This window comes from Poeciliopsis prolifica, unplaced genomic scaffold (genome assembly GCF_027474105.1).
Source record: "Poeciliopsis prolifica strain line A6 unplaced genomic scaffold, Auburn_PproV2 SCAFFOLD046, whole genome shotgun sequence".
In the NCBI taxonomy this organism is placed as follows: domain Eukaryota; kingdom Metazoa; phylum Chordata; class Actinopteri; order Cyprinodontiformes; family Poeciliidae; genus Poeciliopsis; species Poeciliopsis prolifica.
This window is the reverse complement of record NW_026562421.1, coordinates 3,192,537-3,312,631: the sequence shown is the minus strand read 5'-3', so window position 1 is coordinate 3,312,631 and position 120,095 is coordinate 3,192,537. Positions and strand designations below refer to the sequence as shown.

The 120,095-nt window shown below is 38.6% G+C and overlaps 2 protein-coding genes across 2 annotated transcripts; one reads left to right on the top strand and one right to left on the bottom strand.

Annotated features, from left to right (window-relative positions):
* Positions 1 to 32,325: 32,325 nt before the first annotated feature.
* oprl1 (opiate receptor-like 1) lies at positions 32,326 to 102,680 on the top strand. Its single transcript, XM_055056931.1, has 6 exons — positions 32,326 to 32,655; positions 39,822 to 40,035; positions 70,120 to 70,207; positions 71,596 to 71,778; positions 72,057 to 72,147; positions 96,124 to 102,680. The coding sequence occupies exons 2-6, from the start codon at positions 39,848 to 39,850 to the stop codon at positions 96,669 to 96,671; spliced, it is 1,098 nt and encodes a 365-aa protein (XP_054912906.1). The 5' UTR covers positions 32,326 to 32,655; positions 39,822 to 39,847; the 3' UTR covers positions 96,672 to 102,680.
* Positions 102,681 to 114,383: 11,703 nt separating this feature from the next.
* LOC129377164 (Ig-like V-type domain-containing protein FAM187A) lies at positions 114,384 to 117,611 on the bottom strand. The gene is made up of 5 exons (XM_055056929.1): positions 117,347 to 117,611; positions 116,567 to 116,844; positions 116,148 to 116,495; positions 115,615 to 115,841; positions 114,384 to 114,622 (listed from the first exon to the last, which is right to left on the bottom strand). Exons 1-5 carry the CDS (start codon positions 117,536 to 117,538, stop codon positions 114,396 to 114,398), a joined length of 1,272 nt encoding a protein of 423 aa, XP_054912904.1. The 5' UTR covers positions 117,539 to 117,611; the 3' UTR covers positions 114,384 to 114,395.
* Between the last annotated feature and the right edge of the window lie 2,484 nt (positions 117,612 to 120,095).

The window sequence follows — 120,095 nt, the reverse complement described above, 5'->3', positions numbered from 1 at the left end:
GATTCAAATTAATTACGTCCAGCATTTTTATGTAATTTCAGCATTTTTATGTAATTTCTGATATATATATATATATATATATATATATATATATATATATATATATATATATATATATATATATATATATATATATATACCTGACACAACCTGACAGTGATGTTTTTGGACTGTGGCAGGAAGCTGGAGTACCCAGAGAGTACCCAGCATGCACCGGGAGAACCTGCAAACTCCATGCAGAATGACCCCGGGCCGGGAATCGAACCCACAATCTTCCTGCTGCAAGGCAACAGGAGTTATAATATTAAAGTAAATTTAATCAGGATAGATGCTTTGTGAATATTGTGTTGAAAGCCATATTGTTCCTTTTTTCTTTTTTTATGTTTCTCTATTAATGCAGTCAATTAGTTCCCAATATGAGAACAAAATGGAGCCTCTGCTTCTGTACTTATAACTATTTACCACTAGAGGGCAGCATTGATCTTAGTAAATCCACTTTGCAGGGATTATATGACTGTAACCTTCAGTAGGTTACTAATACTTTACATATTTAACTGGAGACAAACACAGCATATCGGGACAATTATTATGTCTCTGAGGAATTATATTTATATGTCTGTGTGTGTGTGTGTGTGTGTGTGTGTGTGTGTGTGTGTGGTGTGTGTGTGGTGTGTGTGTGTGTGTAAGCGTGTGTGTGAGGGCTGTTTGCATGTTCAGGTAAAGATCTCAGCTATGTGAGGTGAGACAAGATGTCACGACTCTTTCCTTCATGTTCATGAATGTAACAAACAAAAACATTAGCTTAGCAATCTATTTCAAGGTGAAGTTAGTTGCCATGTTTATCAGGTAAACAGCAAACTGATTCAGAGTCAATAACTTGAAATAACTTGTATATTCACCGACTACTTTAACACTCGTTAAATTGCTTGTGAACACAAATAGGGAAACAGCCAATCACATTGCAGCAGGTCAATTCAGCCTTTGTTTAGATTCAAAATGAGAATCAACATTTGGTAGAAAGTGACTGATTACTGATGCCAAAGTGGCTGATGTGAACTTTCCAAAAGCTGTTGATCTAATGGGATTTTTATTGAACTCAGTCTGCGATTATTTCTGTGGAAAAAGGTGAAAAATGATGATAAACAGCAGCATAACAACGATGAAATCATAATGTAATGGTGTGAGGGATGTTTCTGGGCATCATGGAGAGCCTTCTGCAATGTTGTTAATAATGTCCTTCAGGTTGTGGAATGAGATATTTCAATCATCATCAATCTGCAGCAACTGGAAGATGATTTTAGGCAAATGGAGCCTAAATGTTCTTTTGAAGCTAAATCTAATATAAGTAGAGAATTAGGAAAACCTCTTTTAGGGTCATTGGGGCCTAATGTTGTCTGTATCTCCAACTGTTGGAATCTAGAAATGAAGGAACCTGACATTAGCTCTTATTTAGTCTGTCCCTCCTTTCTCTCGCTAACATTCTCCTGCCTGATTGCTGTGACACAAAATCTTAAATCTCACGTAACTGAAAGGTGCTAAGCGAACATTTCCTCTTGACAGGTTAGCAAACAGTTTTCATTTGATCACCAGGAACAGTGAGACGTGTTTGCAGTATATCTACAGGGAGGAACCAGACTGACACAAACAGCTCTTTCTTCACAGAAAGTTACAAATTAGTGTCTAAGGGTCTTTTAGTCACGTCCAGCTATGTGTATAATATACCAGGAGGTGGCAGTGTTGCACTGTGTGCTTGCAGGGGAAGTATGGCAGTGATGCCATACTTCTAAATGTATTCTGTTCTATTTATAGCAAGTAATTTATGAAATTGTGGCACTAATTACCTTCTATATAGTCAACTGTCAGGCATCCAACTAATGCCTCCCAGAAAACTCGCCTTTCATGCTCTGTGATGGTCAAATCTGATGGTCATAAAACAACGGGTTTGACCCGCTGGCTGTTCCAGGAGGTCCGTTCCGGTTCCTGAAACATTTCTACATTTCCTACATCACAGACCAAATGGTACATCTGCTGTGATCCAAGCAGGTGGGGGAATTGCCTCAGAAGTCAGTGTGACTCTGTGGTCAGCAATATCTGCCAACTGCCCTGCGTTCAGTCTCCATGGTAACCAACTGCTGCACTATCTAATAGTACATTAGCACTAGCTAATAATACATTAGCACTAGCTAATAGTACATTAGCACTAGCTAATAATACATTAGCACTAGCTAATAGTACATTAGCACTAGCTAATAATACATTAGCACTAGCTAATAGTACATTAGCACTAGCTAATAATACATTAGCACTAGCTAATAGTACATTAGCACTAGCTAATAATACATTAGCACTAGCTAATAGTACATTAGCACTAGCTAATAATACATTAGCACTAGCTAATAGTACATTAGCACTAGCTAATAATACATTAGCACTAGCTAATAGTACATTAGCACTAGCTAATAATACATTAGCACTAGCTAATAGTACATTAGCACTAGCTAATAGTACATTAGCACTAGCTAATAATACATTAGCACTAGCTAATAGTACATTAGCTAGTGCAGTGTTTGTCTCCAGTGGCGGTCACATTTCCACAAATCTGCTAATGGGCATGAAGTGTATCGTTAACTTTTAGCTTCCTTTTTCGCTGTTGCTAAATTTGAAGATGTTTAAAACACTTAGCTTTTTCTAAATATGCCAATTTACTGGGATGTTCTGCAAACTTTAAGTTAAATACATTTTGATATCCGTGTTAAAGTTTAGGTTACCAGCTGCAGTTAGACATTTCTATTCATGCTTTTATTTTGAAGTAGGTAAAGACTGTTTATGCAGTGGTTGTGTTTTCCTCTCTGACATTTATCTCTGCTTCACTCAAACACTTTTTATTGCTTTAGGATGCAACAATGCATTCTAACGTTTGTTACATGGAGGCATGCCAGGTGTCAAAAACAAAAACACAACAGGTGGACATCTTTGGTGCAGTTGATTCCTGCAGGTAGGCTCTGAGCCAGCCTCCATTTTGAAGCTCATCGTTAGTCATGCAGCTTCTCCTCCATGAAAAGCAGTCCACTGTTTTACCCTCCAACATCGAAGGCTATGCTTATCTCCAATAAAAGCTGATAAAACGTTCATTGTTAATACATGGAACCAAAAATAAACCAAATTCTCCTTGAAGAAAGAAGTGAGGCTAAAGCTGAGGTGCAAAAGGCCAACTCTTGAAAGAGATAAATGAAGAAACAGATGAAGATAAAGTCTGATTTACAGGCTGATTACATGATCATGTGTTTCCTAGTAACAAGTGAGAAAAAAAACAACCTATTCATGCAAAAGCAATAAAAAGGCTTTCAGAAATGGATCCTGAAAAACACCACAAGTTTTGACTTAAACTGTTTTGACAACAGTAAAGAAATTGGCACAGTGAAGGCAATAAAAATACGTTGACAATTTGATATTCACTTTCAGATAGGACTCCAAAGTTAAAACCTTCCACATATGTAATGAAATCTGTAAGGTCAAAAGCTGGTTAGATGCAACAGCAGCAGATCTTTAATGATAAAAACCTCTGAAGACGTATGAAATAAATGAACATAAGTCTTTGACTTCAGTGTGAAAAATAATTATAAAGTTCTCCTGGTTTAGATTTCACACCAGATTTCATTCTTAGATCCAACAGAATCAGATTTAACTTTTGTTTTTGTTGGATTTAAAACTTCACTTGCTCTTGTTGTTCTCTTACATTTCGTGGAATCAAATCTGTTTCTGATTCGTCTCCTGAACTCTGCTGTCCTGTTAGTGATGAAGTAGAGGAACGCTCCCACCTGACTCCGAATGCATAAACCATTCTGTTTTAAAAATTCACTAGAAGTTGTTTTCCTGCTGCAGCGTTATGAAGCCCACATGTCACAAGTGTCAGATAAATGACACAATATGTACTGGGTGGGAGTCACGTCAGGCTTAGAGTGGCGTGGAATAAAATCTGCACTGAAATCAAAGCGATGCATCACAGCCACCCATCATTTGCTTTGTCCTTGCTCGTTCTTTCACTCTTTCTTTCTCTTTGTGCCTTCCTGCTTCTCTTCCCCGCTTGCTCTTATCATTAGCTGATTACTCATCCATCAACATGAATTACGGAGAAGCTGAAGCCAAAGGATAAACTCCCATTTGATCCACTCATAATTCACCATGGGTGTCTGCGTTTCTGCTGTGATCCTCCTCATGCAATATTCATGTTGTTGACATCTCAGGGGGGCCAATAAAACAAGCGCACACATAAACACACGGTGACACCATCTCCTTATACCTTTGGCTTCATTACATGATGGAAGACGTTGCACGTAAGTTAGCTGTAAAAGCTAAATCTAAAAGCTAAAACAAGCTTAAAAAGCTGGAATAGCTAACAAAAGAGAAAGAAAACATACAGTAAACATGGGTTTCCTGTAGAAATATGACTTTCACAGCTTCCAGTGTTCACACTTCAGCTTCTGTTTATTCCTCAACCTTTAACCTGAACACACGCTTTAAAAAAAATCTAAACTATTCGCTGATGAAGAAAGGACAGATGCACAAAGATCTTTTTGAACGGTCAGCTGTGGATCGACTGCACGGCTAAGGTCAGACCTGTTAGTCAGGGAGAATAAATCTTTGTTTCAGAGCCATTCGTCTTTCTTTGTCCTTTACGTCTCTTTCCTGCAATGCCTCCCCTTCTTCCATTTCCCTAATGCTTTCAGTAGCAGACAGTAAAAAGGCTTACTCAGTGTGTAAGAAACCCTGTGAGGAAGTGACAACCTTTGAAGAATTACAAATAATCCACACCCATGATTATTCATTTATAAGATGCAGGATATGCGAGAAGTTCACATTCATCCACTGTGTCCAGAAAAACAACTTCAATCGTTCCTAAAAACATCAAATTAACTTCTTATTATAATAATACACTGACTTTGAACATGCCATAACGAAAACGTTTGAATATTTCTGAACAAGTTTACATTAATTTCTATGTGAGGGTTTGTGAAGAGCAGGGAGAGAAACATGTTGCTTGTTTCTCTTCTCTCCCTGGTTTAACACACCTGGATCAAACGATGGCTCGATAAACGGCCTACGTAAAACACTGACATGCTGACAAGGCTGTTGGTACCACCAGGGAGAGACTAAAACATGCAGCATGCCGTCCCTCCAGGACCCCCTTCGGGCCCCCCTGGTGTAGAGCTTACACATGCAAATGATATGAAACTGTGAATGTATCTTTTATTGCACAGGTGTCAAAGTCCAGTCCTCAAGAGCCGGTTTCCCTGCAGTTTTTAGATGTGCCACAGGTAAAAATCACTGAAATGAAATGGCTTAATTACCTCCTCCTTGTGTAGATAAGATCTCCACCGCCTTGCTAGTGACCTAATTATTGTATTCAGGTGGTGCAGCAGAGGCACATCTAAAGGACTCATAGCGGCCCCTGAGGACTGGAGTTTGACACCCTTGTTTTATTAGATTTATTGTTCTGTTCTTGATTAAGTCCCAGGAGGCTGAAATCTTTGACTTTGTGTCTTTATTAAAACTAAAAACGTCGGATCTCTACAGCCTGGCCTGCTGCGAAGCAAAGAAAATTGTTGGAAATTATTATGAATAGCTCTAAAGTTTCCTTTTGATGTCTCCAACACTTCTAGCAAAATTGTTCAGTTTTATAAAGTTATTTTGTGGCAGCAGGAGGAAGGTAGTTGTTACCCCAGGTTCAGACTTTTTCTGTAAAATGTTGTTGACTCTAGTGGCTTTTATTTGGTAGTGAAACCGCAGTTCCCTGTCGGTGGAGAGAAGTTAAAGACATGCGACGAAGCAAAACGGTTGTAATGCTTAAATCTAGACTGAAACCATGTATTATGGTTGTTATTGAACCATAATAAATGAAATATTGACCAACATGTTTGAGTTTGTAATGATGGAACTTAACAAAATGTAATATTTGCTGGTTTTCTCTTTTTATGACTTTGTATTGTTGTGTTTTTATGATTTGAACTGTTGCTGAAATGTGCTCTTTCCAAATAAACTTGATTGATTGATTGATTGATTGATTGATTGATTGATTGATTCTCTCGTAAACATTCAGGTAATTCAGGCTGTGAAGATAATGTCCTAACATTTAGATCTTATTTTTATATCTTAAAACGACATTAAATGAGTTAAAGCTTGTAGTTTGGTTCAGTAGATACGTGAACTATGTAAATCTCTTAATCCATTTTATGAAATATTTGGAGTGTGTTTTAGATAAATATCTCATTAATCGATTGATGATTATTGCTTTTTGTTTGTGGGTTACAGAAAATAATTTTCTTTCTGAATTTTCTCAAAGAACAGCATTAGATTACTCACTAGCATTCCTTTAAAATACATTTAACAAACTATAAATGTAGGATTTAAAATGAAATTTATTCCATTCTACCTTTCAACTGTGCTTCCATTTTGTATTTTTCAAGTGTCCTCTGAAACCTTTTAAACCCTATAAATTGCCTTTGTTCAGTCGTCTCTAACCGATTCCTCTCTGCTCCGGCATGTGATCAGACTCCAGCTAATCCCTCACTGATGGATTAAAGCCGTTTTCAAATCGCCTGAGGAGCTGAACGTCACACGGACCGAGTTTCTTAGAAAGAATCTCGTTGTGTGATGGAGATGCAGATTGGTTCAGATAAAGCGAGGTAATGTCCGTTCGAATCAAAGTTAAAGAACATTTTCTTGTTTGTTCCAAGAAAGGAGTAAATCAGAACTTTAATCAAGTGGAAATATGGCTGGATAAATTTAAATTCAGAAAGCTGGAAATAATTAAAATATTTATTTTTTGATGTGAACCTTTTCAGGGTTTTTTTTCTTTGAAAGGAGTGCGACTATTTCTGCATTTCTAAACCATGAATGCTCCAGATCAACATTACTAAACCCTCATGTTCACATTTTTACACAGAAGTAAAATTAAGAAGTTGTGAAACAGAACAAAAGATTTCCTTTTCACACTTTGAAGTTGTTGAAAAACATTTAGCTCTAAGTCAGAGACAACCTAAAATACATCAGTAAAACATCTGCATTGGGCCTCCACACCACCAGGGGGGCCCCAAGAGCATCAAACTACAATATATATGTAAAACAATAAATAATGCAAACATTTTGTGTTTATCAGCTGATGTTACTTTCAAATAAATAAAAATATGACATACTTCAAACCACTCTGCATCTCAAAACCCAAATATTTTTTACTTTCAGTTTGCTGCTCCTTTAAGGCTAAACAGCCACGTAACACTGGAACAATGTAAGCTAATAATAAATGAAGCTAATGATAATATGTATGTTACACACATAGAGTGGCTTAGGAATGACGAAGCATTTGATGTTGAGATGTTGGTATTGGGGGCCTCAAACAAAAATCTCCCTTGGGCCATAAAAATGCTTTGGCCGGCCCTGGTGTGAATGTATCAAAGTCTGATTAGCGAAACCAAAAACTATCACATTTTCACCTGAGCCCTGATATTTTAAAAACAATTAATAATAAAGGTTAAGAGTTACAGCTCCTGCTATCCTGCAGTTAAGATCCTGGATTTTAAACACTTTAAACGTCTTAGACGAAAACGTCTGTTAGATGGTCAGATGATACATTTTACAGAAACTTTGGAATCTTTGGGTTTTATGAAATTCATAGTGAGAAATAAAACGCCTGGCAAGAAAAGCAGAGAGAATAAGAAAAAAAAACAAGTTCTAAAAATCAACAAAAGCAGCTTTTGCAGTTATGGGAATAAAAGAGAATTTCTTCTCAGCTCTATGAAATGAAATGAAGCTCAAAGCTTCAGCATCTGAAGGTCTGGGGGGTGAGTAAATAAAATTTTCCTTCAGAAACCTAAATCTGTCAACCTTTTCCATAAATTACATCCATAACCTTTTCATTTGAAGCAATCAACCTGCCATGTTGCTGCAGAGAGCAATCCCAGAGCAAGTCGACCGTAAACACAAAAAGTCTTGAATGACTTTTAGATGACATTAATCATCGTTTAGATCTAAGTCAGAGACAACCTAAAATACATCAGAAAACATCTGCATCAGCATCAGTAAAAACCCCACCATGAGGACTCATGTCCAGTTCTTCATTTTGTTCATAAACCAGAACTAAATGTAAAAGCGATGATGATATCTGTCTGGTCTTCTAGGTTTTTATGAACTTTTGACATAAAATATATCCTCTGTGAAATAAACTAGCTTTGAAATATTTCCAAACTTGATCTTTTTTGCTGCTACCCAAGTTAATGCTGTTCATTTTTACTTTAAATTTGCCAGATTTTGTAAGTTTGGATTATGAATTACAACTATTCCTCTCCTAAAATCATTACCTACTCGCTAGTTTTAGTCATTTAATCTGAATCAACTTTTATCTCCATCATGAACATCAGAGGAACCTTTTAATATGATCCTGCATGAACTCGGTGCCTGGCTGCGTTTTGCTTCAGCCGCTGCCTTTCATCTTGTGCCTCCCTCAGATGTCTTTGTTGCAGTTTTTGTTTGGACAGTTTGTTGCAGATCTGCTCCTATGAAACCATGAAGATGTCATCAAGACATGTTCACTAAATTCATATTTTCTCCCTGACATGTACACACACACACACACACACACACACACACACACACACACACACACACACACACACACACACACACACACACCCCCCCCCCACACACACACACACACACACACACACACACACACACACACACACACACACACACACGCCAAATGTGATTCCAGTCTTTAGTTTAGAGGAAATTAAAAAGAACATTTCAGTAAAAGAGAAGGCAACTTGTTTAACATGAAATTAAAAAGACAATATTGATCTTGACAGTTTAGCAAATTGCATAAAAAAGTGTAAGTCATATTTAGTTTCCTTCCCTGTGGCTCGGTTGTATCTTTGAACAACGATGAGAAGTTTTCAGAACAAAAAGGTCTGATTGTACGTTTTCCATGAAGAGCAACAAATCAGATAAAGAAGCAACATTTTCACAGCTTATTGATCTGATGTAAGACAGAGGAAATGGGAAAAACAGCTGTTAATGAGTCTGTGTGACTGTTTAAAAACTGCTCTGACGTTCTTGTCACAAATAACTGAATTCAGCAATAATCACTGGATGACAGAAAAGGTTGCTAATAAGAAGAAAGGTTGAATAAAAACCCACGGCGCTGTCAGTCAGTCTCTCCTGACTCTGTTCTCTGAAGTATCATCCTGTGTCTCCCTGCAGGCTGAGCAGAAACGTCTCCCAGCCGTGTGACACTTTTATACCAGAGCCTCTAAATTTAGACGTCACTGACAGCAGAGGTGCAGCCGGGTGACCAGCAAGATTGACATTCTTCAATGAATAGCACATCATTTCCATCGGCTGTTGGTGTCTTTGTCTTTGTTGTGAATTTACAGTGTCCTTAAAACGTGTCAACATGTGCTGCTCTGTCTCTTCCTAGCAGCGACTCTCGGTTTATTTTCAGGCCTCCTGAGGATCCAGAAAGCAGAAAACCCGACAGGAAGCCGCTGCTCCCAAGACATCAGCAGCCAACTCTGTGTGTGTGTGTGTGTGTGTGTGTGTGTGTGTGTGTGTGTGTGTGTGTGTGTGTGTGTGTGTGTGTGTGTGTGTGTGTGTGTGTCAGAGAGCAGTTCAATATGTCTCTTTTCCACTGTATTGTTTGGATGGTGATTGTGGCAGGCTGGTTGTCCAACCGTTAACCTTCTTGTTTTCTTGTTGCTCCGTCTCACTTGAAATTCTCAGCACTGTGTTTCTGTGTAGCTCTGTTTCTGTTGACCAAATTGTTGTGCAGTCTGACATTTCAACGTTAAAGGTCCTATTATTAAACAAAATGTATTTTTATAGATATCAGTGTAACTTGCTCTTCTACTTGTTGTGGTTTGGAGAGGATGTTGTTTCATCTTCTGATGCATAAAACTTTGATATTCTCCAGTTGGGAAAGATAATCAAACATAAATTCATATCTAAAACCTTTTATTAATGTTCCCCTAAAGGCAATGTTAATGCATTAATCAGCTGCTCTAATTCTTCACTTTAACTGTTTACATTTTTCATTTCAGTGAAGTTTTTCACGGTTCCAATACAGAAGATTTTACTTTATCCAGAAGCACATGACTCCTTATGTTCACATAACACAGCTCATGAGTAAACAGATGTAGTTTAGAATAAAACGCAAATAAAATATGCACACCGCTTACAAAATTAACTATTATTCCTTTAAATAGCTTCCATTCTGGCATCTCAGGAGATTTCTTTCACATAAAGTCTTCAAAATTTAGCATTCCTTGAATGATAATAACCTTAGCTTTCATAACGAAAGAAAGAGTATAGTCCAAGTAAGCTTATTTCATCTTCAGCCCGTTTTGCGAGCATACAGGAGCAAGTCAGATCTTTCATGAATACAAGATGAAATTCTGCAATATAGAGATAAAAAGCTTCAGTCAGATGAGGTGAGAAAACAAAAACTTAACTTTGAATCCATTTAAAAAACAGGCTATTTTGGGTATTTAACTTAGATTCTTGCAGCATCTGGTGATGAAACATAAAATAAGTGCAGCACAATTTTGATTTCATGTTCATATGTTTGCTGAATTCAGTTGCAGATGAAATGTTGCTACCAGTTTGTTAACTGTCTTGAAAAGTGCATGAAATCACAGTGTAAGCTTTGTAATAAAATTGCATTTCAGTCAGCTGTAATAAAAACAAGCAATATAAAAATTACAGTCATTACATTTTACAGGGTGACTCATAATTGTGGTGCAATTTGGTCCTACCTGTTTCCATGTGCTGTTTCTGTACATACATTCACTCATCAGCAACGTGAGGATGAACATGAAGCAGCCAGAAGGAATCACTGAAGTCTGTTTTAAACTGCCTTCCTGAGCAAATCACTGTTTGAGTCGTGCTGACGGCTGCAACATATTATAACCCTCTGCATCCTCCTATCATGATGCCAGGATACTTTGACTGCATAAAAAATATTTTGGTTTTGAAAAGATCAACTTGTGCAAAAAGAAAAAAAAAAACACCTCTTTTAATTCACGCTGCTTCACAAAACAGCCATTAGAGTTTGAGGCGTTTATGTGGTCGCCTGGTGCAGCAGGTTTCCTGGTGGAGGAGGAGCTTCCACTACGGCAATAGTTAGAAAATCATCAGGGAGGAAATGGGTTTTAGTTATTACACAATAAAACACCAGTGAAAGGGTGAACATAGGTGCAATAGCCAGTAGCATGAACAGGATTGGAGTCTAACCTGTCAGATGTCCATGCTGCTGTGTTAACATCGCTGTAAGCACTTTCTGCTCGCCACACTAATTGTTTGGAGCTGTGTGATTTCATTACCAAGCCACCCACATTTTAAGCACCAAGCGTTCATTAGTTTATGGGATTAGTATTATGGGATTTCAACTTTATTAGACGGAGCACACACTGACGGGGGGCTGCAGGAAGGAGGGAGGCGAACAACGACATGGCAGGCAGTTCATTTAAAGTTCAATGCTGTCATTCTCAACTTGTTGGCAAAGACAAAAATCATTAAAAAAAAATTCACTAAAATACAAAAAAATTGGAAGACATTATGGTCTCTGTGTTTTAAAAAAATATATATATTATTGAATTTTCAACATGTTTTTATTTGCATAATTAAAGAAAAATAAATGTTGCCTTCTGAAATATATATTTATTTCATTGCCTGTAATTTGATAAATGCTTTAATTGGATCAAAAGCTGAAATAAAAACTTCCTGAAGAAAAATCCAGATTTTGATGCTTGTAAGATTTGCTGACTTAGACCATTAAAAGTTTTACTGCCACCATTGTGACACATTTTATTGTCAAAATTATTAAGTGTGATGTTGTAATAGTATTGTGAATGAAGTGAGGCTGTAGCAACACCAACTTCAATGTAAAAACAACATCATGCTATCAGTAAAAATGACTCTTTACTGACTTTAAAGACGTGGAAGTGATGCATAGAAAAGGTCGACTGCAGAACTCTTGCATTTAGTCAAATCTGTTTGACAGTTTTATCATTTTACCTTAAGGAAACGGTTTCAGTTTTTCAGACAGTACCTCAGACCAGTACTGCAGGAGAACCATAACCTTCTCAGTTATGGTTCATTTATTACTCGACATGTTTTCATTAATGCACATGTTCAGAGTCAGAAACCCTGATTGGATCGAGCTACTTTTTATCTTAGGGTTAGTTAACCCTAACTTACAAAGGAACCCTGGGTTTAAATGAATTTATTTTGCTACATTGGTGAGTCTGGGTGATGCACAACATGTAACACAAAAAGCTACATTTTTCATGACTGTTTTCTGTTTTATCTTAAGCTTTATGTTTAAATTTCGGTAAGCTTCATGTGTACTCAGACCACAGCCTGCAATTGTAAACACCTGACACCCTTTCTAAAAACACTTTCTGTTTTAATAGTTCAACTTTAGCAAATATTCCTTAATATGAACTAATACGCACATCTTAGCTCTACCACGGAAGCTAACAACCAATCAGCACCGAGGAAAATGCCAGCTAATATCATGTTAAGTAACGTTGTACATAAGTATTTCAGCTTCCCAGCTGCATTTCCTTTAGTTTATATGTTCAACACAAAAATATGCAAACAGCCAAATCCAAAAATATTGAACGCTGCTTGTACTTTAGGTGAACTGTGTGAGAGAGAAATGGTCGCTGAGTATTTCCAATAAAACAAAAGAGCAAATGTCAAATCTGTTTGTCATTAACGGCATGCTTACTTCACTTCATTCTACGAAGAACAGGGTGTTATTTCAGTGTTGATAAGAATTTGTTGTTAATAAAGTCAACCTTCCAAACTAAATCATTTTACTTTCTCAGATAATAAACGTTGTGGTGTAAAACACACGAAAACAAAAGTTTGAGTGAAATCTCCTCATCCTGGGAAGGTGATCAGTCAAGGTCACAGTGGTATTGTCTGCAGGGAACACCTCCCTGTTACCCATCGGTCCGTTTATATACCTCCTGCTGATCAGTATTCATACAACAATGTCTGGGCTCTGACAGCAGAGATCAGCTGGATCCAGCAGCCGAAAAGGTCAAGAGAACGGAACTCATTTTGAGGCGTGATTGGACAGGTGAGTGAAGGATGAAAGCAGAAAATGGGACTGCAGAAAGAAAGGAGGCAAGAGAGAAGAAATGCAAGAAAATAAAATAAAATAAGACAGTAGTGAAAGGCGAAGACACTTTGATTAGATGTTTAAACATCTTCTGTTGGGTTTTAGGTGAGGAAGGGGAGGAGCGGCTCCCCTTCTCTCTGACACACCTGACAGAATGTCATTAACCCGCCGAGGAGAAGGCTTGATATAGCCGGCGCTCATTGTGTCGAAGCACAGAAGATCAATACGGAGTAATGGCAAAATAAATAGAGAAACTGTAAAAACGCCAGAGCTCCTGTCCTGGGAGATGTTAATAACCGTGGCACCCAGTTCATCGCTCTCATCCTCTGTCCGCTCAATACTGGGCTTTGGTGACAAGTGCAAATCACCGTTGGCCTCTCTGATTGACCCCAATCACAATCAGGACGAGCTCAGTGAAAACAAAAGGAAACAGCAATAACAGATGCAAATTATGCTTCGAAGGGAATTAACCTGCTTAACCTACAATTAACAGAAATGATTTAGATATGTCTGGAATGATTTCATGTATGAATAATCCAAATAAGCAAATGGTTCAAATGCAGTATATAATTGGGGAACCAATATGTATGGAAAGCTGCCCGTTAGGTTTTTACGTTTTACACGACTCAGTGCTTCGCTTTTATGAACACAGAATGTCTTCAAAGGCCTGAACTTTGCTTTTCCCATGTTGTCTTGAACTCACTGCTGATGTGGCCAAAACACACGTGTCTCTGGACTTGTAATTTCATGTTGCTGTAGTAAACCACAGTAGTAACTACACTAGTAACCACAGTAGTAACTACACTAGTAACTACACTAGTAACTACACTAGTAACTACAGTAGTAAATACACTAGTAACTACAGTAGTAACTACAGTAGTAACTACAGTAGTAACTACACTAGTAACTACACTAGTAACTACACTAGTAACTACAGTAGTGACTACACTAGTAACTACACTAGTAACTACACTAGTAACTACAGTAACTACAGTAGTAACTACAGTAGTAACTACACTAGTAACTACACTAGTAACTACACTAGTAACTACAGTAGTAACTACAGTAGTAACTACACTAGTAACTACACTAGTAACTACAGTAGTGACTACACTAGTAACTACACTAGTAACTACAGTAGTAACTACACTAGTAACTACACTAGTAACTACAGTAGTAACTACAGTAGTAACTACACTAGTAACTACAGTAGTAACTACACTAGTAACTACACTAGTAACTACACTAGTAACTACAGTAGTGACTACACTAGTAACTACAGTAGTAACTACAGTAGTAACTACACTAGTAACTACAGTAGTAACTACACTAGTAACTACACTAGTAACTACAGTAGTAACTACAGTAGTAACTACACTAGTAACTACACTAGTAACTACACTAGTAACTACAGTAGTAACTACACTAGTAACTACAGTAGTAAATACACTAGTAACTACACTAGTAACTACACTAGTAACTACAGTAGTGACTACAGTAGTAACTACAGCAGTAACTACAATTTCCACTTTTTACATTTTAAGAATAAACAGATGTACAACATTTATGGATGGATTTGAGATAGACTCTAAACATCAAGAATACAAAATCTCATGAATCTCATGAAGTAATTATTAGTACTTATTTACTTAAAATAAGTTCTTATCTTTTGCTAGAAAGTTTTTTTTAAAGTTAGTTTTTTTCTTATTTCAAGTGTATGAAGCTATTTGCAGTAGACTTAACCAAAATTACTTGGGAAACTTTGTGCTTTTGTAATTTTGCAGTGAATTAATTGTATTATTCTACATTTGGATTTGGAGAAAAAAAAAGTTATTTCCTCGTAGTTACTTTATATTAGTGAGCTATCATTGTGCACAAATGTTTTAAAAGAAAAAAAACATCTCAGAAAAACATAGCAGACATTTTAAAAAATTGTGAATCTTGAGGTTTTTTTTTACTTTATTTAAAGGTTATAGGCTTGTGATGCTTGTCTCTGTAATACTGGTGTAATGTGAGAAGAATGAGATTATGTTTTCATGACTTTCTTACCTTCAGGCTCCTTAGAGATTTCCCACAAACACAATCCTGAGAGCTTTTTGTGTTTGACCTTAATATGTGCTGCACAGCAACAATAAGGCCAAGTGGGAGCAACGATTAAAGAATAATATACAGGTCCATGGAGGACACTGTGGGTAACATTTCTAAATTCTTTATTTCAGGCTCTCCTCTGGATGCACAAAATCAATACAAAAGTTTTTATTCTGGTTCTTTAAAGTTCAGTTCTTAAAAATTTAATTTCACCCCAAAACTAAAGATTCTTGACCCACTGATGGCGCATGATGAAGCGTCGCTCCTTGATATTTCAGTTTATTCCCAACCTGCATCTAAAAAAGAAATATTATTCTGTATAATCTATTAATAACCAAACTTTCTACAAACAATTTAAAGTGATATCCTCAACAAAATGTGGGGCGCGTTGTCTTCCTAAATACAGTCATATTTATCTACAACACAAAAAATACTTCCAACTTACTCAATAAGTTCAGGCAATGCATTACAATTAATGTTATTAATTCTAAGATTTTACTTGCTAATTAATATAGACCTTTTACAAATAGAAAACATATTTTAATCAAGCAATAATTTAACTTGGAAAAAGTAGAATCCTTTAAATTGACACAAATTATTAGAAAACTTTGAGAACTCTTTATGAATGCTTAATGATCAAATTCCTCATTAATACAAATTATTTAATATTAGCCAGTAACAAGCACCATAAAAACATCCAACAAAACCAATATGACACTCCTGGCATCATTCTGGCATTATTTGCTCCCCATAGATTTGAGACTTATTTTATATTCACCATTATAATTCCTCAGAACAGTTGCAGCTTTATAAACCAGTCTAACAATGCAAGGAGTAACTCTTTTCCAAACTTATTTCATTCCTCTTTGATTGCTATTCTTAGTAAAATAAGCCAATTATATCCACTGGCACCTGCTTAATAACATAATGTTCTATGCAGAACCTAATTTATGAAAATCCTGTAATTATGTTGTTAAAAGAAAATTATCCCAATAACAAATGGGCACCGAACCAGTTCAGTAAGAAAATGGATGGAGAGAAAGAAAATGTGAACGTTTTTCTTTCAGAGTCAAAGTATTCATCAGTATTTCTTCCAGATTTAATAAGTTGGTGGTCAGTTGAAATCATACATATTTTTGCAGCGCAGCAAGTTTTCTCCTAAATATCAACTCATTTTAGAAAAAGCACAAGTCTCACCTCTTGAGAGCATCTGTTCTGATAGATTTCCCATTTCCCATTGTGAGTCCAGCCTTTCTGTCTAATTTTTGTCGGTATGAAATGAACAGAAGGATTTAAAGGTTTTATTGTGTCGGGGGAAAACGTGGGAGTTCTTTTCATCAGCACAGTGAAAAACACAACCTGCCTATGTGAGCTTCAATCAAAGGGAAACGCTCTGTGTTCCTGCCGCTATTCGTCCGGGCAATCTTCCCTTGTGGAACTTTATTACCTGCTAAAAGAACACATACAACACCGATCACAATGAAGAGGCCACAGAAACCCCAAAATGGGCAACAACAGACCTGCTGCAGGTTTTAGTGCAACAGTGATATGAAAAAGTTTTGCTGAATTGCTCATTTGAACCTCACTGTGGAGAGAAACAGCGTAAAATGGAAGAGTAAAGAAACAGCGGCTCTTTCTTTGCGGATAATTGCATCATCCCAGCGAGTGTAAAAAAGCAGCCGCTCGCTGCAGAGGCTCATTGTGGATGACAGATGCTGGTAAGAATCGCAGCGTCTTCGTTTTGTCTGTACTGTTGTCGTCTGTAATGGGTTCACTTCAAAAGAAGGATGATGTTAACCCGGGAGGCGAATTTCAAGAACCAAATATGAGCTCAAAGCTCTGATCCAGATGATGCAACTGAACACAAATCTCCCCGGGGAAGTGAAGGAGAGATAGGAAAGGTATCCATGAAAGCAGAAGTTGTACAACAACAACCAGAACAGTACAGTAGAAAGTACATTGTCATTTCCCAAGTTGTATTCTGATCAGGACTTTAAAAAAAAACAATAGGCATTGACCAACAGTCAGCAACAATATTTTGTGTTTTCCAGGCAAATATTGCCTTTTTTTTTTAGCACAGTCAACTAGCTGTTACCTTCAGTTGTTAAAAAATGCTTTTTATATCAAACGTGACTAAAATAATTTTAACTTTATAATTTAATGGCTCTGTCTCTTTGATACTCCGCCTTCAGGAAGACATCACTGCATGGCTGCTCTAATAACCCTTCGTCCTGTAATGAGCTCAGCTCCACCAGGTGTTTGCTAATTGCTCCTGGCTAGTCTGAAGGAGCTGAATGGAGAATGGAGGGCTGCTCTGTGAGGGGGAAACCTGGAACCAGCAGCTGGTAGGGAGGAGCTTCATCCTTGAAGGTGGAGCCAGGCCCACCCAGGCTGAATGGTTGCCATGAAGACTTGCTTAAAGGAATCAAAGAAATTTCAACAGATAAGTTACTTCTGTATGTTACGTTTCCCTCAGTTACTTTCTGCTTGAGATCCGTTTCACCGTGGCTCAGCAGGGTGTGCTGTGTTGTTGTCACAGTAAATACAATTTAGTCCAACTGATAATGTTCAATTCATAGCAAAATTCAACTAGATAATTTCTACAACCAGTTAATTGCACTTCAGATGCGTCCTGGTTAAAGCGAATCAAATTTTAACTCTGCTTCCATAACCATCATGTAGCAGCAGCATCTTAACATGCCTCTAAAAACACAAGAAAGAGGAGTCTGAATTTGTTTGTAATTTGGTTTTTAGATGTTGAGGATTACAGTCAGTAGTTTGCAGTCGTGCTTCCTGCGCCGCAAACTAAACAACCCGGCAGCTCTGATCAACATGTATGACCCTCTCTGCCACCATATTCATCCAGCTGCACTTTCACCTGCAGCAGCAGAACAAATAATACGGCTACCTTCAGACTACAAGATTCAGTCTTAGAGAATGTTAGTTTTGGAGTTATGCATCATGTAACGGCCATTAAATCTGATGCTTTTTCTCCAGACCTACAAATGTTCTGTCATCTCAGGGAGATTCTGACAGCCTGAAAGCCGTTTTGGAGCTTCTGACAGGATCCGCGCCCCGTAATGACTACTTTCACTTTGAAGCTTTGATTATGATGCAAGTGCAAAAGAACACTGGATGCTGCATCTGCAGACACAGACTTCCAGCACAACACCATTGATTCTGTTTAAATATTATTTTGCTATTGACTCGTGACTTGCTTATGTTTCAGAGAGAAAACAGAGCGTACTTTCAAAGTCATTTTCCCCTTTCATAAGGAGCTGGAAATGTGAAAAGATTACATGTTTCACTGGAACTAAACTCAATACTATTGGGTCATTGTAGAAAGATGACAGTTGAGTAAAAATGAACGCAATGAACCAGACATGCGGCTGTTATCTGAATCAAGAGGAACAGGTAGTTCCAAAGAAAAGCTGGTGAAACATAGAGTACCTCCATCTCCTTATTCTGTTCATCCTCTTCTTCTCTTCAGGATAATAGAACACAAATAGTACACTGTGTGCACAATTATGAGGCAAGTCTTATTTTTATTAATCACTGACTACAGTTCTCTTGGTTAATCGAAAATGGTAACGAACTTCAAACATGAATGTTTCAGGAAGTAAAGGGGATGTTTTTTCTGCCTTGTGATCTATTTGTTTGCACAATTATTAGGAAGCCATTATTGTACAGAACTAATATAAAACTAAATTAAAAGCTACAGTGGTGTATTGGTGCCATTGTAAATGGAACAAAAAAAAAAGATGGAGACAAATTTTCAGTTTGTCTCAATGAAGAAAATGTCAGTTATGCTGCAGGAATATGAAACAGAAGCAAACAGAGAGGAAAGGATTTGTTTGCTTCTGTTTCATACATCAGCCTGGAGCACATATTATGGCTTTGCAATGTAAACATTGAAACACTAGTAGGATAAATTAGGGAAATGTGCAGGAAATGATCCAATAAACGATCATTTATAAAAAAAACATCTGGTCTTAATTAAACATAGCAGTATTGTACATTATGTTGAGCACCTTGGATGTCATTTACCTGTCTATTATCAGCCACATTTTCATCAAAAACATTTCAAAGATGGCTGAAAGAAAGCACCACTCACCACCACTTCGCAGCCTCTGCGCTGAGGAGTGAGTGGCTCTCAGTGAGGTCGCAGCGAAACCTAAAGAGGCTCCAGATCTCACAGATTTGATAAAACTGCGTCTCCCTGCAGCTTCCTGTCCACTTTCTGAGGAAAAGATGAAAACTGTTTAGACTGGAGCAGGTCGGCCTTTTGGACACCCGGCTTCACGTTTCGATGCCGTCTTCAGTATTTAATTTACAGTTGGAAACATGCAAAACGTAGATTAATGGCTTCTTTATTGATTTTGGGAATCTTAAAAATGAAATATTTGCAAGAGAAAAATCCCCAAAACTTTTAAGATTAATCTCTGAAATTTTCTAGAAAAAACTTGGAAACGGAGTTTCAAATTTTTAAAGGTCAAAAAAATTTCAACCTCTTAAACTCAGAATTTTTCCAGTTTTCTTGTAAAATATTTCTGGACTAAATTGTAGTTTCTGTAAAATTTTTCTGTAATATTTCTGGGCTCAATCTCAATTTCAATTTAGTTTTTTTCCTAACAAATTTGTGACTTTTAAACTGTTGGAAATTTTCTGAATTTAAACAGTTGGAAAATTTTGAACATGGTGAGCTGAACGTTTTCTGAGTTTAGTCTCAACATTTTTGTTGAGTCCCTGCAGATGCTGTTTGGTTGGCTGCTCCTCTAAATGAAATCACACATCACGGTGAAGCTGCTGCCTCTGACCCGTGGTCAGGTCGGCGGACGTTTCCACGTCCCTTTGGGCCTCATTGGGCATCTCGTCCTTCTGACTGCTGCTCAGTCACCTGGACATCAGACCAATTAGTCGGCTTTTCTGTTTGCTTAAACCGCAGCAGCTCATTGTTCTGCATGCCTTTAACAGTGACACCTACATGGATCATTGTGCTGCTGAACCATTTTACACCAGAGCTTCCTCATCCTGTTTAAAATGCTCCTCTGTTGAATCACCTAACAGAGTTTTGAGAGCTCACTTTTTATCAGGAAGGTAATCCTGTAATTGGACTTTTATTTTAACTACCATGCTTTTGCATTCAGATATTTTAAAACAGATCATATAAATTATTAACTCTGATTGTCAGATCAAAGCTCACTAATTTCTACTTTAAATACAAGAGCCTTAATTGATAAATTCATATTTAAATCTGCGGGGAAATGAAACCAGAACACATGAAGAATTGATTTTAATTTGGCAGAATAAAACTGTGAACATAAATGAATTTAGTTGGCATAACATTTCAACCCCATTTGACAAACTCTGCAAACTTGAATCTGCAGTTATTAATACCTATGATAGGACATTAGTTAAGGTTTGATTTGGAAGGTGATATCTTTAGATATCTTTAAGTTGAACTTTGTTTTAATGACCATTAAAGAAACACTGCATTGATTAAACTCCCATCTGTTTTTCTGTAATCGACATCACTGTCATTGGAAACCCCAGATCACAGGCAGAATGACGGTGTAAGCACCACCTGGTAAAACCCCAAACAATAATTTGAGTGACATGATGCTCCAGAAAAGACGAGTCTTCAGTTTGTGAGTGACAAACATGAGCGTTGCTTTATAATTGTACGGCTGTCAGAGCTGTCACAGATAAGTCGAAGCAGAATGACACACAATGTGGTTTCAGGCTGAGTCCTGCAAAAGCTATTCTTTACTTTCATCTTTTTTTATCTCTAGTACACAAAACATTCAATTCTCTCATGTCTTAATTTTTAGCAGCCATGTTTTATGCTGCTGTTGTTCCTCCCCTTCATTTTTCCTAATTATTTTCAACTGGGCTTGCTTTGAGGTACAAAAGTCCAGAGCATTTTCAGTGATCCGCCCAGCAGGCAAACATGTCATGTTCAGCATGTTTGTCAGAAATCATTAGGCAGAAAAAATTCACACGTTGAATTTTTGCTATTTCCTTTTCATTCTTTCAAAATTACAGCAGCTCAATCAACAATGATTACCAATAATTTACATGTCAAAAGTTGGACTTTTAATGCTTTAATGATTTTCCTATTATGCTAATGTATGTCAAGGTTTTTATATTTTGTTATTTTTATGCTTCGGGTATGAGGAGGACAGTAATTGATTTTCTACTTTTCTGTATACTGTCGAGGTTGTAGCACATATGAAGAAATCTATTGAAAAAGACAACAAAAACTGTCACAGGAAGTAAACACCAGTGTTATAAGTGCCGTTATAAAAAAAAATATTATGTAAAGATGCTATCTAAAGCACACCACACCAATGCAATGCAAGAACTGTAATTTACCTGGTTACTTACATTAAGGTGTGCCTTTAATCAGTGTGAAGCTTTTTACTTCTTGGTGATTTACAGCAGAGCAGGAGCAAGCATTAAAAGTGAATGTTGACACTCAGAGATGTTGTTTATCTCCATTAACATTCTTTCTTTCATAACCTCTTAATTTCTTTCCTCTTTAGTCTTTTATTGACTGTGTTCCTGTATTCCTCCTTGGTCCTCACATTGGCAGAAAAAAAACAGCGATTAAAATCAACTTTACACTCCAAAACAAGTATGAGTGTGTGTCTTTTCTATACATGGGACGTATGTAACTGTTTCTTTGCAAATTAAATATATTTCCTGCGTGTGTGTTGGTGGGTTTGTGCATTTAATTGCACTTATCTTTTCCTGGTGGTTGGTCTCAGGGGAGTCACGCTACCCCCCACTGAAACCATCAACACAGCAGCAGCATTTCCCTCTGTGCTGCGCGCTACATGCTAATTTTAACTGCAGATTTAAAAGTTCTACTGCAACACAAATAACCTAACAGACGCCCACAGAGGGATTCCTGAACAAAAAAGTAACCGTGTGACATAAATTACGTCTCTCCCATCGGTACACTGAGTACCTTTTCCCAGGTGGATCATTTCCACAGGTTGCATTCACAGCAGAATTATTTCTGGGTGAAGCCTGTCATTGCTGTCATTTTAGATTTGATTTATAACATGAAGGAGTTAACACTATACATCCTGGACAGACATGACTGTTTTCTGTTCGTTAAAAATCATTTCAGTTCAGTGAGGGTTTTAGAAATTTATGTTTGCAGAGCTTTGTTCCTTTTCATTGAAAATTTGCCATTTGAACAGACATGGACTTTGACTGGGCCTTTGGAACACATTTTTGGTCACAATGCTGCAGAATGGCTGCTGTGTTTGGTCCAGACTTTAACTCATGGACAGAAGACTGACTGTAAAATGCTCTGGAAAGGAGAAAACTTTAACTCAATAACTCCATGTTGCCAAGGCCCCGAAGCTGCCAAGCATATCAAAATTTCGTTTTCTGCTTCTTTTTTTTTTTTTTTTTCTTGAACGGATCCAATGAGGAGCTTAAACCATTTCAGGTGTGTGGAAGAAGGGAGGATTAAACTTGTGCTTTTCTAATCTAAGCACTTTTTGATTAAAAAAATCCTTTAGCTTAGTGTCAAACTGGAAGTTTTGAATTGGATACAAAGAGTCATTATCTGGCCATGGTGACATGTAGATGTTATTACTGAAACATCAACAGTATTCCTCAGTAAACTGTGTGCCAAATGAGCAATAACAGTTATGAGCAATAAAGATTTATTTACAACAATCTTTTATACCACATGTATCTGTAATAAATTCATTTAGAAAAAGGCGAAATCATAGCTGGAAAAAAAACAATTTCTCTGCTCTTGCTGTATGGAGCACTTTATTGATTTAAAGACTGTTGTTAATGCAGAGAATGTAAGCCTTTCCTGACACTGCATCTCAATTACCGTGCTGGAAAATAAAAGAGCAAAAGAGATTTATGAGCATTCAAAATATAAAAAACAGTATTATCTGGTTTAAATAATAACCCCATTACTGCTGCTTGTGAGCTGATCTAATAGAGGCCGTCTATACGCCGTGGAGTATTTATGAAGCTTTTCCCAGCGTGTTGGTTAAAGCTGGAAAATGAATATGTTCTTCTCTCATTACCATCCAGCAAATTATTTCAAACTAAACTAACGTGCAATTAATTGAAAAACCTTTTAGATAGCTTCAATGTGACAGTGTGGAGTCAAGAAAACAGTTTAAAGGCAACTACATGAAATTCAATTGTGCAGTTATTTCATTCCTAGGCTGAGTGTAGGCTTCAGCATGAAAAGACTGAAAAGGTTCATCAGATTAAAACAATTTTCTGGAAAACACTAAAGCTGATTGCCAAATATACACACACAGCAAACTCAATTGTAGGTTGTGATTTTTTTTATATATATCTAAGCCAAATTGTCAATCATAGTCCAGTGAAAGTTGGTTCAGTGACGCCTGATGATGTCATGAATTTTCTGTATTACAGTGAAACTTCCTGTGGAGAAAAACAAAGACAGAAATATATGTTTCATAAATCAAAGCTGCTTTTAAATACGAGTGACTTGGCTCATCACGCAGGTGTGTCAAACTGTCTGCAAACTTTGTATACGACTAGAAAAACTTTAAAATAACTTTATAAGTAGGAGACGTCGTGGAGATCTTGAATTTAATAGCCAATAAGCCTCTGCACACACTTAGAGATAATTATTTAAGCTATTAATGAACAATTTCATCTCTGGCACTGAGAGGAAATGACATCTGAAATTCAGATTATATCACTCTACAAATTAATTATAACCATAATAATATTTTTGCTTTAAAATTAGATTGAATTGTTTTAGTTTGGCGCTTTTTGCTTATGAATATCCTCCAACGAAAACAGTTTAATCAGGAAACCTCTGCAGTTATCTGTTTTCCTGACATAGAAAATTTCATAGTAACTTTATTACTGTATTTACTGCAACTGAGTATTGGATGGAGATAGGCAGGAATTTATTGGACTAAGTAGGAAGAGTTGGGTATAATTTTATTAGTTGTACTGGTCTGTTCTTTATAAAGTGTCTTGAGATGATGTTGTGTTAAAAAGAAAATGGCCAGGCCGATCATCTCTGGGTACTTGGGGAAATGATCTCACCAGGAAGGGCCCTGGGAGCCAGGGACATAAAAGGAAAGATGCGAGATGAATGTGATGCTTTTGGCTATTTTTGGATGCTTACTGCTTCAAAGTACAAAGGATTAAAGACTGTGATGCTGCACGGTTTCACTAAAAATGAAGGAATTACAGTTTTTACTAGATCTTTTTCCAGAAAGCAGTTATAGCAATCACAAATTATAAACACGCTTTTGACATCTTTTTTAATAAAAGTAAAAATAATAAAACATTTGACCAGAAATATTTACCATTCCTTGAATTTCATATTTTTTGTTGTTTTTTATTTGCTTAATTTAAATTTGTTAAGCTTAGTGTGGAAACTTGACAGGTTATGATCTTTTGACCATAAACTGTCAAAAACAGTTAATTGCTAAACTGGCATATTTCCAAACAAACAATTGAAATGTTCCTTTGAAAAGCTTTTTCTGTTCAGAGCTTTAAGTTACAGACATGAAACTTCAAGTTACACACACTTCCTTATATGGAAGTGTGTGTGCAGTGTTTTTGTTTTATTCTTTATTTTATTTTTATCCTGAAATTGCATGTTGAACTGGACAGGGTGAGTTTTGATTTACTTGCTGATTATTTTTCTAAAATAAAATGTTTTGCCTTTAATATTTAAGGTTAATGGTGAGTTTGTCACTTTTTCTTTTCCCCAAGACTCTTGCATTACATGCTTGTTCCCCTTAAATACAGTGTTTTGCCCATTCTCTGAGACTTTTAGTTTTTGTAATAAGCATAGATGAAGAAATGATTGCAGTACACGTGTCTGATCTACTGCAATTATTTGCATGTTTTGCCATTAATGCATGTGCATCAGATGCTGCATTTCTCTAATGGATTTGGACAGGTTGGCCAGTAATGCGACGCTGTCACTCTAGAAACGTGGACCTCAGGGATCCGTCATGTATTGGGGACACAGCTGCCATCTGCTTCACCCAGATTGCTTCATGCCTGTCCACTCCAGATCACGACAAATGCATCTCGTTCTTCGCAAGAGTATGTAGCACAGCAAAAGTTTAACTATTTAGTAATAGTCATAATTGCAGCTGCTACCTTTTATCCAGGGTATTCTAATTGGTTTAAATGTTAAGGCATGCAGGACGTACTGAGCAGAAAAATGAAGCAAACGTCTCTAGGAAGCGTCGCTTTTATCAGTCAGCATGTCCTAACTCAAGTAACACAATTTCAGTCCATTTACATGCTACCTGAATATAAAATCTTTATGCTTCATGTTTATTTTTATGTTTACTTTACCCGCTCCTCTACATTAACCAATTGGAGCCGCAGATGTTTCTGTCTAAAATAAGAGTGAAAATATTTTTACACACTAAGGATGGAAAATGAGGTCGAACTAATCAGATCGACCTGATCAGTCAATCTTTTCTGTCTCTTCAGTGAAGAGACAGAAAAGACAGGCTGAGCAGTAAAAAACACATTTCTACTGTAAATAAACATGAAAATTTAAATAGTTATAATTTAACTTTCTCAGTGGGCTATTGATTAACACTGAGATATTTTCTTTTCTCATTAATATTTTACCCATAATATAGCATAATGCATTAACCTCAGTGAGTTTCTTGTTGCAGTTCTCCATCAGCTCAACGAACTCATAAATTATTCTGCTGTTGAAAACACCAGGAAAACTTGGAACGTTCCCAAAGCGACTTGCAAAGTTCATGTTAGCTCTCAGCTTTGGGAGCATGGATTTGTAGAATTGAATAAATGTGGTGCTGTTTTAAATAAAAACACTGAATGCTACTGAATTCTGTGAATTACAAATCAGGAAAACAAAACAGAACATAAAACAGCATGAATGTTGTTTTCATTATAAATACGTTTTCTTCTTGTTTGAGCTGAAACAACAGTGTGAATACTCACAAACCGATCCGTGTCCATGTCACACAGGAGAGGCAGGAAGAGAACAGAGATGTTTGTGGGCTGCAGACTGGAGAAGCGAATGAAAGCTGCGTTTCCTGGCTGTTTTGTCGCTAGTAAAGCCTGTTGAGCCCACAGACTGAGACTGACAGATGAGGTCTCCCTCCGCTGAGCGGCCCTGTGGCTGATGAAACCAAACATTTCCTGAGCCAGAGTAATGGAGTAGAACAGATCAGACAGATTGTGTTGTTTTGCCAACCATGATCTATTCAACACAGCATTCAGCCTTGGGATGAAGTGATTTTGTTTTGATTCTTCATTTCTTAATAAACACGCAGTCCTTCCTATTTGTTGGTCCTGCTGAAGAAGATGTGCATTAAGCTTTAAAATAAATCTATTTTATGCTACAGGAGAAAAATCTTCATGATTTTTTCCTGTTTCACTGGACTATGAATATCTGATGACACAGAGCTCTGTCAGCCACTATAAACTCAGGTTTATCTCGCTACCCTGCACACTGATCTGGAGACAATCGCTCCAGAAGCCGTTGGTTTGGTAAATACAGCCAAAGCAATCGCTCCTGTCCAGCGCCGGCAGGAAAACGTTGCTAGCGCTAGTGGTTTCAGGATAAAACAAATGCTACAATCGCTTTTCTGAAAAGACAATTCACTACTGAGCAACAATCTAGTCTATTTTCTGCTTGACTCAGGCAACGTTATCTCCGCTTCATGATAACGTTTAGAGGCTTTAGAACAGGAAATCTGAAGCATCTCTCCCTCAAACTCTTCAACAAACTTTGATTTTCACTCTGAATGCTGCAGTTCTAATACACTTTTTCACTGCAAATGCTTAGAAACACCAGCTTGTGATCGGGAAATTGTGAGGTCAACTATGATGATCGGTTACTCCCTAAAATCAATAACTTTACCAAAAATCATTTTATTGCTTTCCTGAGTTAATCAAATGTTTCCAGAGAATTTTATCAGTTTTATTAGCTAAAAGCTATAAAAATCAAAACGTATCAATACTTTATGTAAATCTCTATACCCCTTTCACATTTTGTAAGGAAATATTGACAAATCTATCTCTTCAATAATTTATTCTGTAGATTCTCTGCAGTTAACATGTGAAGCTTGTTTGATGATTTAATAATACATACCAGAGGATGGAGGAGGCTGTGAGCTGAAGGGCTGGTTGCCATGGCAAACATGAGCTAAAGCAGTTGATAGAAATGGATTTGAAACAGTTTTTGCAACAACCACCATCCAAACTGAGATTCTCATCCAAACTGAGATTCTCATGACTGACTGTTGGGTTGTGCTTGTTAGTGAAACAATAAAATGTCTTTTCCTTCGACTGTTTACAGTAAAGCTGATGAGTTGGATCATAAAATGATGAGGAGCTTAGTCATACTTATGTCACTGTCATCTTCAGAAGCTTCTATAATCTCCTTTTGTCAGGTTTTTATATATAGAAATCTGCTGGTCAGGAAAAGTGATGTGATATAGACAGAAACTCTTATTGCAGTGGCCAATCAGGGCTGGGAGCTGGGAGCTGTCCTCCAGCCTGTCTGTACCTGTTGCAGGTATCGTGCAGCCTGTTGAGTCCAGGAGAGTGACAGCTGAAACGATGAGGAGCTCATCCTGTGGCTGACTCAGAAACGGCTCCTCAGCTGCTTAACAAGGCAGAATGAGCTGAACGCTGCTGCATCCTGGTGGCTCAAACACTTGGAGAAGCTATTTTTACCTCCCCATAGCAGCATTGATTCACATTTATCAGGTTACAAACTCAGGGTTCTCACTGTGTCATGAAATGGGAAGGAATAAAACCAAAATATAGATTACAACATGATATCACAAAAGTTCTTATCAGATTTTATAAAACCCATCCCAAACAGACAGGCAATACTCTGAGTTATTTAAAGCATGTGAGCAATCGCCTTTCAATTTAATTATTGGAAAAAAATAAACATATATCCATTATAATAAGGTTATAACGCTAGATGATGAATTGTCCTATTAGCTATTGCAATAAAACTGTTATTTTGAAACGATTTACAAATAATCTAGTAGCATTGTAATTCAAGAACACATTCTCAAAGATGCATAAACTTTCAAATTTAATGGACGTTAAACACTGAAACTGAAGACATTTTAAATATCCAAAATAAATAACAACAGAAAGAACAAATAAAATGAATGATGAAAAAAAGGCGGAACAAAAAGAGAAAACAATAAATTATTAGATTATCAAAATAACTGCCGATATTTAGCAATTGATTTCTAGCTGCAATGTAGCGACTCAAAAGCCATTTACTAAAAAAAATATTCAGAGCAGTAATAAAGCCAAAACTGAACAAAGTATGTTTACATTTTGGATTTGAAATTGATGTTTTGCATCTTTTAATGTATTTCTGATATTCTATAAAACGGTTTGAGTAGAAAATCCTATTTTTTAAATCTGATTAATTGATTTGTTGTCAGAATAAGTGATCACTAAATTAACTGCAGCCCTGAAGGCTCAGTTTTAACCCGGATTTCTCCTGTTTTCAGGCACACATTGTGAATAAGCCTTATTGAACTGTTTCTCTGGACCGGAAAGACTGGAAAGAAGCCTCTCTGTTAGTGTGTGTTCTGACTCCTGGGACTGTTAATAGCCCGTCGCCGGAGGACCTCAGGGTCCGCAGGGCTTTACAAGTTAATAGCAGCTCTGCAAGATGAGATCGTGCAAGACCATTAAGAAATTTAAACCCACAAAAAGAAATCCTGAGACTTGTGGTGAGCCAATGCAGCGGTTCTTAAACAGGTGTAACGTGAGCTCACTTCCTGTTGGTTAAACACACGAGCTGCAGCGTTTCGTAGCAGCTGAAAGCTGAGCAGAGCTGTGTTAATGCAGTCTGAATGATTAAAAACAAAAACATGCATCAAAATGTCAGCGTTGGCCAGAGAGAAGAAGTTTTTAAAGAGACAGAGCCCCAGTTTCAAGGCATTAAATATTAAAAGTCAATTTCTTTTAAGTAATATCTGAAATGTCTGGATTGCAATAAATAAAACACGTCAATGAGCCGTGGGCCATCATGAGACATGCAGACGCATACCTCTATGTTTAAACCATGCTCAAATCACAAGAAAGGGGAATAATATGTCTTCTTAATATCATATATCAAAAAAGTCCAATCCTTTTGAAACTGAGTCTTTAAGAATTAATGTTCCTTTTTCTCATTTTCTCTCTCACATCAATTTAAATTCCAGCTCTGGGTTTCGGTCTGCAGGTATAACTGAAAGTCATTAGTTCCCGATGTAATTAGTGTGATTAATTCACCCGTAAAGAGACGCAACATCCATCTGCAACAGAAGGAATAAAGATTGATTCATACTTTGACTCTCCCTGGAAGTAAGAGCATAATTATGTTCTGCATATGGCTTCGATGCATGCCACTTGCTTTGCTTTAAGTGAAGTCTAAAAGATGTATAACTGAACTTTAGGCACTTTATTGAAGGATCTTTTCACTTGTTTTGAACTTTTTCCACTTCTTTAAAAAAATTGACAGAATTAACAGAATCCATCTAATAAACACAGACTGATGTTTATGGAAGAATATATATTTTCTTATTGATGTGACTCTGCTCCACAGAATGAAAGCTTCAATAAAGCCATTAACAAATTAAATTAGTTCTGCACTGGACTGATATAACATGTTCATTTAGTGATGGAAGAAAGGGACCATTAAGGAGAAATATCTCAAGAGACCCTAATTACCTCAAATGACAAGTACAAGAACACAGAAACAACCTCTCTGTATCTCTGCTTTTAGCAACAACAGTGCTTGTGCCTCTTCTTCCCCCTCCTCTCTTGTTGCAGCAATGATTCTTCCTGTCTGTTCTCTAAATGATTCATGTAAGACCCATAAATCCTTCTCCCTCCCCCTGTCCAACTTTTGGCTAAAGCTAGGCTTTACTGCTACCTCTGTCCAAAGCAGGAAATCACCAGGACACACTTCAGTTTCTTCTGTGGGATTTCTGCTTACAAGATCTTGTGACTCTTTTTGCATCGCAGGACAACTTAGCAGTAAAACTGCATGAATATTTTAGCCAGAGCATCGGTTCATTTTACCGAGCCCTGAAGAAAGGCAGCAAGATGATAAAAAAAATCTAATAAAAGCAATGACAGCAAATCATATTTAAAAAATGCTCTAGGTCTTTACTCTTCAATAATGTCCGTCCGTCCGTCTTTGGTTGAAAGTAAACCAGTTATGAACCCGTTCATGACTTCCACTGCCTATTGTTGATGGTCTTTAGTCCTGATTTTAGGTTCTTTCTGTCTGTTTGTTGCTTACTTCTTGTATAAAGAAGAATTTATTTTTCAAAATCCCACAACTTGCTCTGAGGTTCTGTAAAAACAATGTCGGTGACAACGGAAAATTTGGGTATAGTCAAAGTCAAACACAGGATTTCTGGTTTGTTCAAATGAAAGTTTGGAGTTAAAATTGTGCAAAATAACGAAGCCGGTAGATTGACAGGTATATTTTTTGTGGTTTCAGGTCAGATGTTTTCTATAGCTTTAATAACAACATTGGTTGGTGCGACAGTTTGACGTCCACCTGCCAGGATGGTGGACGTCAAGAGGGCCAGAGGGCTGGCGGGGCCACTGCTGATGACATCGTGTGTTTACAGATTTCCAATTCCATTACGTCTTGACTTGTTTATGAGTGACAGTAAGACGGAGCAGGAGACAGACAGACAGACAGACAGACAGCCAGATAGACAGACAGACAGACAGACAGACAGACAGACAGACAGACAGACAGCCGCTGGAATGGAGGCGCTGCTCCGATTCATTTACTGCTCCGTCTATGTTCTGATTTTGGGGTTTTGGCTTGTACAGCTTATCTGGAGCCATACCACATAATCTTTGACTAGACCTCTCCAAAACCTTCATTTTGTTGATTTTAAGGCCATTGAGAGGAAGATTTGCTGGAGTTCTTTGGAACATTGTACCGCTCTGCAACCCAAGTTTGGTTGAACTTGGATGACTAAAAAATTATTTGTGCAGAAAAAAAAATACAGATTGTTTGGAGAGTTTTTCTCCAAACAATCTTCTTTTCTACAAAACATTCCTCTTAGTGTGGAGAAGCAGCTCATATAAACTAACAGGTGTTTGCTAATTCCTGCTGGCTAGTCTGAAGGAGCTGAGTGGGAGAGTCACAGGGGAGGTCGAAGCTTGTGAGCTGCAGCTCAGAGGAGGAGCTTTATCCTCGAAGGCGGAGCTAGGTCCACCCGGGCGTTTTTCACAGCTGAATGGTTGCCATGGAGATAAAAGGATTTCTCAAACATGCATCAAAGACTCCAGGTATGTTTTTGAAGAGCGAATATTGTTATATAACATGTGAACTAAAAAAGCTTGTAAGCTTCCTTTTGGTTAAAATCATTGACTTTTAAGTCGTGTGTGATTTTAGCATCATTTTATTACTATATGACTTTCTCTGCATTCATTATGACAGTTCAAACAATTCTGATATAAAACATGTTTGCAGATTTTTTTCATAGTGTATATCACATGTGTCAAACTCAAGGCCCGGGGGCCAAATCCGGCCCACCCTAGGTTTTTATGTGGCCCTCCACAGACTAGACTAAACATGAAGTGTGATTAAATATTATATTATCAATCATATCAATGCAGTTTTTATCTGTTTACTGCCAATTTATATCAATCAATCCCTCCAGTTTCTTGAGAATTTAGTTGATGTATGATTATAGTCCATAATTTAAACTGTGAGTAAATAAAAAGTCACATTTATTATTAGTCCCTGAAGAGATGTTCAATAATATTATGTAATTTTAAGAATTCATTGACATATTAACAGTTTGTGAACAGGTTTTATCAACACATCCTGGCGCAACCGGCCCTTTAAGAGCCTTTATGATCTTGATTTGGCCCAAAACGAAAAGGAGTTAGACAACTGTTGGAACACCAAGCAGAGCACACAGGTTATGCTACAGCAGGGATGGGGAGACGGAGAGGAGGGAGTGGTTGAGCAAACCTCCATCGATCAGAGAGAAGGAGAGAGAGAAGCAGGACTAGCAGCTCCACTCTGCGTGTTCAGCCCTCCGGACTCCTTCCTCCTCCTTCCTCCTCCTCCTCCTCCTCCCGTGGCTTTCTGCTGCTGATGCTCACTGGAGGTGAAGCTGTTTCTCTTGCTTTCATCCCGGATCGACCTCAGATTTCCCTCCTTTTTTTATGTGCAGTTTTGACCTGCCATCTGTGATGACAGCGCAGGTGATCAGTTGGTCAACAGACAATCCCTGAGTGAGACGGAGCGACTCAGACCCAGCAGAGTGCAGGGAACGCGGAGAGGGAAGCGGCCACTTCTCGGGATTCTGTCGCCGCTCGGAACTCAGATTCTATCGGAACCGGTAAGGGCGGATTGTGCGCAGCCCGCCGCAACAAAGCAATTTGTTTCCCCTCTCTCTCTCTCTCTCTCTCTCTCTCTCTCTCTCTCTCTCTGTCCCGGACCACCGCAGCGCGCTGCAGGAGAGCACGCGCGTGTATTCCTGTCGTTGTGTTTACGTCGCGTGCTGCTGCAGGTGAAAGGTTGTCACGGGAGAATCCACAGCGCGTGACACAGTGAAGTGTTGCATTGCTCGTGGAGCAGATGGTGTGTGTTTGCAGAGAGCTCGCTCTCATTTGAAGGCAGAAAAAGCTGCAAGTTTGGAAAGTAAATTTACTTTGATCACCTGCCGGGACCGACGCGCATCTTCTGTTTTCTGATTGGACAGAAGGATGTTGTTACTGTGGCGTGTACATAATTGGTGTTTTAATTATGAGCAGATTGATGTTTTTGTGTATCCAAAAAAAAACAAACAAACAAACAAACAAAAAAAAAAAAAAACACAAATCGCCGCTGTTGTTGTAAAAAAAGTCACAAATCCACTTGAAATATGTCTTAACCTTAAATAATCCAGGGTCAGAGGTCAGCAGGGAGTTTGTTCCAGAGATTTAATCTAAATAAATGAGATCCAGACCTAATGAATTCACTTTATGTGTAACAGAATTACAACTTCACAGGAATACAATTTTAAAAATCTAATTATATAGACAGATTCACTGCAGTCCTTCACACCAAGCAAGCATGTGGCGACAGTGGACAGGAGCATCTGCATCTTAGCAGGAAGAATAATCCAACAACTCAGTGTTTCTGCAGGGGAACAACTGCTTTCTATCCTTCTTTTGTTTCTTCAGGCTGTGAAAAGATAAGATATGTACAGTACAATCAAATCTTTAGATTTAAAACAAGACGAGTCACAACAAGTCCCAGCTTCTACTCTTTTATCATTCATTGATCACTTAAACATTCCTAATGAAATCAAAGCTTAAGGTGTTAATTTGCAGTCTTTTGTAAATGGATCATGCTGATTGCACCTTCATGACATATCAGAGGACAATTTACTTACCTTTAAATATTATCCAGTGATTAAAGAGTTTACAACACTTTATTGATGTAGCTTTAAATAAAGTCACAAAAAAACAACTGATTTTGTATTTAATGACTATTTTAAAACAAAAAAATCACATAACTTCTGAACCTGTCTCTGCTCATTCACTTCTTACTAATTTTAGCAAATTGACTCTTTTGAAGAATTATGGACACATGTAAGTATTTTAATGGTGATTTCTTAGAGCAGGCAATATAGATATTACAGAAAGTCATTTTGAATCTTCTTTTATTAAAGTTGGTGCACAATGCTCCCCTGGTGGGTTTTGAATTGATGCTCCAATAGTAGACAGCACTATTTTCCATAAAAAAGGTTATTACAAAGTGAATTACAAAACTCGGAAAGGCAAGAAATCGTCAGCACTTTGCATAAAAAACAACAAGAGAGGAAAAAGCTTTAGTTTGTGAGTTAAAATTCAGATTAAAATCAAAACTTTTACCTTCAGCTTTTTGATACATTTCTAATTTCAAGTGACCAAAACTATCAGAGTTTTGGTCACTTGAAGAAATGAAATGAGAAATAAATGAAACATTTTTAGTGTTAGCTAAAGAATAGACATTGTAACTTCAGAACAACCTTTCTGTGTATCCTGGCTAATGCAATTTAATTATTGTAAAAAAAAAAAAAAAAAAAAAATTCATAATTGACTTCCATCCCTCCAATAATAGCGACCAGCATGTATCAATGTTTTCTTTTTCTTGTGGATAATTAAGTTAAATATGTCAGGAATACAATATTGCACATATCTGCTCTAAAAGAAAATGATGAATAACTTTAAAAAAAATATATTATTACAGGAATTAAATACCTTAAATTTATCTGAAAGCATGCTTGCCTCATGCTGCTCATCAACCTGCAGTAAGAGGTCCTTCAAAGAGAAGAAGCTTGCTGGGTAATTGCTACTATTTCACTGCCTGATTACATTTTTGCATCTTTAAGCATTTTGAGTATCTGTGAGGTGGGAAAACATTTTGAATGTGGAGAAAACTCACCGGCTCACTGCTGATCTCCTCATTTTCTCCAATTCCAGATGACATAAACAGCTTTAGTTTTAATGGAGAGCTCACCTTTTCTAACTTTTTTCCATCAGTTATATTCAGGGTGGCAGCAGCAACAGTTGAATGAGAATCTCTCATAAGGCTTGCAGTTTTCAGAAGTCATCAATCATTACTGTTTTTATTTGCTTATGTAACCCAGATATTTTTAACAACTGATGTTTTGTGTCTCTTTGACATTTTGTCTCCTGCCCGCCAGTCTGAGATTGAAATCCTGTGAGGTTTTGTGGGATTGGAGTTTTTAAAAGTGGGGCAGAGCCTGCTGTTTGTGGTGCACAGGGAGGTGAAGGGCTGGCGGCTGCAGGTGCTCTTCAAATCGTTTTAAATGATTTGTTTGTCATTTCTGACGATGGTATTCTTACTGCAGTTTCTTGATGGAAAGAGTTTCTTGGAGTTACAAATTGGAAGAAACAAACTGGTGAGTGTTTGTCCTGTTGTTAGGATTATGCTAATGCTAACATTAGCATGCTGTGTCAAAGCTGATGCTGTTTTGGTGTTGAATTGTGACCATTGAGCTAATTTGTTCAGTGCTGTTTGATAAAAGAGTTGTATATTGTCTGATGGTTCAACATTTAACATTCAGTACTGTTATTAATGAAGATAAATAATCTGTTTGAGTTGATGCCACGATGCTGGGTTAAGTGAATCATCTATATTTCTATTTACTCATAGGAAGGAAGTGTTTATGGCATTAATAATGATTTGATATTGAATAATGTTAAGGAACTGAACATACTGTTGGTGCTGTGTATTCAGGCCCGGTCCATTTGATGGCGAGCCACCAGTTGGCCTCTGGCATGAGGAACCTGGAGGTTAAACTGCTGGATCTCCAGCCGTTCCAACACGGTTTCTGAACTGATTCCGTTCAACATCTATACCGATCGGTGACTGAATGAGTCACCGATCGGTCCAGTCCATCGGCCTAAAACCGGTTTTGGACTATTACTGCTTATGCTGGATTTTTATCAATTTATGGACACTTTTGGAAGAATTCAAACATTAACGTCTTTGGAAATATTTGTGATTAATAGAAAATTGAACCAGTTATTTGTTGATGAAAGTTTAACCTGTCAATATTTTTCTAACCACAGTATAAATCACCTTTTGCATTGATCCTCCCTGAGTCGTGTCTTTAAGTCTTCTGATAATTAATTAAAGCAAGATGCAATTTATCACCTTATTTTAAATTGATTGCTGCAACATAAATGTTGCACTTACAATCACATTGAATGCTAAAATGCCCAAACTGGGTTATAAATCTGAGCAATTTGATGTTCATTTATGCAATTTCATCCATTTCCAAAGCAGTTGCTGGGCAGTTGGCTGCCACCATTCTGAGAAAGGATTTCCCTCGAAAGGCCTTGAATAACAACGATCAGTTCTTGTTCCGGTTCTGTTCGGGAACTTCAATAGATTTCATGAACTGCAGATTTGAGTTTTCCTGGCTCCTGGTTGACATTTGATCATTTATGGATTTGATTGTGTATCTTGTGTTTGCGTTGAACTGGATGGTATTCAACTGGATTTGAGTGTAAAGCCGATTGGATTAGATCCAGTTGTAACTGGATTGATCTGGAATGAATTTAACCGGACTAATTGGATTGAATGTAACTGGATTTGAATCTGACCCATATGTTTTCTGTTTGTTTGTTTTTTGTAAAGTGTCCTGGAGGACTCTGACTGGTTTCATTCTAAATAAACTCAGCTGTAGTGAACGGCAGCCCCGGTCTGATAAGCCTGTGAAGTTTTGTCTGCTTTGTTGTTGCAAGCTGAGGGTTGATGCAACAAACCGCTGCCTCTCTGAAAGCTCCAGTATCAGCCTTAGACACAACAAAAAGAAACACTGCATAACATCTTTACTGCAGTAGAGATGTGAAGCAGGAACAGTATTTTTTTCTACTTGACCTTATGCATTAAAGCATCTGTAAACACATGGGCAGGTTGAAAATAAGCAGAGACTGTGACTTCCTCTGGTTTACCTGAACTGTTGGGCTTATTAACAACTGTTTGTATTAGATGTTTCCTCTGAGGAGGCAGAGAGCTGAACCAATGTTTGGTGCCATGTACCTGCAGACTCCTTTCCCTGATAACATTTGTGTATATTTAGTGATCAATATTTATTGCTTGCCTGCCTGAGTTTAATTTTCATCCCAGTTTTCTTCTGTTATTTCTCTAAAATGCAACTGCTTGAGCTTCTGGACATTCCTTTTACAGAAGTGTTATTGCTGGTCTTAAGTAGTGCGCTGCGGTATGCGTAGTTCCTTCTTTTTTCTTTTTCATATAATACAATCAAGCTATAAAACTTAGACTGCTCATTGTTTACTGAATATCTGATGAATATATTCACAGCAGCAAAAACCATTTATTTATTTTATATACATGTTTGTCCAAGCTTGTGAAGCTATTGGTGAATCTAAATGTGTTCGATTGGTTATCAAATAAATTAGTAATTCAGTAAATTTGTGTCAAACATTATCAGTCAGTATTATTGTATCAATATCGGCTGATGCTACACATCAGATATCAGTATTGGAAGTAAAAAAAGTGGATCAGTGCATCTCTGATTTTAGCTACATGTTTTGCCGTTGTGCCAAACTTATGCAAATTTCAGTTTTTCAGATTTTTGATCTAAAAGACAATGATAAAGAAAATATGTACTGCCACCAATAAGTCCTGAAAGAATGGAAAACAACATCACTCGCTGGGAGTAAATCCTGGCTTGTCAGCCATGATTACATTCTTCACTGCTGGTGATAGAAATTTTACATGACACAAAGAAAAAATGTTTTATTGAAATACAACAGCTGCAATGTGAAAGTTGAGAGCATTAATGAGTTGACACATCAAATGTGTTGTCAAGTGCAAGATGTCAGGTTGTTGCTTCATCAAAACCAAACCATGAACAAATGGTCTTTAATTTGATGTTTTCAGTTTTAGTCGAAATTATTCATACGCTCATCAACAGGAATATCGTTCCATATTGTGATTTCATGGAGTCCAATTATGATGCTGCAGCTGCACTGCTGCCTTGCAGGAAGAAGGTTTCTGGTTTGAATCCCAGCCTGGGGTGTTTCTTCAGGGAGTTAACATGTTCTCCCTGTGCATGCCTGGTTCTGCAGGTGTTCTCCCCTCACAGCCCAAAGCTGTTAGGTTAATTAGTCTCTCCAAGCTGGTTGTTTATCCTGTGCGTCCGTATGATGGACTGATGTCTGACCCGCCTCTCGCCTAATGACTGGTGGATGTATTCACTGTGATGGATGGATTTTAATCACTTATTTGAACTGTTTTATCTCTTCTGGATAAAAAGATGACGCAGTAGATGCTTTTAATAACAGAACTTGGTGTGCAAGTTTGCTTTTATTGTGATTTTGTTTCTAATCCACACATGGGATCTTACAGGCTCAAATATAAACACACCCCACTGATATTTGACTAAATGTCCTTTAACAAGCTGCAGAGAAATCAATTCTTTTTGAATAATCCTGGTTAATATTCTGAGCGGGTAGAGCTCATTTAAAGTGGCTTCTTGTCACAGACCAAGCTTTGAAATAAAAGTTCATACATTTTCAAAAGTTTTCCAAAGTCATCTTTGATACACTTTTGATTATTATGCTTTTGGAATGTCCAACAGTGTCTCTGTTTCAATTTTAGTTCAGCTAAACTGTTTATTCTGAAACTGTGCTATCATTAAAATAGCCTAACCCTTGCCCAAAAAAACAAACCCTAACCCCTAACCCTCACCCCAACCCCTAACCCTAAATGATTAATCGGATTAATCATGATGAATCATTTACTGAAGTAATCATCAATTAATTTAGGCATTACTTGTTAACTGCATTAAACAAACTCTAGATAAAAGGCTTTTCACATGTTTTTAGAAGTTTTTTTTGTATCCTTTGTACACCAATGGAGTTGCTATGTTATTGAATTTTAGGCAATAACATTTTTATTTAAAAAAGGAACTAAGTAATTTATTTTTATCTTATAATTTATTCATAATATTGTATAAAAAAGACTTAAATGGTAAATGAATTTTTAAAATCCAATCAGTCGATTAATCGATTAATAGATGACTAAACTAACAGTTGTTGCAGCCCTACAAAAACCTCCACTGCATTGATTTGAAGTGATTTAAAGTGAAGCCCAGATATCCGTCACCTTGCTGAGACTTGCACTCATGCTCACCCAAACATGACAGTCATTAGTGTTGCTTTGTCCTCTCTCACGTACCTCAAGTGGTATACAGCAGCCCACCCAGCGCGGCGCTGCAACCTTACATGGAAACACACCAAAGGCTCTGACTTTAACTCCTTATTCATCAAAGTTCAGGCAGACAAAACACACAAAAACACACACACTGCTGCTGCAGCAGAGCCTGCAAAAACAGAACTTGCCGTGTGTTTTTGAAAACTCTGGACAACAAGACACCAGGCAGGAGTGGGAAACAATGTAGAGAGATTTGGAGGGAAAAGTGAAGAAGGAGTGTAGGAATGGTAACAAACCGGAGCGTATTTAACGCCTGAACCCGGAGCTGAGCAGTAACCCAGGGGAAACTCAGCTGCACAGTGAAATTACCTTGCTTTTTTTGATGTGATGAATATTCACGACTTGCAGGAAGATGGAGGCTGGTGGTTCATGGCGTCCTTTTGATGTATTGCTGATGCAGGCTGCGTGCAGCGCTGTTGCATGCAGAATGAGATTGTTCTTGTGGCAGCAGGCGGTGTGTGATCAGACAGAGCATCACACACACCTGAATATGTGACTCCTGCAGTTTGTAAACTCTCCACAGCTTTATTTGCCTTAACAATATGTCCAGCTGCCAACCAACTGTACCCCAACCAAAAAAAGGTAGACAGTAGATATTAGCTTCCATGACATCCACTGTGCATGAAAGCATATTACCTCAATCATTGTTGTCAGAAGTTCTCAACATTGGCGTTGAAAAGCGGATCATCGTGATTAAATCTTTCTTTGTGGCTTGCAGCATGCTAGCTGTGGCGTTAACATGTCCTGTCTGTGTCTCTTGTCCAGGAGCGCCGTCTTCATTTCATCCAGACATGGATTTTCTGGACCTGCGTTTCTTCAACAGCTCCTTTTTCAACGATAATTTCACCGATTACTTCAACAAGACGGAGACAGACGCCCTGCTGCCAGCGGGCTTCAGGGTCACCATCGTGGTGGTCTACATGATCGTCTGTCTCTTCGGCCTGGTGGGGAATTTCCTGGTCATGTACGTTATCATCAGGTGAGCCGAGAACGCTTTCTTCGTTTTAGCAGGTTTTGTCTCAGTGATGTCAACACTGCATGTGCAGCAGCTAAACGCGCCACTTTTTTACCTTTTCATTTCATTCCTGCAGGTCAGTATGTATCAGAAGCAGGTTAATTTAATTTTATAAATAATAATGTGAGACTGAAACAACAGTTTCAAAGCAAAACACCTTATGTGTTTTGTTATTTGGTGCCCAGAGGTAGAAACTTTTACTTGAGTAACTTTTTGAAAACATGTAATTTCACAAGACTGTCATCTTCACCTTTTTCTTGAGTAATGTTATTATGAAGGCATTTCTATTTTCACTTAAGCATAATTTCTGCATCATCTACCAAACGTGAATAACTTCTCTAAATAAAGAACCATCATATTTAACCAGAAATGCAACATATCAGGTGTTTCCTCCAGGATTTCAGACAAACATTGTGGATTTGTTGTAAGTTTGGTCTTTTGCAGCTTCTCTTTGTGTTTGTCTATGATTATAATAGTTTTCAGAAAAAGACTCATGTCAATACAGTAGTTTGCAGAACTTTAGCCTAATTGAAAAACCAAACATTTGGTAGCTGGGGGCTTCCTGCTATATAGCCAGAGCAAAACAACAGGAAGCTCTGACCATGCTTTAGCTTGGCAATAAAGTAAAAAAAAAGTGAGTTTTTTTCATATTCAACCTCATACTTGTGAAAAGTTCTATCAGGTTCAAACCAGGACTCAGGCTGGGTGCAATTATGTTTATTTTAAAGCTAAATATTCTCTATTAGCTCTGAAAAACCAGCTTGTGGTGACTAAAATATCAGTGAAAGTGTGTCTTGCAGAAAGGCTTTGAGGTGTTTCCACATGACAACAAGCCTCATCACACAATGTAACCTCTGAGGATCCTACACTTGTTATCCTTCACTTCCTGCAAAGAGTCATTGATAAATATCTGAGTTCTCCGAATGGCTTGCACAATGTTTCTTCACAGACTCGTTCAACAGGCTACTTCGTTGTTCCCGGTCTGCAGGATGAGTTGTCTGGTGCCTTTGCCCTAAAGGTGATGCAGTTGTGTCAGCTGGGAATCGCCTCCACTCCCTCGTGAGCCTCTGAAAGGATAAATAGGCGTCGCTAATGGATGGATTGCAGAGATTTCTTCTCAGAGAAATGTCTCTCACTTTCTGTCGCTTCTTTCATAGAAACGTCTAATTGCTCAGTCTGATTAAAAATCTGTGTCTAATTTGCCGATGCCAGCCCCTTCAGGCAATAACTTCAGTGTCCAGAGAACAGTTTGGAAAAAGGACAAGAAGCATTTTTTAGTTCTACCAACGCAAAAATTTCCAATTTTACCTGTCTGTTTTTAAAGGCACCATTTATTAGTGATTAATATTCAATTGAATTTGATTCCACACAGTATTTTCTGAGTTATATTGAATCCAATATTAGTATTGCTGTTAGGGCTGATAACTGATATTTACCAATATGATATATATACTCATTTTTCAACGTTTTCTTCTTACCTTTTCATCAACAAAAAAAACGACCATACCACTGCTTCAATTATACTACCCACAATCCTTTGCTGCATCACCTGCCTCTTCAATTCCCCCTCCAGAAACAAACAGCGACAAGAAGGGAGTAAATATTGGTCGTTAATATTTCATTTATTGAAACACCAATATGTTAAAGTATGATTAATGTACTGATACCGATGTTAGATAATACAGTAAAATATATTTATATATATTTTATATCAGTTCATTCATTTAAGCTTGATTTGAAGGCTAAACTACAAACAGCTTGACTCTAAATCAGTTGAGTTTGTTACTTGCTGGTTGAGTTAATGAATTTACCTTTTTTTTTAAAGTGTCCTCATTGAAGAAAGTCAAATAAAAGACTGAAGGAAACTATACAAACAAATAAAGAACAACATTCACTTAAGATAAATTGGATTCATTCTTTTTAAGCATATTAAAAGAAGCAACATTCAACCTACAATCTCATGTCCTTTGAAAGCAGAAATGTGTTTTTACCGACACAATGCTCTTCCTTTTTGAGAAAATTTGGTTAAATAACCTGCCAGTTACACCGCTGTGGAAGAAAAACTCTCTTTTGCATACCAAGTGCAACTGAACATTTTCTTTCCTCCAAAAAATACTTAAAGTTTTTTTGTCTCTGGTGGAGTGCCTCCAGGTACAGGCGATGGAGAGTCAAAGAGGAAAAGGAAACTTCACAAACAAACTGGATAAAACATTTCAGACACAATATTGAAGCAAAAATAACTGGTCATTTTTGGTTCACAGTTGTAACTAAAGTGGAGATGCTGATTTTTAACTGATGGTGCATCGTCTGGGGAAAAAAACAAACATGCAAACATTAGATACTGTCTGTCAAACACGGGGGAGGAGGGCTGATGCTGTGGGGCAGCAGGACATTCTGGAGTCAATCAGTCGACTCAAACATTGAACCAAATCCACAGTGAATGGCTGGACGAGTAACGAATGGCCCAGTCAAAGTTAATCAGTTGAATGTAGGACGCAGTCCTTCTTTTTGGGCTGATCTTTTTATCGTGAAATCTCGACTTAAAAACTGCCTTTTGTGTTCTCCGGTTTCATTGTCTGATAATAAAATCGGGCTTAGTGTACCCTCTTTTAAAAACATGTAAAGGCTGGAGATCATCTAATGTTGTCCTCTTTATAAACAAAAATCAATAAAAGTCACAGAGACGCAGCGCCGCTGGGAAGCCCCAGAGTGTGCTGTTTTGATTTACCCGGCCTTCCATCGGCTCATCCCCAGACAGCACTTTGCATGTTTCCACCGCTCTGTGGTGTCAGAGTGAAAACAGAGGAAAAACAAGAGAGTTGTAACTTTCAGCGGGAGCATACCGCAGTGCAGATGTGTTTGAGTCGTATCAGGAGCCATAAGCAGGGATTCCAGAGCATCTGCTCGCCGCTGCTTATACAAAAGTGAACACAGAAAATATAACAGCCTGGAAGGAGACAGTGGACAGCTGGGGCTTCAAGTTGTCTTCCAAACATGGCTTTTTCTTCTTCTTCTTCTTAAGGGGGGAAAACGGCTGCCTGCTGAGGATCCTGTGAGAAAAATGGTCTCTGTTTCCATAACAACAGACAGGTTTTACAGTATAGACCTCAGCCAAGAACCACAATCACATCCCCTCAGAGGGAAAACAACACAGACAGGAGGAACGAGAAGGAAGGGAAGAAATCTCACATGGTTTCACAGAAACATGCCTGGAAGGAATCGGCTCAAGTGGAAATCATGTTTCAAAGCTGCACTCTGATTGGAGGAGATTTCTAATAAAAAAAACATCAATACATATAGGAGAGAAAAATAATGATTAACTTTTATTGATCTCATTTTGTGGGTTCAGTGTGAAATGATGGAAACATCAAAATATTCACAAATATATCGAGTTTGTTTAAAAAGTCTTTTATTCACAAAACCTTCACTTTTTTGTCTTCTGAACCTGTTACAATAATAAATCATGGTATGAATGTTGGGCTAAATATTAGCCTTCAGATGTACAAGCAACCATTGTCAACCGTTGAAGCTCTGACTAGAGGAAACAAAATGGCGAGGCACATTTTTTAAGTTTAAATCAATTAAAATCATCATAAAAAGGACATAAAATCTGAGCTCACAAAGGCTGTGCAACATTTTGATTTATGACTAAATCTGACTAATGTTTGTGAGTAAAGGAATGAAGAAAGAATGAATTTGAAGACAAAGTGACAAGTGAAGCTAAATGACAGAACAGAAAACATCTGACTCAGTTGATGTTTTCCATCAGGAGTTAAAATAAATTTCCTTCATGCAGATTTATTTGTTCTCTGTCATCCTTGGAAAACATGAAAAACCAAACAAGTGAAAGTGAAGATCTGATTTATTTGAGGTGTTTCTGTATCTTGGAGGACAAACGGTAGATTTATCTGGGAGGCTTTAGATTCCTGTACTGCAGAGTTTGAACACCTGCTGAAGAAATGATTCGAGATTCTTAAACTAACAGTTTTTTTCCACAACAAGCAACGAATTCTGATGCGAAACAAAACAACTAACTCTGTTCTGTCTACAAACCTCAGTGTTGGTTCAGTTAAAGTGATGCGAATGTGAACTCTGAGGAGACCGCTCCAAAAGCAGGAGCTGGATGGTGGCGCAGGGCATTCTGGGTATTTATAACCAAACAAAAGCAAGAGTCCGGCACCAGCAGGAGAAATGGCGCCTGGTGTTTAACTCAAGAGAAATCCTACAACTGCTAAAATCTGACACTTGCAGCTTTGTTTACGTTTCATGTCTTCTTCAGAGATTTTTGTGTTGTTTTGTTCAATGATTCTTGATGCAGCGCCTCCACAGGCGAGGAGGTAACAGGCTTTTCAAAAGGATTTCTTGGGTTTGACTCCTTTAGTCCTAAATCAAACTGAATCAAAAAGTAGGAGGTTGTTACCTAATTTAAACCCAAGTGGCAGCTCCTTTTTTGGCCAGGCAGAGCATATTTAAATCTTTGCTCCATTTTATGGATGGAGCAAAGATTAAATTAGGATTTGTGCTTTAGATTTAAAGCACTGCTTGACATCTCAGAAAGATGATGTCAGGCGGTCCAGATGTTTCAAAGGAAACAAACAAAAAGATTTACTTGTGGGTTGAGGAGCCTTTTTACAAAACTAATGGAAGGAGAAGCAAACAAGCTTAAGTGAAAAGATTCATCTCTCAGTAGCAGGGAAATATTTGGTGCTGTTTGACTTTAGCTTGTCAAACAGCAACAGAAATGGATTCCATTTCTTTTAGTGAGCATATAATTAAATTACCAGAATAAAACATTTTGAAGCCAAGAACCGGGTTGTTGGAACAGGCATCTCTTCCATTAGTTACAGTTTAAATACTGTTTCATAGTAAAGTTTTACAGTTTAGACAAAATGAAATAACAATGACTGTAAACCTCAGGGTTCCAGTCTGCACATGTTTGTTTTTTACCAAATAGTTTAAATGTGACTTTGTTCAAAAACACAGCACAGACCTAATCTGATTGGTTTTACTCTCTCTCCTCTTTTCTCACATGAAATCTGTTTTATTTCAGCCAATTTCTCAACAAAGCCAAACTCATTTACACGTTTTCTTACTTTCACTGTCAAAGAGAAAACTGTCATGGTTTTGAAATAAAAATTGGCCCATTAACACTATGTTAGTAATTGTGGCCACTTTTAAACCATTAGATTTGAGTTGCTCTTTACTACTAATGATGATAAAAATCCTGCTCCTGTTTTAGCAAGTCAACCCACAAAATACTCATTTTAACACAATGTTCCTGCTGTTGGTTGGAGCTATTGTTTTCTCTGGACTGGTTTCTGGCACTGGTTGGAAATAACCATCAGGATATTTGAATGTTTTTTGTTATGATTATTTCAATCTTTGTTCCTTAATGTCTTTCTTTGATTAGATCGTTTTAGTTCAGTTCTTCTTAGTGTTTCCAGCTTATTATGTTCATTTCCTGTCCAGTTTATTTACGTTTCTTAGGTCTAGTTATTCCTTAGATTCATTTAGCTCATCTTTGGAGTCCAGGACTTTTGTTCCGATTTCTCCTCCCAGTATTAAAACCCTTCTCTTGCTGGTTCCTCCCGTTATATCCAGTTATTCTCCCTGCTGGATTTTTTCCATTGGATTTCTGGTTTTTTTTCTGCTCTGGCTCCCTGTCATTTTTGTAAGTTTGTTCATCATGTTGTCATTAAACATTTTTCATTATGATCCATGATCCCAGCTCCTGTCTGCATAACTTTACAGTAACCGAACACTTCAAAAACACAACATTCAATTAAGTCTCCGGCAAACATCTTAATACACTTGAAGTACGGCTAACTTACAAATAACTTTTCAGGGAGATTTAGCACTGTGGTGTCCAAAGTCGGTGGTTTAACACACCTGGATGAAATGATTGCTCATTAGGAGACATGTTGAGAAGGTTTTTACTACATCAGGGAGAAAACTAAAACATGCAAGATGCCGGCCCTCCAGGACCGACTTTGGACATTCCTGATAAGGAACTTGTTTTAATAAATATTTCATTGATATTGATGAAAGAATGCTAGTTCCACTGGAAGAATGTGGAGAAAATGTCTTTATTATAAGTGAAATAATCTTCAAATACAGATTATAAAACTTTTTCATAAATATTAAGCAACTATTGACTTTAAACAAGCTCCTACGTTTTGCTAATAAAATATTGTAAGTTACTCTTGTTGTATTTCAAGTGTACTAAGGTATTTGCACTGCAAGCCAGACCAAAACTATGTGGGGAGATTTAGATGTTTTCAGCTTCATTGCTCTGGTCGTCTTTGCTGTTCACCTGCAGACAGAAGCTCACCATTAAAAATCTGCCTTAATGTGCATCAGTGCACATAATGGAGTCCTTCTTTGCACTATCACAGAACCCAACATCTTGTCTTCCTTGTTTCCAATAAGCTCTATGGAGAAAGAATGATGTCACTGGATTGGCAGCCAATAGCATCCCAAGCTGCATTCTTTGTAAATATTAGATATGCTTTACAAAAAGATCCATAAAGAGGCTAATTTGGACTTGTGTTAAACAGAAAAACCTGTGAAACAGAAAAAACTGTGAATGTTGATCCAGAAATAGGTGGGGGTCTTCCATATTGACAATCAGATATTCTCTAAAATCTTATGGATGTGTTGAACCTTTTCATGCTCGACACTGAAGAAGCTCAAATGGAAACCTTTAAAAGCATTTAGTAATTTAACATTCAGATTCCTGAATGATTCCTGCTCACCCTTTTCTGGAGTATTACTTATTGATCTTTTTATTATTTTTAATCAAAATTACCCAGAAATCCTCCATTAGCAGTGTATCACGTTGTTTTCTGATGGAGAGGAGACATTTGTAGCTCAGCTTCGGCAGGACAAGATTCTGCATGATGATTTTCCAGGTTCTTAATAACTGAAGCAATTAAAGCCAGAATCTTTTATAGCCTGGTGCGGCCGTGTCTGCAGCCACTGCAGTCAGGATTTTTGGGATTATTCCTCTCTCAGCCCTTTCTGTTGTTACCTGACTGAATACAAAGAAGACATTTCTTTTTTGGCTTAGAAACAACCGGAAAGGTAATCAGGCACAGATGGTTTGACAAAAAGCTGTTACAGTTACAAAAAAGATTTAAAAACGTGTTCATGTCTGCTTTGACCTCTCGTTAGCCTGCTCTTCAGAGGTCCATGTATTCTTCATTCATGTTGATCAACAGCTGTTGTTCCTTTTTAAGAGGAAAAAAAAAGATGATTCAATATGTTATAATACGATTTATTGTCCTGAATCTGCAGCTCTTTCTTTTTAACGGCACACAGGAGTGTCATTATCGCTCCTCTGATGGAATCTGTTCACTCATTAGTTGCTCCTTCATGCATCTCAAAGCGTAATCCTAATGCGAGCTGCATCTCACTCCTGATATCCCGCATGACAAGCGATGCACTAGTTCAGAAAGGGAACACTGAGATGTTTCATCTGCTGAGTTATGCCTGAGTTTTGGAAAAAGTGGGGATTGACTGCAGGTGGCACTCTGAAACTTATGACACCATATCAGGGCCATTGCAAAAAAAAAAAAAAAAAAAGGTGTATATTTTTGTCAAAAATTCAGACATTTTGAGATTAATCTAAGAAATTTTCTAGGAAAAACTTCTACATTTCTGACAAAACTTTTGACTTTTGTAGCTCAGAAAATTTCCCAAACTCTGAAATTTTCTTGTTTTTTCAGAAAATTTCTGAGCTTAATCTCAAAATTTCTGAGTTTCTTGGCAGAAATTTACTATTTTTCTAACTGCAGCAGCTCTCACACACTGTTGTAGCAATTGGGTGCAATATGTTTTAAATTGGGCTGCACCGATTGCAGTTTTTTGGTTGGTCGCCGATTTCTGAGCTTTAAAAAGCCTGACCTGCCGACTCTAATTTTACTCATATTTAAGTATAGGTTGATCACTGTAATCCCAAACTAGGGGAATGAGTTTCAGTTTTAAGATGATGAATAAACGGTGGAGCCAGTAGAGGGTCCTGACAGCCACAGAGATGAAGGGTTAATGTGATTTTGTGTTGATTTTGTTGTCTAATTTAGTTTGATGTTGTGTGTGATTTTGTGTCCCCCTTCTTGTTTTATTAGTAATCTGATAAGTATGACAAACACTGATTACTGCATTTGTTCCATGACTCTTATGATTATGTGAAAATCTAAAGTGAAAAGCAAATTGTTGCATCTCATTTATGTGGAGGATGCATGTTTCTGCAGACGATTCTATCTGCACCTGCTCATAAGCTGGCTGCATCATGCGTGTGCGTGTGTGTCTGCACATACAGGGTAATGACTGCGTCTTCCTCCTTGCTAATGACCACCGTGAATTATGAGGCCATTTACTATGAACTGCAAATGCATCCCTCCCTACTGAGAGCAGAGAGTCAGACTGTGTGTGTGGTGTGTGTATGTGTGTGTGTGTGTGTGTGTAGGTGTGTGTGTGTGTGGGTGTGTGTGTGTGTGTGTGTGTGTGTGTGTGTGTGTGTGTGTGTGTGTGTGTGTGTGTGTGTGTGTGTGTGTGAGGGGACCCCAGTTATAGCTGGTTATCACATGACTTCCCTATTTCTGCAAAACAGACACACAGACTAATTTGCATACATTAAGGGGACACATGCTCTTCATCTCTGCTCTGAGTCTGACTTTTTAAAAAATAGTCTGGAATCAGTCCTAATATTAGCAGACAAAAATTAAAATGTCAAAAATATTTGAACACAACTGAGAAAAATGTTTATGTCAAAGGAAGGGCTATTGCAAGAAATGTGTGCTTTTTAATCCTTAGAAAGTCCATCCAACTTGTTTGGTTGAATTAGCACAGAAGGATTCCTCCTCCATTTTGGAAGAATGGAAATATTTTGGGCTCTCAGTAGTCAAACACTGAAACAGAGAGACAACCTGCTCTGATGCGTCTGTTGACAGAAGAGACTAACTGATGGCTGCCTCACTCACCTGACAGATGGTTTGGATGCAGAACTTTCACCGTGACTAAACAGCTAATACGTGTCCAAAGCGAAAGTGACGCTCCAGAACAGCAGCAGCAAACGCACCATCTGTGAACCTCCACAGGAGGCCTCAGTGTTCACTCTTCAGCTCCTACAACTGGAGCGTCACACACAAGGACCAAGCCGATTTCATTCCAGGCATTAAAAATAAAAAAGTTTCTGTGCAGTCGGTACAACACGTGGTAGTAAAGGTGAATGAGTTCTGCTGGAAGGCATCGTTTTGGCCTCTATGTTTCGCTGTTCAGCTGCAGAGGTTTACTGCTGTGTGCTGATTGGCTGGTCCAGCTGGCTGGTCGTCATCACAACTGTGTGCATACGCCAGAGAGTCACTAAAAGCAGAAAGGTGCAATTTAATGGCGTTAAATTACAAAGTCAAATTTCTTTCAAGTTCTATTTGACAACTGAAGTGAAAATAGTTACTTGATTGTGCTGTAAACTAATAATTCCCAGTTAAGGTATATTTGATGTTTAAACTATTAAAATAGGACATTATTAGCGTTTTTAGGAAGATGATCAAGTATTAGCAGTAGTGTAGTTGTATCGCAGTCCAGTTGGACTATACTAAAGGAACATTCCACATTTATTAGCCAGTCACCATAAAGAGGCAAACTGAAAACGTTGCCTTGCAGTGTTATTGTTCTGTTGACTCCATAGGACTTGAAAATGACATAATATCACTATGTGAAACATGTGCTTTGAAAAAACTGGAGGATCCTGATGGAAGAGGCCACTTCTGAGTTACCAACACTACACACGCTGACAACATGCAGAGCTCAAAGAAACATACCAATCTGACTGAAAGCAGAAAAATCCAACTGTAAGATTAATAATATACTCTACCAATTTATTACATGAAATGAATTAGGTTGTGATCACTTTCTACCGCTGCAGATCTTCCCTGAAATTATTCAGTCGCAAATGTAGAAGCCATAAAATCGTCTCTTTAAGGTGAATTACTAGAGAGTGTGCTGCAAAAGTCAACATTTTATAGAAGGTGACACAAGAGGGGAATAATAAGCTTTCATGGCTTCATTGACATGGCTGGAGCCCTTTACTGGTTTTGCTCCTTTAGGTCATCTGCTGTAATTTCTGTAGATATATGGAGAGAGTCTCTGCTTACTTTTAAAGCCACAGGATCGGTTTTCACTCCACAGGAGAGCACCAGCCCTTCAGCCTCCTGCAGTTTCAGCTTGATACTGATTGATGGATGGTCTTTCTCTTTCATGATTGCAGTTTTTCTTTCCTTTAAGGGTCATGAAGCTGCGTGAGTCAAAACTGTTGCCCTCCAGGGACAAGCAGGAAATAGATCTGGGATTTTTCAGGAGCGCGGCGATGAAACTGACTCAGCTTTAGTTGTTCTTTGATCCTTTCTGTCAGTGTGTGTCATTTACAGGTTGATGTATTTATGATCTTTAAAGATTTTTACATGGTGGGCTGCACAGTGGTGCAGGAGGTGGTCTTTCTGCACAGAGTTTGCATGTTCTCCCTGTGCATACTGGGTTCTCTCTGGGTTCCTCCCACAGTCCAAAAACATGACTGTCAGGTTAACTGGTTGATAAATTTGACAGATTTAAAGATTTCGCTAATGCCTGTTTTACAAAGTTGAAAAGGCAACAATTAAAATCTGTTTGTAATATGCCTAACAAAGACTCCAAGTTGTAATTTCAGTAAGTGGTGAAACGTAAAGCTGAGGTAACTAAAAGCATGCAACAATTTTTATTCTCATAAAAAGTGTTGAAGAGATGTGAGACTTCCTGAGCTACCGGCTGTTTCCTCTGGAATCTGGTAACATTTGGGTCCATCATCGTGAGCCAACCTCCCGGCTGGCTGAGCCTCTTTCAGTTTTTAGTTTTATGGTTTTAGTTTTACTCTAAAGTTTCTAGAAGTAACGTTTTTAAATGTGATTATTAGCTTCACTAGCATCAGATTGATGCTCTTTTATCTGTTCAGCTTTCAAGTGTTTCAGTGTTTTTCTGAAGAAATCCTTCAGAAATGCAGCCCGTGCAGTCAGTGACCAGTTCCTAACTGGTCACCAGTCTTTGCTTCCCAGTGGTCTGATGGGTGAATATTGATGTTTCTGCTGCATGTCCTTCTTCTTCTCTTCTTCTTCTTCTTCTATTCTGTCTGGTTTCTCTCCTTTGATCCACATTGAAGGAAACATTGAAGCAGCTAACAGAAAGCAGAAGAAAGGGAAGGAGAGTTCAGGTGGAGGGGAGAGGAAAATGAGCGGGACAAGCTAATTTCTTTTTTGTCCCTTTGTCCCTCATTATCTGCTGGAGCTTTGATCTTTGCTGTCATTTTTTCTCTGCATGTTACTCTTTGTTTTGCTCCATCCAGTCTTACTCTTTGAAAATAAGTTAATGAGTTCTCTGGATCTTCTGATCTGTGTTGACTTTCATTAAATGTGAAATGCATACGATGGCTCAAGTCCCACAAATGACTGTGGAACGTCAAGCAAATGAAATACAAGATAAAACAATAATTTATCACAATATTAGAGTGCAGCATCAAAGAAACAAAGATTGAATATATATATGAATACATGTTAATTACATTAGTGTCATGCATTCATTTTCTCTCTTTATATACATTATGTGACTGAAATTAATCGCGATGACTCAATTATTGAAATAATTGTCAACTATTTTAGTAATCTCATCACTGTTGACTGGCGTATACTGACTCAAAAAAGACATTTTCTGAAAGAATAACAGTCTGAGAAGTAATTAAGCCAAACCTGTGAAAAAAAACACATGTACATTTTGCATTTAAGATGAAAAATGTTTTTTGTCTGTAAATATTTATACCCAGAACTCATTGAGTCACATTTTTAGCTTCATCTGGTTCAAATTCTGTAAAAGAAAAACCTGTTAAGCATCTTTTACTTTCAGTACAGATTAGTACTTTAGCTGCAGATGTATCCTTTGCTACAAATAATTAAGCGTTCATTTAAAAATGCTATTGTTGCACCTAAAATTTTGTATTTTTGTTTAGTTTAATCTTTTAATGCATTTCTAATATTGTGTAAAAAAAAGGCAAATGTGGTTAAATAAAAAAATCTGAAGAATATGAGTTATTTTATCTGAATAATTGATTAATCACCTAATGAATCGATATAATAACACGCTACAAATGTGAAGTACTTTCTGGTTGGACTGTAGTTTCTAATTTTACAAGGTCAGTGACGCCATAATATGAATAATTTTTAACGATATTGTCAAAAAAAACCAGACGAAAACCCAACAGTGGTAGCTGCGTCTGTGCATTTCATCGACAAGCAGCTTGAAAATAGTGGCGGGGAAAACGCAGCTTGTTTCAGCTGCATCTTGAGAGACACAAAGAGAGGACTTCAATGACAAGTGTGAGGTGAAACAAATCGAAACTGGAGAAGAGCAGAAAGACACCATCAGATATAATAAGACAGAAGTGTTTGAAGAACTGGAGCCAATAGCAGATCTGAGAGGGGGGAGGAGATTGAGGAAGATTAGTGGATTTTGAACTATTCACATAATTGGCTACTTGTTGGTGTTAGCAGGCGGGAGAAGGGTCAAAGTCTGCAACAGCTTCTGCTTCAGAAATCTGTTATCTTCTGATTCAGAGAGAGACTGAAGGCAAACCAACAGAGAAGGACAGTGGAGCAAGAGAGAAATAATCGACTGTTTAAACAACCATACATTTGCTGACTTAATATATAATAAAAAAATAATGTATTCTCATAATTTTGACTTTCTCCCAGTAGTAATGTGTATTTATTCTGCTAATAGTGACACAATGTTTGAAATATAAGTTTGTTCTTGTAATTTTATGACTTTATTTTTGTATTTTGAAATTCTCTTGATCTGGTTTTAACAGTCACATTTCTCTCAAACTTCTCCGTCTCTATATTTTTCAACCTTTGCATCATCCTGTCTTCGCTTTGTTTGCGCTCTTGTGTCTGTTGGCTTCTTCTCCTGGCTTTAACAGGCAGCCTGCATATGAATCTGAACATTGCTGCCCCCCTGTGGCTTGTTTCTCAGTTAAACATGGATGAAAACGTTTGTAAAGTCCCCTTGCTGCTGTGCCTCCTACTATTTGAGAAATGCTGCATATTTAACTAGCGACTCTGTGGGGAACAGAGTGAAGTGAAAGCTGAGCCCATGTCTGATGGCAAATTAAAATATTGTTACATCAATTATCTGGCAAATGGATACGTTTGTTTCTGGAAAGCTCGTCTGTAACAATGATACTGAATCACTCTGTGTAGCAAGCATGCAAATCATTCTGAATTAAACATAAACCACAATAGATTCATGCAGCATGAAGCCTAATGGGAACACACTTCACTGCAGCAGAATCTGAATTTGCTTAAAAATATTAGGACTGTCAACTAACAATTAAAGTACAGTTGGATTCACCTGAAGAATGCAGCGTATTTATTGTCATTCAACATAACATGTGCACTGATTTTGTACTTAAGGTGCAAGGATTATTCAATATGCTGCAAATTCTTTAATACGGAGGAATATATCAGCAGAAAAACCAGTGAATTCACTTCTTTTCTACAAATATTTCACCTTTTTATTTGAAAAAGTATTGCTTTGAGGGAATAAATGAGTGAATTACGGAGTCAGAGTTAGGGTTAGGGACTCGACGACGCTGGTAAAAACTTTATTAAATGGTTAACAGAGGAGCCATGTTGTGATGACTTTCTGAAGGCAGAGTTTTATTGAACGAGCTGTCTAATTTCAAGGCATTGTTATCAATGTCAATTGTTTATAAGTCATATTTGATATTTACAGCAGTTTTATAACAACTGAACACAACATAGTTACTTGATTGTGCTATTAAATGGGTCTGTGTGGCTGAAAAATACATATTACTGCTTCTTTAAGACACAATCTAAACAAGGAGGAAGAAAATGACAAAAAAACCCAATAAACTTCCCAGTTTTTTATGTTTATGCTTTTTCCTGTTTGCACAGACACAGAGGGGATACTATAAGAACAGTGGCAAAGTTTATGAAAAAGGTTAACAGGTTGAACAAGTAAACAAGAAGCCGAACCAGAACAGCAGATTGAGCAGCAAAGACAGATTAAATTGGAGAAGACAGGAGGCAGGGGAGGGGAAACACCAGGAGGAAAGAGGGGATGGGCGGACTGAGCCAAGAAGATAAAAATGTGACGATAGAGGGGCGATAAACGGATAAGAGCATGACCTCTCGACCTACGTGGAAACCCTCAGGAGGGTGAAGCGATGATTCACAGCCTCGCAGGGAAACTGCAACAGGATTTGGTTGGAGGAGCTGAAATATGACGTGGTTGAAAATCTGAAAGACCAACAAGCAGGTTTTGTGTCGTGCATCCTGTCCTCTCAAGATAAAGGGTTGGGTTTGCACTGCTGTGATTTTAAAGCCAACATTTGACTCTCAGTTGGGTAAATTAGAAATGTTGCCTTAACATTTCACATAATTTTTCTTGCTGACCATTAAACCCTGGTTTGCAGTTTATCACAAAATGGACCTGAAACTTTTGATAATTTTTAGCTCTCAGATGATCCTGATTAGCGACAAAGTCACAGGTCGCTGATCTGTTCCTGTCCTCCACCGGATTGTAATTAGATGGGCTTTGAATTTACCCATTGAGACATGGAGCACCATCAAAACCCTATCAAAACTAATTTCATGCATGATTACACCCATGCCCTGAGAACAATGGTTTGATGATGGGTATATGATGACTTGCAGGGGTTGTGAACTCAGCCAGGAAGTAGACGGTGACGCTGTTCTTCAGACGCAACGCAAGGGTGAAACTGCAAATGAAGGCCAAAAAAATATCACTTTTTACTGTTTTAGGAATCTGGAAATTGTTACTGAATACCAACAAACGTGTTGGGTTCACAAGGCTCTTCCCAATATCTGATCAGATTATATTTTTTTTTCCATTTTCCAAAAACGTGGCACACAGAATGGGTGTGTTTGAGATGTTACCTTACAAAAACCGTGATAATCTGCTCAATGCCGTTCAAAATTGCAAAAAGACATCAGAATCAGCTAGGCTTTCTAAAATTGTTTTAAAGTGCATCAATCTAACTGTGTACATTTCTAAATTTGAAGAAAAATACATCATCTGCTATTTAACAAATGGAAATATTATTGGTTGCCTGAAACTGAACAGAATTGCTCTGATTTACTCTTATTTTTAGCGCATTAATATTTAAGGCAATACAGATATGAAACATAATTTGTGACATTCACCTTGATTTGGACTACTACACTTTATTAAATAGCAACAATTATTATTATTTTTTATGTTCCAGGAATATGTTACAATCATTATGGAGTTATTTTTTTTAGAGGACATAAACATCTCAGTCACGGGCCACAAAGAATGACTCAAAATGTTGCAGCAGATATTCTCAGAGGGGGCAAGGACACGAGCAGTCAGAGTACACTGTGTCTATATCAACAGCCTTGATGGAAAGCCAGGACCTTCTGCTTGCAAACATCCTGACTGCAAGACCAGTTGAAAGGTTTTGTATTAATGCACAATATTTGCCGGCAGACGTAAGTCAGCAATCACAAGGCCAGAGCGCTGATATTTCTGCAGCAGCTTTAAGTGAAGCTAGTCAGGGCGTGAAAAAGCCGACAAACACGGAGATGCAAGTAAACCAAGCACACTCGCTGCCTTCGCGCACTCTTGCCTAGATTTATAGAAAAATCATTCATTATTTATGGGCAGCTGAGGGATGTTGTTGTACGCATTACTGCACCGGCGTGTGGAGGAAAAGTGTAGCTGTGTAAGTGTGTGTGTGTGTGCTCAGCTGCAGAACTGTGAGAGAAAGGCAGGTGAGGCTCTAATGAACACCTCATCCCACGGCGCGGTCTCCATCTCTATAACGTCTTCAGATCTCACTCCCAGGCGCTCTTCACCGGGTAATGAGGGTCGTATTCCACCCACTCTGCATGACAGAGAGTGCATATGTGAACCAGAGGGGACAGGAAGCCTTCGTGCAGACGTCTACACAGCAACACCACATTTATAATCGAGCAGTTGAAGTCATTATTGCTCCTTTTGCCGCAGGTTTATGTGTGTCGATGTGTTTTGAAGGTGAGTCGTCGACGACTTTACCACTTATTAGGTGTGGGCCATCATGAGAGATGGTCTGATAACCTTGGGAAAAAATATCACCATGTTTTATGACTTCAAAATATAAACCATAGATATAATTATAATCTAATTATATACCAATAATTACTGCATGCTTGTGTATTCATTGTGCTTTTGTGCAATGACAATAAAGACATTTTGATTCTGAAAGAAAATGCAGCTACTATTGGAAAAGTTAAATACATGACCATTATCAGAATGGATGCAGTTTTTAGTGTTCTCAATCAGTCAGCTTTATTGATTTCAGCAACAATTTATGAAACAGAGGAGTGAATGCTGCAATCAATAACTATGAATTGAAATAACTATTTTTCTTAGCAGAGTACCTTGAGATGACGTGTCATCAAACGGTGATATGCATATAAACTGAATTTAATTGAATTATTTCCACATTTCTTCTTACGATGATATTTTGACTTTATAGGATTCATATAAGTTAGTTCACAATATTTGTTAAGACCGTCCCCACTATGAAGTACAGAATTTGAATTACAACTACAAATTGCATGAGACCATCCAGCTACTTCAAGAATCAGATGATTTGAAATTTGAGATTCCCATCAAGATGATGTGTAGAAAAAATATTTTGCACATTGCGCAGAGCTGGTCTGCATAAATCAGACTGAAATGGTGCAAAAGCATTTCCCCCTTGGTTGTGGATGGCTTCCAAATGCAACTGATGTGGATATTGATTTCCTGCTGGCTTCTAAAAGAATTACTTGTCTTCTTTTCTGTCTTACAGCCTGCTAGGCCAGCACATCTGTAGGAGGAACGGTGCAATCCAATAACGTCTACTCAGTGAAATAAAAGGGACAGAGCCATTAGAGTTCAACAAGTTGTAAAGACTAAAAGAGGATATCACATAAAATGTACTATGTTTTTATTTAATGTGAGTTACAAGGACGAGGAGTTGTCCTGGTTACTGTGTTCAGACTGCAATCACTGAAATCTATTTTCACAGACTGGCTGTGTATTATGAAGACATAGAAGACATCTTCTGGAAGCGGTTATTTTATCAAACAGAGGCGACGTGGCTCAACATCAGTGTGCGGTCTGAGAATGTAACATGGCGTCTCGCAATTTCGTCTCCTGAGTGCATCACCTGCTGAGCTTTGATGCTCTGGTGTATGTAGAGTCAACAACACATCGGCGATGCAGACCCTGAAAACGTAGAGACCGTCCCCACCGTGCCTCTGCAGAGAGAGAGAGACAGAGGAGGCATCGTGTCCTGCATCGTGTCCTGCAAGGCCCCATTGATCTCATTCACCTCTCTGGAAATCACATAAAGCTTTCCTCTCATTTCTGCCAGTAGCAGAAACGACGTGAACATGTAACTCATCTTTTTCCCAGCGATTCCCTCTTTTCTTGTACAAACTGCTGTAAAAGCACCACACACTTTCCATGAAATGACAAATCAATTAAGTGAGCAGTTAGGCTAAGTCTGGACATTAGAAGTCCAGACTTTTGGTTGATCTCAGATCGCTGGTTGAGTCAGACATTGTGTGATGCCAAGGAGAGGTTAGGCTGACTTTACCTGTTGATGTTGGATTTCAGGAACTGAATTGCTACGATTGGCAATATCTGGTGAATGTGAATATTTATGTTGCCTTTTATTGGGAAGTTGTCTCTCCTTGTAAGCAAATAAAAATTTATTGAAGCCTAGAAATTGAGGGAAAAGAAATGAATTAAGTGGGCCTACAGAGGATTCATTTAATCTAAAAAAAGTGAACTTCCTCTCTGAGAGTAAACAAGTGGAGAATGAAATGTTTCATTTGTCCATATTCCACACTTGCAGAGTCACTGCAGGGTAAATTCAGGGTTCAGTGAATGATGTTTAGCTTCTGGCCTCAAATAGCTTAGGCTCAGAGTATATTTATATTTGTTGATATATTTGTTGATATATTTGTTTTTCACCAAATATATCAACTTTGCTGATTCTCTTCTGTTGATTTGACTCTTTTGGATAAACGAGTGGAGCCCCTGTGGACTGTTGGGGTAGTGAGTTTACTCCAGACTGTTGGAAATCTGACGTTCCCACCTCAGATTAAGGACTTGCGCCTGTCAAACATCTGAAAAAGTCATTATTCTCCCACAGTTTGGGAGCCCAGAATCTAGAGACGGTATCCTGATGTGGTATGGCTTACAGAAGAGATGGAGACCTTTGTTAGCGACCATGTTTGTCCTGGATCTCAAAGCAGCTCCTGATTTTATCCTTGCATTTAGTTGATGATGTGGGACTGTTGGTGTCTTCACATCATGAACTGGACTGACAGAAGTAGATCTAGGTCCTCCATAGCTGACACTGCGACTCTCTGCCATCAAATCCAAGTGAATCCGCCTCAAGCAAAAGTATTAAAGTATCTAGGAGTTAAATTATAAAGTATGTAACTTGTAGAATAGAAAGAGTGGAGGCAAAAAGCTAATTTGCCTGTTCACCTTTGCTCTGACGAGAACAAGATTCTGGATAGAAATGCCTGAAATGAACTTCCTGTTTTGGACGTGATGAAGAGCTTTGTCGTTCAGGATGACCTCTGCCCTGAGACGTGGTTCTCCAAAGTGAAGGGGTCAGTTCAGGATGTCTACTGGGTTCAACCTGTTGGAGTTTTTCTGGGCAAATTGCAGACCCTTCAGAAGGAAGTCGAGGTATTTGAGAAAGACAAAAAGGGATTTCAGCAGAGAAATCAAGCAATTGGTTCATAGAGAAAAATCAGCTTTCAAATTTCACCTGCGCTTGAAAAATCTTGCTTTTCAGTTGGCTAAATGAACGCCAGGGATCTGATGAATGTTGGTGCTTTAACAGACTTATTGTGCTTTTCTGGCTGGAACTTGAATCCGAGTTTCTCCGTTAGTCATTCTCACCTTGCAAATCATCTCTGACCCCCTGAATGACTCTAACTGTCTTTTTTGGGATATCGATTGAAGGTGCAAATGGTTGTTATATGATGGTGCTACATGTTTTTGTTAGTGTAACAAAACCACTCATTTACAATCTGAAACATAACAAGAACAGACTTGTTTCTTATTGAGTTTTTTTTAAGTACACTTAGTTTTGTTAAGTAGTTCTAAGAAGCTTTAAAGTTTTACCAAACGTGTTTCTCCCTGCAGTGGATCCCTGCCTATTCGCAGTTCAGATTTCCCAAACTCACTTGTTCTTGGATTTATCTTTGGAGTGAAATTATATTTGCAGAACGTCAGATTTTTCTGAAAAACATTTTTAATAGGTGGGACAATAAGTCCAGGGAAAAATGTGCAGCTAAAACAAGAAAGCTAAAACAACTGAATGCTTTGCTTCTAGACACGCTATTGGCTGGCATTTGCTAAGCAGCCAATTTCTTTGCTGCTGATTGGCTGGACCATGAAGTGATAAGGAAGACATTTTCAGCTGTGTGTGTCAATGAGGATGAAGGGAAATTGTATGTTGGAATTCTTAAAAAAACTGTCTTAAGCATTTTCTCAATAAATCAAGAGTTTAGGGTCTTTTGGGTGATTTTTGTCCCTAAATTGCAGTTGGAGTCCACTTCATTTCTAATTCCTCGTAATTCTTTGGAGCAACATGCATTGCAAAATCGATCTACTTTTGTAACGCTTTCATTTAAAAGACTGTTACTTTTAATTTACAAACACACACACCCTGCAGGATGCATTGGTTTGTTTGTGTTTAATGGTTAATGACCTCTGAGATGTTGCTCACCAGTTCAGAGAAGAAATTTCAAAAAGCCAACAGCAGAGCACGGAAGTATTGATTAGTCGTTTTAAATTGTATGAATCCAAACGCATCCATAATTTTAATAGATGTCATTGTGTGGATTCATAAATCAGCAGAGGAGCCATTAGAAAATATTGAGCTCTGGTCTAAGCTTTTAATAAATCCAGGCTGCGGAGAGAAAACTACCATCACCGACATTTAATTATAATTCATTTAATTTTCAAGGGCAGTTTGTTGCTTTAAATCAGTTTTTTTTTCCGGTGAAAACTGGAGAGTTGAACAAAAGCAGGGGATTTATTTCATATTGGGAGTTAATGGATTATTTTAAAGTTGTTTATGCTTGCAATATTTTCTGCAATAAGGTCAACGAGATTTCATTTTGGGTTAATTTAATTTCTTATTCTCAGCAACTCTGTGACTTTTACCCCAGTTTATTCAATTCTTCCCTTGAAAGAGTTTCAGATTTTTTCTCTGGAGAATCGATTTAATGGTATAAGACAAAACATAATTTCCTTCTTGTTGTGGTGTAACAGATATCCACTGTTACTCATCTAGTAGGCGTTTCACTCCAAGCAGACCTTTGTTCCCTGCAATGGAAGGACATAGTGAGAGTTTAGCAGCTTATTGGTCTGGATCATTCTGTGGGTGTTCAAATGACGCCTGGAAGCAAATACATCTGAAGAAAGATTAAGAAAAGGCTTAGCAAGCGACAGAGTCTTCGACAACATGCAGAAGCTTTAGAAGCAGGAAATAAAGGTGTAATTATTTTAAAGGTAGCAGCGCTTACACCGAGTCTGATTTGTCATGTTTGCTGTTTGTGCTGTAACAGATGGGTAATTTTATCGCACATAGCAGTATCTATAAAGGCTAATTTGAAACAGCTGTTCAATTTTGATTTATTGTTAAATATAAAAATGCAAAGAAAGAATTAGCTTCATGTATTTAAGACAATTGAAATAATATTTATTCACAAAAATATTATTTTTGACCTGGATACATAAATACCAGTCCTGCTTCTGCGGACTCGTGTACAGACAAATTATCATACAAGTGAATAATTTTTAATCATACAAGTGAAAATCTTAATCTTATTCAACTAATAAGATTAAGATTTTTTCCAGTTAAACATCTATTCTTCAATATACTACTGGGTTTCAATTTAAACTGAAATAAACACTTAAAAGTTGTATAAATAACTATTGAGATATATTTCTAAAATTTGCACAATCCACTTAAAACTGCAGCTCTTAAAAGAAATATTTTTTTAGATAAATTGCCATCATGTGGTGACATGTACTACTGCTCTCAGTAAAAACAACCAATCAGAGCCAAGAGGAGGGGCTTAGTGTTGTCAATCATGCTTATATACTTACTGCTAGAGTGCTTTTGATGTGCTTTTGAAAGGTCTTTTTGGCAATAAATGGCCTATAAAAGAGATTCTGAACAGGTCTGAAATGAGTCCTGAAGCACATCTCATTGAAAGCCATTAAAGGAGCTTAAATTGGTCATGGCAGAAATTACTTTTGCTCTAAAAGCTTCAGCCTGCAGCAGTAAATAGGTGTAAAGAAAAAGTATAGAGCAGAAGCAAGTTGCTCGCTTGAGTTTCCAGCAACCAGTCGTTATTAAACTTTATCCAAATGTCTCAACAAAAAGACAATATAAGTAGATTTAGGTGACTCAACATAATGCTACCCCCTGTTTGACAGCTGGTATGATTATTGTTAGTGAAACCATTATATTATTGAAACATATGAATGATTTTTGACATTCCTATGATTAAAAAATAAATGACTAAAATTAAAAAATAAAAAAAAAATCTTTTGAGAATTGTCTATTATTTCTGCTTTTATAAACATTTCAAGGTTGAATCAATTTTTCTGTATCGAGTTATGATACTTGCACTTTTTATGTCACATCCTGCGTATTTGGCTAACGTGCGTCATGTCCCCATACCAAAGTGGAAAAGCCAGCGAAGACAGGAGAACCGATCCTCCGTATCTCAGTGAGTTGGAATGGAGGACAGTTCCTCACTTAACCAGCGTCCTTGGTGAATTACGCTGATTAGATCAAAAACTATGTGCAGCTGTGGCTTCCTCTGAACATAACTCTGAAAAAGATGCACTTGGGGGAAAAAAGCGACTTTGATTTGAAACACTGATTATACGGAGAGTCCGTGTTTGGAGCAGATGGGGCTTGTATTCTGAAAGTAGCAAGAGGCTGCAGTGTTTATTTGGAGCTGTACAAAATTAATTGAATTTGTTTTCCTGACAGTTTGACGTGTGTCAAAGGTTTGAAAAGCTTAGACAAACACCCAACTCTCTTCAATGCCATGTTAGCAATAATAACTTCCTAGAGTTGTTTTGCAGGTACAATGCAGGAACCATGTGTGTTTTTATTGACTTTAGACAGGGCTGGAAAAAAAAAGATACAGTGTGACATGAATTTGTTAACCTAATCGTCGCATATTTTCTTCAACAGGTTTACCAGCATGCGATGATTGTGAAATGATTTATAAAGAATCCACTTCACCTCATTTTACTCAGGATCAGATTGCAATCAAAATGTGATTGCATTAGTCATGAGGAGTGAAAGAGAAGCTATTACCAGGTTTGTTTGCATTTGTGAAATTGTTTCAGTTGTTTTTCTGTTGCAAAAAAATAGATTTTCTCAGACAAAATGAGTACCCCAACTCTCTGCATCCCCATCTTTTTCATATCATCTTGTATTAGCATCGGGGGAAATTACTTTCAACCAATCTTTGTGAAGAATGAACACACAAAAGGAGAACAAATGCCACCCACTGACAGTTTATTGCCTTTGATCATGCAAAGTGGAATTATGCGAGTGCGTCTGACGTCAGGTTTATACTCTGGGAAGAACCCGTGAGAAGGCGAGATCCCGTGAGAGAGCCAGTGATAAAAAGGAAAAGTGATGACATTTAAAATACTCAACTCCCAACTTTCTCCATCCATCCCTCTCTCACTTGACTCTTTCTACGACTTGAGGAAGGGGACAAGACTTGATAGGTTCAGCAGCGGTGGTCCTCGCCAAAACGGTGCCCTGAGCAAAACCCTTCTAAGTAGTTTTAAATGTAAAGGTAATTTTATTTCCGTAGCACATTTTCAGCATTAAGGCCTTACAAAGGATTTAAAAGGAAATAGAAACAAAATAACAAACTGAAGGAAAGCGCAAAAGAAGAAAAAGCTAAAAATGTTGATCCAAAGTAAATAAACTAAATACTGAATAAATATTCAGTGTTGGTAGTTAGTAGATACTCATCTACCAATGATAGGAGTCTCTCTGCGTCTAAATAGTGAGCTCTCTACAGTTTCTAAGAAATAAGCTAAAGAGTGACTAATAAACTGATAAACCAGAGTCTGTCTAACTCCTTTTCTGGGTTAAAAGTGAATGCTCCACAGTTTCTGACAAAATAAAATAAGAGGAAAGGACACATTAGGGCAAATGGCAACATTCAGACAAAACAAAGGCATGAGTGAAGGCGGTGACATCAGGGGCCAGGAAACCACGTTGCTCAGCCTCCCGGCTGAAGTCAAACAAGATGTTATCAAGGAATGTCCCTGGGATCGCTCAGCTCCCAAGGACGTTTAAAATGGAAGTGATTTCAGCAGAAATCAGACAACCTGGTCTCCCAGGATTCACTGGCAAATATTGGAAACTGACTTCACTGCAAACAGATCAAATAAGCATTTTTTTCAAGTACTTGCGTATCCTGCTCTGCGACAGACTGGCGATCTGTCCAGGGTGACCCCGCCACTCGCCCAAAACGTTAGCAGCAGATCAGCAACTCCCGACCCACTAGGGATACAGAAAATGGATGGATGGATGGATGGATGGATGGATGGATGGATGGATGGATGGATGGATGGATGGATGGATGGATGGATGGATGGATGGATGGATGGATGGATGGATGGATGGATGGATGGATGGATGGATGGATGCCCCGCTCCTTTCTATTGCCGCCCTGGGCAACTATCCATACACCAGATATCAAGAACTAAATTTCAAAATAAAATCCACATTTTGTTTGTATTATATGTAATGTTGCTGTTACTGGGTCCTTCTTTGGTGAAATATTTCGAAAACATGGATTTTGTGCTCGCTCATTTCTTGTTCAGTGTGTGTCAGTAGCTGATTATTACCTCTGATCGAGTATTTCATGCTGTCAGTGTTGGTGTACCGACACTAACAGGTTTGTGAAATTCACTTGTACTAATTATTGCCACTTCACTCTCTTATGGCCTCAATTGAGTTGTGATTGGCTTAATGAAGAGAGTTTCATGTTCTGGATTGTGACAGTGAGAGTGAGGATCATGTTCCTGTGTGTGTGTGTGTGTGTGTGTGTGTGTGTGTGTGTGTGTGTGTGTGTGTGTGTGTGTGTGTGTGTGTGTGTGTGTGATTTAGATCAGTGTGAAGGACCTTTACTTTGTATGAGCGAGAACAAAGTGACGGTTCTGTATTTGTATTTACCTTTTCAGTGCAACATAATTCGCTAAGACGCTTATCATTGTTCATATTATTGCATATTATGATGTATTTGAACTATTAAACTATACATGTGTTTTAGAGGGATTTGCAAGTGTTGTTGGACTTATGTTATTGTACCATAACATAGCTTCATTGCAAGTGAAACTAAAGTAATAAAATATCACTTTTCTGTTAGATTTGTCAGAAATCTAAATGTTTTGAAGGAGAGCTGTTAGTGAAGATGAAAAAAAAGCAATGGATGGATGGATGGGATTTTTGTAATGAAAGTAGATAAAGCTTTTTTTTACTGGAAACTTAATTCAACGTTGTACAAAACTAATCTTTTCTTTCTCTAACAAGCTCTCAGTTTTATCATAAAGAATAAATATGTTGCATTTGGTGCTAAAACTTTCTGTGATTAAATGTAAAATGCAAAATTTGGGACACACCTTACTTAACCCAAAATGCAAAGGCTGGAAAAGGTTTCATTTCTGCTTTTGCAGATAAAAAGGTATTAAAACAAGTCATAAATGTATCCTTCTGAAATCAATTGCCCCATGTTTAGTTTAGCTTATGTTACGCTGAGGTTAAAAGTTGAATTATTTAAAGGTTTATTTAATTTACCATCTCCAGTCAGCTCTGTACAAAAATCTTTGCTTAAGTTAAATGAACCATTGTAAAAAAAAAAATGTTAGCATAGCACTATAAGTACTATTAGTTCTGACTTCACAGCGGCGGATTTAAACCTGCAGACAGACAACTAAAGACCTTTATTAAAGGGTCCAGGATGTCATCCATGGAGAGCTGAGATAATACTCTATCGCTCTACCTTTTCAACAGCCGCCACTACGAGTCGGTTTATGTGATTGCCATCAAAAAAAGGCTTACATTCAAGAGCTCTTCCCCACAGAGATACACAGGAATATAAAAGGACTTACAGTGCAGCAGCAGACAGATGAAAAGGTCTTTATGAGATTGAGTGATTAAACCATAGAAAGCTGGTGGATGATAGACAAAGCAGACAGAATAGGATTTATTTTTAAAACTTCTGTTTCTAAAGAATTTGTCAGAACTGAGAACTACCTGTGGAGATCACTGCCTTCCCAAGACTCCTTCCTTCTAGCTAAAGTAAAACAGATTAATGTTTCAGCTTTTTGCACTGCTGAACCTCCTTGAGAAATTGTCTAGAAACGTTTGAATGTTTAGAGAGAATATTTTGACCCTGGAATGTTTTAAAGTGTAATTATTTATCATCTCTGAAGGAAATAACTTAATTCACAAAAGTGCAGATTACAGGGCGACTGAATCCCTGATACTAATGTGTCTAGAGTAGTTTGATAGTTTGATATCGAGTGGATTGGGTTAAATCTAGATGTGAAAGCTTAACCTGGCTCCCCACGCTGAGTTCAGCTGGTTTTGCCGCTGTATGCGCCGTACAATGGCTGCTGGAAAAGGCGAGTGTTTTGTTGTTGACTTACAATCCAGAAACCATTTGTTGTGTTCTTATTTTTTGTGCTGGAGGCTCCACTTCTGCTTTTCAAAAGTGTAAGATTGTATGATTGCACATCTGTTTGAAGTCATTTTTGACTTGTGAGTTGGGGGCGTGGCCAGCAGCAGCTTATTTGGACTTAAAGCGACAGAGGCCCTAAAACAGCTCCTTCTGAAAGGAGTCAAAGTAGGTAGAACTGAACAGACTACAATCTCATTATCTGTGCAAAAAAAATAAAAATTGATGGACATATTTTGTACAGACAATAGACCTATCCTTTAAAGTCACCTTTAAGAAGCAAAATAAGTTTTTCTAATATTTGTTTACCAATCAATTCCTGTCTTTTTGAACAACATTAATTTTTCTATAATATTTACATGGATTTCAATAATTAAAGTGACAGAACTGCAAAGAATCAAAAACATACGGTGCTGAAAAATACTAACACCTACAAGTGCCCCAGTTTTTTTAATCGATAAATAAAATCAACTTCATTTCATTTCTGATTTCGTTTGGCGTTAAACTTTCTTCCAACTGCAGCTGAATCATTAGCCAAAATTTCTAATCACCCTCAATGAAGAGAAACTGTGGCCCTGAATAAAAGTCATAAAGCAGGAATATTCATAAAATTAAAATGAGAAAAGTCTGTTTTTAATTTGACTGGGTGTGATAAACACAAACACACACACAAATTTGTGCTGGCGTGTGACAGCTCATTTAAGTTGATACAGTGAAGACCGGCAACGTGTGAATTATTCAAAACGATATTAATATTTGAATCTGAACGGCTCGGAGGATTAAAGAGGCATCAGATCGACCCTTTTCATCTTTCCTCCTCCCTCCCTGCGCGAACGCAGAGAAGAAGCAACATGAGAACAAGAGGGAGAAGGAGAAAGCTGGCAGGGTTACATTTGGAAAGAGACAAAGCGGGGAGCGATGGAGGAGTGATGAAGGGAGATTAAACAGCCAGTGAGCTGTGGATGGAGATAAAACTGGAAAAGTAAAAAAAAAAAAAAATCACCTGCCAAGACAAGAATATCCCAAACCAGTCAAGAACTGGCTGCCTGTCTGGATTAGAGGCTACAATTCAGCTTCAAAACACTTTTAGCATTATGAGCATCAGTAAAAAAAATCTTTATAAGACTTCAAGAAGTGTGAACCAGACATTAGTTTGTTGTCATGCAACAAAATAAATCAAAGTTATGCAGGTTTTTATGATTTGATTAAATGTGTGTTAAACATTAGGCAAAGCAACTTAGTGAAAAAAGGCAAACAGATCGGTTTTTTTTCTGCTTACATTCTCTCAAGCTGCATTGATATTAGTGTGGATGAACTGATGCAGCTGGAAAGAGGGAGAAGACGGAGAGCGAGAGGCTTAAAGAAGAAATGGCTCAATAAATGTTTCAGGCTTCGTTTGGAAATTCCTCAACTGCAAACAGGCAGAAAATGCTGACAGGTCTGAGCGGAGCGGCTCACTGCCGCCGTTCATCAGGACTGTGAGCGATCTGTAATGTGTGTGAAAGGATCTGGACAGATAGAAACACAGTGAGATGTTTAGCTGATATTCAGATTTAAATTAAACAAGCTCACAGTCGAGTTATAACAAACTGCATAACTCATTCAAACTGACTATTGTATAAAGATTTAGTCATTATTGACTTGAGGATTTTTCTCTCTGAATTTCACTTGAGATTAAATTGATCATTTATTTTCTGGGAATATAAGCATGTTAGGAAATTTAAGGAAAATGTTTAAGGAAGATGTCAGCGGAAACGTGCAGCTCCTGTTTGCATTGGAAACGCAGCTGCAGAAAACCTGCAGAGAATAGTGAGGGGAACTCACTAGCTAACAGAACCAGCTAACTGCAAACCGTTCTGCCTAAAGCCGTCAAAATACTACTTCTGTTTATATTTATTAAATAACATTTTATGAAAGAAAAGAAATCTCATTTTTCAAACTTTTCAGCCTGTTCCATTAGTAATGTGATGTGATGCAACACCAAGATATTGACTGGAGATATTAAAACAGTAATGGTGATGGATCTTCTTTCATACTGAGCAATGAATGTTGGCATGTTTGCTCTACAAACCAAATCTACTCTCAAGCCGCTTTTCAATTTGGTTTTCAATTCAAGAACGAAAATTTAAGCAAACGATACATAAAGAATACAGAAAATATGGGCAGAGAGAAGAACATAAACCAAAAAACAAGAATAACTGTAAGTACACAGGAAAATCAGGATGATGGGGAGAAAGAACAGATATGGAAGTTTTGGTTGAGTAAACTCCGTCCCTTATGTTTAAAAAAGGGAGGGTGGCTGAGAAATTCTCTTAAGACGACACAGAGGATGCCTGCAAGTTCTCAACCAGCAGAAAAAAGCAGGGAGAAATGTGCAGCTGCAGAGAAAACAAGAAAGAGCTGGAAGCTTGGGGAGAAAAAACGATGAAAAGGGATTATAGGAAAAGAGTGGAGAAAATGAAAAGAAGCGTATGAGCTTACATGGATTAATGAATATTAATAATACAAAAAGAGGAGAAATGAATTCAAGAAGAAGGAAAGTGAGGAATTCAAACCTTAAAAAAAACGGATGAACAAAGAGGGAATGGGGAAATGAAAGATGGACGTAAAACTGAAAAAATGTAAAAAAGGACAAACGGTGAATAAAAAGAAATAGAAAAGGTTGATGGGGAGAACACTGTGCTTTAACAGATCTCTATCTGTGTCATAAAGATAAGAAATTCAAAAGTAATGAGTAAAATCTGCCTTTGGGTAGACATAGAAAACCAAGAATAGATCCTGAGCCTAAGTCGGTGTGAGAGGTTCAGTAAGAGAAAAGCCAGAGAAACGGGTGTGAAGAACAGCTGGAAGCCAAACTGAACAGAACTAAAGAAGTTGGGAAGAGGCTGAAGACGGTTGACGTGTTTTATTTGTGTCAAGCTTTTTTAGAGCAGATGTTGGATCTCAGCAGATTTCTGCTGAAGGCAGTTATTGCATAATAGATTTAATGTTTCTCCACGTCAGTATCTTTGTGCCGCTGAGTCATTCGGGCACCGTCTCCGAGAGACACATTGTTGGTGGAAGAATCTTAACCACAAAGGTAATTTCTTTGGCAGGCATTGGTGCAGCAGATTTAACCGCTTAATGTTTTCTGACTGAGAGGTGCGGACATTAAATACATTTTTTCGTTGTGCTCCATCGTGGCTCCTTTTGGGAACCATGATGACCCAGACAACCAGGTGTTCAGATACATTTACAAGTTTTCATCGGTTACTGAAGATGCATGAACGTTTTCTGGAAAATCTAGCCTTTAGTTGCAGGAAACTGTTTCGTTCACCTACTTTTTCCAGCAGAACTCTCTTAGAGGAACGCACAGTGGCAGCGCCGCACTGCGCCTCATCTGTTGGTACATTAACACACATTAGACAAATTGTACAGAAGAGTGACAGAACTGGACAGAGTGTGGGATGTTTGGTAGAAAATAATAGAATGTCCTATTCTTTCTACTTCTGTTAAGGTTATGAGAAAGAAGGATCTTTAGATAATATTCGCCTTTGCACAATCTGTCTAGTTTGTCCAAAGTCCTCCTTTCTTCTGTTTTGCGCTCCTCTCTTAGGCTCCGCCCATTTTGGGACTTAAATGGTCAAGGAGGAAGGTTGATTGATTGTTTCCTGCTGAAAGACCCAGTGAGGATTTATTTTCAGATTTCAGACTAAAGTATTCATGAAAACTACCAAACAAGGTCACAGAAATGTTGGAAGAGAAACAGACCGACAGCATCACAGCCAACAGCGGGTCCCACGTTTATCCTTTGTTTTACAGCTGACTGTCCTTTAAAAACCAATTCCTCACATTTGCATCGGTGGCATTAAAAATGAGTAATTTAAACCTGGTGTGAATCACAAGCAGGTGGTTGGCTTGTAGATGGCTGCTAGTGGTTGTTATGGTGACTTGGTGACTAAGATGCAACCGGGTTTTTTTAATCATTGTGGAAACAGAAATGCGGGTCATGTTGATCCAAAAGAAAAAGCTCAAAGTCAGGATAATCTGACAAACCCGCATGGCTCCTGTAAAAGTCCCGGTTCTGTTGAACCACATTCACATCTGTGATGTCAGAACATGACGTTATGTTGATCTTACCTGACAGTCTTTGGGTTTTTATGTGTGTTTCCTGTGTGTCTTTCCTCAGATACACAAAGATGAAAACAGCCACTAACATCTACATCTTTAACCTGGCCCTGGCCGACTCCCTGGCCCTGGCGACGCTGCCTTTCCAGGTGATTCACACGATAAACCAGATTAATTATCAACCCTAAACCAAAGTACATGTGAATATGCAAACTTTAAAATTCAGTAACATTTCCATGTCACCCAAGGAATGAGCTTGTTTTGCCAGTTCATCCCTAACAAAAACTAGTTCTCAGTCCAGCTCAAAAACTATAAAACTGAATTAATTCATCTTAATTGTAAACTTCCTGCAATGTTCTGAATTGCAAAATATATTTTGAAAATGTGAGATTTTTTTTTTGTCATGACTAAAATCAAAACCATGACTTGCCATAATGCTAATGTCAGCATGTAGCGTTAGCATCCTGGCCTTTTCCACCGTATTTACATCAGCTTGATTCTCTCCACTCCTCTTTGTTTACATAAAGTCCATGTTCATTTGGCTGAACTCTAAATAAAACTCGTCTCATTTGCATAATTTGCTGCTTCAGCTGTCAGAAAGGTTTAGTCAGTCTGACTGAAAAACGGCCCATTAAATTTCATCCACTTTATGCACCGTGAGGTCGGCGCTCCTCCGATAAAATACTTCATTTTATTTAAGCACCACCTGAAATAAATGTTTCTCTTGACTAATTTGAGCTTAGAAAAATGTTTAGAACTTACTGGTATTTAACCAGTCTGCCCATTTAGGCTGTTAGTTTTTAAAGCATGCTGTCGTTAAATGTGCAGCGTGTGATTTGGCATCGTTCTAAACTTCTATACCACACTGTTGCTTTTATAACCAAACTTCAAAACCTTAGGGTAGGGTTGTCCAAACTGTGGCTTGACGGCCACTTTTGTCCCTCCGTGTGATTCACATTTCAAGAATGGATTTATTTGAGATTTTCAGATACAAATAAAATCTTCTTAAACATTTATTCATTTCACTATTTTTTGATATATTAGCAATGTTTCTGATTTTATCGATTACACTCAAAGCTTCGTTGCCAAAAAAGAAAAGAATAAACCCAAAAACATTTAACACATTAATACCTGTTTATATTTTGGATCGACCATAATTTACTGATTATTTTTCAACAAGAATTTAATTACGCTGCTTTATTAAAATATTGTCTAAGGGATAAAACAATAAATATCGAGAAATAAATATTTTCAGTTTTAATTTTAAAAAGTGTAATTTGACAATTTTGGCCCTCATGGGAAAACGTTTTGACACTGCTAACTCATTTTTACATTTTCCACATGTAATGTTCATGAGGCGCCTCAGAGTCGTCCACCTTTTTTAACTTGCTTCTGACCGATTTGTCAAACTTCTTCCAATTTTACCAATAGTGTGCAAAGCAGTGAAATTCCAAATAAAATTTAAAAGATGAATTTATCTTTCTGGGTGCTTTTTTAATTCAAAAGCTGAATTTTATGTGCTGTTATTTGTCTCCAGGGCACCGATGTTTTCCTGGGCTTTTGGCCCTTTGGAAACGCTCTCTGTAAGACCGTGGTGTCTTTCGACTACTACAACATGTTCATCAGCACCTTCACTCTGACGGTGATGAGTATGGACAGGTACGTGGCCGTCTGCCACCCCGTCAAGGCGCTGGACATGAGGACGCCGCACAAGGCCAAGGTAAGACCGACGGACTCCAGAGTGAGATGTTCACCCTTTCAAACACTTCACACCTCATTCCACGTCTGTGAAGTGACAGCAGTCATCTGGTCAGATGTTAAGAGTCGACCGAGTTCGATGAAGGAGGATGTGCTTATAAAGAAACTGAAATCCACCTGAACAAAATGTCAAGATGTGAATGAATCCAGGAACTTGTATTAAAAGCATTGAATGCGTTTCAGATGTTATCTTTGAGGAAACTCTGATTCGCTGTGGCTGCTGTGTTGTTCTGTCTCTAGGTGGTGAATGTCTGCGTGTGGGTGTTGGCCTCTGCTGTTGGTGTCCCAGTAATGGTGATGGGAAATGTGGAGGTGGTGGGGGAGGACAACGGTAAGTTCACAATGAACACCAGGATCCATAATCAGGCTTCCTGGTCATCACAGGTTTGTTGCATAAAGTTTTTTACGCCTGTGGTCGGTTGGTTGATGAAAGTTTAAAATCTGATGGAAATAAAGAGATGCATGGTGTAACATTCTTCTTCTAATTAAGGATCTGAAGGTTTAACACATGGAGAAAGCTGAGATTAATCAAACTTTATGATGGGAAGTTGTGCAAGGTTGCATTGTTCACCTAAACATGCAATTTTCCCCAGTTTTATGTGTCACACTTTAAGAAATTACATAAATTACTTTCTCATATCCAAAGAACTGTGGTTACTCCTGTAATTCAATCTGGAGAGACTTTCATGCAGTCGCACAAACCTGCAGTATTTTTTTTACAAGCTGAGCTGTGACTGTTGTGTTACACTGTACTGCCTGAATACATTTAGAATTAAAATAAACATTCGTGTTTCGCTGCCAAACTGGTTCTAAATTCAGAAAATATCCATCATTTCAAAATTGTATCTAAAACAGATTTGAATTGGTTGAGTCTGCATCAGCAGACATTTGCAACATGGACACCAGAAATGTCACAAAGTTGTCTTGTTCTGATTCTTTGCCTCTCCATGGAGACCTTTCAGGTCCGGCTGATTTACCCGTTTTGTTTTTGGTGAGGTCTTGGTTGGGTGTGAAGTGACCAGCTCTCCGACTGCATGCAGCTTCAGTCTAGAATCAATCAGCCTTCGTCAGGTTTCACTGCTCCCTTTCACATGCGCTGCTCTTGTGAGTGAGCTAGTTTGAATTTATTATGCCTGATCAAGATGCAAAGCGTTGCACAGATCTTTCCAATGTTTTATGTATGTGCTGCTGCAGAAGGTGGGTGTGGATCAAGTTCATTTCGCAGAGTGCTTGAGGATGTGTCAGCTGACTGATCTTGTGTTGTCACTTTTGCAGCTCAGTGTAGGTTCACCACAAGTTCACCATTAAAACCGCCTGAGCTTTCAGAAAATACAGGCCACTTCTGGATGCTTCTTTTACTCATTTTGCTGCTCTCCATATTTTGTGAAACAGCAACTCAAACTTTTTGCTTTTATTGTATTTTTTTCAGCTGTGTTTTTCATTCTGATCTTTGACCTGGTTACAAAGCAGATATTGATGATTACACATCAATAACTACAAATGGAGCAAAGTCTATGTTAGCTAACCTTTTTAATCAGAAGATCAATTCTTATGGTGAGAAATAATTGATAAATATGTATTAGGCTAAATCCACTTAAAAAGCTTAAAAACTGTTATTTAAAAATGCGTTATGTTAACTTTAACTTCCATGTGGGGAGAGACAATCTGTGTTCTTTGTCTGTTTTGTGTTTTTGTTGGTAAAAAAAAATATTGTCAAAGAAATTATTCAGTCAGAAACAATACAATAAAAATTACATTCATATCAATAAATGATAATTCAAAAGTTTTCTGAGTTTATTTTTATTTGTGAAAACCCTTAAGAGGTTGCATGTGTGAGACTTCTGAAGGCCTAAATTAATTATTATTTTTACTTTGAGTTATCCACCAATTACAAAATGCATAGTTTGTGTTTCTCATATAAATAAATGAAAAAAAAACTACATGATGCAACAGTTTTGTAAAGACAATCAGTTAATAAATTTTTGAACCAAAATCCTTTCCACCAAGTTTTTGGATCAAAACATTCAGACAGATGTTTTCGGATCAGAACTCTGAATATGAAGTCCTTGTTCTGTTTTTGCTTGCTTGCTGGTGCTGGTTTGCTTTCCTGAATGAAAAGACTTTAGAAAGTGATAGAGAAGACCCACATCAGTGTCCGACCATCATGCTGCTGTAACAGGCAGTCGGACGACGTTGAGCTCGTCTTGCTCTTCTGTTTGGATGGGAATAAAAATTTTAATCCAAACATTTCACGCCGTTCCACATTCAAGCAAAAATGTTTAAATATGAAGCAAAGTTTCTCTCTCAGCTCCCGTCATCCAGCGCAGGCTGAAGATCCGATTTTTAAACACATCAGCAGAAGTTCAGTGTCCAGATTGAATTTGGTTTTAATTCATGCTGAGTCTTTTCTAAAGAATTTCGCCTGCTGATCAGAAGCTTTGTGCATGTGAATCTCTTCTGTGCCTCTATTACCATGTTGTGAATGATCAGAGGCTTTAATTTGCATCTTGCAGCTTGTTTCATCTCAGATGAAAAAGCAGTGACCTGATTTATGCTCTAATCACTGATGGTTGGATTTTATTATGTCAAGAAGCTAATAGTGTTTTTCATGGGTCTGAAGTCTTAATAGGGTCTGAATGAGGCGTTTTCCTTCTTTTTTCTTTCAGAGATGTAAATGTGGAAATATGGGACAGAGTCACTAGACGTATATATTTATATATATATATATATCCATTATAAAAAAATTGTCCTGATTTCTAAAGGACCAGAAATTTATTTCCATTTATAGCTTTTAAAATAAAGGAAAACATAAAACTTGGGATGTTGATATAAAACTGCATGAAACAAACGTAAAAACTGTTACTTTAAATTAGCATCAACCTTTTCTAATGCAATACTTTAAAATGTGCATTAAGAATGATGTTGAAAGCAGAACCAAAGGTTAAAGCTACCAGCATAAACTAATTACTTTTCACTAATTGGTTAAAAATAAAAGTTGCTTTTTAGTTTCTGACTCTCTGGTCAGTTGAAAAAAAAATCCACTACTGGTCACCAATTGAGAAAGAGCTGAAGCACCTAGTATTTCTTTTTTTTTTTTTGCCGTTACTCTTGTTTTTCCTCAAAGAAAATCTTTTTAAGCATAATGAACTTCTGTGCCTAAACCAAATGTTGGCAAATGAGGCAATTCGTCGTCGGGAAACTCCAGGCTTTTCTGCTAGACGACAGGCAGGGAAGTCATCCCTCAGCATTAATCGAAACGCTCTCCCTGAACGTTCCTCCATCTTTCATTAACACCACTCAAGCCGCGTGAGGCAAGAGGAATGGAATAAAGTCCCCGCTTAACGCCTGAAGGCTTCACGCAGACTGAACCGCGTCAGGAGATCCAGTGAAGGATCCACAGCGCAGGGACAAGGCGGATGTGACTTTCATTTACTCTGGGCCCTTAGTTAAGGCTCAAACAATAAAATGAGTCTGAAAGGCCATCAGTGATGTGGTGTGTGAGAGAATGCAGCACATTAAGCTTTCATTTGATTACCTCTCAGCTGACTGCTCTCTGCAGCCACTCCGGCGTCTCTGAGCGTCTTTTCATGTCTAAATAAAACCCCAGAGTGACGTCTCCTGTTACCGGCTGCTGTGACGGTAACAAGAGACGTTAATACACAAAAGAAGTGTCAACTTTTACATCAGACCGCCAGAAAACCAGAAACTGAAACAGGAATGCTGAAGTATCAAACGGCGGCCATGTTTGATCCGTTACCATGACCTTTCTCTGCGTCTGCATCCGTTCATTTCAGTCTCCAGTAAAGTCTGAAGCTTTTCTCCCGCATGGACTCTTTTCTCTTCTCGTCTTTCAGCTGAACAACGCAGACGCACCTGGGTCATTCTCTCACCTCCTCCTCTGTCTGTCTGCTGCAATGCATCGCCCCGCACAAGCGCTGAAATATTTTGGTAGAGGTCATAAATATTAATGGCAAAGTCTAGCGGTGGAACCGATTCGGCTTCACACTTAATAAGCAGGGAGTGTGTGTGTGTGTGTGTGTGTGTGTGTGTGTGTGTGTGTGTGTGTGTGTGTGTGTGTGTGTGTGTGTGTGTGTGTGTGTGTGTGTGTGTGTTGAGAGCTGTGTGTTCTCCTTATAGGGCTGTGGGAGTGCAGTGATGAGTGTTTATGTGTTTGTGATCTGATTGTTCTGGCAGGCTTAGAAATCATCACAAACTTGCTCCTTCAGCTCGCAGATGGCGCCGATCCTCCTAAAGAGGCCCGAGCGATCAAAGGATTCAGCTCAGTTTCCATGGCAACGGGCCGCCAAAGCCTTTCAAATGACCTTAAATGGGCAATATGTGAGATTAATCCAAAGACAAAGATGAGGGCCGAGATATGTCAACAGTAGACGTGTAAACAGGGCCGTTAATCAGCCAGAGAGCTTCAAACAAAGCTGCTGGTGCAGCTGCTGCCACTGCTGGTGCAGCTGCCACTGCTGCTGCTGCCGCTGGTGCTGCTGGTGCTGCTGCTGCTGCCGCTGCTGGTGCAGCTGCCACTGCTGCTGCTGGTGCAGCTGCCACTGCTGTTGCTGCTGCTGCTGCTGTTGCTGCTGCTGCTGCTGGTGCTGCTGGTGCTGCTGCGCCTGAAAGACGGCGGCAGAAATCTACGAGCTGGCACAGAAAAAATGATACAATTTCATTATTTTTCTGACGTTATCTCACAAACTTTTATGGACATGGGACATGTGTTCAGAGCTGTTCAACTCTTAAAGTGACGGCGCTCCATTATTCATGTTTTTGGGCATGTTGACGTTAAAGTTTTCTCATGCTGTGAGGAACGAGGAGACAATGCAGTTGTGATGCAGCTGAGGAATATGAGCGAAAATCCAAACTAATGTTCATTAATACAGGAAAAATCACACGCCGATCTTCTTGGAGCAGCTTTGAGTTCATACTGGTGGGATTTTCTGTACATTTTTCCGATCCTGTGTGTTTTTACCTCCAATCTCAAAGTCCTTAAATGCAGCTAGCATGTTTATCTCACCAGCTTTTCCTGCTTTTTCTTTTTTTATCATCAACGTTTTATGGAACTGATCGTTTTTTCAGAAAGCATCATTAAGTGAAAGTGTTGCTGCAGGCTGTGTGTAGCTCCAGCGGTGCTCAGGGGCCTCACACACACACCGATAATGTCCTGAGAGCCGCTCTCATCTCCTCTTCTGGTTCCCACATCTCTCAATTACCTCTTTCCTCATCCAGGTCTAAAAGCCCGTTTATCTCCTGCCTGAATATTTCTTTTTTTAATTAACTCTCAGTTATCCTTTCTGAGAGAATAACTTTCCGAACAGCAGAACATTTCCACATTCAAGGAAATGTTTTCATTGTTTTTTAAGTGAGATAAAGTCAATACTTGTAACGTTTGGAAAGTCACGGAGAAACAAAGCTCGGACTATTTTTGCAGTGAAATTAAGAAATATGTTGGCGCTGGCTGGGAAAGGAGAGGTCCAGTAGTTAGATATTGATCCAGCTTCAGCCCGGAGCTGCAGCATAATCCCATCATCACTTTTATTAGTCTACTCTGCAGCTGAGCTGGATCTGCAATAAGAACTGCGTTTCCCCTCCAGCATCGGCTTTCTTTAACCCATTTGCTTCGTCTTCTCGGCTTGTTTTGTTTTCTGCTCCCTTCGCCTCAACTCTGCTTTTGCTTCCTTCATATTCAGCTTTATCTTCTTTCTTACATCCCTCTCACAGACTTAATCTCCTTAATCTCATCTTTTTATTACTTCTTCATAATGTGCTTTTTGTCGAATGTCTCGTTTTGTCCGTTTCATTCTTGTGTGCGATGCTTTTTTTGTACATTTCTCTGACTAATTTGAATTCCTGCTAAATAATCAGATGTTTGAATCAAATTTTGCCTTTGGCTTCCTTTGAAACATAACTTATTTTTTTTATTTCTTCCTCAGTGCTGTTTTTTATATCTTTGCCATTTCATTTTCATAAAATTGGTTGGTTTGGTTCTCTGGCTGCTACTGTCTGATGTAGCAGGTCGATCTTAAAGTGTAACGCCGCCTCTTTCCCCTCCTCCTTCTGTCGCCGGTAAACAAAGAAAGAGGAGGAAAAGGCACTGCAGGACTCTCTGTGTAATTGGGGTCAAAAGCTTTGCCCAAGGACGCTGTGGCAGTAAAGAGGCTGTAATCAACAGCCACCCTGCTGTCACTAAAAGATGCTCTGACTAATCCAGCCAGGAAATTTGCAGAACATGAGTGGAAGTGTGGGGTTTGGTGAGTAGCACATCTGAGTCAGTCCTGCTGTCTGGAAAGATGCTGAAAATAACAAAAACAGGGACAGTTGATGGTGAAAAACTGAAACTAACTGGAACTACGTCAAGTTTCAAGCTGTCGTTTCTTATGTGGTCCTCAGTGCAGCCGTTACGGGTTCGAGTCCCGGCCCATCGACTCGTCTTCCCCTCTCTCACAACCTGCTTCCCTTTCAATTCACTGTCAAATAAAAGCCACTAGAGCTGAAAAAAAATAGGTAAATAAAAGAAGATTGTTGTTTGTTGCAATAAATCCTGCTGAGAATCTTCCAAAACTTGAAATCAGAAACAGATAATTTTAATCCAATCTGAGAGAGCTGGAGAGTTTTTTGCAGAAAGTTGTGACACATTGCAGAAACTGTTGCTTTTACTGAGGGAGCTGAATCACACGTTCAGATTTCATCTGAAGGTCTTCTGGAGAACCAGACATTTCTTCATGGTTCGATGGCGACAAACAGTTTCACCATGGAAGCAAAGCACAAGCATGGAAACCGGAGAAGTTACTGGTTTTCTGAACAATTATGATAAAAAATGAAATGTTAATTTCACTGAAGCACCAAACTTTGAAGCTTGTAGGTATTTGACATTTACATTCTTAAACATAGTCACCAGAAATTCTATTTAAATCTAAATCCAGGTTTCTGCTTTCTGTGTATCATCCTAGGAAATGTCAAAAAGGAGGATTACGCCGCTTCTGCAAATGTCACCTTTTTAAGGCTACTTTGGAAAATGTTTTTCTCTCACTTTGCTGGGCATCATTACTCTGCAAGCATTTTCTCTGGAGTGCAAGACAAAGTGTTTTTGGTTAATTGCAATCTGTGAGGCACCTTGTGCGTCAGCCGGTCATAACGAAGCGTCCTTGTTGTGGTCAAACATAACTTTACCTCCTGCTGGGTATAAATGTGTTTGGCAGCTGCAGGTGTTTGATAAATCTCTACTTTTGTTTCGGCTCTGATGGCTAAGCGTTGGAAAAAAAAAGTAAAATTGTTGAACAATTAAGTCATTTTCCTGCTTGTGGCAATCGTTCACTTTTCTTCCTGATGTGGTTTGTTGCCTTTTTTCTTTTACTACTAGTCTGGCTGTAATTTGAAGACAAGCTAGTCTCTGCTAATCTCCCTCCAAATTGACTATAATTCCAAAGGCAAGGCATCAGCTCTGGTATTCTGTGTTTTGGATCCTGGCAGGTAATCACTGCTACCTGCTCTTGTCCATCCTTTGAATTCCTTTGTTATTTTTCGTTTTTATCTGCGTGATAACCGTGAGCCTGAGGCACAGTTTCAGAATCACAGCCCAACTTTTTGGAAATTGTTTGAAGCCATTTTTGAAAACGATTGATTCGCCAAAGGGAGATTGCCTCCTTGTTGCCAAATGAGGCAGAGAAAGTGCCATAACAGTCGACATGGGAATGAGTCTGTCGGCTTTAATGTTGGGGTTGTGAAACAGCGATCACTGATGTCACTGGAAACATTCAGATAACCAAACAGAATCATCTAATGTCTGGCGGTTGTCACCATTAAAGCACATTGAAGACAGTTCAGGTAGTTCATAGAGTTACAGTTTACCACAAATGCCATTTCAAGACACTTTGGAAGAAAAAAGAAAAGAATGTGCAGAAAAATCTAGTTCATGTATTTATTAATGCATATTAAGATACAGTTTGGTGTTTTACGGGGGTCTTAAGCATTTGCAGATTTTAGCTGTTTGCTGTTACATAAATATCTACATTTAATTTCAATCCAATTTCTAGACAAGACAGTTAAATTTGGTTTATACCACCATTTGTAAGAAGCACTGATCCATCAAATTCTGTGACTTTGCAGAATCTTTCCTCCTAACCGAACATCTTGTTTAGCCACTGGTATTTTATTAGCTATTATGGACCCTATTATAGGAATGTGCATCGCATTTCAGCCAGCCTGTCAGATTCTGAGCAGTTAATAAAAGCTTGTAAATGGTTGACAGGTTGTTGTTTTAGACATCTATGAACCTGTCTTAAAACGTAAGAGATACTCGACCTCGGTTGGAAAAACTTTCCTTATTTTGAAATCCAACACCTGACAGGTGATATAAAACTGACTGAAATGGTTTCAGATTGTCTGTTGATGATTTCAAGGCCAGAATAGTAACTAGATTCTATTTCACACAAAAATCAAGCCTGTGAAAATCTTCATGGGAATTCATGGGAAATAACCAAAGAAGAAAACTAAATTGGTAGAAATTACGATCCACAAAATCTAGCATAAATGGCCACAACAGCATTTAATAATTACAATTAATTTGTTTCTGAATGACATTATTACTGTCACAAAGTGTTTCTCTTCCTTTCTTCTCTTTTTTGTCTGTTTAATGAATTAAAAGGAAAATGTAACATGGTGCAGAGATGTGTAGCAATGACAACAAGTGGAAACATCTGAAATATTAAAAATGATGATTCATAATAACCTTGATACTGCGGTAGGTTTAATAATAATTTACTTTCTTTTTCAACCTGAAGATAATGCATGCCTTAATGTGTGTGATGCAATGCAAACAGGCGCTTTGTGCAGCTTTCTTAGCGTTTAGCAGGTTGCAGAGAGTCGTTTCCAGAATCTTGCTTACAGTGAATTATTGCTGTAGGACATTAGTTTGTTTCCCAGCAGCACATTGTCCTTCAGCTGCACCAAAAGTCCCAACAACAAAACTCATTTTCAGCCCGTCCAGTTGAAGCAGACTTTTCAGTATTTTCAGTATATTTTTTTTATTTTGCAGTTTTCTGAGCTGAGGCTTTCTGAGCTCTTTGGATTTGATTGGAAGCTTGTTTCATATTTTCAGTCGTCATTGTCACTGACCAGGTTATTTTTTATTTTGGCGATGAAAGGTGAGATAAAATTAGTCAAATATAAAAAGTCATTTCAAATCGAATTGAAGTTTTTTAGTCTTGATCTATGATGGGCAACCCCTATTTTTAAGTAATTGTTTTTAGTCTTTTTTACTTTTCTACAGGAAGCCTTGGATACTTGATCAGTGCAGCTTCCATATTACTATCAGCCCAACAAGTTATAGAAAATTAACTGCACTAAATGCATTGCAACAAAACAGCTGCTGAAACAAACCCCATTGTATTTCAGTGAATATTATCTCTTGTGATTTTGAAAGCTTTTAATCTTTTTAAACTTTTTGAATGAGAAATCCTGATTTGTCACATTCAGAAGTACCGCAGTAACAGATTCTCAGGTGTTCAGAGAGTCTCCTGTTACCTCCAATTCCTACTGCTGCCTGCACAAAATGTTAAAGGCGACACAGGAGGGAGAAAGGCTGAAAATGTGGAAATGGGAAGTATAAAGATAAGTGGAGGTGAAAGCAAGAAAAATAGGCTGAACAGAAAGTTGCTGTGTTCTGATTAAATGTGAAAGAAAGAAGTGAGAAATGAAACTCGCCATTAGAATATGAAGAAGAGTCCAGAAAGGTATAAACAAAATGTGTTGAAGCTACAAATCGCTCAAATAAAAAAAAGAAAAAAAAGAAAGAAGAATAATGAAGGAAGAATGTTCAGAAAACACAACCAGGAAGTGAAAAAAGAAAAAACAGGAGGGCGATAAGACAATGTCAACATAAATGCTGAAAAACAAATGAACCTAAAAGGGTAAAAGAGGCAGCGGGACGGAGGTGTAAGTGTGACGGACAGAGAAAGAAACGGACAGATCTGAGTAGGGTAGGAGGAGCACAATCAACCAAGTGGAAAGAAAATGAAGTGGAGAGAAGCAAAAAATCAGAGGGAAAGAAATAATCCCTGCCGGAGGAAAATCAAAAAATGGAAAAATACAATAAACGGGGAAAAAAAAAGAAAAAAGGAAAGAAAAAGACAAGAGGTTGAAAATCGCCAGCTGTGAAATAGAAACCAGAAAATACATACAGTATATATATATATATATAAGACCCTTCAAGCTACTGCCTACCTCATACCATGAGAGATACTAAGTTGCGTAACATGCCGGCTCAGACGTCGCCCGGCCAAACAAGGTCTGCGTCAGGTGTTGGGGAACCAGAGCACCTTGATGACAAATGGGCTACTGGAACAAGACGGAAATGGGCGAGAAATGAAAATGTGGATCTGTTGGAATGCTACTACTCAAGTAACCCTAGTCAGAGAGGTTACATGCAAAGACTGAGAAAGGAATGGTTACTTCGACATCCCCAGTCAACACTAAGTGCTAAACAACTAGTAGCTCAGTGTTCCAACATCCGCAAACGGCAACTGCTATCACAACTTGAGATTGACGAGATACAACACAAATGCTACGGCAAAAGGGAGGAACCCGGATGTCAGGACTGTGGGGACATAACTACAAGTTACCCAGTGAGGGGATACACGGCCCCAATGAGCGAAACAGAGCTGAACGAGACAGCTGCTGACCTGAGAGAGAGAATCATGACCCGAATGACAACCAGGCCTCCCCGGCGCCAATTACAACGGCTGAGTGAAGTACCATCTGAAAGTCTCATTGAGAATGTGAATGCAGCATTGAGAACGATCCCTACCAACACCATAACAGAAACCAATGAGCTGATCTACAACTCAGCATCAGTGATCCTTGAGATACTTGGCTATAAGAGCAACCATGAGACCCAATACCCACCATGGAAAAGACGGTTAGAGGCTAAAATCAAGGTAACAAGGAGGGAAGTGAGCCAACTGTCTTCTCCACTCAACCAGCTAAGGTGTACTCTCAATGGCAGGGTAATAACAACAGAGCAGACCCACCAAGGCTGGAGACTGAACAATACAGGAAAGGCATATGGGAAAGGGAGGCGTCCCACAACAGCAATGCACAGTGGCTGATCTCTCTACGAGAGGACCACAGCAACCTCCCTGAGCAAGCCCCGGTAACCATCACTGTGACAGATGTTCAAGAAAGAGTCTCAGGTATGAAAAACTGGACAGCACCAGGGCCTGACATGATCCATGCCTACTGACTAAAGAAACTCACTGCCCTCCATGAGCGACTGGCAGGCCAAATGAACCAGCTGCTGCAAAGTGGGACTCACCCAGAATGGTTAACTGAAGGGCGGACAGTCCTGATCCAGAAGGAGCCATCAAAGGGTCCAGTCCCACCCAACTACCGACCAATAACCTGCCTCTCCACAACCTGGAAGCTCATGTCAGGCATCATAGCGGCCAAGATAAGCAAACACATGGATAAACACATGAGCACGGCACAGAAGGGTATCGGTGTAAATAGCAGAGGAGCCAAACACCAACTCCTCGTAGACCGCACAGTTACCTGAGACTGCAAAACCAGACACACCAACCTGTGCATGGCTTGGATCGATTACAAGAAAGCCTATGACTCAATGCCGCATACTTGGATCATTGAATGCCTAGAGATGTATAACATCAACAGGATTCTGAGAGCCTTCATTGCAAACTCGATGAAGCTGTGGAAAACCACCCTTGAAGCCAACTGCAAACCACTTGCACAAGTGTCCATCAAATGTGGCATATACCAAGGAGATGCTCTGTCCCCGCTACTGTTCTGCATAGACCTGAACACCCTCAGCCAAATTATCAACAAGACTGGCTACGGATACCGACTCAAAAATGGGGCCAACATCAGTCACCTCCTCTACATGGATGACATCAAGCTGTATGCCAAGAGTGAGCGAGACATCGACTCACTGATCCACACCACCAGGATCTACAGCACTGACATTGGGATGTCATTCGGACTAGAGAAGTGTGGTCGGCTGATCACAAAGAGGGGGAAGGTGATCCACACAGAAGGACAGTTACAAGTACCTAGGTATACCACAAGCAAATGGCAACCTCGATGAGGCCACAAGGAAAGGAGCCACAGCTAAATACCTCCAACGAATAAGGCAAGTCCTGAGAAGCCAGCTCAATGGCAAGAACAAAATCCGTGCGATAAACAGCTATGCCCTGCCAGTAATCAGATACCCTGCTGGAATAATCAGCTGGCCAAAGGAGGAGATAAAAGCCACAGATATTAAGACTAGAAAGCTACTAACCATGCATGGAGGGTTCCATCCCAAATCCAGCACCCTGAGACTGTACACGAGCCGCAAGGACTGAGGCAGAGGACTAGTGAGTGTGAGAACCACTGTCCAGGACGAAACAACTAAGATCCATAAATACATCAGGGACAAAGCCTCAACAGACAATGTGCTCAGTGAATGTCTCAGACAACAGGGAACGGAGGTTGAGGTGCCAGAGATACCATCATGGGAGGACAAGCCCCTACATGGGATGTACCACCAGCAAATAACCCAAGTGGCTGATATCAGTAAATCCTACCAATGGCTGGAAAAAGCTGGACTCAAAGACAGCACAGAGGCCCTCATCCTGGCCGCCCAGGAACAGGCCCTAAACACCAGAGCAATAGAGGCCCAGATCTACCACACCAGACAAGACCCAAGGTGTAGGTTGTGCAAGGAGGCCCCTGAGACAGTCCAGCACATCACAGCAGGGTGCAAGATACTGGCAGGGAAAGCGTACATGGAGCGACATAACCAAGTGGCAGGCATAGTGTACAGAAACATTTGTGCAGAATATGGATTGGAAACCCTGAGATCAAAGTGGGAAACACCCCCAAAGGTGGTGGAGAACGCCAGAGCTAAGATCCTGTGGGACTTCCAGATCCAGACAGACAGAATGGTAATGGCGAACCAACCAGACATTGTCGTAGTGGATAAACATCAGAGGAAAGCCGTTGTGGTAGATGTAGCAATACCAAGCGATTGCAACATCAGGAAAAAGGAGCACGAGAAACTGGAGAAATACCAGGGCCTCAGGGAAGAAGTGGAGAGGGCCTGGAAGGTGAAGACCACAGTGGTGCCTGTGGTCATCGGGGCCCTCGGGGCAGTAACCCCCAAACTGGAGCAGTGGCTACAACAGATCCCAGGAACAACATCAGACATGTCAGTCCAGAAATGTGCAGCAGTCCTTGGCACAGCCAAGATACTGCAGGACCCTCAAGCTCCCAGGCCTCTGGTAGAGGACCCGAGCTCAGAGGATCAGAACCTCTGAGCTCGGTGGGTGAGAAGGGAATTTTTTTTATATGCATATATATATGTACAAACATATATATATATATATATATCCAAGCCATGCACAGGCTTGCATATATATATATATATATATATATATATATATATATATATATATATATATATATATATATAAATATATATATATATATATATATATATATATATATATATATATAATATTATATACATATATATTATATATACATATCTATGTATATTATATAATATATATAATATACATAGATATGTATATAACACTTATACATAAATAAATAAATAAATCAATATCTATATTTATTTATTTATTTATTTATTTATTTACATATATATATTTCAAAAAATGTTCCAATTAGTTTTGGTTCAGACTTCTTTCTAAAAGGCTGTTTTTGTTCCATGTTTTTTACATTTTCTTTTTCCAAATCTGCCTTTAATGAATAAATGTGGTTGTCTTATTTTCTGTTTAGAGTTAGAAATAAAATGTTGAAATAGATGAATTTTAGCAGTGATGGTGAATGTGGGGGAAGCCGGAGCGCCCGGAGTGAACCCACACCTACACGGGGAGACATTTCCCCCCGTGCAGTCCTGTCTTTTTAATATTAAAATGTCCAATTAACATCATCTGAACCTCTTTATCCAATTACTCCCAATCAGCCAGCTTTGAAATCTAATGTACTGGAGACATAATTTCATGTCTTCAGTGGATGGACTTTATTTCTGTCTGTGAATTTCCGGAAAATTGACGGAGATAACGCCTTCCTAAATCGTTTCCACAGAGATTTCTTTTTCACGGGTCTTTCTTGATCACAGTTATCCTTCTCCTCAGCTGACTCTTCTGCGGCATGAGTATCTGAGTCCTGAGTTGATGTTTGTATTGTATCTGCATTTAATGTGACCTCTGTCTGCGGAGGTGATGGTCTCTGGTCTCTCTGCCCTTCTGTCTCCATTTTTGCAGACGTTGTCTGGGGGATCTCTGGTACAATGTCTAAATTAGTTCTTGGTATGTTAGTGTCTTGAATCAAGTTATTCATCTTCATTGGGATTACGACGGCTTCCTTTTCAGCTCTCATTGCAATTTGCCTCTTTTTCTGACATTTAGCTCCAGTCAATTCTTCTGAAATGATCTGCTGAATGATCACTTCTTTAGTTTGAATCTGGTTTATAACGGAGGCTGTCTGAAGCCCTTCTGTTCCTGGGACTGAAACTCCTTGTTTACTGCTTGCTCCAGAAAACGTGTCATTATTCAAGGTTTCCAATTCAGAGCCAGGTTTTTTTGTCGATTTTGTCCTATTTTGACTTTTAGATGTCTTGTACAGCTTTGTCTGCCCATTCAGATCAGCCCTCTGACTTTCAGAGGGCTGATCTCTTAGAAATAAAAATATCTCAGTTTGCCTAAGAATTATTTGTCGGACTGATTTCAGGTGGGATCTCATGTCCAACACATGTATCTCAGTTTGCCTAAAAATTATTTGTTGGGCTGATTTCAGGTGGGATCTGGTGTCCAACACATGTATCTCTGCTTGCGGAGAAAGTTTTTGTCCAACTGGTTTTAGGCGGCAGCTGGTGTCCAACACATGTATCTCTGCTTGCCTAAAAATTGTTTGTCGGACTGATTTCAGGCGGGATCTGTTGTCCAACACATGTATCTCTGCTTGCGGAGAAAGTGTTTGTCCAACTGGTTTCAGGAGGGATCTAGTGTCCAACTCATGTATCTCTGCTTGCGTAGAAAGTGTTTGTCCAACTGGTTTCAGGAGGGATCTAGTGTCCAACACATGTATCTCAGCTTGGGGAGAAAGTGTTTGTCCAACTGGTTTCAGGAGGGATCTAGTGTCCAACACATTTATCTCTGCTTGCGGAGAAAGTGTTTGTCCAACTGGTTTCAGGAGGGATCTAGTGTCCAACATATGTATCTCAGCTTGGGGAGAAAGTGTTTGTCCAACTGGTTTCAGGAGGGATCTAGTGTCCAACACATGTATCTCTGCTTGCGGAGAAAGTGTTTGTCCAACTGGTTTCAGGAGGGATCTAGTGTCCAACACATTTATCTCTGCTTGCGGAGAAAGTGTTTGTCCAACTGGTTTCAGGAGGGATCTGGTGTCCAACACATGTATCTCAGCTTGCCTAGATAGTATTTGAGGGACTGGCTTTAACTGATAGCTGGTTTCCTGTGCGTCTAGCTCTGTTTCCATTGCTGCAGACTGGTGATCGACTGTTTCTTGGTGATCTTCTGACTCTGTCTGAGTTTCAACTGAAACCATTGGACTCTTTCTTGGTCTTCTCACGGTGAGTATTTTTTTCATCAAATCTTTCTGATGTTTAAGTTCAGCAGTTAGTTTCTTATTTATTGCAGACATCTCATCAAGTTGTTTCATGAGGTACTTCTGTACTGCAATATGCTCCAGTTCAAATTCCATCAATTTGGAAAAACACTCACACTTTGAATGACTTGTTGCATTTTCAGAAGAGTAGGGTGAAACCATTGAAACATTTTTTGTTCCAATGTTCTCAGCGAAAAAGCTGATATCTACGCAAGGCTCTGAGTTGGGGAGTGTTTTCCAAAATGTCCTCTGTCGGCTGCTGGGCAAAGCTGCCTGATGACTTTGTTGTTCTGCCAGAGGACAATTACTGATTCCACCGTTTTCAGCAAAAATTGAAAGATCAATGCAAGCATCTTCCTCTGGGAAGGATTTCCACAACAGTGGGGTTTTCTTGATGCGCTTACTCTTAGAAAGCTGTTTGTCCCCTTTTCTATTGACTTTCTTAATTGAGCTGGAGATGTTTTGCTCTTCGGCGTTTGGCTGTGTGGTAGGAATCGCCGTGTTGCCAGGATAGCTTTCCTCTTTCAAGGAAGCGTCTTCCTCACGTTCTTGTGAAACCATTGAAACATTTTTTGTTCCAATGTTCTCACCGAAAAAGCTGACATCTACGCAAGGCTCTGAGTTGGGCAGCATTTTCCAAAATGTCCTCTGACCGCTGCTGGGCAAAGCTGCCTGATGACTTTGTTGTTCGGCCAGAGGACCATCACTGATGTCACCGGTAAAAAATGAAAGATCAATGCAAGTATCTTCCTCAGGGAAGGATTTCCACAACAGTGGGGTTTTCTTGACGCGCTTACTCTTAGAAAGCTGCTTTTCCCCTTTTTGATTGACGTTCTTCAATGAGCTGGAGATGTTTTGCTCTTCGGCGTTTGGCTGTGTGGTAGGAATCGCTGTGCTGCCAGGATAGATTTCCTCTTTCAAGGAAGCATCTTCCTCACGTTCTTGTGAAACCACTGAAACATTTTTTGTTCCAATGATCTCAGAGAAGAAGCTGATATCTACGCAAGGCTCTGAGTTGGGGAGCGTTTTCCAAAATGACCTCTGACCGCTGCTGGGCAAAGCTGCCTGATGACTTTGTTGATCTACCAGAGGACAATTACTGATTCCACCGTTTTCAGCAAAAAACGACAGATCAATGCAAGCATCTTCCTCAGGGAAGGATTTCCACAACAGTGGGGTTTTCTTGATGCGCTTACCCTTAGAAAGCTGTTTTTCCCCTTTTTGACTGACTTTCTTCAGAGAGCTGGAGATGTTTTGCTCTTCGGCGTTTGGCTGTGTGGTAGGAATCGCCGTGTTGCCAGGATAGCTTTCCTCTTTCAAGGAAGCATCTTCCTCATGTTCTTGTGAAACCATTGAAACATTTTTTGTTCCAATGATCTCAGCGAAAAAGTTGACATCAACGCAGGGCTCTGAGTTGGGCAGCATTTTCCAAAATGACCTCTGACCGCTGCTGGGCAAAGCTGCCTGATGACTTTGTTGATCTACCTGAGGACCATCATTGATGTCACCGGTAAAAAATGAAAGATCAATGCAAGCATCTTCCTCAGGGAAGGATTTCCACAACAGTGGGGTCTTCTTGACGCGCTTACCCTTAGAAAGCTGTTTTTCCCCTTTTTGATTGACGTTCTTCAATGAGCTGGAGATGTTTTGCTCTTCGGCGTTTGGCTGTGTGGTAGGAATCGCTGTGCTGCCAGGATAGATTTCCTCTTTCAAGGAAGCATCTTCCTCACGTTCTTGTGAAACCATTGAAACATTTTTTGTTCCAATGATCTCAGCGAAAAAGTTGACATCAACGCAGGGCTCTGAGTTGGGCAGCATTTTCCAAAATGACCTCTGACCGCTGCTGGGCAAAGCTGCCTGATGACTTTGTTGATCTACCTGAGGACCATTATTGATGTCACCGGTAAAAAATGAAAGATCAATGCAAGCATCTTTCTCTGGGAAGGATTTCCACAACAGTGGGGTCTTCTTGTTGCGCTTACACTTAGAAAGCTGTTTGTCCCCTTTTTCATCCACTGTCTCCATTGTGTTGTTGATCGATTCACTTTCACCCATCATTGAAGAGTCCTGCAGTTTGATATTCTCAGCAGACTTCTTCAGCTCCTCGGCTGCGTGCAGCTCCCACCACACTGCAAATGACATCTTCTTCTTCTTACGCTTTGGTGGCTTGGGTGGCTGTAATTCCCTTTCCACTATGTTGTCGGATGCGACCTCTTCGAATCTCGGCTGGTTGGACTGCATTGTATTCTTTTGTTGATTCGGGTTGTAATCTAAAATCACTTTACTAGAATCTCAGTAAAATTTCAAGTTAAGTTTGATGTCAATCTCCTAAAGAAATGAGCACCAAACAAAGTTGAAGATCTTACTGTGAACTGCTAAACGAACTCTCAAGACAAATGTATCACCAACGGCTGCTAACAGGTTGTGACATCAGTAGATCGATGTGAGGAACTTTTATAATCGCTGGTGATGTCAGAATTCTGCCTTTGGAGTCACGTTGTGATGTCATAGTTTCAGAAAGTGTCAGTGGGCTTTTAAACTGTCACTGGTTGCCATAGTTATCAGTGACTATGGTAACTTCAGCAGGTGAGGCAGGTGAGGCAGAGCCTCACATGTCATAATGGAAAAATATGATAAAGTAATTTATATTGCTATTTTCCCACTGCCAACTTAATAACAGTATGTTTTTAAAAAGCTTTCTGAATAAAATTCCCTTCTCACCCACCGAGCTCAGAGGTTCTGATCCTCTGAGCTCGGGTCCTCTACCAGAGGCCTGGGAGCTTGAGGGTCCTGCAGTATCTTGGCTGTGCCAAGGACTGCACATTTCTGGACTGACATGTCTGATGTTGTTCCTGGGATCTGTTGTAGCCACTGCTCCAGTTTGGGGGTTACTGCCCCGAGGGCCCCGATGACCACAGGCACCACTGTGGTCTTCACCTTCCAGGCCCTCTCCAGTTCCTCCCTGAGGCCCTGGTATTTCTCCAGTTTCTCGTGCTCCTTTTTCCTGATGTTGCAATCACTTGGTATTGCTACATCTACCACAACCGCTTTCCTCTGATGTTTATCCACTACGACAATGTCTGGTTGGTTCGCCATTACCATTCTGTCTGCCTGGATCTGGAAGTCCCACAGGATCTTAGCTCTGGCGTTCTCCACCACCTTTGGGGGTGTTTCCCACTTTGATCTTGGGGTTTCCAGTCCATATTCTGCACAGATGTTTCTGTACACTATGCCTGCCACTTGGTTATGTCGTTCCATGTACGCTTTCCCTGCCAGTATCTTGCACCCTGCTGTGATGTGCTGGACTGTCTCAGGGGCCTCCTTGCACAACCTACACCTTGGGTCTTGTCTGGTGTGGTAGATCTGGGCCTCTATTGCTCTGGTGTTTAGGGCCTGTTCCTGGGCGGCCAGGATGAGGGCCTCTGTGCTGTCCTTGAGTCCAGCTTTTTCCAGCCATTGGTAGGATTTACTGATATCAGCCACTTGGGTTATTTGCTGGTGGTACATCCCATGTAGGGGCTTGTCCTCCCATGATGGTATCTCTGGCACCTCAACCTCCGTTCCCTGTTGTCTGAGACATTCACTGAGCACATTGTCTGTTGAGGCTTTGTCCCTGATGTATTTATGGATCTTAGTTGTTTCGTCCTGGACAGTGGTTCTCACACTCACTAGTCCTCTGCCTCCGTCCTTGCGGCTCGTGTACAGTCTCAGGGTGCTGGATTTGGGATGGAACCCTCCATGCATGGTTAGTAGTTTTCTAGTCTTAATATCTGTGGCTTTTATCTCCTCCTTTGGCCAGCTAATTATTCCAGCAGGGTATCTGATTACTGGCAGGGCATAGCTGTTTATATATATATATATATATATATATATATATATATATATATATATATATATATATATATATATATATATAGTTTGAGTGATGCTGGAAAATCTGATGTCTTGCACAAACAAGGCTGTGTGTGTAACTACTTACATAAATCCATTATGTTTCACTGCTGAGAGACTCTTGTTGACTGTGTGCAGCACCATCTGCATGATTTCAGATTTACACATCTTTGCTGACATCTTCCTCGGCTGTGCTGGTTTGAGATGTCTGTATAGCAGAAAACACCAGTTTAAATAGCTCATGATGAATGTTGCCTTCTGCCGTCAAAAGTAAAGTGTTTACCCACCGACAGCAGATCAAATATATCCCTGCGTCGGTGGCAGCAGCAGAAATTGGTTTTGCTGCGGGTGAAATGGGGGATCGTGCCGTTTTGTTGTTGGTGCAATGAAGTGATGGTTGTGATGTTTGCGCCTTGAGGGCCAACATGCAGACGAGAACTTGGTTTAATAAAGATAAGTCCCAGAATAAACCCAGAGGGAGCTGAACTATCAACTCTGTTTCCTTTCAATTGTCTCATCACTTTTGAAAGAACTTTGAAGAATATTGCAAAAATGAAAAAAAAGAAACTAGAAGGAAATACAGATCCTCCATCTGACCCGGAAGTTCGGACAAAATGTTGATGGTCCACTACATCAGAACCATCTCTCCTTTAGCGTATTATTATTTTTTGGGTTTTTTTTTTTTTTTTTTTTTTAAAAGCCAAAAACTACTTTAATTGTGCATTCTTTTTTTTTATTTTTGGGGGGGATTTGATGTTTTCTTTTCCAATTTGACACTTCAAAATCTGAACAAAAAACATCAGATGAAGCATCGTTAAAGACCTGAGATTATAAACTCAGAGAATAAAATTTAAGGATACAGCAGAAGAAGAAAAATAAACAAAAAAGAAAAGATGAGTCATGGTCAGTAGCAGAGAGGAATTTCTTTCCCTTAAGATCAGATGTTTTTATTAGTGAACAATGTAAACAATGTGCCTGTTGCTGAGAGCAAAGGCGTTAATAATTCAGCCTCAGTCCAGGCCCTGCACATTTTTCTCCATGCCATTGGTTCAATTGTCTCTGTTCCTCCAAAACAATAGACAAGAGGAACTGCACTCTCAACATGAAGGCTCAGAGACACACATATCAACATTTAGAGGTCCAGAAATGTCTCAATAATCCTTTTATAGTGTGAGAACTCTGTGTTGTCAATGGTGCGTCCATTTCCTCTGCAGCTCTGCCTGGCTCTCCCCCTTGTGGCTTTATTTGTCAAATCTTTGCTGAAACTTCTCTGGAGATGTTTAGATTTGACACAGTCAAAGTAGAGACATATTTATAGCATGCTAAAAGATGAAGAAATGTTTCAAAGATCTGCAGCTCTCTTCCTTACCAAGAGTTTTTATGCAGCTGAAGCGAATGTGTGGACAGTTTCCTGCCTGAAGTATCGATATGCTGACAAGCTGTCAGCGAGAATCTGAGCAAAACCAGGACCAAATTGCTGACCATTAACTGAGCTCCTTCTGAAGGCAGAGTTTAGAAAAACGTCAGCAGCGTTTGAGAGGAAACCATTCACAGACAAGTGAGATCGAAAAGATGAAACCAAGAGAGAAATTAAAACTGACATCTCCACTCAGCATCACACATTTCACTGCCGTCATTTCTGCATTGGGAAACCTCGTGCTCTCATATCTGACTTGACCTTTATAAATATGGATTATTAGCCCACATGCATCAATACTGCCATTATATCTGGCGGTGCTGGTAAAGTTTAATTTTTAAAGCCTGTATTGTGCTCCTCAGTGATAGCATCTGTAGCTATTTTTCCCCCGGTTTTTAATAAAACGGACGCCGCAGCTCCATGGTTATCGCCGTCCTTCCACACAGACTTTAACTGAGCTTTTGATCAATGGCTGGAACGTGGCAATAATGGAGCCTGCGCTTCCATTTTCAACAGGAACACCCACACACTATAAATCCTGAGCACTGGTGGCCCGGTGAAATGCAACACATAAAAACATCCAGCAAATGGAATAATAGATCATGGTTTCTTTTTTTCCCTACCAGTTCCTATTTCCGATTGATTTGATTTTATCTCGACTGTTTTGCAGTTTATTCCGCTGCGTTTGTGGGCTGCCTTACCGGCCATTACTGCAAATACGGACAAATGATTTATTTCACAATGAAAATAATGCTTCAAAAATGATATGTGCATCACACATGCAAAAGCTTATTACTTTATTTGGAGGAATATAGCCCACTTTAACATCAAATATTAATTCATGTTTGACTTCCTAAAGGATTTCCTTGTTATTACAGGATGAATATTCTATTAAGAGGATCAGAAATGTTAAAAATCTGTCTGCTAATGATTCCTAAGACCAAAAATAATGTCTCTCTTGCTTTTCTTAAGGCTTATGGTGAAGACATGACATGCAGCCAGAGCAGAACTTAAAGCAAATCTTCTAATTGATTGTCTGTGTGAGAGTTTTTCCTTCCTCCTCCTTTATCTTAAACTGGCACTGCAGGAAAATGATAAACTTTTGCTTTAGGCAGCTTTAACTTTTATATTCCCTGTGTGGAGGACTGTTTGTTTTTTTATCAAGTATAACTTTTAGTTTTTTATGGTAAGCAAAAGTGTAATTCTCCAGATCTTCATTAAAAACTTGTTTTTTATGTGTTTAGCATGATTTAAGAGTCAATCTGGAGGCGTTAACGACCAGAAGAAGGATTTAAATCCCATCTAAAGAGATCGATTTTTTTTAGAGATATAAAACTTATGTTGCGTTTTATATCTGATTAAAACCAAAATGTATTATCCCTTAAATGAGGAAGTCTTAATAGTAAAATAGGAACACCTTGCAGAATTTATTTTCACGGAAAGTATTCACTCACATGGATGTTTTAGACTTTTTATTGATTTACAAATCCATCATGATCAACAGTTTTCACCGAAGTATTTACAAAATTCTTAATATCAAAAAGTGACTAAAAACTCCCTGCTCATTCGTAGCATATTTTCTAAAACAAATCCTTCAAGGTTGGAATATTTTCATGTCAGTGGAATTTGCAGACTGTGCTGGAACATTTCATCACTTCCTTTACAGCAGAGTCAGTTTCACTTTCCGTCGCTCCTCCCTGCTCTGCTTTCCAACGCCGACATCCCCACTTGACCTGAGCCGTGTTTATCATCACAGTGTGTGTGTGAGACGCTGCCTTGACAAACACAGCTTCTGTGTGTGTGTGTGTGTGTGAGATTAAATTGATTTACCCGGCACTTTTATGCAAAGTGACTCACAAACAAGGAGCTTGCTGCAGTATGCAGCACTTTGTTGCACTGAATGGGTTTGAAACCACCTGCTGGTGGAGAAAAAAGGTCTGGAAATGGTTTTGGGTCGGATCTTAAATACTGGATGCAGTTCAGGCAGAACTCAAAATGTGATGCTGAAAAAGTATTTGGCCTCTTTATGACCCTTAACTTTGGTCCTGAATTATGACTTTTTGGTAACAGTATATATATTTTCATATGTATGTTTTCAACAGATTCTTTCCATAAAACACCAAAGGTTATAGTACTTGAATCTGTGGCAGCAGAGCAAAGGAAATTTGCTCTTTTATTATACAGAATTATTGCTAGTATCTTATTTTACACAATTTCAGCTTTTTTCTCGCTCTATCATTATTTTCTTTAATCAAAGGATTCCTTTAGCAAAGGGGATTTTTGTGTTTAATCTTAATTCTTCACTGATTCAGACAAATGTCTTCCTTCCTCAGGCATTTACTCTTCATCCTTTACAGCAAAGAGTTTTTGATGAAGCTGATCAAACCGACGCCAGTGAATATTGACTCCTGTCTTTGTTCATTTGTTCTTCCATAGCTTTTTTTCCCACATTATCTCAGCAATTAAGCTGGTGATTCTTTCATGTTATCAGAATTCTGGCAATAATGGACAAATTATGATTCAGAAAATTCAAGACACTTCTTTAGAATATATTATGATGTTCTGCTGTAGAAAGGCAGTTTAAATTGGAGGAATTACACCTGCAACAGCAAAGTAGAGCTTTTCTATGACTTATGGGAATCATCCTCTAAATGTATGCTTAACATCTTCATTTTAGTGGAAGAAAAAAATGAGAATTGCTGAAACTTTTTCCTCCATTAAAGGACAAAATTTGATTTCTTGCTTTCTGTGGGTTCACAGATATTTGAAGCGTCTTTGTTTGTGGAGGCGCTCTAGTTTGGGACAGGTGTAGATGATTCTGTCAATGACTATTTAGTGATGATATTTATTAGAAAAAGTCTATCGTAATTAAAAAAAGGTCTTACACTGTATTCCATAAATTTATTAGATTTAAAAAAAAAATTAATGTAACATATGAGTTAATCTGCTTATTGACAAAAGTTTCCAAACAGGAGAAATTCTGGTTGAATAACCCAAATAAAAGATTGTTATTGAGCTAATGTGTTTATTTATTCAATAATTTAGCAGCAAAGAAGATTTTAAGCTTAAACTTATTTTTTATTGATGTGGTTTTTCATTTATTCATTAATTAACTACAAACCCTGCAATTAAAATGATACAAAATTCAAATCGAGTCTCAGCACTAAGGAGAATAGATTAGAATAGAATGAAATGGAAAATGTTTGAAAAGCGGATAATTGTTTTGAACAGTTGAAATATTGTTTCTTCTTCAGAGTTGTCCACCTTTAAAACAGGATTGTTTTGTGAAAAGAAGTTGTTGCTGCATATGTAACCATGTTTCTCTTCCTTCATGTTCATGTCCTGCAGGTACTGAGTGCATTTTGGTTTTCAATGAACCAAAGGATCAGTGGGAACCTATTTTTGGCACCTGCGTCTTCCTCTTCTCCTTCCTCATCCCCATGGCCATCATCAGCATCTGCTACAGTCTGATGGTGAAACGCCTTCGAAATGTCCGCATCCTGTCTGGCTCCAAGGAAAAGGATCGCAACCTGCGGCGCATCACCAGGATGGTCCTGGTGGTGGTGGCGGCGTTCGTGGTCTGCTGGACGCCCATCCACATCCTGGTCCTGGCTCAGTCTCTGGGCTTCATTCTGAGGAGCATGTACGCCGTGGTCATGTTCCACTTCTGCATCGCTCTGGGCTACATCAACAGCGGCCTGAATCCTGTGCTCTACGCTTTTCTGGACGAAAACTTCAAGCGCTGCTTCCGTGAGTTCTGTCAGCCGTCTCCGTTCCGCCTGGACACCCAGCAGTCAGGCAGGATGAGGAGCATCGCCAGGGAGGTGGCAGCGGCCTACAGCTACAAGGGCGGGGACGGCGGGGGGCCCGGTGCGGGAACGGCGAATCCGGCATGACTAGGCGTGGAGCTTCCTCTGGTGGGGGTCGTCCCCACGCAGAGGGGAGAGACTCACGGGACAGGAAACTCCAACACAGAGCTCACTCAGATCACGGCTCTCTAGCGGCACGAGCCCTCCCGCCCCCCAACTCGCAGATTGGCGTGGGGCGGGGGGGAGGGAGACGAGGAAGACGGCTTTGAAAGGAAGAGGATTTAGGGAAGATGAAAACACAAACCAACAGCTTCGATGGGACAGCTGGCGGATGTTGCTGGTTTGAGGACAAAAAGCATTTCAAACAAACCTGAAGATGTTCTGCTTAACTTTGATCACAAAACCAGTGTAAGTATCTGAAGGTTTTGGTTTTTAGCTCAAACCCAAAGGAGCCTGCTGCTCCTCCACATAACTGCCAAACCTTCTGGTTCTAAACTCACATTTTGCTGAAGCGTTTGAACAGCAGCATTGGTAGCAGCTGCAGACACCAAATCTGTGAAACTATCCAGCGGTTTAGATCGTCTCCCTGTCACTGAGAACCACAGACTGAAGGCTGCTAAGGAAAAGTCTGGTCAATGTGTGAAACGGTGTTTTCATCACTACTGTGTGCCGCAGCCTTCCAGGTTCCTGTTTGGTCTGAAGTCCTTTCCATCGTCAGTGTTGGATGAAGGCCTGCAGAGCTGTGCTCGGGTCAGCAGGAGGCCGCTGCTGTGCAGGTCTTACTAAGACATGTTTACGTTTTGTCTGAGCTCTTATCACAGATTTATGACATCGAAGTCGACTCGAGGTTGGATTATTAATGTGTTTTCCAATGTATTGGGTTCATATTAGAACAAAGTGAGGCCACTCATTCTTAAACTGTTAGGTCACATGACTGCCGTTAGTCTTATAAACCAAATCTTTCAAGGTATTTAGAACAAAAAGCCTTAGGAATGTTGTTCTTTACCAAGTAGGAGAGTTTCTTTCTGTTTATGACAGCAGAGGATAGAAATGCTTCAGGTGAAGGTTGGGTGACCAGGTGCTGATCTCAGTGTGGACCTGCATAGAGTTTAGAAAACTCAAGTTCTGGATCCGATCCATTGAAGTGGACGAGATTTAGAGAAACAGCAACAATCTGAAAGATTCGATTTGCTAACGATCCCAAAAACCAGTTGATCCCCAAATGACCCTGAAAACATTTCAGCCACAAATATGAAGCTAAATATGAATAAATACCCTGCAGCTGCAAGTTGGAAAAAATGTAACTGTTTATTATTTTGTGTTTTCAATGTTAAAAACATAAATTTTGATATCTAACATTGCAAACATTGGTCACCCTGAGGCAGAACATAATCAACTAAAAGCAAAGATTGAGACTGAACTACAGATTTAGGGTTGGACCAAGGTTATAAATAGTTTTATATATTTATGTTATTATCCTCTATGAATCAGAATAACTGACTGTTTGAGATGATTTTGCTGGGTCAAGGGACTCAGATTATTACAGCGACAGCCTGGAGTTTTGCAAATCAGAGCTGCAATTGTGCAACAAACAAATTACATTGTATTCTGTTACCTGGATTTAAAAAAATGCTATTTTTGTGGGAATTTTATTTGACTAACCTGTTTTGTAAATTAGATGTAAGACTGGATTCAGAAATATGGCTATTTATTTGGAATCGGCATTAAATAGGAAAAGTCAGAATCTACAAAACCTTTAAGAAAATTATTTAAATTAGTTTTTAAGAACATTAAAAAATTTTATAGCTTACAGATATGTTTTTTTTATGATGTTTATCTTCAACTTTATGACTAGACAAGACAATTTTTTTCTTTATTTCACTGCCAGCATATCAAAAAAAGAAGTTACAGAAAGAGGATGCAGGAAAGGCCTGGATAAAGGAAACAAAGGCTCAGAAAATCCTGATTTAGATCTGTTCCCGATTCCCTCTGTGGCTGACGGGACGCCGAGGCGTTTAGACACACGAGGCGTTTGCATGACAGAGAAAATACAATCACAGATTTGTTGAAACTGATCAGTTCTGATGATCTGAGTTGCTTTATTTTTTATTCTTTTATTTTGAAGTGTAAAGCTGCTCAGGTCTGGGGTCGGGTTCTCGGAGTGTTCAATGTGAACCCAAATGCTGGAGCAGCATTGGGCATCATGAAGGGGTCGCAGGGTTCTGACCCCACATCAAGGGACAAAGGGGCTCTCTCTCTCTTTATCTATCTCTGTCTGTCTTTGTGGTGTAATAAAGTGGAAATAAGCCCTGAAACATTGATTTTAGAAGATATTCTCACAATTTTTGCAGAATGTTGTGACTGGATGTTATTTTCTTAACTTATATTTTTGGGAACCTGTGACATCATGCATCTATGGCAACAGGAAAGACACCCTGGACAGATTAGAAGCTGCATTTCCATTAATCATGAAATTGCACAAATCGTAGTTCTAAAAATTAATTTGCTTCTTGCATGGAAACACAGCAGTTTAGCAAAAACTCAAGAAAACAGATTTATTTAGCAAAACATCACATGAGCCACGTGATCAAAGTTGTGTGTCATTCGAACGTGTTGAATCCACAGATCTGTAAAATTAATTACAAAGTTCCCAAAACACTCCACATGTAGACAATAGGAAGTAACTTGACTCCTCTGATTGGCTAATAGATGATGAGCGCTGGCATCGTGACTGAATCATGAAAATATTTACTGTTTAAATCTGTCACAGCCATGATTTTAATGACTTATCATGTGAACAAGCTTATTCTTATTTGATATTGATCTTATTTCTTATTTAATAGAAATACAGCAATTGTGAATTTGTGTTTTTGCGACAAGATTTGCGCTCATCTGTAATGGAAACGCAGCTACTATTGCAGGAAAACACAAAGATAAAACAACCATGCATGCAAGACTTGAATGCTTACATGCATGTTCATTTGGGAACGATTTCTGTTTGCGTGGAAAAGCCACACAGAGAACATGCAGACTCTGCACAGAAAAGGCCATTCTGAGACTGGAACTAGCAACTTGCTTGCTAAAAAATTGCGGAGCCACCATGCTGTCTGAATAAAACACTTAATGTGAACATTACTTTCATTCCTGTGTTGCCTTTCCTCTTTGAAAGAAGTTTAGTTCAACTTTCTTACAGAGTTTGAAGAGATAGAGTCTAAATTTGTGAGAAACTTCCTGTGGGTCATTTCTGGATCTGTATTTGTAGTTTTGTTGACTTTTTTTTTTTTGACATTTCTAATTTGTGCCCCTTTGCTTACGTGGCTCTGTGTTTGAGGATCAACCCGGCAGGTGGAGGAAGACTGTTTCCTAATTTTCATCCTTTCTTTTCTTGCAGTTTTACTAAAGTAGTTAATGGTAGCTTTGAACTGTCTGAGCTTTAACTTGCTACATGTGCTTTGTACGTCTTAGGGCTGGTATCCCCTTTAAAATCTTTGTCACTTCATGTAAACTGTGAATTTCTGTAAGATGTCTATTTTTCTTTCCTTTTCCTTGACTCTCCTGTTGTCATTAGAATTAGAGGACTGCAAGCTGAGATATTTTCCTGTTGCACAGAGTAAGATTATGGAGCAATTTGGCTGTTTGTTAAAAAAAAAGAAAATGTTTCTGCTCTTTGCTGCAGACGATTACCTTTTATTTGATTCCATAAACGTACATTGCCTTAAATATAAAGTGAGGTCTGTTATTGAAGCTTGCTCTTTGGCTGGAAACAATTTGTTCTAGTATGTAATGGTGCTTTGCAGCTACTTTATAGCGGTCCTGACCCGTATTCATAAACCCTCAGAGAATAGCAGGAGACTGGTCCAAAAAGAAAGATTTCAGCTTCACTAAACTCTAATCTAAAGCACGTCCAAATTTTATTAACTAAAAACTTTATCCTCATACAGGAAAGCTGCAGAGTCGCCCTGTCATTGCCCTTTGTTGGTCACATACAATAAAATCAGCCTTTCTGTTGAGTGATCATTTAAGATATTAATATGAAGATCAATAAAAATTGATTTTTATGTAAGAACATTTCCAATTGTAAAACATGTTCTTGTTCTGCCTCCAGTTTTGTTAACATTGATTGTTTACAGTGAATATTTTAGATGCAGAAAGCTTTTGTTTTGGAAATTACGTTTGCTTTCAAATCATCAGGCCTGAAGAAACGTTTTCCACTGATCTGGGGTTCCACAGAGCTGAGGAGCAGGCAATATCCTACCCACGTTATAACGCTCTGTTAAGTAAGCTGTAAGTAAAACGTCTTAATAAAAAGGACCTTTGGCTGTAAAGCATTAAAATACAAGAAAAGAAAAACAAAATGCATACAGAGGAAATGTGAATATGAGTTTTCTTGCTAACCGTTAGTCAATGAAATCTCCAAAAGAAATGTAAAATACAAAAATGTGTTTTAGATTACAAAACATACTGTAGAAAAATGTTCTTTGATAATAAACAGCTTTTTTATTTAAATAAAAATTATATATCAAAGTAATTTTTAATCTTCTGAAAGTGAAAAAAATTAATTGACAATAAAGCAACAATTTCTGATCAGCTTCTTCCATTTTCCATTGATATCTTTTTAAGATGTATTGCTTTGTAGCTACAGGCTACTTTAAGAAGTGATAGAAAATCAATAATATTTGATTGGAAGTGTCTACTATTATAGTATACTATTATGCCTATAAAGCTGTCTGCTCACATTTGACTCAAACTGACCAAAGCTGGAGCGTCCAGGATGATAAAGTCTGTCTGTGGTGAGAGTTTTATGAATACCGGTCACCTGTTTAGACAACCTAGCCGATTGTTTAGGAAAACTAGTCGGAGTGTCAAGGTTACCGAGTCCCTCTTCATGAAGACGTGTCGCGTCGCCGCCGTGAGGCTTTTTGTGCTTAACTGTAACTGTTAAAAGTGAAGAAGCAGCGATATTTTCTAAAATTGTTCGGTGTGACTTCTTTGTAGCAGGTCAATCTGAGTCGGCAGAAACTCTCGTTTCCTGGCAGCGTCATTTTTCTGCCTCTGGACTCTGTATAGACATTTAAAAAGAACATTCTCGATGTAAAAGAACCACGACCTCATCATCACCCATATTTATGATATTTGGCTTGTTGTTCTCGATGTGAAACTGTCAGCGCTCTCACAGCCTCTGATTCTATATTGTTAGCTCTTTGCATCAGGAAGCAGGGAGCCGCTTTCGTTTGTTTACATCCTACAGACCACATGAATGTCAAAAGAAATCTTGTTTAAAATCTATTTCTAAAAAAATGTTGGTGTTATTATAATAATGAGTACCAAAAAAGAGCATTTCCTAAGTGTTTCTGTTGTGTTTTTTCTTATGCTCAGAAAGTGTCTGGTATCTATCAGTGTGTTTCTTGTGGACTGCATTCTGCTCAGTGCCCGAGTCGTGAATTCTCAAACATTGCAGAGAAAAAGTTTTCACACTCCCCAAACTTCCACGGATTTTGTTGCGTTAGTCAGAAATGTCAGCGGATTTTATTGTGAAGTTGAAGGAATGAATTTCTGACGTTTGGACAAATAAAAATCAAGGACAAAATTGCAGATTACAACTTTTGCAATGAAGGCTGAATGTTAACATTCTGCTATTTGTTGCATCTGAATATGTGCAGAATAAATGGGTCACAGCTTCCATTTCTTCTGAATCTCACGACTCTGGCACTGAGCCACATAAATTTACTTGTTGCTGTTTTCTGCACACAGCAGAAAGAACAACTGTGCTAGCTGGCTTGTTAAACACACAGTAAGAGTTTTTGCTGAAGCTTGAATTTAAATTGTATATTTTTTCTTCGCTTATGAAATGAATAAATAAGTAAACAAAGACAATAAGTTGGTGGTTAACAATTTTCTGGGATTCATTTACAACAGTAGTAATCAGCTTTAGTATCGCTGGGTCTGTGAAGGTGCAGCTTAGCACAGCATTTATTTTACTCTGCTGACTCCATTTTAATTCCTTATTTTGATTTTTAAGCTTAGGTCTCTATTCAGTTGATGTAAAATCTGTCACTGTGTGCAGAAGTCATTTAAACGTTCTTTCAAATGGAAAAAGAAAACAAAACCCCCATCTATTTTATTTATCAACTGCAATAAACCAACTTTAGGAGGCAAACAGGAAGTTTTGGATTATTTGCATTCCAATTGTTGAATCTCATGTTTTCTTTTCATCATTATTCTCCTTTAAGGCTGAAAATGATTTTAAAACTTTGCATGAAAAACTCAGAAAACCTTACAGACCTGGTTTCCATGAAAGAACCAACTAGAAAATAGCAAAGAAAAAAATCTATAATTCAAAGCCGGTGTTGGAGAAAGAAAAATAGAAGCTATCATTTTTCTGACATGTAAGTGCAGATTAGACGTTATGTCACTCTGTCCAATGAAACGCATCATCTTGATGCCTGTGAAGAAAAAACAAAAGACCATTTTCATCGTCTTGTAGGATGGATGGTAAATCTGGCAGTAAAATGACAGGAAGTTCTAAATATTTGAATGTGATGTCTTGCTATGAAGCGAGATTTTCTGAAGTCAGCAAAAATGAAAGAGCAGCAGAGTTAGAACAACCAATTGAATGGACTCAAGTTTATTTGTAAAGCAGATCCAGGTTGAACTTTTCATCTAAAAACTATAAAAGGAGCTTTTTAATGTTCAAACATAACGCAGAAAACAGAGAAGCAGTAAACAGTCTTAGTCCAGTTGATCAAATGCAAAATGAGTTTTTCACCTTGATTTAAAGGAAAGGAGCCTAAAAAGTGAATGTTGCTTTTCTATCTTTGGTTGTGGGGATGCAGAGCGGTCTGGAGGTTTCTGCAGATCAAAACATGCCTATAAAACTGTTTGCTCACATTTGACTCAACCCAATTTATTTGTGCAAGTATGAGAAATCCTAACTGAAGATAATATAGTTACTATGATAAATACCTAGCAGCCCCCCTTTAATGTACCTAAAGTTGGCACCAACATGATAAAAAACTGAATGAGTGAAGGGGACGCATCCGGTTCCTCGTTAAATCTGCAGGATTCATGATTCCTCTGCAGTTTGTCCTGGTCTGACTTCTGGTCTCCTGGTTCCTCCATTAGAGGTAATTAAGAGTTTTATGACTGTGACCATAAGGAAGTCAGTCAGAGTCCAACAGAAGTTCAAGAGGCCGAGCTCCTCCTGTTCTCACTCAGAAACAACCTTCTAATAACACGATGCTGCTTCTCTTCAAAGGGGCGTCCCTTTCCCCTGACGATAAGGAGTTTCAGTCCCTGCCAATCTTCAGCTGCTGAAAGAATAACATTACAGATAAGTGAAGGTAATAAATGGAGTCCTTGAAAGGGGTGAATTAGTGGATTGATGAGACTGAAAAGGGAAGGACTAAGATTACATATTTCCCAGCACAGACGATTTTCATCTGTAGCCTCTGCTGTATGTAGCCTGATATGTCTTTATATTCATACAACACATTTCATTTTGATGTGTGGCATCAAGAGAAAAGTTTCTTTGATGGTTCAAAGCATGAGTGCAGCGATGCAAGAAGGTACGAATAAATTAGAAGAAAAATGTCCTTTATTGTCCCACCGTTGGGAATTTCAAGTGAACCAGCAGGAAGTTACAGGTAAACAGACAGAAAAAGAGAAAGAGACGAAACAGGAAGGGCAAATTAAACAGTAGAAATAATGCAGCGCAATCATGAAAAACTAGAGGACTATTTGAAAAGAGGGACAATGGATGCATATTTGTTCATAAAAAGCCATAAACTATTTACATAAAATAAAAATAAATATTGTGCAAATATCATCTGGGGTGTAAAAACTTCTAACATCCAACAGCTAAAAACATAATTTAAAGAAAATGTGCAAATAAAATACGAGAATGAACAAACTAGGAGCTATAAGTACAAGCAATAAACTGAAGAAGCAAGAAAAATTATTTAAAAACACATAATCAGCAGAAGTTAACATTTTAAACAACATTCACATTTAAAGTGTAACATTTTAAAACCTACAAAACTGCTGTTTCTACATGACTTCAACCAGGTTTGCAAGAAAAATCAGTTTTCTCAGAAATTGGTGTTTTTTAAATCTTTTTTTTTTGTCCTTCTGATGAATTCTTCCCGATTTTCTCGTTTCTTGAATCTTCCTTCCTTGACGAGAAAGCAGAATCTTTCTGCATGTGGACTCATTTGCAGGAAAATGAGTCCACATGCATCCATATGTCTGCATATTTGCAATAAGCATCAGTGTGTTTACTGTTGAGACTAACAGCAGCACTGAAGAAGAAACAGAAAAAAAAAACACCATCTGTGAATCAGGTGCTAAATAAATTAACGGTTTGTTTAGATAAAGAATACAAATAGTTATGGACATGAATCTAGAATATAAATGGAAAAGCATTTTATCTAATTAGGCATTTCTATGCTTGGTGCAGAGCAGCAAAGTATTTCCGATGGGATCCTTGGTGGGTGTGGAAATCTCCCAGCCTGCATCAGTGGGATGCCTTCCCTACTTCTGCTGCCTTCAGGCTGGAAGCAAAGATCAGCAAATTTATGACAGTGTTCCAACTTTTACAACCCGAGGCTGAAAACAGCATCCAAACGCTTAGCAATTCCACCCTTTGTTAATTAGAGTGCTCCAGTTCTTCACCCTTCTCAACAATAAAACTTGCTAAGAAAAAGCATTTTGCTTCTTTTCTCATTTTATCAGCTGCTCTGTTTGTGCTTTGCAAGTGTTTCAGATTGGGAAGTGTGAATACATATGGCTCTGGGTTGCACTAATTGAACCTATCTGCACTAGTGTATCATTACTGTCATCTGATTTGTGAATGAGATGCGGAAAACATAAATATGTGGATAAAACGTCGCATTGGACAGTTAGAAAGAGCCTGTTATTTTGTGTCTTTTCATTAAGGAATAAAATCAAACAAGCTTTTTATTGAATCACAGGAGAGTAGACATCTGATCACAGCATTAAACACACATCGTGCTGCACATATGCTGCAGGACGGGTTAGACGACAGTGGAAGAAAAGGAGGGCGCTTGACCTCAAAGAGCAAATACTGGAACATCTTGCATGCGGATAATACCTGACAGGGAGCCACATGATTCATTGGGTTTACTTATGTAAAAGGAAGAGCGGAGCAGCAACGTATGGAATGTCAGTTCATATCACTGAATTCTGAAAATCAAGGTTCCTCGTGTTGCGAGTTCAGTTTGCAGAGAGAGAGGAGGAGAGAGGGCAGTTTGACCAAAGCAGACGAAGGCGTCTGTTGATCGATGGGACGCTGACAGAAGGAGGAAATAGAAAAATGCATTCCTCCCTGCCTCAAAGAAACATTCACAGAGCCATTGCTTTGTTAGATTAATTAAAAGCTCATTACACATGGGCCGGTCTAACATAAAAGAACGGCTCTAACCATAAATGACATCATTATCATCAGATTAGAGGAGCTTTATGCGGCCTATGCACTTAAAAGTGTCAAATGCAGAAAATGAATTGGATCAGTATGAAAGCTGATCTGCCAGAAGCAAGAACAAAGCTTTCAGCAGTTTTTGCTGAACAAACTGTTTTGCTCCATTTTTCCTGAGCGCAGACAAAGTGTGTCCCTCCCAGCTGATAACTAAAGTGACTTTTATGGTGTTGAACCACAAAGTGCTTATCATCTCTATCCTGCAGTGACCAGCAAAAATATTATTACCTCCTGAAGATGTTCACATTGAACACATTATGACCACAAATTCCAACATGGCATGTTGTTAGGAATCCACAGTGCTGGACTGTATGATTAGGAAGTGGAAGAAAAGCAATTTGTGACGAACCGACTGGGAAAGAAGAGCATTAATCAGACAAATAGCCAATGATTCGAGAAGCTTGATATTTTAAATTCCTCAAGGTAAGTTATGTGTTTCTGTTTGTCTCACTGCGTTCCAGCTGGATGATTATTTGTGTTGCTCGACGCTCTGACTTCTGCGATGAGCTTTTCACAGATCAGCAAGAAACAGCATGAAACTGCAGAGGAAGAAAGAAGGAAATACTACAAATATATATTCATAAAAAAGTCTTTCCAGTGTCTACTTATGTTTAAATTTAAGTTTGCTTTTTACCTTTTGAAAGTTAAAGTGAAATGTTTAATTACTTATTTTATTTTATTCTTTAAATTAATTTTAAAAAAAATCACAGTTTTTACTAGCACTTTAACTTTTGTATATTTCTTTTACTAGCTTAAAATCTACTACAGAACAAGACAATTTTATTTATTCGACTATTTGACTGATTGTCAGAATAATCGATAGCTCACTCTAATGGTGTATTCAAATGTCCTAGTCAAAGCTTGGTCCTGAATCCAAGTGTTATTCTGATATTAAAGTTGATGCCTTTGCATCATTAATAAGGCTGAAATTACACAATACTGGTATTTGACTTACAAGTGAAAGCTTAAATTTATTCTAAGAAGAAATTTCAATCTCTATTTGGATGAATATTTATATAACAGGATACATAAACATGGTATGTGAACAGAAATCTAAAGTCAGAGGCAAATTTATGAATATAATTTACATGAAGACGTCGGTTTGATAAGTCGCTGTGTGTTGCATCTAAACTCAGCATTTATTGCGGTTTAATTTTTCCAGCGCCCGTGATTTCACGTTGAAGAAGCAGCCATGTTGGCATTTTTAAACCTGAGCCCATGTGCAGGTTGTGTTTCCAATTTGCGAGGAGTGTGTTGGTCAAATTAAGTTGTGTTGATGACTTCCTGCTGCAAATTAGAAGCAAACATTTGACAACCCATTTAACTTGAGTGCATCAAGTACGGGGAGAAATTAAAGGTTTTTATTGTCAGAGAAAGAAACAGGGGGAAAATCTGCATTTGGATTTGCGGTTCTGGAGTTTAGAACTGAAGGAGCAACCAGGTCCATGACTCACAGTGACTGAAAAATGTCAGAAAATCACTTTTATATTTGTTAAACTAAAGTTGCTTTCTTGACAGATGATCGTATCATTTGAAAGATGTTGGAAAACTGATTTCTGATAAAACATCACTACTGTAATTTGCTGCTTTGGTCGTGAAAGTCTGAATATTTTGTGTGATTAAAATTGATCACATCCATGAAGGTTGCCGTGCCGACTGATTGCGTCTCTTTCAAATTATGAGCCATTTGTTAGAAATCACACTTTACCTTGGTTCTTCCTCCATCTGTTTTACCTCCTCCCTCCATTTGGAGCCTTTTCTCCGTTTCTATCCTTGGTTACTAAATAGCAGAAAACACGGTTGTGTCCTGTTTGGACTTGATTTAAGTCCTTTTTCATTTACAAGCAGAAAGTCCTTGGATCTATTCATCAGCCTCTGTATTTTTATTTTTCTGGCTCCAGTCTTATTCAGTCTCCTTTTATTCCCTCAGATTTAATAAAACATGCTCTGTCCTCAACCTCCTCCTCTGCACATTGCATCTGAACTTTTCTCTAAACTTTCAATGTCAATTTTATTCTATTTCTGTTCTGATCCACCACTCTTCCCACCTATAGTGATCAGGTATCTGCAGAAGGTTAATACCCGCCCCCGTCTCGATGTCCTGCATCCTTCAGCCATTTGTCGTTCTCTTGGAAAGAGTCACATGGTTTTATTTATTCAGCAGTTTATTGTCGGTCGAGCCAATCGTCCTCATGTACAAAGAATCTTTGAATTTTTCATGGGAAAATAAAAATCCCACTCATAGTCAATTCAAACACTTCACAATATATGGAGAGCCATTTCACCCAAAATGAAATAAATCAATATATGGAGAGAAATTCATAACTTAAAAAAAACATAATTTAAAAACAGGAGCTTCAGACAAAAGTCCTCTTGTGCAGGTAAAGGTTCTGAGGGACAGGTGAACTAAAAAAATTAATTTCCCAAGTTGTTTTTTTACACGTTAAAGTCGAGATCATTTGTCTGTTGAAGTAGCAAACCTACTTGAGGCTCATAGACAAAATTAGAAAATTTGAAAATAGCTTAGAAACCGACTTTCTCCCTCCTGACGGTTTTGTTGAGTTGATCAAACCATCAAGTTGAATTTGACTAATTTAACTCGAAGCAAACAGAAGTGAACGACCAAAATGAAAGTTGGATTTTGCGTATCACTGAATCGCTTCTGTCGTCTCTCAGATTCTGTTTTCTTCATCGATTCTTTTCCTCTGCATGTCCAAAGTGTTACCTGAAAACGCAGAACATGGCAGTTAAACAGCTGTACAAATGTTTTCTCGTGTTTCGATAGCAACAGTTTCTGCATCAACAGGCGGCGCTGCAGTCAAGTCAGGACGCTTCTGGTTCGTGTTTGATTCACTCTTAAATTGCTTTGACCAGCTATCAAAGGTTTTACAGTAACATTTTATTATTTTTCTTCAGGGAATTGGTGAACTTTGATTTTTACATACATACATACACAAGTGTGAAGCGTCACATGAATGGACGGATTAAACTGAAGCACTTTATTTTTTAAAAACTGTTCAGTTACACAAACTACTCATTTGAAACCATTTTCATCAGGAAGGACGTTGGAGAGCTGATTGGGGTTTAAAACCAGGTTCACTCCTCGAAGAATTGTCTCTGCAGAGTTTGAGCCTTAAACCTTTAATCTGCGTGGAGGCGGCGGAGGCCGGCACGGTGCGTTCATCACCTCAGGGTCAGAGGTTATCCTACTTATTAACCTCAACTCAAGGTCATTACCAGCACAATTACTACCGCTCCATTGTGTGAGGTCTCTTCTTGTTTCAAAAAGACAAAGGTCAAACGTAATCACATCAGCTATTTCTGCCTGGCAGTGGAGAATTTTGTCAAGTACGACACAAACTGCACTTTGTTCAGCTTAAATATAAAAAATCCATTTTAGAGGCCGATATGTCAAATGTTTTAACTCTTCCCAGGGTTTTTGGTTGCAGCTTCGGCAGCACTATTCTCTTCACTGAGCTTTATTAGATCATAGTTTACTTTATAACTCTGTCACTTAAGCAGAAATGGACTCTGCTGGCAGAAAGGCTGTTTGTGATAGGCAGCTCTGCATTATTAGGAAGATTAAAGCAGGGCGAATGTAGCTCTATAACAATCACATTTGACATTTTATACATATTTACATATTTATAGTTCCCCCACAAAACACTCCGCCTTCTATAGAAATACTATATTCTAAGTTACTACACTGAAATGATAAAAAATGTTCTGTCTCTCATTCAGTTTTTCTGATTAATCTGCAATGTATAGATGAAACCATAAGTTTACATACTCTGAATAAAATCTATTTTCCTCACTAGCTGCATTTCCAGAGACTATAACATTGAGCCAATTGAAATAAGGAAAATCAATTTGCTTAGTAGTAACACACCAATCATCTTGGCTTTCCTACGTTGTTTAAAGAGACAGAAAACACGTTTCATCTAAATGTCTGAATTTGTAAAAAGTTACAAAAAAATCTCTAAAAAAATGGAAATTCTGGAAATTCGCCCCAAATAAGACAAGAGTATAATGACTTGCGTTTTACTTGGGAAGAAAATTCACTTTTCTCTGAAAGTTTGCAGTTTGTCAAACTTTTCACGAGTTTGACCTCAAGTTTGTTAACGTCGTCAACAAACAGTCACTTTTTAATGTGTGAAAACCAAATCACAAATGTTCAATTTTAGAGTCTTTTGGTATAAAACCTGAAATCTGAGCAATCGAAGCTTAAACATTTCCTGCTCTCAACCGAGGGACATGAGTGCAAATGCGTCGTACATCTTGACGCAGTTAAAAGATTTGCTGAATAGTTTTACAGATTGTTGGGACTCTAGGAGAGAGCAGATCATTTAGTTTCCTCGGTGAGAGCTGTGGTGAAGGAGAATACCTGCTGACCTTTTTCAAGATGACATTTCTGTTTCCTGGTGATTATGCGTTGTGTTTTGTGTGCCAGTGTGTGCATCCAGTATGGACTTAGACAGAGGTTGTTTTCATTGTCAGTAATAGCCCTGAAAGAGTCACAGCATGAGCTTTTCTTTCATACAAACACCAACTGAAGTCATGAGGCTTTTTCAATATCTTGTATTTTCAGACTTCTGTGGCCTTCAATAGCACATTTCAAGATAAAATGCTGTTTTAAAGATTGAAAAATAAAAATCTTACGTTTAGCAGAGATTCAAGCTGCAATCAGTTCTTCAGAGAACCACCATGTGTCACCGTTTTCAAAAGTTTCAATAAATTTTGTTTTGGGTTGAAATATCACACATGAAATATAAAAAATATCATGAAGTTGTTGTTTTAAATGATAAAATGTTAAACATTTTATCATACAGTGAGAATATACAACACACTGTCTGTCAGTGATCATTGTTCTCACTTTGTTTCTGACATGAATCTGCACTTGCTGCTCTTTCCGCCGCTACAACCCATGGCATGTTCACTGACCTTTGCAGAAGTCGTGTTTGTGAGTGGTGCTTCTTGTCGGACAAACTGACAACAATTTTGCCTGAAGTGGAACGCTGATACGCTCAGAGCCTCTTCACCAGCACTGATGATGCTGGAAAAATGCTGCACATGTTCCACATGTGTCTATAATATTCCAAATATGTTGTGGCTCGCTTCTGCTTACATTTTTACATTGTTGCATCACCGCGGATGTTTTTTTTTTTGTAGTCTTGGTGAGACATTTTAATGGATTTAAATGCACAAAACCCCAGTTTTTTGCTGTCATTCTACAGAAAGACATTCATTTAATAGAACTTGGAATAAAGTTGTAACATAAAACGTTGAAAAAGCACTGTGAATACTTTTCAGATCTAGAAATAGACCCTGTCCTGATCAAATTACAATGTAAAACTGCCTGCAAGCAAAATGAACAGCTGGAGTCCCAGTATAGATCTCTGAGGAATCCCCCAAATCTCTACAAATGCACTCCTGTTCTTCTTCTATGAAAGAGAGAAACCTTTAATCTGAAAAGCCTGCCTGAGTCATGAAAACAAGAAGTTGTTATCCGCATTATTGAAACGCGACAGAAACTAAAGAATCACAAAAACAGCTGAATTCTTTCAAGCAACAGATTAAAGACATTTAAGAAATATTGCGTGCTTTCAAATCAAGCCGTTTTTCTTTTTTTTTTTTGCACATACAGTATCTGAAGACTTGATATAAAACATATTTCTGTGAATCTTTAAAACTAAACTTAACGTGTAAGAGAAGAGCTGGGTCAATGTTCTTTTTTATTTTCATCAGCAGTTACACAACATTTTTCAAAGCACCTTGAGAACATTTGGACCAACTGTGTTAAAAACAAATATAAAAGGTTTTCAGGTGAGACTTGAGGGCTGAGATTGAAGTATTGTCTGCTGAAGGACAGCTGAGGGCAACCAGAGGCCCGCCTCAGAGGGAGCAGAACTGCTAAAACTATTTTAAAATGGTCTTTAGATCAAACATCTATATGTTTATATTTTTAGCGACGTGCACAGACGTTTTGCGGGCCATATGCTCAAAGGCAATGACAGGACAGGCAGCAGAATCCGCCATCATTTTCTTAATCTTACTGCCAACTTCATTTACTCATGTGAAAATAAAAGTCTGTTTATTGGCATTTTTTGAAAATGTCAAAAATATGTTTTGTTTGCAAAGAAAAATGTTCAGCAAAACTCCTTAACATGCATGAAGCTGCTGAAAAATATTGTAACATAAAGATCATTTTTCACAATGTTAATAATCACTTTGTGTGATTCTCCTTCACAGAGGAAGATCACATAAAAACACAAAATAAACAATTACTTATATTTTATATATTTACTCCTGTTTGGCCACTTGTGTTTTTCCAACTTGATGAAGGATTTTAGTAGTTGTATATAATTGTGTTGTAGTTTCTTTTATGCTGTATTTATTTTGCTTGTATTTTTGATTGTTTTAACCTTGTTCTGTATTTTCTTTTGTTCATTTTCAGCGAGACAAAATTTCCATTTGACGACAGAAAACAGATGAAAAAAAGCTAATTTTAACGTTAGTAATCAATACATTAAATTAAATGTTGAACGTTTCATCCCCAATTAAAAGGTTCGTACTCTTCTCCTAGTATTATGACTAATTGTCCATTGTGTTAAAATATTTTCCATTTATTTTTCCATCTAAATCCATGGTTTTATCTACCAGAGTGCTGAAAACTCACATGGAAAATGAATTAAATATGTTAAATATATTGTTTTCATAATACAGACGTGTCCATGGTGCTCAGTTTGCTCACACATTTATTAAAAACCCGTTCCCATCGAAACTGTGAGTACTTTGTGAGACAAAATACAAAAGAAAGAGGAGAAAAGGTGTTTGATTTGAGCCACAGAATTAGAATTAGTCAAACAAAATGAAAGGTTTTGTTTTTATGCATGCTTTCTACTGCTGGATACATAACATGACTGAAAATGTGAAGCTAAAACAGTGGATTTTATTTTGTACTCAGCCTGGATCGGTAGCCATGGCAGAGACATTCATTCATTTAGTTGGTTCAGTTTAGATATTTCCCTTGAGGCTCAGATTGTTTGGCTTCTCTCCTTTGATCAATTAAACCGGGGCTCTTATACACCCACATTACACATCGACTTCTTATTGATTGTCAGGGTACAGTGAGATCCCAGCAACAAACCTCATTTGTGATAACAGAGTGCTGATAAGTGAGCACTGGCTGAGCAGTAAACAGAGAGAAGAAGAGTAATGAGAGGGACAGAAGAGGAGACCACAGCTGTAGCTCACCAGCCTCCTCTCAGGGTGAAGAAATGCCTTAATTAGGATGTGAGCCCCCCGCATACCCTCGCTGCTGTCTGTCAGCTACTTTCCAGACAGTAACCGTGTCTGTATCTTACATCTCTCCCAGGGCTGCCAACAAGATATTTTTAAATGGGACTTTAAAACCTTAAGGTGCAGCAATAACCCATGTGTCAAGTCACTGTGTGTAACAATGCATCCAGCATTCTTTAGATACAGTGAGAAACTGGGTCTTATATTGGTTATAGATATATATTTATGTTCTTGTCTTCATGTTCAGTAGGTCCAACAAATAATCTGACTGTCTTGAACTGTGCAGCCCAATAACTACTTCCAGGTATATTCACACCTGAACTCATTTTCAGTTCGTCACTTGTTCACCTCCTCGCCTGCGGGGGTGCTGCACCAAGAACCACTGAAGGAAACAACATGAAAACCTCTGTGAATAAAAATGGAGTGGCATCGGTTTTTAGCGGTTGTCGGATCTCTCTTCTGCAGTAGATGGATATGTTAATGCTTCAAAGCAGGAAGTGGACTAAAACACTGAGCATTCTGGGTAAATAGTCTGAGTCTAGTGTCAGCGGAAGAAATGACTCATGATTTTACCAAAGACGAAAGACAAATTATACAACCACTAAACTCCGACTCTACTCCATTTTTGTTCATATTTAGTGAAGAAATGATTGTTTTCATGTTTTCTTTGCAGGTTTTGTGTCATTTCCTTCATTGGTTCTTTGTGCAGCGCCCCCACAGGCGACTGGGTGAACAGCTTTGTCAAAGGGTGAGAGCTTTAAAATGCAACAAATGTTGAAATGTTGGTCCTGAACTGAATCACGTCTACTGGATTTAAACAGAAAATAAGAGTCTGTTGTCACACACCTCGCTGACTAAAGAAGTAGCCAGACAAACATACATCATCCCAGAATGAGTTTGTTTGAAATACACCCTGTTAGTCCTGCAGATGGATGGTTGTCGTCGTCGTTAAACGATTGTTACATCTCTGACAAAACTGGGTTGTTGAAAATCTTTTGAAAGTTCAGAATTGACAAAGTTTAATCATTATGCGCTTCAAGCCTGTCTCTGATGAGCTCATAACCAATTTTGCCCATCAGCATCAGACAAAACACAGCCGTCATCACAGCATAATATGTGAACAAAGTTCTCATGGATTCTGGGAAGTTCGAATGGGCCCAGTCGATCTGGTCTTTCCCCAGATGCACATACACCAGCAGACGGATCTGAGCTGCCCGACGGCCCTGCAGCCAGCAGTAGTAGACTCCTGAAGGATGGAAACGGTTAAAAAGTTATAAATTATGACACTCATATGTGGCAGAAATGCTTAATATTTCGTGTGAATTTTAAAATGATTAGAATTTAAAAGTGATTTCTACTTTGAAATCAAAAGTAAAATTACCAGTGCACTAGTCCTGACCACAAATAGAAATTCTTCCTTCTTAATTCATTGTTTTATTCTGCTATAAATAACATATAGTTTAATCTGTTTCCTCTCTTTGATATCTGTGTTTAAATGAACTGGACTCAACCATCCAGCTATGAGAAAGCAAAATAAATAGACCTCTACTCAGCTGGTTTAAAGTTGACCTACCCTATAGCTCTTTTAGGTTGCATTCACATCAGTTCTGCTTAGTTCACTTTAATTAAACTCGAGTTTGTTTCTCTAGAAGGTTCGGTTTTATGTGTAATCGAACTCTGATGAGGAACAAAAACCAAACTCTTGAACAAATGTTCGGTTAAAATGAACTCTGGTGCGATTTGAATGAATTCGTGAACGTCAAGTGGAGCGGAGACGGCTCCAAAAGCAGGAAGTGGACTATAGCACAGGGCATTCTGGGTAAATAAATCAAACAATGTGCAAGTCTAGCGCTAACAGGAGAAATGGGTGATGGCATTTTACCAAAGACAAAAGAGAAATCCTTCAACTCTAAAGTCTGATGCCACGCCATTGTTGTCCACATTTGATGCAATCAGTGTCTTTTTGGGGGTTTCCTCATGTTTTTTTCAGTGTTTCTTGCTTCAGCACCCCCTACAGGCGAGGGAGGAACAGGTAACCCGAAGGGTTTGGGTTGTTCGACACAGCGCAGTGAGAAAGAGAATCACTGCAGCCGAAAATCCAACAACCGTTTCAATTTTGGTCCTGAACCGAAATGAGTCCACCAGACTATCGGTTTCATTTTAATGATAAAATGAAAAGGTTGCCTATAAAACTAACTGAGGTTGCACCAGGAGAGACCTGAGCGTCAACAGGAGTACCTGAGTCTTGGGTCTTTGCAGGATCGAATACCAAATGATGGCCAGTATCTACTTTTATCCTTGGATAAAAAACAGACGATGCATTCACAGATCTGTAGATCGGTTTAGAGCCCTGATCCCAGGCCACCACCATGTTGGGTCGGGCTCCAGGGCAACCCAGGGTGAACACACTGTCTGCTGGGTGGCTCAGGTAGAACACAGGTACTGGTACCGGGCCAGATGCAGAACTGTGAGACAGAAACAGAATATAAAATTTATATCAATGTATTCATTGTCATAATGGGAAAAAATAATAGTAGTTATTGTGATGAAGATAGAGTCTAATTGACAGTGTTTGAAAAAAATGAAATTGTTTTCACTTTTTTAGGTCTCAATGTAAAACTACAATGTTTATTGCTGCACAAAAATATGGCATCCACTTTCTTTATAAACTTCACCAATAAACTAAACCCAACATTGTTTGTTTATCTGAATTATTCCTCAGGCAGCTTGTTGCCTAAAACTATTTCTGATTTTCAGAATTACATCCTTACCTGTACCCAAGAAACTCCATCAAAGCGATCAGCTTTGAGGGTGGAGGAGGTTCAGGTGGGCATGTAACGTTGCAGCTTCTGATTTCTATCTTCGGCCCCTGATTTATGTGGCTGAATGACTCTGGGACTCCTTCTGAGCCACAGGAAGCCACTGTCTGATTGGTCACTCTGTAGCGCACATGCAGGAAACGGGAGTGAACGTAGCAGAGTCCGACTCGGACCTGCTCACCTGGAACGCCACAGCGGTCGCACACTGACCAGGGCCGGAAGCTGATGAAAACCTTGTACATCGGGTGGGAAGAGACGACGAAACTGCTTCTATGTCTCCTCTTTCTACGTTCTGAGACCCTGAAGGCATTAAATCAGTTATCATTGGTTATTACAGTGTCGTAACAAAGTTTACAAGTCTGTCTCCTAACCTGGGAGGGAAACTGAGCGTTGAAGCTTCCTGAATGTCCAGGTCATAACCATAGAAGAAGTCTTTATGCGCGGAGCCGCAGATGTAGAGGCCAGAGTCTTCGGGTCCCGCTCTGAATATCAGCAAACTGAACATCCGGATGGAGAATCGACTCCGCAGGTCACTGCTGTGAAGGACCTGACTCGTGTCCAGCAGCTTGTTGCCATGGTTGTCTGTCAGGGCTCTGGTCTCATCAAAGCTGCTCCAGTGTTTTCTGAAGAACCAGACAACTGATTGGACCTGAAACAAAAACAATGAGGAGAATGATGAGAGAACGTAGCCTCTTGATAAAAGATGTTGTTCAGCTGAACCTACTGGAGCTGAACATTTTACTCTCTCATTGGTTCAGCCTCCAAAACCATTTCCATGCAAAGTTGAATCAGGTTTTATTCTGTTTCCAGAAAGAAAAAATGGAAAATTTAATTATTACAAAAAACCCTTTCAGTTAGCAACCATGTTCATCCATTAAATGACGTCACAAAAACTGTAAATGACTTATTGCCTCGTTGTTTTCATGACATAATTTTGAACACAGGATGAATTGTAACTACTACACAAAACTCAAACAGCGGTCAAAGCTAACATAAGACGGTGAAAACTGATATTTTTAATAAAAAGATGTTTCTCTGTTGTACGGCCTAAAAAACTGAACACCAGACAAAAATTACATTTATTGTTACAAATAATAAAATCAATGCAAACTTCTGACTGGACCAGTAAATGTGACTTGAGTTTGGGTTACCTCCTCTGGTTTGCAGAGGCATGGCAGCTCCACGGTTGCTCCGCTTATGAAAGCAGCATTTGTGAAGGTCAGGAAAGCAGGACAGGCTGTGCTGGAAAACACATCCTTTTTCTCCTCCGGAGCCTCAAAGCCCCAGACCACCGAGCGCAGAAAGACTCCAACCAAACATGTCAAAATCACAGAAAATAGCATCAGATCTTTATGATTTTTTGAAAATAACTCAGCAGACTTTCCAGGTGAGTTACAGAATGAATCACCAATTCAAATTTTGGGCTGCCAACAAACGCATATTTGAATCAAAACATATACAAGTAGCTCTTGTAGCTCTGATACAAGGCTGACTTTAAAAAATACTTTCCCTTCAAAAAATTCTGCAGTTTCCTTTTTTTTTCTAACAAATGTGTTCAATTTAGATTGCTATGAAATTTGATCATGCTTTTTTTCTGACATAATCCTGATCACTCATTTTTATGGAAACAAAACAAACCACTTTATTTCCTTCTGCTAAAATAAAAAAGTGGGTAAGCAAGCTTTTGCTGCCACGCTAATCACAACCCTAATACTTTAAGTACTTTAGAGATTTTGCTAATTTTGAACATGTTTAACATGTTAAACATGCAAGTTATTTTTAAATAAGCACATTCTAAAGCACTAATTTACTTGGTCAACTTTCAGTTGGCTAAAGTTTGACATTTGTGATGAAGTCTTGCAGACGAAGACTGTTTACGCACCACTTCCATTTCCTCCCCATTTTCCCAATGACAACATGGTCAATGAGATTTAAGGGCATTATAGAACATATGAATGTCTACATTGAATTTTGACATTTGTATGTCAAATTTGGGGTTGTAGTCTTTAAAGGAAACAAAAACTTTGAAGCCTTTTGGTGTTAGCTTGGAGATTGTTTCTGATTAGTGATAACAATGGATTTATTTGCAGTCAGATTTGACTGACTGCAAATCTGACTGCAAATAAAATTTGCAACCTCCGCGCCACGCATGCGGCCTGCATGCGGCCTGCATGCGGCCTGCATGCGGCGGCCGTGCCACGCTTTCTCTCACTGCTGTTGTGGGAACCAAGCTTGATAAAAAACTGGAACCCTTTGATTTTCTCCGGGTTAAATATTCCACTCTGCAAATGAGGAACCAAGCATAACTCAGATTCCACACTTCAGCGTTCGGTGGCGAGAATTCAGCACAAGTTAAAACAGTCGATTCATCCACCAGCCCTGCTGCAAGCACTTGTTGCTGCAGTATTACACAGGTCTGTGCGTCAGCAGGCCTCCAGCAAAATGAGTGAACAATGAGCAACTCAGCTTCCCGCTGAGACAAACAAGACTCCTACTGCATGATGCAAGCTGTCAGACACAGCTAAAGGCAAACTGAAAAATGATTTCCCTGCTACCATGTGTGTCCAGATGTGTGTATGCATGTATGACAGCTAGCTGCATCAGCTACATGCAAAGAGGCCACATTTCAGTCAGAATGACTAAAAGCATAACCAGAGAAGGAAGGACTTACAAAGTCATGGTATTCTCCATTGCCACATTGATTTCAAATACATTAACAATTATAAATTTAATTCCAAATATATTGTGCCAAAGCCCAGCAATTAATCACTACCAAACAGGCTTTGTACCAGTTTAACATGGTTAAATTTATTATAGGGACTCAAGTATTAATTTAAGTGACAGCAGTCATTTTGTCTGTCCAGTTTACCTGCAGAAGGTTCACAGCCATCTTGGAGATGCTTTTACAATCTCTGAGTCTGATCTGTAACCAAATGCTTGTCACTAATCAAACCAGACAGGAACAGGAAGTGTCTGGTCATCTGAATTAGACACTTCCTGGAGGCCTTCCAATTTTACCAGGCAACAGAGACGAGCTGTTGATGGAAACATAATATTTAAGCAGCATTTGTCTGTTAAGTACAGCATAGTATGTAGACTTTGATTCCTCGGATACAGACTTTATTTGCAGCTGGTTAAAAAATGAGTATTTGCTGTTAAACAGAAGCTAAATAAAGCAAATGTGTTACATTTGAATATAACACCATTAATATATGCAACAATGATTCAAAACATCACCAATAAAGGATTTTATTTTTGACGTTTTTTTTAGAAAGATGCCATATAAACTTGAATGTGAGAATGAATAAGTCCTCAAACTGGCGGATGGCAAACAGCTACTTAAAATTTTAAGCAATTTTATTTCTAGTGGACTTTAGTTAATTTAAATCTATTTGAACATCAGGCTGTTGTTTCATTGGTGCTTTCTGCTCAGCTGCTGTGTTTCTACGTGAACTTCGGACTCTTTTTGGACCGGATACGGTTTGAGAAACAGACGTTTTAAGACAACATTGTCACAGTGCGGCACCAATCTGACAGCTGACCCGTGACGTCTTAAAATGTCAGCGCTTGAATTTGTTTTGATGTTGCTACTTTATAAAATAAGCTTCCTCTATACTGTCTGTGTTACCAGGGCAACAAATCCCACCTTGGGCAATGGTGTTGGCAGCACTACTTTGTAGAAAGGTCAGAGATTTTAGTGTTGGTGGCGGAGGACAGGCTGCCTGAAGCGCAGTCCTTTCGTAAATCACAGTGAGGCATTTTCAGCTGCTGCCAGGAGAAACCAGGTTAGCCCTGCTCTGGATAATTAGCTCAAACAAAAGCTCCCCGTGCTTTATTGTGTTGTAACGAGATCTACATGTAGACATTCATCAGAAACAATGTCATTCCTGAGAACTTTAC

Bases quoted from the DNA above. Each gene is read 5' to 3' on its own strand.
- oprl1 (XM_055056931.1), top strand. From the start codon at position 39,848: ATGGATTTTCTGGACCTGCGTTTCTTCAACAGCTCCTTTTTCAACGAT. The intron at 40,036-70,119 runs GTGAGCCGAGAA...GTCTTTCCTCAG, and splicing joins GTCATGTACGTTATCATCAG to ATACACAAAGATGAAAACAG. The intron at 70,208-71,595 runs GTGATTCACACG...ATTTGTCTCCAG, and splicing joins TGGCGACGCTGCCTTTCCAG to GGCACCGATGTTTTCCTGGG.
- LOC129377164 (XM_055056929.1), bottom strand. From the start codon at position 117,538: ATGCTATTTTCTGTGATTTTGACATGTTTGGTTGGAGTCTTTCTGCGC. The intron at 116,845-117,346 runs GTAACCCAAACT...TTTTTGTTTCAG, and splicing joins GCCTCTGCAAACCAGAGGAG to GTCCAATCAGTTGTCTGGTT. The intron at 116,496-116,566 runs GTTAGGAGACAG...TAATGCCTTCAG, and splicing joins ACGCTCAGTTTCCCTCCCAG to GGTCTCAGAACGTAGAAAGA.